The sequence below is a fragment of the Phascolarctos cinereus genome, unplaced genomic scaffold, assembly GCF_003287225.1.
Source record: "Phascolarctos cinereus isolate Bilbo 61053 unplaced genomic scaffold, phaCin_HiC Scaffold_726;HRSCAF=1367, whole genome shotgun sequence".
Taxonomy (NCBI): Eukaryota; Metazoa; Chordata; class Mammalia; order Diprotodontia; family Phascolarctidae; genus Phascolarctos; species Phascolarctos cinereus.
Window position 1 is genome coordinate 228,631,846 of NW_027556098.1, and position 119,208 is coordinate 228,751,053.

A 119,208-nucleotide genomic window follows, 5' to 3' on the forward strand; every position below is an offset into this window, starting at 1 on the left:
ACCCACCCTCAGTCAACAGGATTCAGCTAACTAGTTGAGTGAACTAACTGATATTTTTGTCACTGAGGACACGAACCAAATGAGACGCTTGAATTTCTTTTCCAGAAAGGTCAGGAAAATGGGTTGCACTAAATGTGGAGTAGTGGGGTTTTAAGGGTTTCAGGTCACAAAACTCCCCTGTTCTGGGGCCTTTTCCAATTTCTGTCCTGCCTTTAGTTTGTGGTATGATGTAATTGTACCTTTGTCAGACTGTAAGATTATCCAACCCATTTCATCTTTTGGTACAGACACGGGGAGAATTCAATTCAATAACCAGTTCTGATTTTCCAACTCAGAGTTGATTGACTAACTATAAGTGACAAATCCCCCTTTATCTTTTGGCCATGCTCACATCTATGTCTGATACAAATATTAGCGCTGGGATTTTAAAATGCCTATTTCCCAGCCAAAGCAACTCTCTAAGCAATGTTAGAGGTAGGGAAGGAGGAACAAGGAAATGTTGTACACTGATTCTTTTTTTTAAGGGCACAATATGTTTATTGTGAGAACTTGTTTTCTACAAACTACTGGCAAATTCTTTTTTCCTCTCTTTTCCTCTCATTTTATTTTTTTTCTCAATTACATGTAAATTTGTTCTTAATTTTTAAAAAAGTGTTGAGTTCCAAATTCTCTGCCTCCTTCCCTTCACTCATTTTTGAGAAAGCAAACAATTTGATATAGATTACACATGTGAAGTCATGCAAAACATATTTCCACATTAGCCGTGTTGCAAAAGAGTGAAAAAAAAAAGGAGAAGAAAAATTTTTAAAAGCTATGTTTCAATCTGTGTTCAGATTCCATCAGCTCTTTCTCCGGAGTTAGATAGCTTTTTTCATTATAAGTCCTTTGGAATAGTTTTGGATCATTGTATTGCTGAGAATAATTCAGTCATTCATAGTTGATCATCATACAATATTGCTGTTAACAATGTTCTCCTGGTTCTGCTCACTTCACTTTGCAATAATTCATATAAGTCTTCCCAGATTTGTATGAAAGCATCCTGCTTATCTTTTTTCATAGCCCAACAGTATTCCATTGCAATCATATACTCAATGTGTTTAGCTGTTCCCTAATTGACAAGCCACTCTCTGTTTCCAGTTCTTTGCCACCAAAAAGAGAGCTGCTATAAATATTTTTGTATATATAGGTCCTTTTTCTTTTTCTGTAATCTCTTTAGGACACAGACCTATTAGTGGTATTTGCTGAGTCAAAAGGTATACATAGTTTTATAGCCCTCTGGGCATAGTTCCAAACTGATCATCAGAATGGTTGGATCAGTTCACAACTCCATCAAGAATGAATTAGTGTCCCAATTTTTCCACATCCCCTCCAGAATTTCTCATTTTTCTTTTCTGTCATATTAACCAATATGATATGTGTGAAGTGGTACTTTGGAGTTGTTTTAATTGTATTTCTCTAATCTATAGTAATTTAGAACTTTTTTTCATATGACTATAGATAGATTTGATTTCTTCTTCTCAAAACTGCCTGCTCATATCCTTTGACCATTTATCAGTTGGGGAATGACTCATATTCTTATACATTTTACTCAGTTCTCAAAGAAATTTGCTATAAAATCCTCCCCCCCCCCAGTTTCATGGTTTTTCTTCTAATCTTGGCTGTATTGATTTTGTTTGTGCAAAAACTTTTTAATGTAATCAAAATTATCCATTTTGTATCCCGGAATGATCTTTTATCAATTGCTCAGTCATAAATTCTTTCCTTATCCATAGATCTGACAGGTAAAATTTTCCATGCTCCCATAATTTATTTATGGTATCACCCTTTATGTCTAAATCATATACCCATTTTAACCTTATCGTGGTATACAGTGTGAGCTGCTGGTCTATACCTCATTTCTGCCAAACTGCTTTCCAGTTTTTCCAGCAATTTTTGCCAAATAGTGAGTACTTATCCCAAAAGCTTCAATCTTTGGATTTATCAAACACTAGATTACTATGATCATTTACTACTGTGTATTGTGTACCTAATCCATTCCACTGATCCACCACTCTGTTTCTTAGCCAGTACTAGATTGTTTTGATTACTGCTTTGTAATACAGTTTGAAATCTGGTACTGCCAGGCCACTTTCCTTCACTTTCCGCCCCCCCCCAACAAATTCCATCGATATTCCTGACTTTTTGTTCTTCCAGATAAATTTTGTTATTATTTTTTTTCTAGCTCTATAAAATAATTCTTTTTTTTTTTTTTGGTATTTTGGTATGGCAATGAATAAGTAAATCAATTTAGGTAGAATTGTCATTTTTATTATACTGGCTTGGCCTATTATGAGCAATTAATATTTCTCCAATTGCTCATATCTGACCTTATTTGTATGAAAAGTGTTTTGTAATTGTGTTCATACAGTTCCTGGGCCTGTCAGTTACCCTCAACCTTGTTTAGGCCATCTGGTGAGATGGTTTTACTGGGGTGTGGTCATTGCATATACTATAGCTTTTTGGAGCGACAAGTGAGAGTTGGATGACAGGTAGACACCAAAAGTAGATGTGTAGTCCTGAAAAGGGATCAACAAGCCCTTGCACCAAAGGTGCTAATCCTCCCTAAATACCATATTTGACATAGATAGGGGTATGTCTACCCCACGCACATGAAGACTTCCCCTAGAATGGGAGAATAAGAACAATTTGTTCCAACAGCCGTGAAGGCAGCTGAAGCAGGAACTGTGGAGCACTTGGAGTTTGGTCAAACATTGAAGACATCAAGGTCATCCGCTGCATCCCAGGCCATTGCCAGTCATTTCGACTTCTGTCTTGCCACTGGACTTTGGTAACTCTGGAAGAGAGAGTGAGGCTGACAACTTTGTGCAACTCTTACTCCTTTAAATCCAATTAATCACCTTGTGATGTCATTGGTTCTCTTTGAAAACAAAGGACAAACAATATAGTTTCTGGGTTTGTCTTGGCAGTACACATCCAAGTACTTTATATTGTCTGCAGTCTTTTAAAGTGGAATTTCTCTTTCTATCTTTTGCTTCTTGGACTTTTGTTGGTAATATATATAAATGCTGATAATTTATGTGGGTTTATTTTACATCCTACTTTACTGAAGTTGTTCATTATTTCAACTAGTTTTTTTAATTAATTCTCTAGGATTGTCTGACTATACCATCATATAATCTGCAAAGAGTGATAGTTTTGTTTCCTTGTTGTCTATTTTAATTCCTTCAATTTCTTTTTTTTTCTCTTAGTGCTGTAGCTAGCATTTCTAGTACAATATTGAGTAATAATGGTAATAATTGGCATTCATGATAGATAATGCTTTCTGATGGCTTCAGATAAATATTAATTATCATTTTAAGGAAAACTCCACTTATTTTTATGCCTTCTAGTGTTTTTAATAGGAATGGATATTGTATTTTATCAAAAGCTTTTTCTGCTGGGGGGGGAAGCAAGAAAAAAAGAAAAAAGAAATTTACATGATAATTTATTATATATTTAAAAGGAACAGCAAGTTGTACATGATGGATTTGCAGTTTCATGTGCAATCATCTTGTTTTAAAATTATACTGTGTTAAGGAAATGCTAGTTTTATTCCATAAATGAAAATAAAATATATTTTTAACAAAAGAAAAAGAAATTTACATAATAACATCTATTGAGATAATTATATGATTTTTTTTTGATAGTCAATTCTGCTGATAATTTTCCTAATATTGAACCAGCCCTGCATTCCTGGCATACATCCCACCTTTTCAAAGTGTATGATCTTTGTGTTAAATTGATATAATCTCCTTGCTAGTTTTTTATTTAAAATTCTGCATCAATATTCAGTAGGGAAATTGGCCTATGGTGTTCTTTCTCTGTTTTTGACCTTCCTGCTTTAGGTATCAGCACCATATTTATGTTTTAAAAGGAATTTGTCTATTCCAAATAGTAGATACAGTAATGGAATTGTTTTTTTTTTTAATGTTTGGTAGTATTCACTTGTGAATTCATCTGGTCCTGGAGATTTTTTCTTAGAGAGCTCATTTATGGCTAATTTAATTTCTTTTTCTAAGATAGGGTTATTTAATTATTCTATTTTTTCTTCTGTTAATCTAGAAAATTTATATTTTTGTAAATAACCATCCATTTCACTTAGATTGTTAGATTTACTGGTACACATTTGTGTAAAATGGATCCTAATAGTCTCATCTTCACTGGTGGCAAATTCACCTTTCTCATTTTTGATACTAGTATATTTTGTTTTCTTCTTTCTTTTTTTAAATCAAATTAATCAATGGTTTATATATTCTATTGTTTTTATTCATAAAAGCATCTCTGCGTTTTACTTATTAATTCAATGGTTTTCTTACTTTCAATTTTATTAATCTTTCCTTTGACTTTCAGGATTTCCAATTTGGTGTTTAATTGGGAATTTTTAATTTGTTCTTTTTCTAGTTCTTTTTTTAGTTGCATGCCCAATTCATTGATCTGCTTCCTCCATTTTATTGAGGTAAGTGTTTAGACAAATAAATTTTCCCCTAAGTACTGCTTTGGCTACATCCCATAAATTTTGGTAATGTTTTTTCGTTGTCATCATTCTCTTTAATGAAATTATTATTTCTATGATTTGTTCTTTGACCCACTTATTCTTTAGGATTAGATTATTTAGTATCCAATCAATTTTAATGTGTTTCAACAGCCCTTTATCAAATGTAATCTTTATGGCACCATGATGTAAAAATGATGCATTTAATATTTCTGCTTTTCTGCATTTGGTTGTGAGGTTTTTATTCCCTAATACATGGTCAGTTTTTGTGAAGGTGCCATGTACAGCTGAGAAAAAACATGTACTTCTTTCTATTCCTATTAAATTGTCTCCAGAAGTCTATCATATCTAACTTTTCTAAAACCCTATCCATCTCCTTAACTTCTTTCTTGTTTATTTTATGGTTAGACTTATCTAGTTCTGACAGGGGAAAGTTGAGGTCCCTACTAGTATAGTTTTTCTATTTCCTTCTGTAACTAATTTAATTTTTCCTTTAGGAATTTGGATGCTATGCCATTTGGAGGATATATGTTTAATATTGACATTATTTCATTGTCTATGGTACCTTTTAGTAAAATGTAGTTTCCCTGCTTATTTCTTTTAACTAAGCCTATTTTTGCTTTTGCTTTATCTGAGATCATGATTGCTATTTCTGGCTTTTTTTGTTTTTGTTTTTTGCAATTGGGGTTATGTGACTTGCCCAGGATCACACAGCTAGTAAGTGTCAAGTGTTTGGTTTGAGGCCAGATTTGAACTCAGGTCCTCCTGACTTCAGGGCCGGGGCTCTATCCACTGTGCTACCTAGCAGTCCCTCAGGCTTTTTTTTTTTAACCTCAACTGAAGCATAATAGATTCTGCTCCAACCCCTTATTTTTTACTCTGTGTGTGTCTCTCTGTTTTAAGTGTATTTCCTATAAACAACATATTGTTGGATTCTGGTTTTTAATCTATTCTGCTATCCACTTCCATTTTTTCATCTCACTCACATTCACAGTTATGATGACTGTGTATTTCCCTCCACCCTAGTTTTTCCCTGTTTATCCTTCTCTGTCTCTCTCTGCCTCTCTCTCTCTCCCTTGTTTCTCCTCAAAAGTCTGTTTTGCTTTTGACCACTTCTTCCCTTAATTTGCCCTCCCTTCTACCATTCCCACCCCCCTCTTCTCTTAGTTCTAAACCTCCTACTTTCCTGTAGGGTAAGATAGATTTCTATACCCAACTGAGTATGTATGTTATTCCCTCTTTGAGCCAATTCCAATAAGAGTAAGGTTCAAGTATTGCTTGCCACCTCACACTATTTCCCCCTCCATTGTAAAAGCTCTTCCTTTCATGCCTCTTTTATGTAAGATAATTTTCCCCCTTCTTTCTCTCCCTTCCTCCTTCTCCCATTACACCCCTCTTTCTCACCCCCAATTTTATTTTTTTAAACAATCCTATTAAAGTCAACTCACACCTATGCCCTCTCTCTATGTATACTCCTTCTAATTGCCTTAAGGATGATGAATTTCTTAGGAGTTGGATGTATCATCTTCCCGTATGGGAATATAAACAGTTTAACTTTATTGAATCCCTTATGATTTCTCTTTCCTATATGCCTTTTTGTGGTTCTCTTAAGTCTTGTATTTGAAAGTGAAATTTTCTATTCAACTCTGGTCTTTTCATCAGGAATGCTTGAAAGTCCTCTCTTTCATTAAATATCCATTTTCCCCCTGAAAGACTATGGTCAGTTTTCCTGGGTAGGTGACTGGTGGTTGTTAGCCAAGCTTTTTTTGCTTTCTAAAATATCATATTCAAAACCCTCTGATCCTTTAATGCAGAAACTGCTAAGTCTTGTGTCATCCTGACTTTGGCTCTATGATATTTAAATCATTTCCTTCTGGCTGCTTGGAGTATTTTCTCCTTATAGAAAGTAAGGGGGAAGGGAAGAAAAAAAAAGAAAAAAAAGAAATTTATATGATAATTTTGTTGTGTAGTTGAAATGAATAGCAAGTTGTACATACTAGATTTGAAGTTTCATGTACAATCATCTTTTTTATTGTACAATGTTATGGAAATGCTTGTTTTATTCCATAAATTAAAAAATCTTGACCTGTGAGCTCTAGGATTTGGCTTTAATATTTCTGGGAGTTTCCATTTTGGGATCTCTTTGAGGAGGTGATTGGTGAATTCTTTCAATTTCTCTTTTACCCTCTGGTTTCTAAGATACCATAGTAGTTTTCCTTGATAATTTCTTGAAATATGATGCCAAGGCTCTTTTTTTGACCATGGCTTTCAGGTAATCCAATATTTCTTAAATGATCTCTCCAGGTCAGTTTTTTTTAAATGAGATATTTGATATTTTCTTCTATTTTTTCATTCTTTTGATTTTGTTCTATTATTTCTTGATGACTCATGGAGTCATTAGTTTCTATTCACCCAATTCTAATTTTTAAGGAATTAATTTCTTCAGTGAGCAATAGTACCTTTTTTCCAGTTTGCTAATTCTGTTTTTTAAGCAGTTCTCTTCTTCAGAAAATGTTTGTGCCTCTTTTGCCATTTGGCCAATTCTGGGTTTTTGGGGTTTTTTGGCTAGGCAGTGGGGTTAAGTGACTCGCCCAGGGTCATACAGCTAGTGTGTTATGTTTCTGAGGCTGGATTTGAACTCAGGTCCTTCTGAATCCAGGGCCAGTGCTCTATCCACTGCACCACCTAGCTGCCCCCAATTCTGCTTTTTAAGGGTTTTTTTTTCAGTTTTTTTTTTGTTCCCCTTTTACCAAAGCTGTTGACTCTCTTTTGGTAATTCTTGCATCACTCTCATTTCTTTTCCCAATTTTTCCTCTAAATCTCTTATTTGATTTTTAAAATCCTTTTTGAGCTCTTCCAAGAATTCTTGTTGGGTTTGTGTTCAATTCAGTTTTCTTTGAGATTGCTCATTTTTCCAGTCCATTTCTTAACTTTTAACTTTATGTTGAAGCTGGGCTTTTCTCCTGGTGGTTGCAGCTTCAAGATTTTCATGCTGCTGTTTTCAGAGCTAGTTCTGGGAGTCTATAAGTTTTCAGTGCTTCCAAAGTGGTATGATCTAATTAGAGGTATGGTCACTGTTCTCCTGGCCTGTGCTCAGGTCTTATACTTTGTTCCACTGTAGCCTCCTGGCCCTAGAACTGTGACCAGGTTTCCTGCTCCGCTGTGGCTGCAAGTGCTATCACTCCTTTTGACCCTGGAACTGTGACTCAGGCCCCTACTCACCTGTAGTCGCAAGTACTAGTGCTCCATTCTGCCTTGGAACTGAGACCAGGGCCCCTGCTCCTTTATGAGTGACCACAAGTCTCTTCTCTGCCCTAGAACTATGACCAGAACCTTTGCTCTACTGTGACTTCATGCATTTAGGCAATATAACAGGGTCCTGAACCCAACACTAGCAAAATATCTCCTGTAATTGCTTTCTGACCAGTGGTCATACTCCCTTATTGTCTGTGAGCTGAGAGCTCCCCAAGCTGCTTCTTCTGCTGTTGCAGCTACCCCTGTGGCCTGCTGCTGGTGCTTTAGCAAGATGTGCACTGTGTTCTGGGCCCAACCACCATGCCAGTGTGACAGGACTTTCCTGCCTTCCTCCTAAGTTGTCTTTAGGCTGGAAAATTGTTTCAATCCAGCCTTTTGTTGATTCTACCATTCTCGAAATCAACTTGAGGCATTATTTGATTTGGAGGGGAGTTTGGGAGAGTTTAGGTGAGTTCCTGCCTCTTCTCCACCATCTTGGCACCCCCCCACGCCTGCACTGATTCTTTTTCAGAGGTTGTAATTCCCTCCCCCCACATCAGAGGAACACCAAAGCATGCCCCCTTGGATTCCAAGCCTTCACTTCCTGTTTTCCAACATTCTTCTTTTGTCTTTGTCTTCCAACCTCTCACATAATATAGTCCATTGCTTAGCCCTGAACTAATCTTTAATAAGCCTTGATTTGCTTCCTGAGGATACTTCTTATCTGAGTTTCCTAAGCCTCTTTTTACATCTACAGTACCATGCTATACCTCACAGATGGTGATCTAATGATTATAAAATATTTTATGTTCTTGGAAAATCTCTGCTATATAAATACAAGATAGGGGACTGGAGAAAATCACACACAATGACCTTTTTTTCTTTCTAAATGTGTCCTGGCATCCACCTCTTTGGACAAGGCATTTCCAGAGCCCAATAAAAGTTAGGAGGATGAGTGGGAAAAAATATCAGACAATTTAGGTACTTTATATTTTAACTCAGAATAAAAGTATTATAGAGAATAAGTGTTTACCTATAATGGCAAATTGGAAACCATGATTACTACACTTTTGAACTAGTGTTTTTTATCACTATTGATTAGTACAAATGGAACCATTGGAGGATTTCAGAAGTCTATGCTACTGAGAAGGCTTGTATGAATTGATGCAAAGGAAAACAAGCAGAACAAGGAAAACAAAATACACAATGACTATAATAATGGGGGGGGGAAGGTTTAGATTCTTATAATCTAGCCACTGCTGGGATTCTTAAAATCTAGCCACTGCTGGGATTCTTAAAATCTAGCCACTGCTCTTCCACTTCCAGGAGCCAAGATGGCAGAGTAAAAAGGTAGTCGCTCTCACCCTCCCCTATCAACCTCTGAAAACCCAGAAAATATCACCCCAGAAAAAAAAAATCTGGAACAGCTGAACTAGAAGAAAGATGGGGAACAGAAGTGCAGCAGCCCAGCAAACAGGTTCCCAGTGCCTCAGCAAAAATAAGGGAAGGAGGGCCCCAGACGGATAAGCACCCTGTAGCATTCATCTGAAAGGAGCTGCAGATAGCAACCTAGAGTCTTCCTAAAGTCCCAGCCTTGCTGATTCCAACCCAATACCAGGTAAGCTGTCAGAACCATACAGCCTCCAACTGTCAACCAGGAAGAGATCCTGAATCCCAAGTGGTAGAGCAGGCAGACACCAACACCTGGACCTCCGAGTGCCTCAGTGAGGGTGGGGGGAACTGGTGAAAATCAGCTCAGAAAATCACCAGGTGCCTCAACGCTCTGCTGCAAAGGAATCTGCCAGTGCATTAGCAGAAACAAGGGAAGCAGCACTGCAAGGGGCCCCAGGAAGATAAACACCCTGCAGCTGAAGAAAGCTAAAGGAAAGGAAAAGCAGGCAACCTAGAATTGCCTGAAAGTTCCAGCCTTGCTGATTCCAGCCCAACATGAGTAAGCTGCCAAAACCCTACAGCCTCCAATTGCCAACATAAGAGGCCCCAGCACGCAAAGCCAGTGACCAAGACCTAGGCTCCCAACACAAGAAGCTTGGGTCAGTGCCCTCTGTTCCCCAGCAGGAGAGCTCAATCTCTTTAAAGGCCAGGGAATAAAGAAACACCATGAGTAAAAAGAAACATGCCATAGATTCATATTATGAGAAGAGTGAAGATCAAGACAGAAATTCTGAAGAGGACAACATTGTCAACAAACCCACATCTGCAACATCAAAAGGGAATATGAACTGGTCTGAAGCCCAAAAAGCCTTCTTAGAAGAGCTCAAGAAGGATTTTAAAAGTCTAATGAGAGAGGTAGAAGAGTCCTTAAAAAATACAATTGGCCAATTGGAAAAAAAGTACACTGAAGAAAACAAGTCCCTAAAAAATACAATTGGCCAATTGAAGAAGGAAGTACAAAAACTAACAGAAGAAAACAATCTGTTAAAAACTAGAATTGGACAAATGGAAACTAATGACTCTATGAGAGAGCAAGAATCAGTCAAACAGAAACAAAAAAATGAAAAAATAGATGAAAACGTAAAATACCTCATCGACCTGGAAAATTGATCCAGGAGAGACAATTTAAAAATCATTGGACTACCTGAAAATCATGATGAAAAAAAGAGCCTGGGCAGTATCTTTCAGGAAATCATACAGGAAAACTGCCCAGAAGTCCTAGAACCAGAAGGTAAAATAACTATAGAAAGAATACACCATTCACCACCTGAAAGAGATCCCAAATTGACAACGTCAAGGAATATAATAGCAAAATTCCAAAATTACCAGATGAAAGAGAAGGTACTGCAAGCAGCCAGAAAGAAACAATTTAAATATCATGGAACCACAGTCAGGATTACACAGGACCTTGCAGCTTCTACATTAAAAGACCGCAGGGCACGGAATATGATATTCCAAAAGGCAAAGGAGCTTGGATTGCAGCCAAGGATCAACCACCCTGCAAAAATGAGCATGAGTTTTCAAGGGAGGGGGATGGATATTCAATGAAATAGGGGACTTCCAAACCTTCCTGATAAAAAGGCCAGAGCTCAACAAAAAATTTGATCTTCAAGTACAAGATTCAAGAAAGACATAAAAAGGTAAATGGGACAGAAAGATACAAAATGTTATTAATAAGGGTGGACTGTTTACATCCCTACAAGGGAAGATGACACTTGCAACTCTTGAGAACTGTATTGTTATTACACCATGTTAAAGGAGTATACATAAAGGGGGTGGATATTAAGTGAGTTTGATCTAATGATAAAAAAACAATCTAATCAAGTGGGTTAAATGGATCCAAGTAAGTGGATTAGTCTGATCTTAGAAAATGTGCTGAGAAAGGAGGCAGACAAAGGTAAATTACATTACAGGAAAAGACAGAAAATCCTATTACAGCAGAGGGAAAGAAGGGGGGGTGTGAGCATTGTTTGAACCTTACTCTCATCAGATTTGGCTCAAGAAGGGAATAATATAATCAGGTATAATTAGGTATAGAAATCTAACTTGCCATATAGGCAGGAGGAAGGAAAAGGGAAAAGAAAAGGGAGGGGGAATAGAAGAGCGGGAAGAAGCAGTAAGGGCAAAGGGGAAGAAAAGGGAAAAGGATAATAGAAGAGAGGAGAGACTAAAGGAGGCAATGGTCAAAAGCAAAACACTAGTGAGGGGGGGGAAAGGAGAAAGGAGAAAGAAAAGCATAAACGGGGGAAAAAGGATGGAGAAAAAGACATAGATAGTAATCATAACTGTGAATGTGAATTTTTTTTTCTCTTTTGAGTTTTGTTTCCTCTTTTCTGATGGTTCCTCCTATTGGTTTTAATTTTTGCTTACAACTTCACTAATGTGAAAATCTGTTTAATAGGAATGTAAATGTATAGCCTATATCAGATTGTGTGCTGTCTTGGGGAGGGGAGTGGGGAGGAAGGGGGAGAAAAATTTTAAACTCAAAAGCATATGGAAGTGATTGTTGATAAATCAAAATAAATTAATAAAAAAATAATGGGGGGAAAGATCCATTATGACTATAATAATGTAAATGAAAAGAACAATAAAATGAAGCTAACCACTGTGGAATGAATGACTGAATGAGCAAGTGACCTTTACTAATGCCTAATGGCAAGCACTATATTAAGCCCTAGAGATACAAATACAAAAACAAAGATAGTCCCTGATTTCAAGAAACATATTCAAATGGGAGATAAAATGCATAGAGGAATGGTGGTCAGGGAGAGGTACGCTGAGAGGGAAGTTGTAGGGATGGTGATAGGGGAGTAGATCAACATACCTCATGCAGGAACAGTGGCAGAATTGACTTGAACATGATTTATGGTTCTATGACCAAGCTTGACCCCAGAGAAGAGTTGAGGAAATGTACTATCCTCCTTTCTTTGGAGAGGTGTGGTTGTTGGGTGTGATGTGTTATGTATACCCCAGAAACTATGAATATAAACTGTTATGTACTGTCAAACATAGTCATCTATTGGTTGATTTTGCTTAATTATTTTTATGTGTTGCCTGGCAAATAGTAAGTTCTAAATAAATACTTATTGACTGTTAAAATGAGAGGCTCACATGAGGGTAGAGGAGATAGAAGAGAGATAGTAGTTTTGCTACTGGTGATATACCTGGAAATGAGTATAATGTAGAAACAAAAAACAACCATAAAACCTTAAAAAAGAGAAAAGATTATGTTTCTATGTAAACTTAAGAATAATCATTATAACAACGTATTTTAACAGCACAGATGACTGTTATTCAAAGGAGAGCCTTATGTATTCAATTAAAGGCCCAAATGCAATAATTGAAGAGCAGAGAAGTTAACATAAGAAGAAATATTTCAAGTGAGAACACAGTGGACATTATCTGATATTGCAATCAGTTTGTGTAATTTTACTAATTCGTTGCCATTTTAAAGTCAATTCCTAAAATAGATGCATATTATCTATTTAAAAAAAAAACCTCAGGGGCAGCTAGGTGGTGCAGTGGATAGAGCATCGGCCCTGAATTCAGAAGGACCTGAGTTCAAATCTGGCCTCAGACACATAACTTACTAGCTGTGTGACCCTGGGCAAGTCACTTAACTCCATTGCCTAACCAAAAACAAACAAACAAAAAAACCCCCTCAATCCTAATAGTCTTAGCACATCAATTTCATAAAGAAGTAGGATAGCAAATATTCCCTGTGATCTCTAGGATCTAATACTATATGATTACTCTGATAAATAGAAGCAATGCATTTATAAAAAGAGAACAAGTCACTTTCAGGTGCTCTGATTTAATAATCTAATTATTATTGACTGAATGATATTCTAATTAAAAGCTCATGAAATACAACAGCAAAAGGAAATAGATATAGGATAAGACTAATCCTTACTTTACTAATCCATAAAACTGATACTTCTCACAAAATACCTGGTAAGCTACCTTCAAGTCTTATGGGAAAAAAAATGAATAGCTGCATTTGGGTCTCATTACTAATTCTTAAGTTAAAAAAAAACCTACAGCACATTTTGAAAGGTACTCTCAAAGGTCATGAGAGGAATTAAACTGTTATTATTAGATAATTATTTAATTTTAGTGATAACATAGGTATTACTGGACACAGGGAGCCTTCACTAAGAACTTTTCACCTTGGACAGCTAGATGGTACAGTAGATACAACACTGGACTTAGAATCAGGAAATCTTATCTTTATGAGTTCAAATCTAGCCTCAGACACTTACTAGCTGGCTGACCCTGGGCAAGTCACTTAACTCTATTTGCCTCAGTTTCCTTATCTGTAAAATGAGCAGGAGAAGAAAATGGCAAAAGACTCTGGTATCTCTGCCAAGAAAACCCCAAATTGAGGGGACATGACTGAAATGATCCAACAACACCACCTTGGCCACATAATGGCCATCTCATAGGGTTCTGCATCCTCCATGATGCTCCCTCCAACTTATTTTGTAGAATCTCTGTACCTCAATTCCCTGACCCTTTCTGCATAAACAGTTCATTCCTAATTTTCTTCTCCACCTTTTTCTATGTCTGCAAAACTGCAAAACTGTATCCCATGAGAAAGGTATACTAGAAAATTACTTCCCAATTCTTGTATGTCACAAACTTACTAAAATAACTGAGGGTCATATAGATTTTTTTTCCCACTGCACTACATTCATGTGTCACTCTGATGGCTCTTCACGGCTTGGAGGTCACCCCAGGTTCACCAAGGCTACGCCAGCAGGTCACAAACTCTTAGGAAGCCTACCAAAATGAAAGCCTTCAGGTTGGGTTCTGGGAAAGGACTGTTTGATCGTTGCCCAAGGTAGCTAAATTAATCTAAGATCATCAAATGATTGGCCACATGATTATTTCTTTTGGTCCTGGCTATCATTAGGTTCATTTATGAGGTCATACAGAGGTTGTGATCTTGGTTAGTTAAAGGATCATACAGGCTGATGAAATCACAGATCTTTTGACATATCCAAGTTATCACATTCACCTCCCATTTCCTCAACTTGGTCATTACTCATGACCTATTATTCCTCCATCACAGCTACATACAGAGATGGCTATACCCTTGATTTTGTGTTCCACAGTTATATTCATGGACCCTGAAATGCCTTTATCTGATCATAATCTGTCATCATTCCACCTCTTCCTCTGTCTTGCAGCTTGAAATCCTGTTCTTCATCCTCACATGACCTCTAATCTCTCTACCCCTCATTTCTTTCCTAGGTTATCACCCTTGCACTGGCCTACACTTTCTTCCGCTCCCCAACATGACACGTTGGTGAACTAGTGCAACTCTACACTGTCTTCTCAAATCTCATACCCTTATTGATGAACTTGCCCTTCTAAGCCCTGGCTTTGAATTACCCTCACCTTCCACTGCCTTTTCATCTACTCACATTTTGCTGAATGAAGCTAGGGGAAAAAAAAATCACAAAATCATGTTAACTGGTCCCAGGCTTGAAACCTAGATGTCATTCCTGACTCCTCTTTCTCATCTCCCTGCCCCCACATCCAATCATTTGTCAAGTCCTACCATTTCCACCTTTGTGACATCTCTTGTATTCATGCCTTCTCTCCTCCAACGTTGCCACCACCCTGGTCAGACCCTCATAGCCACATGCCTGTACTATTACAAAAGCTTCCTTGTTGGTGTCTCTGCCTCAACTCTCTCCCCACTCCAATCATCCTTCACTTAGCTGTCAAGACCTTAAAATATCACCCTCCCTCCATTCCAAAGTTCCAGTGGCTCTCTATTACCTCCACAACCAAACCCTCTGTTTTCTAAAGCCCTATATAACCTGACCCCTGCTTCCTTTCCAATATTCTTAAACTTTACTCCCATCCACATATTCTGTGTTCTAGTAACACTGATCCTTTTTTACTTGTTTTTTAAAATATTTTATTTTATTTTTTCAATTACATGTAAAAAAATTTAACATTCATTTTTGAAATTTGGGGTTCCAAATTCTCCTTCTCCCTCCCTCCTCTCCCCCCTCATTGAGAAGGCAAGCAATTTGACATAAGTTATATGTGTGCAGAGTGATGTTGATCTTATTGCTCTCGCTCGCACCTGAGACTCTATCTGTTTTCTTTTTTTAATTAATTTATTTTGAATTATCAACAATCACTTCCATAAGCTTCTGAGCTTCAAATTTTTCTCCACCTCCTGCCCCAAGGAAGCATGCAATCTGATATAGGCTATACATATACATTCCTATTAAAACATATTTTCACATTAGTGATGTTGTAAGTAAGAATTAGAGCCAATAGAAGGAAGCACAAGAAAGAGGAAACAAAACAAAACAGAAGGAAAAAAATAGCAAATAGTATGCTTTGATCTGCATTCAGACTCCATAGTTCCTTCTTCTTTGTGGATAGCATTTTCCATCATGAGGCGTTTGGAGATGTCTTAGATCCTTGTATTGCTGAGAAGGGTTAAATCTATCAATATGAGAGACTCTGTCTCTTAACTAAGCATTTTCACTGCTGTCCCCCATGCTTAGAATGCTCTCCCTCCTCACATCTACCTCCAGGCTTCTCTAGCTTCCTGCGGGTCTGAACTAAATTCCCAATTTGTATAAGAAGCTTTTCCCTGTCCTTAATCTTAGGGCTTCCCCTCTGAGACTAACCCCAACATATATGTCTTATGTTTATTAAATATTTATCTGTATATCTTGTTTGTACGTACTTGTTTTATGCTATTTCCACCATAAGAGTAGTCTGTGAGCTTCTTGAGAGCAGGAACTGTTTTTTGCCTCTCTTTGTATCCCCAGCACTTAATGCAGGGCCTGGCACATAGTAGGTGCTTAATAAATGCTAGTGACTGACTCACATCTTGCAATAGTAGCAATGGCTCTTAGTAACAAATAATCATATAATTTGAATGGTTGAAGAGATCTTAGAAGTCATTTATCCTCACCCCATTATACACAAAGTCACTATAGTTAGACCACATTAACTCTAATTCCAATTTGCTAGTGAAATATAAGTTCATCTCAAATAACTTTATCAAAGTAGAAAATACATATAGTTGAGTCTGGAGACAAACACAATTTAGGCAAATTTACTCTTGCCTGCTAGTATTTAGCCGTGCCCAAGCAGCTGCTATTTTGAAGTTTTAATATGTGAAATATATGACATATTTTATATATGAAAGAGCCATTACATTTCATGAGCTTTTCAGGATCCAACATTAGAGAGAATCACATTATTCTGCTAATGTTTCTTCCTTAATCTACTTTGCTAGTGAAATAAGTTCCTTGGCTTCTATGAACCATACAAAGGTTGAAAACAGTCATCACTGTAGTAAAACATCATACATCTAATTATGTAGTTTATTAGGAGAATAGGTATTAATTACAACTGGGAAGCTTTTTACTGTATGTTTTCCTTGCATATGTTCTACTCACTGACTTTGAAATCAAATCAAGTTGTTATAGAAGGGGTAAAGCTAGGTAAAAACTAGAGGTCATCTTAATCCAAAATTTTTCATGTATCCCTCTGGTAGCCTCTGGGTGTCCATGATTGTATATGGACATATATGGATGGAAGGCAATGACTTCACCTCTTTGGTTATCTGGTATCTACTCTATAGGCAGCTAGGTCATATGGTGGCTAGAGTACCTGGAGTCAGGAAGATCTGAGTTCAGATTTGGTTTCAGAGACTAGCTGCATAACCCTAAGCAAGTCACTTAACTTCTGTCTGTCTCAGTTTCCTCAACTTAAAATAGGGATAATAACAGCACCAACCTCACAGATTGTAGTGAGAATCAAGGAAGCTAATATTTGGAAAATACCTAGCACAGTACCTGGTACACAGTAGATACTTAATAAATGTTGTTCCCTGCCCTTCTTCTATATGTATCATTTATCCGCCTACATACATGCATGTTGCAATGTTGTCATGTATCATAATGTAAGTTCCTCCAGAACAGAGACTATTTTTTCTTTTCCTTTATAATCTCAATGCTTAGCACAATGCCTGGTATAAAATAAATACTTAATAAATGCTTATCAATTTATTTTTGATTGATTATAGTAAAGAAGAAAGGCAAATTAAAAGAGGTAATAAAGGGGAATGGGTAAAATTATGTGGGTATAATGCTTATTTTCAAAATGGGGCACATGGGCCATAGGAACAGTGATTCTATTTCTTTACTTTTCTGTTCCCACATCAAGGTAGACTTGCTCGGAGAAGGTGTTAGTCCTGATATTGTTTTTGCTTTCAATGTACACTGAAAGGCAACCTGAAATGGTTACTTCTTTTTTCTATACCCTATCTCAGGTCAGTGTTGGCTTTCACATAGAAAAAAGCCAAAAGATGACTGCAACCATTGTTCCAGAGCAAAATAATGAAATGATAACCTGGTTTTCACTAAATCACTGTGATTGAACCCCCATTATTAGATGATGATAAATAATTTTAGCCGTAATTTAACACATTCATTCCTATTTCTTTCACAGTAGTACAAGGAGTACTTAATTAGAATGTTCTACTTTGAGCACATAATGGACAACCAGTCAGGCTCTGCATTCTCCATGATCCTCACCTCCTTCTGGATATACTGTCCTGCTTTGGCATCTATTTCCTTTGATGACCATCTATCTTCTCTTCTCTAAATACAAGTGACTCCAAGGCCCTTGAAGCTTTTTTCTCCTCTATATAGTCTATTCCTTGGCAATCTCATTTGGTCACAGGGATTCAATCGTCCTGTCTATTAACTAACCAACCCTAATCTCTCTTGGACTCCAGTCCTGTATCTCCATCTGCCTGTTGAATACCTCCACCTGGATGTCCTGTTGGCGTCTCAAATTCAAAATGTCTAAAATGGAACTTATCATGTTCCCACTAAACATGTAGCTTCTCCAAACTTCCCTATTTCTGTTGAAAGCATTAACACCCTCCCAGTCATCCACATTTTTAGTTGCCAAGTTATACTTGATTCCCTCACTTCCTTATCAGTTGCCAAGTCAAGCTGGTTCTACCTCCACAAAATCTCTTTTATTTTCTCTTTCTCTCTACTTATATCGCACTACTCTAGTTTAGGCCCCCATAACCTCTTTCCTGAATATTGTAAGTCTTCTGCTTGGTATCCTTCCTTTCAGTCTCCATCCCCTCCAATCCATCTTCCTAAGGCACAGATCTGACCTCCCTGAAAAATATTCAATGACTCCTCTTGTACTAGGAGAAAACATAAACACTTCAATCAGGCATTTAAGGCAGTACTTCATGGTGTACCTCTAAATGCGTTTCTAATCATATTACATACCGTCCCTCTTCGCGCATTCTTTGTTCCAACTATACGGGCCTACTAGCTGCTTCCTGAACCTGACATTCCATTCTCTATCTCAGTACATTCAGGAAAACCATCCCCTAACCCAGAATTCAGTCCACCTCCCCCCCCCAATCCCCTCATCTTATCTCTGACCTTCAGAATCCTTATTTTTTTTCAAGGTCCAACTTAAGTGTCAGTCCTTGGTGTTACTTTTTCTTATCATTACAACCCTTACAGTTGTCAGTATTCTCTCCCTTCTCCAACCTTATAGTAACTTATCTGCTTATTTGCTGTAATGACAATAGCTGTTATATAGAACTTTTAGGTTTGCAGAAAAGTACTTCATATGTATTATCTCATTTCATCCTATTATAGACAGACAACAATTCTATAAGGTAATTGCTATTATTATGCCTGTTTTATAGATGAGGATACCAAATCTGGAAGAAGTTAAGTGACTTGCCCAAAGTCACAGCTTGCTTAGGTAGGATTTGGACTCAGATCTTCCTGACTCCAAGTCTAGCTCTCTACTATTCCACCTGTCTAGTTATATCCCTTTATTAGAATGTAAGCTCCTTGAGAGTAAGAACTATTTGGTTTTTGTTTTTGTAGTCTCAATATCTGACACAGTGTTTTGCACACAATAAATGCTTAATAAATGCTTGTTGACTTGAACTGACAATTGATAAAGAATGAAAGAGACAGCATGAGAAATGTTGGTTTTGACTTGCATTCTGAATTTGGACCCTAAAAATCCAATGAATAAATAACCTGATGATTAAAGTTATTTATTCATTAAAGTTATGTCTTAAATGGTACACTTTTTAAATGATCTTGTAGGCTTCCATGAGAACCATTGTTTTGGCATGTTTAATAATTACCTCTAAAGAGGATTCCTCTGCTAAAGTTCTCTACTGTTGCTTCATCAGTGCTGAGGCAACCCTGGGTTCTAGAAAGTTAAGCCAGGTCACCACAAGCTCTGTCAGGTCCCACTAAGCTGGAAAGGCTGGTATAGGCCTAGCCACACCTGGTATATTTGTTGTCTGAGGAACAGGTTGTGTTCAGATAGGCTCAACACCAGGCTGGCCACAGTGTGGTAACTTTTTTCAGACACTGGAACTCTTAAAAACCTGACCTGATCGCCACAATTGCTTGTGCCCTCTGCTCACCCTATAAATGACTTGTTTTTGTATTTTATTTTCCTTATACATTTTGTTTCCCCATAATAGAGTACAACATTCTAGAAGGCAAAAACTATTTTCTCTTGTTTTTGTATTTCTAACACACAGCATCATGCCTGATATATAGTAGGCCTTTGATAAATGATTGGTGAATGAATGAATGACCTACCTGCTAAATTGTGGAGAGATTGCAATCTGCTTCAGTGGAGGGAGTATACACACCAACAAAAGCACACATTTGACTTATTGGAATAGAAGTAAAATGTACAGATTTTTCTAGAATATACTGAAAATATAAAGCAAGCATAATGTTGTTTTGATTTTTGTCAAAACTTACTGGTTTTTCTTTAAGCAGATTTAACAAGGAGGTGTATGTCAGTAGTCACTATTTGTATCATCTGTGTGGTTCTAAATTTTAGTCAATCTAAGATATCAAGCGAAAAAAAACACTAGAGAAGAAACTTCTCACCTTCATAGTTTTCCTCTATGCTACTAGTTTGGACTTAAATTAGTTTGTACTTCAACACAGAACACTGCCTTTCTCTTGAGAGAACCTGACACTAGTTTGTTGTGTTTTTTTTTTCACTTGTTTTGTTTTTTGTTGGCTCCTACTTGCCACTGTAGAAGAACTCATCTGTAACCCAGACCAGTCACAGTGCAATGAAATTTCTCATTCCCAAAGCTAATAATATTCATTTTAATTACTCTCTAATTGTTAATGAAAGAGGATCTGTTCTGCAGAGATTTTCACTCCAGAGCACAAAACCCTGTTAAGCTTGTTGCGTGCAGCTCCCCAGAGTGGAATTGGTGGTTTCAACAGGCAGGAGAATGAACAGAACTGCCCAGAACATTGTTTCTGAACAAATCCAAATTAAAGTGAGTTATCCCAAGCAGAACCACAAGCAAACAATTTGCCTGAAGGTCAAGAAGAGATTGGTAGCTTTTGCCTTAAGATGTCAAGAAATCAAGGATGCCACTTGGGTCACTGGGAAGCACCACCTAGTAAATAATAAGACCTTTATTGATTGCCATGGGTCCAGAAAAGTTGATTTCATTTACTGGCCATCTGCAAATGGAGATGTCTTCCAGAAGCCTGTGGTGTCTACGTCTTTGTGCTAGTAAGTGCCTAATGACTCATTTTCCTCAGCAGAAGTTTTCATAATCCTGGAATTCAGTGAGGTGTGCCTGGGGAAAGTCTGAGTGTGAAAGCTTTCATGTCAGTTTCCCAGTCTCTGCTGGAGGAGAACTCAGCTGGTACCCAGACCAGTAGGCTAAAATAAATAGCAAACAATAACACTGACTAGCCAATTTTAATATACCGTCCATATTCTTGGGTTCCTCATTCCAGAACTACCTAGAAATCTATTTTATTTCAGGAGGAAAAAATAGGACATTTCTAACAATCATTCCCACTTTGCTCGTGGGCATTTGGCGAATTATTTATTTATCTTAGTTTTTACAACATGTTCCTACATATCTAAGTTATACTCAATCATATCAGGCAGTCTTTATTCTTTAATTTAATTAAGACATTTGATTTTAAAAGAATGTTTACATTTAACAAAATTGCATGAAGCTATATGGACAAAGGAATTGGACTGAGAGAAATAGTTATTTCTTTAAGGATTTCTTAAGCTCCCCATAGAGACAGAGTAGACAAGGTTAATTTTATTTCTTGTATGGTCCTATATGCCCTCATTGTCATCTGCCGTTAAAAGTTGGGCAGACTGTACACATAGAGAGAAAACAATGTTTTACTTTTAATCCTTCATTTAGTTGCAAATAAAGTTATTTTAAACCCAGTGGTTTTCCAAAGCATCCTGCAAGTGATTTCCAGGGGAAAATGAAACATAAAACTGGACATGTATTTTAAAAAAAAACAAAACAAAAAACAAAAAACAAAACTATATGTCAACGTAAGCAGATGTTGGTGTACAATTTACAAGGAGGGGGGAGCTATAAAGCCTCCCTAGAGCCACCCACAGGTCATTTTAAGGCCAAGAAAACCCCCAAAATCTGTTTCTAATTTTACAGAAATCCTTTGAAATTTGGCACAGCATTCAAAAGTACGCGGAAAAAAAAAATCTGGTCTTGGTTTGGCCTCCAACTGCGAAAACAGACTGCTTCTTTTTAACTGCTCTCATAGATCCAGTGACCCACACTCCGAAGAGAGGATTTTCTTTGCTTCAGAAACATCTGGAAAAATGAAGGTTAGTATATGGAAAGTAGATGTCTTTTAAAGAAAAAGTGTTGGACCTATTGTTAGGAGATTTTTCGGTTTAGAAGGTGAGACTTTTGTCCATTAGTATTTACTTCCTGGAGGGGGCTGGGGATGGGAAATTGTGCTAAATATACTGTAGAAACATAGTTGCAGATTTGGATGGGTTCCAGCAATTACAGTCAGATCAGTGGAAGAAGACAATCAAATGCTTTGTGGGGTGGGAGCAGGAGGATTTAGATGCAAACATCTTTTTGACGTTTCAACATTTGAACAGACCCCGAGAATACAACTAACTTGTATGTGTGTGTGTGTGTGTGTGTGTGTGTGTGTGTGTGTGTGTGTGTGTCTCTCTCTCTCTCTCTCTCTCTCTCTCTCTCTCTCTCTCTGTGTTTAGCTCTGGCTCAAAATTGTCCTTGGAGTCGTCACCTGCGTTCTACTTGCCTTGCTTGTGGTCTGCATTGTTTTACGTCCACCGAGAGGTAAGACCTAACTGTGGGTTACCCTGTTTCCCCATAACATCTAGAAACTGGTGATGTTGCTACCCATGTTCCAAAGTGATTTAAACATCTCCTGAGCTTTTATTTGTCAAAGATAGCCTGTTAGCCTTCATAAGGCTTTAAAAAATCATATAATAATATTAGTATCACAGATTAGAGATATACTAAACCAATGAAGATACCAATATAGAGATTCAAGGTGAAATTTTAACACCTGACACCCACCAATTCTCTTAAGTATCATCCATGCCATATGAATTTACTTTGTCTATTCAAAATGACATTGATTTAATGGATTCAAAGTAATTTTGGTACTTCATCAGCCTTGTTCTCAGGTTTACTTAGGAAAAAAATCATCTTTGTGGGATGGAAAGTCTCAGGAATATCTGAGTATACTATAGAGAAAATGAAAGTATTCATTTAAACACTGGAAGAATCGATTAAGTAGCCCAGTAATACCTAGGTATTGGCTTTCTTGCTGAAAGACATAAATTTGGACCCAGATCAGAGAATGAGTAGGCTCTTACATTCAAAGTTGGACTAAAGAATACTAGTTTCTAAAAATGAGCATGTATTATGGTAACAACCCATGGTGGGCAGGCAGAAAAGGAAAGTGTCACCAGACGAATAGCTTAGATTAAATTTTATTTTAGCTTTTCACTGGAAAGCAAACACTTTTCCCTTACCCTATGGGGTGGTTTGAATTTTAAGTTAAATGTCTAGGCAAGGATAACCTATGGATTTGGTGGCATAGCTTCCTTATGTAAATCTTTTTTGGAAAAAAAAGCCTTACCTTGTAAACAAAAAGAAAAAAAATTGCTAAAACACTCCAGGCTCTGATGTTTGGTAAATATATGGATAATGCATTGTACTAGCAAAGAGATGCCTTCAGCTGAAAGTAAATTCATAGGATTAGGGACATCAAATGGAACCGGTGTGATTCTTCAAGTTAACACACACACCACACACACACACACACACAGACAGAGAGAGAGAGAGAGAGAGAGAGAGAGAGAGAGAGAGAGAGAGAGAGCTTGAATGCTCCATGAGCTCCGAGGAGGACTACAATGAAAATGGGCCTCAGAAAATACATTCCTTGCAAATTTGCAAAACTTCCACAAGATTTTCACAGATTTAGAAAGGGGATAGGATTTAACAGAGGGTGAAAAGCAGTATTCAGAATGTCGTTATTAAAAATAGTTTCTTGTCTTCGATGCTTTTTGTCACTTCTTGTTGCTATCTGGTCCCAAAGGAATGTTCACAGGCTGTTGAGGTGTCCCTTTTACACTGAGTAAAAAAGATCAGGATTTCACTTGAGTGGTTTTATGGCAGTTTACAATTGCAGTGGTCAGGTGGTAGTTCAGAACTGATTTTGACCCCTTTGAGTGCTAATCTAGTTGAAAATAGCACCTGATTTTTAGTAACCCGAGAGAACATGAAATGACTACTTCCACTTGTTGCCTCAAAATGAATACTTGGGGACAAAAAGAGCATATTTGGTTCTAACTCCATTTTAGGCACATATACTCACACTTATGTACCTGCATGCCTCTCATACTCACACCTATAGAAAAGAATAGACTGACCTTTGAGTTTTGGAATTTAACCACTAATATCCTTTTTTTTTTTTAACCAAACTCATGATTTTATTAGTGAACTCCCAATGAAGACACTCTCTCTACCAATGCAGATGGGAACCTACTTTGAAACTTACAGTCTTAGAAAGTTTCCCTGGGCACTAAGAAGTTATGTGAATTGCCTAGGGTCACTCAGCCAGGAGGTCAGAGGCAGGACTTTGTTCCTGGGCTTCCTCACTCCGAAGCTGTTTTTGTTCATATGCTATTTGAAATTGTTCTTGTCAAAGGCAGTTGGTGACATAGTGGATAGAGCACTGGGCCTGTGAATTGGGAAGACCTGAGTTCGAATATGACTTCAGACACTAGTTGTATAACCCAGAGCAAAACATTAAACATAATTTTCTCAAATGTTATTCCATTCCCTACTGAGATCCCAAATGAGGATCAAATGAGGTAATATTTGTAAAAGCACTTAACACAGTGCCTGGTACACAGTAGGTACTATATAAATGCTTATTTTTCTTCCCTACTATTAAAAATATAGACATGTGTAGTGATTTTCACTAAAGTCAGTATGTACTGTTCAAGTTTGAGAAACAGGAGGCTTACTCTAAAAGGGAGAAATTTTCCCCAGCTTTGGTTGAGGCAAGGGTTAGACAATTAAAGAAATTCTGAAATTTTAATAATCTCTGAGCCCATTCATAACTCAGACTGTATTTGAACCCAGAGAGAGACTTAACAAAAACCAAGCCATTCGCAGTGAAAGAAATAGGTTGGTGTGTTTGTTCAGATAACCACCTAGTTAGTACATTGCATGCAGCTAACCCTGGCATCCCAATACTAACGCACACTCGAGACCAGGTATTTCACTTCTATCCTGAGAGTTCAGTATTCATGGTCAGTGACAACTTAGAGATCAATACAATTTAAATCATAGGCTAACATGAAATAGGAGAAAATCATTTTAATTTAAGAGTCCATGGGGCAGCTTTGTGGCACAGTGGATAGAGCACCGTTCCTAAAGTCAGGAGGACTGAGTTCAAATCTAGCCTCAGACACATAACACTCACTAGCTGTGTGACTCTCGTCAAGTCACTTAACTCCAATTGCCTCGCCAAAAACAAAAAGAGCCCAAAAAGTCATATCTGACTATAAAAATACTCAAAAAGCAAAAGATTTAACACCTCTGTTCTGCTTTGGATCTAGGTTCTTAGATGATAATCCATCATTAATCCTAATAGGACAGAGGACCATGGATCCTAAGCTGAAAGAGACCTCAGTGACTTTCTAGTCCAATGACAAATGCTTGTTTTAAAGAGGAAGAAACTGAGAACGAGGAGGGTGTTAAACTGAATTGGCCAGGGTCAGATAAGCAGAGTTCTACACATTGCACACCTCTTCCTGCCATGACTTACCCATAACTCTCTATCTCTCTGACTTTGCACATCATGTCCACCTTACTAAAATGTTCTGCTTAGGAAGCAACCAAGAAAGGAGGCTGGTTGACTGGTTTAATTTGTTTGATTGCAGTAGTAGCATGAAACAGAGGCTCCCAATGTCATTAAATTCATGTTTCCCATTATTTCAAGTTGGATTTGATTTTTGTCTTGTTTTTTACCCTCATGGGAATGTTTCTACCGAATGACCTTGAGGCTGAAAATGTCCAAAAAATAGCCCTAATAAAAACAGTATTTTTGTATACGCCCAATGACTTGAAAATAACTTTTTTAAACTATCATTCAATCAAATCATAGGATCATAGATTTAGAGCTAGAAGGAATGATGAAAGAAGCCATGGAATCCAATGACCTCATTTCATGAGGAAACTGAAGCACAGGGAGAAGAATTCACTTGCCCAAAATTACAGAGAACAAGAATCAGAGGGAGAATTTGAACCCTGATCCTCTAGAACCCTAATCCACTGCTCACACCATAGCCAGCTTCTTAAATTCCAAGTGAGTAAATAGATCTTAACTCATCAGCAAGCTATATTTGAAACAGGTAGTCAAAAGGAGTTCAATAATAACCTAAGTGAAGACTTTTTGAAGTTGGGGAAAACAGAAACCTAATTCCTTTTAAATTATTGAGTTTTTAAAAATTGAAAGGAATTTTACATGATCGGTTAGTAACTTTTCCAAATTAGCTTTCAGGGAAATGGTTGGTTGACTGAATATAATCCTCCTCCCCAAAAGCTAATTTCATCACCCTCATTTTTATGCAGAGATAAAACATTTGTAAAATAGATCAACTTTGGCCAGGGGATGATTAGTAGAGGACAGTAAGTATGGCAGTGGAAAATGTAAATACAGAGTTGTAGAGAGATCAATAAGAAAGGACCAAAGTGTGATATAAGCAGTGAGTCTGTTTAAGTTATTTTTCTTAATCCTGTGCTGCCCTGGGAGAGTAATACAAAGAGTAGAAGAACTAAGCATTTATTCCCACTTTTGCCAGAAATCCAGTGGCTCAGAAATAGAACCACATCTTAGACAGTGTGGTACACTGGACAGAGCAAAGAGTTAGAGGACCTACGTTCAAATCCCTCCTCTGACACTTACTACCTGTGTGACCTTGGGCAAATCATTATAACCTCTCTAGACTTCAGTTTCCTCACTTGAACTCAATGGCCTCGGAGGTCCTTTCTGTCTCTGTATCTATAATTCCTTTTTTAGAATCACTGAGGTGCTAGCTCAGTAAATGGCTCCACATCAGAGATGGGGTTGATGACTGTGCACAAACAGATGTTTTGTTAGTTTTCCGGAGCTAGGAGATATGTGCCATCTGTGCCCTACTCTGTCACTTTGTAAACAAGATAAGGAAATTTCACTTCAGGACAGTTGTGTGGTCCTCATTGTATGAGGGCCAGAGGGACAGGGAAAAGTGATGCACCAGGCATTTGGGGACTCACCTTCCTAACCATATTGTACCATATTATTGATGAATGTAAAAAAAGGGGGGGAAGAGATCATCAGATGTATTAATAAGGTCATAGCCTTTTTAAAGATTTTGCCCTCAACCTCTAGGTCCATAATAATACAATAATATCAACAGAATCCCAAATAAGTGTTATTATGAAGTTTCAAGAAAGAGTTGAAAAAGGAAGATGAAAGCATCATTAACTTGTTTGTGAATCATTTTTGTGAATTGTAATTTCTTGGATTCATAATTGAAACAATTTTCTGCTTTGCACTCACATAAAAGTCAGAAAATTACAAATAATTAAAACACAGTTAATTAGTGTTTAAGTGGTTATGAGTAACTATGCAAAAGATGGGCCAACAAATTGAGTATAAGGGCACTGTCAGGAATTAAGTGTTAATCAAGTAAGTGTTAGATATATTTAGAAGAAGGATATGTTTTTAAAATTCATTTCAACTTCTGCTCAACTATTAGAGATCATAAATGATGGTTGCCAAAAGGATGGTTCCAGCAAAAGCAAAAGATTACATTTTAATATTGAAATATTACAAGAGGGAAATTGAAATGCGTTCATATTTATTGTGTGCCTCCTATCCTCACAATACATGCATTTACATTATTATTAGGGAGACAGTTCTTATGTATGTGAAACAATCAGGGTACAGCATCAAATATGGATACCATGACAGAAAACAATGAATTCAGTTGTTCTCTTTGTCTTGAAATTAAGTCATTTAAACCTACATTGATACATGATCACTTTCTTTCCATAATCCTACACTCAAACTTTTGAGGCATGTAATGGAAACATGCAGGAATTGAGTCAGGAAAGACCTGAGTTTAAATCTTACCTATGACATTTATTAGCTGTGTGACCATAGACAAGTCATTTAACCTCTCTAAGCTTTGGTTTCTTTATCTATAACATGGAGATATTAATAACACATTAATTCCACACTTGCCCTCTCCAAATCACACCCTGCCCAGAGTTAATTTATTTTTCTCAGACAGTAGCTACAGGTAAAAATTGTGGTGATGGGGTTTTCGGGGAGGGGTGAAGAGAGTGAGTTCAATTCATCAACCAGATATTTACTTTGAAATTTAATTTGGAGAAGTTAGCAGCTATCCAATCTCAAAGGATGTTATGAAGAACAAATGAGACTGTACAGTATAAATGCTTAGCAAATCATAAAGTGCTAAATAAATGTCAGCAATTATTATTACCCAGAGGAATTATGCCCAAGGACTACTGCTATACTAACTAATAATCCCTGAAAGTCAGGGCCTGAAGGAGATAATTAGTCACCATGTTGCATAAGGGACAAGGTTGGCAGGGTTCCAGGCTGCCATTCCTGGACCAAACACCTGACAACATTCCACATCCCACAGCATTTGGAAGTATTGATCTAACCAGAATTGTGTTGCTTGTTTTGTAACCTTGTACATGTAGCATTAGGTCTTTCAGTTAGACCTTTAAATGAAGGGAAATTACTGCCAATGTCTTCCTAGCACAGGGTATATCCACTTGCCACTTCTAGACCCCTCTGCATTGGGTTGACTTTATTCCACATCAGTCTCTAAAGTCTCTTGCACCAACAAGCTAAGAACTTAGTGTGTATTAGGGAATTCTTGATTTTCATCTACCTGCTGTTATTCACCCCCCTCCACCTTTTTAACTTTTAAATAGTCTTTTTTCAGTTTCAAATTTTCTCCCTCCCCTACCTCCTGAGAAGGCAAGAACAACACAACTCATTGTCAAGCAAAACAAATTTTTGCATTGATTAGTCGTATTCAATTAAAAAAAGAAAAAGAGAGAAAGGAAGAAAGAAAGGCAGACAGAAGGAAAAGAAAGAAAGGAAGGAAGGAAGGAAAAAAGGAAGGAAGGAAAGAAGGAAGGAAGGAAAGAAGGAAGGAAGGAAAGAAGGAAGAAGGAGGAAGGAAGGAAGGAAGGAAGGAAGAAGGAAGGAAGGAAGGAAGGAAGGAAGGAAGAGAGAGAGAGAAAGAAAGAAAGAAAGAAAGAAAGAAAGAAAGAAAGAAAGAAAGAAAGAAAGAAAGAAAGAAAGAAAGAAAGAAAGATATTTGCTTCAATTTGTACTCATCCATCAGTTCTCTATCTGTTGATGGACAGTGTATTTTATCTCAGGTCCTTTGGAATTGTGGTGGATCATCATGTTGATCAGAGTTACTATGTTTTTCAAAGTTGATTATCTTTGCAGTCTTACTGTTACCATATAGATTATTCTCCTGGTTCTATTCATAGAAGTCTTCCCAGGTTTTTTCCCCTGAAACCATTCCCTTCATAATTTCTTACAGCATAATAATATTCCATCACAATCATATATAACAACTTGTTTAGCCATTCCCCAAATAATGGACATCCCTTCAGTTTCCAATTTTTTGCCACCACAAAAAGTAGTGCTGTAAATACTTTTGTCTACATTGGGCTTTTTCCTCTTTCTTTGATCTCTTTGGGGTATAGACCTCTACCACTATCTTGTACTCAGTTTCCTCAAACCACCTTATGTTCCTGGGAGTGAGAACCACAAGCTCTTTCTTCTGTCCTCCATATATCTCCTACTTTGTCCCTAAAAACAAAATATGTCCTTTGGTACAGTGGTGAAGGCTCTGGATTTGGAGTTAGAGGACCTGGGTTCAAATCCGTCTCTGGCACTTATTATCACATGAGACCCTGGGGAATTTGACCTGTCCTAGCAAGTTATTTTCCCTCTCCAGGGATTTAGCTTTCTCCCCTATAAAATGAGGGATTTGAACTAGATGCCCTCTAATCTGTGATTCCATGATCCTAATAATAAGAGCTAGTTACCATGTTATAGAGATTTTTCCAGTCAATCCCATCTTTCTCTACATACTTTAGGGGAACTATAGATTTTTCCTTTCTGGACAATTCTTTTTTCATTTTCTCAAATCTTATCTCATACTCAGCATATTACCTCAGTCTGAAGAGATTGAATTTGACTTGGCAAAGTACAGGAAAATAGCATTTAGAGCTTGAAAACACCTGTGAAATAATCTAGGCCAAACTCCTCTTTTTACAGCTGGGAAAATGAGGCCCAGAGAAGTGGGGATGTTTCCAAAGCTGTATAGATAGAAGAGCTGATATTTTGTCCAGGTCTTCTGCTTCCAAAACCAGTGCTCTTTTCCATCATCTACATCATATTCAGCGGCTGCCATCTTTAAGGGAGTTCCCAGCTTCGTTCACCTGAGGCACTGCTTACAGCCCTCCTCAGTTAGCCAACTTTTCCACAGCTTAGATGTCTCCTTCTCTTCCTCTGTGTCAAAGCCAAAAATTAAAAACAAGTTCTGCCACTGCTCATCTTCAGAAGCCCCATTTGCTTCACATACTCAGTAGGTCTTTCTATTTTTTCCATCTCCTCTATCCCCTTCAGTAATTCCCCAGGCAGCTGGAGTTCTTATTCTTTAAATGATCCTTCATTGCACAGCCCATGCATTCGGGGGATGTATTGCTACCCTGCCTCAGCCTGGCCTACAATATACTCTTAAAAAAGAGGCTCTACCTTTCTGTTCTCAATTAATCTGGGCAGTTACTCAAGCACTTCCTTGGCCATGTATGCTGGTCTTTGTTGTTCATCCTGCTTCTAAGCATGGAGTCCTATTCTAGCTTTCTGGTACCAAAGCCATTGGTGGACTACACTCAATGACATCTTTGGGTTTAATTAATGATCCATATGGTTTCTCCTCCCTGCTTCCTCTTGCTCCATGTCCATAGCTTGCCCTAAGGCTGCTTCATTATTGCTCTACTGCATGTTTTCAAGTAGGCAGCTAGGTGATTCAGTGGATAGAGAGCTGGGACTGGAGTCAGGAAGACCTGAGTTCAAATCCAGTCTGAGCCACTTAGTAGCTATGTGACCCTGGGCAGGTCACTTAATCTCTATTTACCTTAATCCATTAAAGAAAGAAATAGCAAACCACGCTTAGCATCTTTGCCAAGAAAACCCCACAGACAATATGGTCCATGGGTTCGTGAAGAATTGGATAGTACTGAACAACATTATGGCCTCTGATGATTTATTCACTCAAGGTTTACAATTTGAAAAAAAAAATTCAGCAGTACATATGAAAAGAACATCTATACCATGTTTCAATCCCTAGTATCAATAGGAAAAGTTTATGGTATCTCAAATCTATTATCATTTGAGGTAGCTAGATGGTGTAATGGTTGGAGTGCTTGACTTAGAGTTAGGAAGAATTCAATTTGAGTGCTGGCTCATATTTCTTGGCTATGTAGCCCTAGGCAAGTCACAACCTTTCTCAGCCTCAATTTCCCCTTTTGTAAAATGAAAGGTTTGGACTTCATTGTCCCTGAGATCTCTTCTATCTCTAAATCTATGGTTGTTTCTTTCACCTAGTCAGGTTGACAGGAGCATAGCTACCAAATTCTAGATCTAAAATCAACAAAAGAAAACATAGAAAGCACCAAATTCTTCCTTTTTCTGTGAAAATGGCAGTATCCTCTGCAGGCAGAATCATAGCCCTCATTTGGTCTCATATCCTTTGTTCTTTTATTATGTAAATTGCCATATTCTAATTTCTTTTCTCTTTATCTGTATAAATGTTTTATCATTCTGACCAGATTTTAAGATCCTTACAAAAATGGACCATGTCTAATTTAAAGTCCAGCACCTATTAATGCGCACTAGATATTTAATAAATAGTTGTTGAATGAAGGAGTCCAGATGATTTTCATAAAAGGATAATAGTTTTAGAATTAGAGGGGGACATTGAAGATCATTTAGTCCATCTCCACTTATTCTTCTGATAAAGAAACTGAGGTCTAAAGAGGTTAATTTACCATGCCCAAACCTCATAGCTAGGAAGGGACAGAGCCAACATTCAAACTCAGGTCCTCTGACCCAAATCCAGCACTTTCATGACTGCCCACCACTGCCCATCAACCATTTCCATTAGCCTTGAGGAAGTACTTATTAGAGCCTAACTGTATACAGCTATACAAACTGTTATATAACTGTAGCAAGTTACACTTCATTAGCCCTGCTCCTGAGAATTAGCAATCTGAGGGTCTACACTGATAAGTCATACATTTATAAAATAGCCAAATAAAAACACTACATGGAGGATAAACAGTTAGGTAAAGTTACATAAAATATCAATTAAGAATCAGTGTAGAGAGCAAAGACAAATATGGAAGGAAAAATGATAGAAAACAAGGCATTTTTCTCCTCAGAATCTTTTATTTACTCTGGACTACACATGTCAAGTTGGTTGTTGATACTATTTCTTTGACTGCATTAATGCAGAAAAAGCTGTCAAGTTCAATAAAAATAGATGCTAATTCAAAGGTGAAAATTTGTGTCAAGGTAAATATTGGATTAGCAATAAGCGTGTATGGGGCATCACCATAAAGATTTTTATGAGAGTCGGTTCTGCTTGTAGGGTGACATTTTAGCAGACTTTTAACCATTTTAAGGAGAGAAAGCAGGGTTTTAAATGTATTAAGCATTTTCATTTTCCTCCAAGAGAATGAACCCCTTGATGGAGGGACATTTTCTTCTTATCCTCAGCCTTACAAAGGTGTTTTGTGCATAATAAGTACTGAATAAATGTTTATTGAATTGGATTAAATTAAATTTAGAAGAATTAGAAATTTAAGCAACCACAATAAAGCACTAGGCAATTCATACAACCTTTGCCAAAGTTACAGTGGAAAAAATCTTGAGTCTGTGGTCAGAGGACCTTCATTCAAACCTTGCCTCTGATTCTTCCTTTTTATGTCACCTCAGATAAGTTGCTTAATTTCTCTGGGCTTCAATTTGCTCATCTATAGTAAAAAAAGGAAAAAATTTAAAAAAAAGACTTTGGGCCTTCTTTTAGGTCCCTTCCAGTTTTAGATCTCTGATGTGAAAGAAGAATAGGTAAGTGATGCTTAAAAAGTTCTTCCTTGCTATGTCTTTAGGATCTTTCTCTACTCATGAAGAATCCAATGGAGACCAACATGGAGGTAGGGCCTAAATTCAAACCCTAATACACAGACCCTTTTACAGCAGTATCCCTCCTTCTTTTATCCTTTATACATCCACTGGAAAGCATAGCTGTCAAACTGAGACAGCTAAGTGGAGCAGTGAATAGAGGGCTGGCCTTGGAGTCAGGAAGAGCTGAGTTCAAATCCTGTCTCATATACTGACTAGCTGTGTGACTCCTGGTGGGTCAGTTAATCTCTCTCAGCCTCAGTTTCCTTATCTGTAAAATGTGGATAAAACAGTGCCTAGCCCACGTGTTATGAAGATCAAATGGGATAATGTTTGTAAAACAAATTGCAAGCCATCTAGCTCTACATACATTTTAGCTGGTATTAACAAACTAAATGCTGACTTACAGTTGCCAAGTATAAAATGCCTTCCCTTCAAGGAAGATTGGCTACACTGTGCTCCCACTGGCTCTGCTCTACCTCCTTCCTTGTGCCTCTGTACACCACAGAGGCACAGCAGCACGCTACACAGTTTGGAGGAGTCACTCATCAAGTCACATCATGTCAATAAGCATTCACTGAGCACTTACTGTGAGCTAGGCATTATGCTAAGCCTTGCAAATACACATATTAGAAAATAAAATAAAATAACTGTTACCTTCTAGGAACTTAAATTCTTGTGGAGGAAGACACAAAAGGAGCTGCAAAGGGCGGGGAAGGTGGTAAAGGTACCCAGAGTACGGGCATGGTAAAGAAAGTCCTGAGGCAATGAGCCAGGAGTGTAACATGGAGAGGAATGAAGATACGTTTGGCCTGGACCTCCTCCTTTCATTGGAGGTTCTGGGAAAAACCAGTTAATCAGGGGAAGAGGCTGAAGGGGCAGGGACTATTTCCAGTGTAATTAATCCAGTGGAAGAGTAAGCTTCCAGGATGAAGAGTTTTCTGTGGCATGAGAGAGAAAGTCCCGTGGAGATGAATTAGCAAGTGCAGCCTGGAGAGGAATGTTGACAACCCATCTGTCCTCCTTTCCCTTCTCTCCCACCTCCTAACTCTGGCATGAAAAGTTTCCAGGCTTGTCAGCACATGATTTCTAAGAACCCAGTCTACCCTTTGAGGATGGAGGGATGGTGTGGACCAAGCGCATTATAGTACATGGTAGCAGGATTAATAAAGCCCTTGATTAATTGCTTGACACATATTTTCTGAGTCATAATAGAACATATGCTAAGCTCTCCCTGAAGATCAATGGCACTTACAACGCCCACCCATATAAAAGAAATGACTAGGTAGAAAGGAAGATGGAACATAACCTCATGCATTATTTTCCTGAGCAAGTAAGTGAAATGAGAGGTTCTAATTTAGGGCATTAAAAAAAAAACTGCTCCTGAAAGTGAAGTTATACTAGGGACTCTGGGATCCCCAAAAGAATTGTATACTTATTATTAATGAGATGAGAGGGAAAATAGTTAGCTAGAAAGATAAGTTAGAACATACTTTTTAAAAATAGATGTTAATGGGTGCTATTTAGCATTAATAGTAATTACGATTATGCTAATAGTTTTAATGTCTCAGTTATAAAGGTAGGTTGACAACCTATATTCCAAAAATAAATAATGCTTTCCATTGCAGCACAATCCTTTATCTATATAGGTTACCCTTCCATGTGCAGATTGTAACCATTTTGCAGCTTAATAGGTAGAAATTTTATTGCCTGATGGTCAACTCACTAATGATGAAGCTCTGTAAACCTAGGCAGCAAGATGGCACAACAGATAGAGTGTTGCACTTGGGTGCAAGACAGACCTGAGCTGAAATCTGGCCTTATATACTTTCTAACTTTGTGACCCTGGGCAAGTCCCTTAACCTCTGTTTACCTCAATTTTCTCATCTAAAAATGGGAACAAGAATAGCACCCACCTCCCAGAGTTGTTATTAGGATAAAGAAGGCAATATTTATAAAGTACTTCGCAAAACTTAAGGCTCTATACAAATATTATTATTATTAAATGTAACTAGGCTGGTCCTCAGATGATGAAAAATCAGCTATCAAGCTGTACCTGAAGCCTCTTTAGCATGGAAGGTTTGTTGGACTTTGTATGACTGCACATATGTAACCTATATCAAATTGCTTACCATCTTTGGGAGGAGGGAAAGACAGAAGAGATGGAGTAAATAAGACATTCAAAATTTTATAAAAAATGAATGGTAAAAATTCTATTTACTATGTAATTGGAAGAAATAAAATATTATTTAAAAGAAAAAGGGAAAATTTGTTGAAATCTATATTCTACTGATATGTGTTTGGAGATCCCAGGGTCACTATTATGCTTTTATGGGACACTGGAGTAAAATTTTAGTGGACAAAACAAGATACTTTCTTCAATGCTGCAACAGAGGTGGGAATTCCTTCCATTGGAGACCCATCCACGCCTTCTAATCCTGTTAAGACTTTCCACAATTTTCTCCCAAAGTTTCTCTGCAGAGAATGTGTTCAACACATTGGAGGTCCTCCTTATCTATTTTTGTTTTTATTTGTTTCTTCATTCATTCATTAACTTATCTAGCTATTCATTCATTCATCAATCTATCTATTTTTAGATTTAATGGATGTCTGAGTAGTGCTGAGGCTTATCCATGAGCTTCCTTCCTCCCTCCGTCTCATTGCATGACCAACCCACTACCTTTAGTCATACACTTTCTGAGAGGCAGGAGATCATAGTGCATAGAGATCTAGCCTGAAAGTCAAGAAGACTGGGCTTCACGTCCTGCTTGACTAACTGTGTCACCCTGGGCAAGCCACTTAACTTCTCAATGTCCCAGGCAAATCTCTAAGACTCTGCATTAGAGATGAATTCCTAAACTGTACCAATAGAAGAGTTTCCATGCCAGAAGTTACTCACCCTATGAAATCGTAAGTCCTGAACAAAAAAATTTAAAGTCTCATATGCCACTTCTTGCTTATAGGTCATCGTTGGAAGTTTATTATAGCCTACTTGTACACAATGCATGCCTCTGCATTGCCCTTTGAGTCACCTATGGTTGTGATTTTTTTTAGAAGATTCTAAGATTTGCAATCAGAAGGCTTTATCGTGAGAATATTTGAGTTAAAAAGTTATCCTGGTAATCACCTTGCTATCATTAAAAGCACTGGGCATTTTCTCATGTAGGATCCTAGATACAATCCATATTGTAATTAAAATGTGATCAAAATAAATTGTACTATTTCATATGTACTATATATGTACTATAATGTATTAATTTGTATGAAATATCTTAATTAACTCTGTAGTATGGTTCAGTAAGGATTAAAATCAATTTTTACAGATTGCTTAAAAAAGCAAGACTACAAGTAAAGAAAATAAGCTGAAGTATCTTTATGAAGAAATAAAGCTCATTATATAAGATCATAGCTATAAACCTAGGAATAGGTTTAGGTCTAAAAAAAAGGGTTAGAGTTTAAAAAAATCTCTAAGATTGTCTTTACATGATGGATGAAAATTCAGAAGAAAAGTGAAAATTTTAGTCAATTATTTATACACATGCACACACATACACACATATCCATACTTCCCAACATCAAAATGATTTGACTGAATTTTTCAATTTTCATCCATATGTTTCAGCATTTCAGCATTGGGTAGACATAGCTCAAGTATATTTCAAGTAGAAAATCATTTTGACTGCAAATTGTGTTGTGATTTTTTCCCCCTCATTACATTAGGAGCAGATTGCTATTTGTTTGTAGGATTTCTAAGAAAAATTGGATGAGGCAAATATGGAGCGTTTTTCTAATGCTATTGTTTTGGTAAAATGGTTTACTGTCAGTTGAATAGGGTTTATAAAACAAATGGTATGAGTTTCATGTATAACAGTTCAATTAAACAGGAGAGTTTTTGCAGTAAATGATCATGGAATAAATTCAAGCTTAATTAGGTTGGAGAGGAAATGTGAGAAAGCAGATTATAGGAAAATTTTTAAAAAGGAAAAATGTAATGCTGTTGACAATCCACTTCCTGGTTGAAAAGGAGCTAATAACCCTTATCTCACTATCACTACTGTCTGACATCACTTATTTAGGAAAAAATATAGCATTAATAGCTGTGCAGATTAATGGAACAAAACTACATTAGTCTTAACTGGTTAAATGGCTGGAGTAATCAACTGAGTGTGCTACTATAAAACCAGTTATTTTGCTGTGATAAAGACACAACACTTACTTATAAATGAGGGAGTTTGGTGCTGTGGCCTCCAAGGGCCCTTCTAGCCCTAAAGCTATGGTTTTTATCATCCCATAGGCCTTTTGGTACAAGGGATTCTAACTGAGATGCAACTCAGCATCCACAGAATCATAGCATACCAGAGCTGGAAGGGACCTTAGCGATCATTTAATTTAACCAGATCATTTTATCAATGAGGAAACTGAGGACCAGAGAGATTGCTGACTTGCTAACAAAGGTCACTCAGCTAATTAGTAACAAGACCATCCATAAGCTGTGAAGAAGGTATAAAGCTTTTTTTAAAAAATCTGGTTAATATCATACAAAGCTACATATAAAAGTTATATATTATATATATATATATATATATGTTTACATATACAACCATAAAAATCATATAAAGACTTTTGAATACAAAGATAGACCATCTTATATCTCCACTTACATATTTTAGTGCTGTGATTTAGGGTGGGAAGAGAATAAAAATGAAAGGAAAGAGGAGAGGGACGGGGAACAGTTTTTTGAGGAAAGATAACTAGTTACACTTTTAGGATGTCTTTCTTTTTCTAGACTCAGAGTGGTGTGGAATCAGAGGACTTGGATTCAAGTTTTGGCTCTGACACTCCTTGACTTTGGAAAAGTTATAAACTTTTTGGTCCTTCATTTCCTCAACTATGAAAAGAAGCTGGTTGGACTAGATGATTTCTAAGGTCTCTAGCTCTAAATCTAAGAATCTACAGACCTACAAAGATAAACTATTTCTATCACTAGTGCTGAAAATGATAGCATTGTTAATATTGTTATTTTGGTGAAGTAACTGAAGTTAAGTGACTTGCCCAGGGTCACATAGCTAGTAAAGTGTCTGAGGATGACTTAGGTCCTTCTGACTCCAGGGCCGGTGTTCTATCCACTGAGCATTATTATTTTTTTTGTTTATTTGTTTTTTGTCTTTTTGGCTGGGCGATGAGGTTAAGTGACTTGCCCAGGGTCACACAGCTAGTAAGTGTCAAGAGCCTGAGGCCGCATTTGAACTCAGGTCCTCTTGACTCCAGGGCCAGTGCTCTATCCACTGCGCCATCTAGCTGCCCCCAACTAAGCATTATTTTCAAAATAAAAATATAGTATGAGAGAATTCAAGTTTGGAATTAAATATATTCCTGTACTCTGATCAACATAATGAACAACCATAAATTTAAATAAAAGATGATGAAGATCACCTACCTCCTGAAAGAGGTGTTGGACTCATAGGACACGAGACATATATTTTTGGGAGATGGCCACTATGAGAATTTGTTTTGCTTCACAATGTATATTTGCTACAAGATTTTTGTTTTTCTTTTTTTTATTTCAATGGAGGAAAAAAGGTGGGAGACAGAAAATCTTTTTTGCTTATTGAAAAAAATTTCAATTTAAAAAAGAAATATATTCTTGCATGGTTATAGTTCTATAGTATAGAACTGGCATGTGAGTTTCTTAGAGTAAATTCTTCCCTATTTAGAGAAAAATAGGTAATACAGATAATTTAAAAAGTCAAAATGTTGTTCTTTAGTAGTTCACTTTCTCTTTCTTGCTCTCTTTTTTGGAGGGGGATCTTTTTATATGTGCATGTAAGCATATAATACACACATATGTACACTCATGTACATATGCACATGTATATACATGAATATGTCTATACATACTTATTAATCTAGCCTTTAAATATTCTTTTGAGGAGTCTAACTATTTTGGCCAGTTGGCATATTACAAGTGCATCTTATTTCTTTAAACATAAGGGAAGAGACAGAAAGTGTTAGAGAAAAAACAAAACAGAGCTTGCGATGGTTTTCTTTTTTGGCGTTCATTGATCTGGTCATTAATGCTATCTCCATTTTGATGTTTTCTTTCTGAAGTCCACCACTCAGAAGAAAGTACAAGAGCCCTCACATTAAAGGATGTTTTGAATGGAACTTTTCATTACAAAACATTTTTTCCAAATTGGATTTCAGGCAAGTTGACTGTCTTGTTTGTGTTTTTGTCTTTCAGTTCTTAATGGGTGTTCCATTTCTGTGTGAGTTCTCCAGGTGCTAGAACACCTTTAGAATGCCTAAAGCCATATCGGTTGAAGTGCAAACAAAGGCAATTTGTCTTTTATCTCTAAGACCTCATATTAGACCTTGCTTGACACCTTTCTAATAAACTTTTTCAATTAATATTTACTAAGCACCTACTCTGTGTAAGGTGCTGCGAACAAGAAATTTAAAATTGGAAGAGGCCTTAGGAGTCATATTATTTTATATTATAGTTATCTTTGTATGACTCATATCCCTCTAAGATTCACTGTTAGCTCCATGAGGGTAGAGAGTGCTTATTATATAAATGTGCTTTTAGAGTGCTTTGCAGACAGTGGTGCTTAATAATGCTTATTGCATTAAGTTGAATTAAATTGGAAAATCTAAATTAAAATAAAACCTGAAAACTTTTCTCTAAACACAAGCTTACGTATAAGTATAGATGCAGGCTTGGTTGTCAATTACAATGAAATCAATTAGAGGTTTGAAGTAAACCCCCATGAAGATGTTTAGAATTTGGTCACACATGATATAACAATTACAATACATAAGAACTGCTTCTGATAATGGCTGATATAGACATGCTCTTCTGGTCTGGAATTATGGTAATGAGTTTTCAGATAGGGGTAGGAGTGGGATATGAGCAGGAGAAAAGAATGTCACTAGATAGTTTTGATTATTAAAGGGATACACACGTGCATGTGTGTATACATGTGTGTATATATGCTTGTACCCAAACAAAGGGTCAGAGCTATGACGATTTTTACTATAGTCCAACTATTTCATTTTACAGATGGGAAAACTGAGGGTCATGCACTTGTCTAAGGTCTTATCACAAGTTAGTGCTAGAAACTGTGTCCACTGAAGTGCTCTTCTTCCTTTAAATAACATCGCTGTTGAATTATATTTTTCATCCCCTTCTTGTTTAAAGGACATGAATACCTCAGAAAATCTGCAGATGATAACATTATATTGTATAATATTGAAACAGGAGAAACATCTATCATCTTGAGCAATACCACCATGGTAAAGTATCACATATATCTATACTTTTCAATAATATTATTTAAAAGCATTCAACTTATTCAAATGCAAGGTAACCAATCTCGGTTAAATTTTCTTGTTCTTTAATCAATTTCTTTATAATTTCAGAAGAGTGTGAATGCTTCAAATTATGGATTATCATCTGATCGGCAGTTTGCTTATCTAGAAAGTGATTATTCAAAGGTATTCTCTTATGTTAGCTGCTTAATTTGCCTGCCTGTATGTGTTTGTGAATGTATGTTTTCAAACCCATTATTGTTTGTCTAAATTTTGTCTAAAAGCTGTCTGCACAAGCAAGTAGAAAGGGCTGGGGAAATCTTTCTGCATGAAGTAGCCTTCCTGAGTTGCTCTTCACCTTCAGATTTCCCAGTACCTCGTTATTTTTTGGGGCAGCCAGCACAGTGGATAGAGCACCTGGCATGGAGTCTGAAAGACTCATATTCATTAGTTCAATTCTGGCTCCAGACACTCACTAGCTGTGTGACTCTGGGCAAGTCACTTAACCTCTGATTGCCAGTGGATCCACTAGAGAAGGAACTGGTAAACCATTCCAGCATCTTTGCCAAGAAAACACCAAAATGAGGTCACAAAGAGTCAGACACAACTGAAATGACTGAACAACAAAGTGATTTTTTAGGATAGGAAGAAAAGACATAACTGAGTTTTCCAGGATATTCCCGAGTTGTCTTTAGGCTTCAGGTCACTGAAACCAGGTATTTAAGAAAATGCTTTTTAAGAATAAGAGAACTATTTAATTCTCTTCCAGACAAAGTTGGTCCTGATAAATTGGGAGAATTAGGTCAAATAAGCCTTTGTATTTAAAATATGCCTTTACAAATTGTAATTTTCTTTCAAAGGAAAAATATTCCCCAACATAAAAGTAGTACAGATGATCTCAGATTTTTGAATTATCCTTTAAAAGTTTATAAGCTATCATTTAGAACTCTGATCTTTATTACCTTTGTGTTATTGGACGAATCACTTCATCTGGGCCTCAGATCTCTCATCTATAAAATGAAGAGGTTGGATTAGATGATCTCTGTGATCCCTTCCAGTTTAAAGCTTCTCACCCTATAATTAAAGAAATTTGAATTTCATCCTGCAGTGCATCACAGAACTTAGAGCATTTATTATTATACTAATTGTGAAAATGAGAAATCTAAGATACAGAAATGTTCATTGACATGCAATTTCACAGAGTCAGTATTAGAAGCAGGACTAAATACCATTTCTTCCAACTCTCAACTCAGAGCTATTTCCACTAGATTCTCATCAACTCTTTTTTTTAATGTCAGCAAGGATGGAAAATAGCTGGCCATTATCCCCTTTATACCATAGCATGGAATTTGGAGAAGTGATCATAATAAGTCACTGTCAAATTAGATTTTTGATTTGTAGTATTTAGGTAAAAAAGTATATATATAAAGTATCTTCAGGTTCTAGGTCCAATTTTTCCTTCACTCTTGCATTTAAAATACTATTCTGAGTCCTATTTTGCCACGTATCTTTACTATAAAGAGCAAAAAGCCATTCTTGTCTATCCCCATCACCCAGTCAATTATTAATCTCCCCGGTAGATGGTAAGTCATCGTTTCCTGGTAAACCATTGATAAAACATTTTTTTTAACTCAGAGAAGTTTCTTTGCCAAACATTCAAGAATCTCTTGCAAAGAATAACACCTTTCATCTCTACCTAGCACACGTGCTACAGAAACGTATGAAACAAAACACACACAAAAATGTTATTTTCCTTGGGAGTTGTTTGCTGAACATTTTTTTTTGTTTTTGTTATTCTGAAAAACAATCATTTGGGTACAAGCCAGTACCTCACAAAATAACTACATATATATTGAATAGAATGAACTCTGAATCTTTATTCCAAAATTCTTCTCCCTTTTCTTCAAAGTACTATTTTCTAAGTTATCCAATGATCTTAGTTAACATAGGCCCATATGAGGGTGGTCTCAGACAATGGTCTCAGACAAGGATATTTATATATTATTTTATATTTTTTATTTATATTTATATTTTAATTTATGCTTTTTAGCTTCAAGGTATGTATTATAATGTCATGTGTGGGTATTATGCAGGTACAAGTATTATGTAGATATTATAAAGTTCATTTAATTCTTAGTTGAATGAATAAAAATGTCCTTTATGATTGCTTATTCAATAAATATTTACTTTTAAAAAATAAATATATAAAATTTCGCCAATCTATTCACTAATGCAGCACATGCCTAAGGTGAGTAATGTTATGGTACTTTTGACTTCATCTAAACTGAGAACAGGAAAGACTGAGCTAGTATGAGGTAAAAGCATTATGGGATTAGAACTTTGAAATGTACCAAGAAGCACAAGGAGCTATGATTAAAAAAAAAAAAAGGTGCAAAGGCCATCAGTGCTGACTAGGGTATTATTGTGTTCAATCCTGTTCTATCTATATGATAATGTTACTTTCATAATCCTGAATTTTGCAAAATTAATTGGGGTTCCCATGATAATTATTTTCATCATAATTGGTTTTTTTCTTTATTCGATCTGACAGCTTTGGAGATATTCCTACACAGCAACATATTACATTTTTGACCTTATAAATGGGTAAGACATGTTGTCAATTTATATATGTGTGTGTATATAACATTGAAATATAATATAATATGATACAACATAATATAATATAATAAAATAAAATATAATACAATATATTAGAATGGAATAGGATAGAATAATAGCATAAAATAATGAAAGCTAACTCCTACTGGAAATCCTAATTTGAGAATAGCATTTCCTTATTTTGTTGCCTTTTTAGAGGCAGATTAGTGCCAATTTTCATTAGTGAAACAAAAGAAAATATATCCATTTTCTCAAGTTTGAGTTTTGTAATATTCGTGCTAATTGAGTACTGGGAACCCTGAATATCAAGACGTTGGACTTTCATTTTGCATTCAAATCTTCACTGATCGTCTTTCTCTAACCTTACTTTTCTGGGCTATGCCTCAGTTTCCTCATCTATACAACGGGCTTGATCTCTATGCTAGTTCTAAAATTTTGGGGATTTTGATTCTATAATTTCTTCCTATTTTAGCAATTTCATGCTGTTCTAATGTTTTCTCTTCATCTAACCTTTTAAAAAATTCTCCTCTCTTCCCCTTTGCCTTCACCCCTTTCATTTCAGTTGTTCTTTGATTTAATTTCAAATTTATCTACCACTTATTTTATACACACACACATACACATACACACACACACACACACACACACTCACACACACATATATATATATATCATTATCAGTAGCTGGAGAATGAATGAGCTTACAGTCTCAGTCATTCATTACATAAAAATTCTCTTAAGTGACATGATATGAATCTCATAGCAGAGGCCAACCTAAAATACATTCCAGTCACTAAACAGTGAGGAAATGGAATAAGAGTAATAAAACTTGAGTTTAAAGTTAACAGGATTGTCGTTGCATTAGTCCAAAGAAATGGCTTTGAGAGATTTGAAGGAGAGATCGCATTTGAAGGAGAGATTCAGCTTGGGGTTACAAAATGAGGGTAGGAGAAATCAGGGGAAGTTTCATGGAGGAGCACCTTAATTGGATCTTCATTTACTAATTTTTCCAATTCAAACAAAGCTATTCTAAAACTGGACTATATTTGGGACAATCATTGGTATTTCACTGGAAATTCCAACCCAAAATGCATCTTCTAATTAGAAATGATTTTCCAAATGCTTCAAGGATAGAGTTGTTTTATGGAAAAAGTTATGCATCAACAGTTTCCCAACATACCTATTTTTTTAGCCTATTGCTTCTGAAGAGCGGATATGTCCTATTTATGTTTACACAAAGAAGAAAAATACCAGGTAAAGGAATGCTGATTTAACTTTACATGAAAAAGGCATAGACTCTCTATATTCCTAAGAGTTTATTTATCTTGACATGATATATGTTTCCCTGCTTTTTAAGACAATGAAAACCATAGAGTTAGAAGGGACCTTTTTATAGGAAGGAATGTGCCCAACCTCAAAGGTAACTAACTGCCTATAGGAAGCAGGGTATGGTAGAGTCTAAACGTCAGTAGGCTAGTTTAGAGTCCAAAGACCTAGTTTGTAAAAGGCGGAGATCAGTTACCTTACTGGCTAGCCATGTGTCCTTAGGCAAGTCACTTAAATCTCTGGACCTTTTCCTCATATATAGAATGGGAATAACACTTATACTACCTGACAAGTTTGTCCCAAGGATCAGTCAAATGAGATTATTCACAGAAATTGCTCTGTAACCAGAAATTAATATGTTAATCTGTGATCTTAATTAAATAACAAAACCTATCTTTAAAATTTTCATTGTTTTGTTTTCTTATCATTTACTTTTCCCATTATATCTTTGAATCTATATTTCCAGAGAGCCATCCCTTTTAACAAATAAAAAAAATATAATAAACCATTTCAATAAACTAACAGTACCAAGTCCAATATGATATGTATTATTCTATACCCATAGTCCCTCATCTCAGGAAAGAAGGAAATATGGTACATTTTCTCTCTCTCTCTCTTTGCTTTTGGCTAGGCAGTGGGGTTAAATGACTTGCCCAGGGTGACACAGCTAGTAAGTGTCAAGTGTCTGAGGTCACATTTGAACTCAGGTCCTCCTGACTCTAGGGCTGGTGCTCTATCCACTGCACTGCCCCCTGTACGTTCTCATAGCTCTTATTTGAGGCCAGACTTGGTCATTACAATTTCACAATATTCAGTTTCAGGGAAGCTAGGTGGCGCAGGGGATAGAGCACCAGCCCTGAAGTTAGGAGGACCTGAGTTCAAATCTGGCCTCAGACCAAACACTTGACACTTACTAGCTGTGTGACCCTGGCAAGTCACTTAAGCCTAACTGCCTAAAAAAAAGGAACAAACAACAATATTCAGTTTCATTGTTTTACTATTGTTCTTGTTTTCATTGTAGCCATTGTGTATGGAAGGAGAATTGTGTCCACCCCTACATCAATTAATTCCAAAGCCCAGATAACTCAATTGAATCAGTCAAAAATAAGTTAGGTGTGAATAAGTTGGATAAAGACAAATGATAACACACAGGAAATAACCTTGTTATTGGTTGAAGAAGATCACATGATGCTTCTTCGACTACATATAAAAAGTTTGGAAATAGTCAGTTGAGTGGGACACTACATACCCAGCTGGGACTAGAGAAAGATAGAGTGTTGGCAAATGAAATATCTCCCAAGAAAAGGCAACTGAGAATCTAGAGACAGAATTGAACAGATTCTGACTTGGTAAACTTTTAAAGATTGGAAGACCTAGACGTCTGGTCAGCTTCGGTAGCAGTGTCCACCAGAGTACCGTGTACCAAGAGACACGGCAAGGATTGACTAGACACACCACAAAAAGGCAGCCACAAATCTCTAAAAGGGCTCTCACTCTCAAAGCCCAGCAAAGAACTGCATCTAAAGGGAACTTCATGAGCTCCTCATGAAAAGAGAAAAGGATGTGTAAGTTACTCTTTTGGCACACAGGTTTTCTATATGTGCAGCTCACTGCCCTTTTACTAAAAAGGTTTTGCTGTTCAAGGGGAGGGTCAACCTCCAGTATGGATTATTTTTTTTAGTAACAATTATCCTTCCTAGAGCTGCTTAGTAAGTATTCTAGCTTTACTAAGATACACTTGCTTAGTAAATAACCTTTCTAAAAGCTAATTAAGGCTGGCTTATAATCAGTAGGAAGCACACTCAGAGAGAGTTCATGAGCAACAGTATTAAAAACCTTGGACCCTTGGAGTTATGCTGAAGTCTCAGGGATGTGCTTAGAACTTCGAGGGAAGAAGTCACCAGTAACCCTCTGGGGACCCAGTCTGTCAATGTGAGTGGGAGCCAGAGAAGGAGAAGTAGCCTGAAGATGGTACTACATGTACTTTGTTTTCCTGATTTTGCTTACTTCTCTTTGCATCTGTTCATAAAAAAAAAATCTTCCTATACTTCTTTGCATTCATTAAATTCATGCAAAGAAATACTCCATTTCATTTCTTTTCTATAACCTGTTTAGTCATTCTCAATCATCTTCTTTTTAACTTCAATATTTTCCTAGTGATACTGTCTGACTGTGACATATGGAACACCATAAACTACAAACAGTCAAAATTGTAGAGATGTAAGGTAGACATAAATAAGCTGTGGCATCTTATTATTGATAACTTACATTTGGCAAGTGGTGTAAAAGGTGTCATCAAATAAATGTATGATCTTCTGAAAAGGCCAGTCGCATTAAGAGAGAAGGAAAAAGTATTATAATGGTACACAGTAGGATAAGGATAGGTACTGGATCTTTGATTTCATTAGTATAGTGAACTCCTAGAAAAGGAAATTCTCCCTACTATTACAGGCCAGCACTTTCTTTGCAACTTATAGTTCTAGATGTTTGCCTTCAAGTATAAAGTTAAATGACATAGAAGAAGGCCTCCAATATAATGAGTGGATCCTTTATAGAGGCTTCATGGGAAGACTTAGCTAAGAGTCACACATGAAGAATAGGGATGTATAGGTTGCAATCAACATCATTAAAGGGAATATACACAATAATGAAATTATTGATCCATTAAAGTATTATATTATTGCTCACATCTTTTTAGAGATCCTAAGAAGAATAATCCTAATATCCTTTAGTAGACTAATGTCTTAAAGATAAGAATTTATTTTTACTATATAATCTAAATCCCATTGGCTGCTATTTGTTCATTTTCTCTCTGCTTATGGAATAAATGTGTATTGTCATTTATTCAATACATATATTTAAAGACTCATCAAGTTGCCCTGTAACCTCCTTATCTGCATATTAAATAAATCAACACATTCTAGGTGGAAGGCACTGTGATAAGAACAGAAGGGAAAGCAAATAGTATCAGGGAATTTATAATATGTCAGGAGATGAAAAATAAACTTACCCTTTCTCAGAGAGGCCTTTTCAAACGTTTAGTCATTTTCATTGCTCTCAAATGTACCACGTTGAAATTTTCCATGCCATGCTTTCCATAGACCTAAAAATTGAGTTCAAGTTTCAAGTAAAGTAGAAGGCATATTGGTTCACAGTTCCTGCATACCATGCATCTCAGTAACACATTTAATTTTTAACAAGTAAACAATAAATTTATTCAAAAATTTTCTCATCAAAACCAACTTAATGTATCATCTTGGCATTTTTAATTACAGTCTAATTAAGATGTGCGTGATTCCAACAACCCTTGAAAAACAAAGATGACTCACGTAGGAAAGGATTCTTGAAATGATGTCTGTCATTCTAAAATAATACACATACAGACGTCATAAACAAGAGTATCTACTGAGCCATAAAGATGTCACCACTAGGTGGAGAGACCTGAGGGAATAAATATCAATATTTTCAAAAAAGTCTACTTTAGTAATTATATAGACTTATTCTTCAACATTCAGAAAAATAAGGGAGTGCCATAAAATTTCATAAAAGGCTTATAAGCAGACCCTTAAAGGATGTGCAAAAATAAGCAAAGTTTGTCTTTAAGACCCAGTTGTCTGTCTTAATGTACACAGTACTCCCATTCAAAATTCTCCTTTCATAAATATCCAGGATCCTTATACTGAGCTATCTAGCTTATGAGAAGAAGCCTATTCTTCAAATGTTTTTTACTCTCTATACTCCCTTTTAAGTTATCTGGCTCCACTAATGCATTGTTGGTGGAGCTTTGAAATTGTTTAACCATTCCAGAAAGCAATTTGGAATTATGTTAAGAAAGTGTTTAAAATGTCTATAATTTTTGACCCAAATTTCCACTATTAGGCATATATCCTAAAGAGGTCAATAAGAAATAATATGCTCAAAAATTTATAACAGGACTTATTTATATAGCAAAGATATGGAAACAAAGTCTGTGCTCATTGTTTCAGGAATGAATTAAAGTTAACAGGACGTGAATGTAATGGAATATTATTGTAATGGAATGCAATTAGAAATTGTGAATATGAAAATACAAGGGAAGATTTACATGAACTGATATAAAATAAAGCAAAGACAACTAGGAAACCAATATACACAATGACTACAACAGTGTAAATGAGATCAACAATGAAACAATTAAAACTGAATATTATAAAATTAAAATAACCAAGAGAAAAATGAGAAGGCACATCCCACTACTTTGCGTAAGTAGGAGACTGTTGGTGTGGAATACTGCATATAATATAAAATTTTTTGATATGTTGGTGAATTTTACTGACCTTTTTTTTCCTTCTAAAAAAATTCTTTATTATAAGGTATATGCTGGACAATGTAGGTAATATCCAAACACCCTGCAACACTCAATGAGTACAATGTCACCACAAACACCAGCTTTCCTTCTATGCTTCTTGGATCCCAGCTACCAGGTCATTCTCTCAACCTGCAAAGTGACCAACACTATATCTGAGGTTCTTTTCTGTTACTTACATAAGCCTGGGAAATGATACGGGTCTTCCTACATAGATTCTGGAACACAGCAGCATTATCCCTCTAACCCTCTCCTAAAGAGGGGGAAAAAACTGTAGGCGATGAAAAACAAAAAATATCAAACATTTATTTTTTTAAAAGTTATCTTCTCCATTCCTATATGGAACCTAAGTTTTATACTAGCTAATCTGATAAACAAATTCAACCTAAGATGTTAATGCCTGCTGATACATTGCTCTTTTCAGCTAGGATTTGCATTTTTCAGACCCTTAATTCAAAGGGAGCAAGCTATTGAGATTTTTAGGTACAGTATTAGGATCGGTTTGGTGGGGGGAGCAGAAGTTGGACACTCTTATAATCGTGTCGGTGTGAGGAAATCCTAATTCTTCTACCAATGCATATCAATACTAGCTATGTAATTTACTCTCCTAGAGAATTCTAGGAACTCAGAAGAGCTACATGAATTGCTCAGTCACACACCTAGTATGTAGCAGAAGAGGGACTTTTAGGTCTCCTTCAATCTAAGAACAGTTCCCTTTCCACTACCCCATTCTGCTTAGACATTTTTGAACAGGTATGTCTTTCTGTCTGTCTCTCAAATAACACTCCAAGGGCAGCATTCTGCTTTGCCTTTCCATCAGACTAACCCAAATGCACTACACCCATTACTACAATCTTCAAGAATGATAAATGCGAAAAAAAAAATATGACCATGGCAAACCTGGAGGCATCTCACTGTTCTCACCACTCATTAAGGTCTTTGCCAAAGCTTCTCTGGAGAACTTACAATAAAAACCAGTGAACTAGTACTCCCCAAATAACACTGTGACATCAATCACTAAATCGAGTTTTTTGGGCCATAAAATGTTTGAAAGTTTACCTTGGGTGGAGGCCTTTGTAATATGAAGGCACATTGCCCAAAGTGAAAACTGCTCTTCAGTTTAGACAGAAATCAAAGATTCTCTTTTTTTTTCTGCTTAAAGTTTGATTTAAGGCAAACCCTTGCACAAATTTTCAAATAGCATCTATATATTTTTTAATGTGAATTGCATATTAGCTCAAAGAAATTGAGACTTATAAATGAGGATGTTGAAAATGAATTTTGATTCTATTATAATTTTACAAATCCCAGTCACATACAGACATGCACAGCCTCTGAAATTATTTCCAAATGTCTTTTGCTATGCATCCTGGGTTTCTATGCCTTGAAAAGTGGGTTATGCTATGTTACAGAATTTCAGAGACTTAATGGGACCTTATGGACTATTAAGTCCAGGCAGTTGCCATATTTTATAGGTGGTATTACTGAGGCCCCAAAATGTTAAGACATGCCCAAAGTTACCTAGTTAGTTAGGGTCACAGCAAGAACTAGGGTACAGGACTCTTCACTCCCAGGTCAGAGATCTTTTCAATATACCATATTCCCTTGCATATGCATTTAATGTTTTTTCCACTTTGGTTTTGTCTATTTCTATAGATATTGTTATTCATTGTATAATAAATGTTTATTTTCTTTCTAGAGATTTTACAAGAGAAAATGAACTTCCTCATCCAATTCAGTATTTATGTTGGTCACCTGTTGGAAGTAAATTGGTTAGTAACCGCCTAACACACACAATAATTTTTACTATTTAATCCACCACAAATAAATAGTTTCACTTTGCCGTTTGTTTAATTTACTTCCCTGGGGGCAAATTCGTTTCAACATTTACTGGGCACCTACTATGTGCAAGGCACTAGGAGGAAAAGACAAAAATGGTAAATAGGCCCTCACCTCAAGAAACATACTATATTAAACTAGAGAATATCCATTTATAATTTCTTCTGTTTTTTTAAAACTATTTTTGATAAACTGAAAAGTCTGAAAAGTCAATAAAACTTCAGGTTCATAATTGAACATTAAATTTTTTTTATCTTTTGAAAAATGAGTTTTTAAAAAGAAACATCAGAAAATAATATTTTCACAACTTTCTTAGATTAAATACAGAAACCAGTAGACCTGACTATGTCTAGAACAGTTAATAAAGCATTTTATAGACTATTCATGCATAATCAGAGATTTGTATATCATACTTTAGTAGGAAAAACTATCAATTTTCAGAACTCTTAGCTAATGAGAGAATATAATATATTATTAAGGGTTTGAAATAAACCTTTTCCACAAAAACTATAGCTTGTCCTATTAGGAAACATTTGGGATAGGGTTTATATTGAGTTAATATTTCAGATGTGAGCTCCTTTGCATATAAACCAATAGCAAGTTAACAACTGGGTTTCAATAATCATTTTTGAAGAAAAAGCCAATTTCATTTTTCCCTTGCCATTATATTTACTAACAAACTTGTGTTCTTCTCTAGGCATATGTCTATCAAAACAATATCTATTTGAAACAAACCCCAAGAGACCCACCTATTCAAATAACATCTACTGGGAAAGACAATCAGATTTTTAATGGAATTCCCGATTGGGTCTATGAAGGTAAGCTGGTGTAATTGTGGTGGCTGTTGTTTTACCTCTTATTTGAAAATAACTTTATAAGATCAGTAGGGCTGGGTTGCATCAGTATTTAGGCAGGTCCTTGGCTAAAGTGGCACCAGGTGATGTAGGGAATAAGAGGAAATTAGTAGATAACCTGGCATAATGACTTAGAGGGCCATCCTTGGGATGACGTTGGGTTTAAGTCCCGCCTTTGACTCATGCTGGCCATGTAATGCTGGGGAAACCACTTAACCTCTCATTGGCCCCAAACAACTTTCTAAAACTATAAATTGTAAAAAAGTTGCTGGGAGTTCCCTATACCAATGAGATCACAGGTCTAGGTCAAAACCTAGACCCCAAGATCTGTGTGCCTTTGTTAGATCTTCTCTTCCTAACATTAAAGCAGAGGGTCAAGCACTATGGATTATTATTAATATCATCAACATAGCAGCAGAAGCCACAGATTATTTACATTATAAAGTGAATCTGGTCTACGTATTTTTCAAGTATTTATATTGAGGAACATTTCCTGTTTTCTCCAAAAAGGGGAGAGGAATGAAACTCTTTTAGCACCAGTTTTCTCATTTATAAAAGGGGCATAATAATAGCTACAGTAGTTACTTCACAGGTGATCCTGAGGAGCTTATAAATGCATAAAAAGCATTTTGTAAGTCTTAAAGTACAACCACTTCTACACTAAAAGATTGTTATCATCATCATCATCATCATCATCATTATCTGTGTAGACAAGCAATCAATCAATAAACATTAAGTGCCTACTATGTGCTAAGGGACTGTGCTAAGTGTTGGGTCCTTGCTGGAAGTCCATACTTTATTTTTCAAGGTTCTCATTCATTCTGCCCTCCTTTCCAGGGCAAATGCTTCCAAAGAGACATTTCCGCCAAGAAAATTCTGTTGAAATCTGAGTGTAGAATCATAGAGTTAGAGAATCTCAAGTTTGAGAGAGACTTGTAGAAATATAATTAGATCCAGCTCTTTCCTGCATGAGAAATCCATCTCAACTCTTGCTGTCAAAAGAAAGCTTACAAAGCAATTCCACAACCTCCCTTAGGGACCCATTCTTCCCACTTTCACAGAGGCCCCACATTCCTGTGTAAGCCTGTTTCCCTCAGTTCTGGCTGCAGGAGAACTGTTAAAACCAGGAATGGTTCCCAAAGAGAGATCATTGCTGCTGATGCTGAGCCACTGTTAATAAAGAGAAGGTTTCTAGTTTCGGTGTGGGTTAATTAGACTGGGTAACAGACCTGTAGTCAGGAAGACCTGGGTTCCCATCCCACTTCTGACATTTATTAGCTGCGTGACCATGGATAAGGTAACAACCTCTCTGAGCCTCTGCATCCTCATTTTTTAAAATGAGCATAAACAATACCTATAATAGCTGCTTTCCAATGTGGTTGTAAGGTTCACATCAGATAATCTAAGTGAGGCATTTTAGAAACTTTGGAGCAATATATAATAGTCACATAAAATAATCTATGCAATAGATTATTAATTGATATTTCTTGGCCATAACTGAATTAAAGTTTTGACATGGGATACAAGAATAAAATATTCCTGTTTACCACAAATATTTGATTTAATGAACCTGTTTTATGTAGCATGTCAGTCCTATAAGAGAATCCTTTTAGTCAACAAAGAGCTATTTGAAAGTATCTGTAATTATTTTGAAAAGTAAACTATAACAGTAATTAATATAGAGGTGCTTATTTTTCAGAGGAAATGCTTGCTATAAAATATGCTCTCTGGTGGTCTCCAAATGGAAGGTTTTTAGCATATGCAGAATTTAATGATACAGATATACCAGTTATTACATATTCTTATTATGGTGATGAACAGTATCCTAGAACAATAAATATCCCCTACCCAAAGGTATGTTGAATACTTTTAACAGATGCTTTTATTCCCTTGATGTAAACACGAACAATAATAACCATGAACGAAGGTGGGATCAACACGTTTGGAAAACTTCTTGTCTTTGTGCGTTAACAAAAGCAATGGGGTCTTCTTTGTTTAAATTTCTGATACTTTGGACATCTGAGTGTGCTGCATGAGGTTGCCTTTGCAACACACATCCTGGGAAAGCATATGGCCTAAATTATTGAGGGGAAATAAGCTAAATTTCATTTTGGTCCTTTTTAACTTTTAAGCTCACAAGTCACATTTCCATTTTTTAACCCTTCTTCAAGTGTCTTACAATGTGAATTGGAGAGGGAAGCCTGTATGCTGACTTCATTGATTCTTCTCTCAGTCAGGCACTAGCTTAACTCTCTCTAGCTATAAGGACAGATGGGCTGCCTAATACAGTATTATAGATCCTAGGAGCATCAGTTTCTCCATCTACGAAGTATGTGTATGTGTGTTGGGGATCCAGAGTAGAGAGGACTAAGTAATCTCTTTATCCTTTCTAGCTTGAAAATTCTGTGGTTCAATTATTCTCTGCTTTGATGTCCCATCTCCCTATACTCTAAGAGGAATATTGAATAGAGGGTCCAACAGAGCCATGGCTAGGAATTTTTGAGTTCAGGTTTTGTTTAGTCATTTTTCAGTCATGTCTGACTCTTTGTGACCCCATTTAAGGTTTTCTTGGCAAATATACTAGAGTGGTGTGTCATTTTCTTTCCAGCTCATTTTACAGATGAGGAAACCGAGGCAAACAGGGTTAAGTGACTTTCCCAGGGTGACACAGCTAGTAAGTGCATGAGGCCAGATTTGAACACAAGAAGATGCATCTTTGGGCCCGGCACTCTATCCACTGAGCCACCTAGCTGCTCTTTATGTACAATCGCTATAAACCAAACCTGGGCAAATGACATGAAAGATACTATCAGTTGAGGGCGACAGAGCAAGTATGACAGGGTAAGAAATCAGAGAAACTCAGACACTAATGTGAGAGAAGTGGATTGGATGGGTTAGAGAAGGGAAGAAGTCATTTTCTTCTAATGCAGATCTGACCATGTGATTCCTCTACTCAGTCAAATCCAGTAGCCCCATGCAACCTATAGCAGAAAATAGAAACGCCTTCGTTTAGCTTTTAAAGACCTAGATGCAACCTGGACTGACTTTCTTTCCATGTTCTTTGGGTGTTACTCACCTTTCTTTGCTCTGTGATCCAGTGAAAGTGGCCTTACCTCTGTTCCTCGCACTCAATAGGTCCAATTCCATCTCTTTGCCTTTGCCTTGTCTATTCCTGTTTCCTGGAATATTCTCCCATCTAACCTCTGGCTCATAGTCTCTTACTTCTGGATTACATTTTTTCTGATCCCCCCAGTGCTTAGTGCCCAGCTTCCCAAACTATCTATAACAGAGAGAGAGAGAGAGAGAGAGAGAGAGAGAGAGAGAGAGAGAGAGAGAGAGAGAGAGAGAAGGAAATGGCAAACTACTCTAGGATCTTTGCCAAGAAAACCCAAATGGGGTCACGAAAAGTTGGACATGACTGAAATGACTGAACAACAACAATATATTTGTATTTATTCACTCTGTATTTGTATGTGTACCTGTTGTATCCCCCATTAGAATATAAGCTCAGTGTGAATATGGATTGCTTTGTTCTCTGTACTTGTCGCCTTGGCACCCAGCTTAGTGCTTGGCACACTGGAGGTGCTTACTAAATACTTGTCTTAATATTTTTGCTAATTATTATTATAGATCTAGAGTTAGAAGGGATTGTAGAGGTCAAATGGAGGCCATTTTGCAGATGAAGAAACTAAAGCCCATAAAGGTTAAGTCAAATTGCCCAAGATGGCAGAAGTACTAAGTAGCAGGGCTTTAATGTGAACCCAAGTCCAGTGATATCAGCTTTGGCACTTGTCCAGACACTGTGCCATCTGCTTCCTTCGGTATTGTTTCTATACTTCTGAAATACTACAAATGCTGGCAATACTTGGATATTTGTGGCCTGGGCAAAGCTTAATGACACTTCCTTCATTACGATTCTGAGCTGCCTAGAGACCATAATAGGAGAAAAGCTGAGCTCCTCAAACACTTCATATCCATCTTTTATAAGAGACCTGAAAAAAGGAATTTCCCATTAGATAAGGAGACTAAAATGTTTTTGGAAGAGTTGTTCTTAGCTGTTTTTAAAGATTAAGCATTAAAAGAACACCATCATGGGGTTGATGAACTTCTCTGGGCTGTCCTGGGTTTTAAAAAATTCTTTTTTTAGGCTACACTGTCTCCATGAGTGCAAGTAGTAGCAAAAACAAATTTTTTAAAAAATCTTCCCTTTTCTTCTGAATCTTAGGAGGATTTAAGAATAAACCCACTCTGTCCTGAGACAAAGTAACTGAAATATAATGAAGTTGAAGAGGTGCTTCATAAGTTTTGTGAAAAGATGTCAGCTGGGAATTATGTGCCTAGATTGAGGAGTCTCTGAGAGTAGGCGTAGAGATCCAGGATGGGAGGCTGGAAACTAATGGTGCCTTCAGGGGATTGAATATGGAAGCACATGTGGCTTCAGTGACATCAGGAAGGGTTGAAAAAGCTGAGACAGCAGGAGCAGATCAGGGAAGCTGAGCTTTGCCAAGAAGAGAGAAGGGACTGAAATCGAAGAAGAAATTGGGGCTCAAATTGGGACCTGGTTTCCTTGAGGGTGAAGAGCTTTGAGAGAAGTTCAAGTTCAGACGTGGGGTAGGGTGTGTGGAAGGGTTGACTTGTAAGGAAAGGCAACTTGATCCAGAGGATGTAGGGGTGGGAAGACTTAGCCGACCTGGTCCTGAATCCCAAATCCTGAAACAGGCTGAGCAATGTTTGAATCTGATTCAAGCCAAATTGTATAATGTGAGACTTTATATTTGAAGCTTATTGGATTCAAATATGGTTTTTTCCTCCAAGATTCCCTCTAACTAAAGTAAAATGATTTGAGGACTTGAAAAAATGTCTGTGTATGAAGAATAGTGGGCACTGTGAGGGAAGGACACAACAGGAGGGGTAAAAGGAAAAACTTGTGTATCCTGGGGCTATCCCATTTTCTTTTACTGAAATTATTATACTTTGAATTTTATTTAGGAGGAGTTCACACTTCTTTTTTAGGAAGTTGCAGCCTAGGCTCTGTAAGCCTGTGCTAACATATTGAGTAGAAGACAATCAAATTACTGTTACCACAATTTTCTTTTCAATCAATCAACAAGTATTTATTAAGCATCGATCATGGGCCAGTCACTGTACTAAGCACAAAGGATATCAAGATAAAGTTGTTCCTGTCCTCAAGGAATTTACCTTCTATCAAAAGACAGCATATACATGTAAACATATGCCCTCCCAAAGGCATATACAAAATAAATTCTTCTGAATATTTTGTTTGGAGGCAAATTCCCCCTACTCCTAAGGGTGGTAGCAACAGCAGGACCAACTAGGTATCCTTCTGTGTGAGAGCTGTCCTGTCCTGCATTTCAGCACACAAGCAGTGTCCTGATTTCAGTCTCTCCCATACATAAATAGCCTCCATCTTTCCCCCCAGTCCCTGCTCTTTCATTTGCAGGTAGAGAAGAATAATAGTCGATATGAAAGAGTCCTTTGGGAGGAAGAGATCGGCTATGGTGATATATAAAGAGAATCTTCCTTTCTCACCTCTCCCCCAAAATGCAGTTTTTATACTTTATGCGTGAAAGTATCAAAAAGTCACTTAAAGTTAAGCACCCCAAATGTCATCTCCATGTACACTTTTTAATACAATGTTCCTCATCGCCCTACAAATGAAACGTAAATGAACAGTATTGGGGGGGGTAAGAAGGTGTTTTTATGATGATGATATTATGTACGTCAGTTGAAACATTCTTAGTGTCCTTAGACACTACTGAGAGATAGAATTTTACAAACTGTTATTCATTGTCTTGACAGGCTGGGGCTAAAAATCCTATTGTTAGGGTATTTATTATTGATGCCACTTATCCTGGATATGTAGGTCCCAGAGAAGTGCCTGTTCCTGCAATGATTTCATCAAGGTACTGTATTCTCTGATTCTTCTTACCTTTATTGAAATTATTGTGCTTTGGATTTTGTTAAGGAATTCATCGCTCAGTTTTGAAAGTTATAATCTAGGGTTTGTCAGTTTGTGTTAATGTCTAGAGAAGTTAAAAAAAAAAACCAACCCTGTGACCATTAAGTTTCTTTTCAAACAATCAATCAGCAAGCATTTCTTAAACATCGATGATATACTAGACAATGAGGATACCAAGCCAAAACTGAAACTGCCCATGGCCTAAAAGAGTTTAAATTCTACAAATAGAGGCTACAATGTGTACATATATAAACTATATTTTAAAAAGTTATCCAAGATATATGCCAAATAAATTTTCCCTGAATATAGCACAACTCTGAGTTAACTCCCCTGTCCCACCTTACGCTTGTTGGCTGGGTTGGGGGGAAGGGACTATCCCAAGTTCAAGGTACTCTGTGGGTTTGCCCTTTGAAAAGTATAGTTCATGAGTCCCTATCAGTGTGTTTACCATTAGTGATCACTGATAGGACAGAATTAGCTCAAATCAAAACATTTGCTTATTAACATTGCATGAACAGTAGTAACAAAACAGTCTCTCCCAAAACTTGGAGTTCATTCTTCCACAACTACACACAGCATCAGTGGGCAAAGTGAGCACATACATAGATCACACTAGCATAGAGGCACAGAAATATATATACTAGGCAACTCACACCTTTGATACCACAGGTTCCCTATATCCTTTATTTGCTTGTGGTCATCTTCCTGCTGTTCCCTCTTAAGTACAGAATTTCTGACAGATGGGATATTCATCTAAGCTCCTTGGGTCTACTCCTTCCTGGGCATAGGGCCTGTTATTGGGTGAGTAGGTTCTCTCCAAAATTCCATAGCTAATGAGAGAAGGAGGAGAGAGAACTGCCCCCACCCCCACAGTTGAATTCTTTCACAGCTGGCTGTCTTCTGAAGGCCAGAACTTGCAATCCTTACATCTGTCTTCTGCTTCAAATGACCTTGCTGGACTTCCTGGAGAATGTATTTTGCTTTTTAAAGGGTTACCAGGACAGTGACTGAACCTTTAGCCAACCAATGATTCTCTGTGCTCTTATTCCATCATTTGAAAGGAGAAGGCCTTCATTTAAGACCTTTATATCTTGATGCCTCTATTTCGTACTCCTTCAATTCTGCAATTTTATCACCTGGACTTAAGGGAAATCAAATTAATGATCAGATACCCTACCCCTCCCCAACCCCAGGCCATCCCACACCACCTCAGTATTGTATGAGAGGCACCATAAGATAGTGGCTAGAAAGCTGGCCTTGGAATCAGGAAATCTTATGTTCCTCTAACACATACTAATTACAATTCAATAGATAATGTGCTAAACCTGCAATCAGGAAGACCTGAGTTCAAATAGTACAAGACACTTACTAACTGGATAAAACAAGATGGTATTTGTAAATTGCTTTGCACACCTAAAGGTGCTATATATTTTATTGTTTATTGTGTGACCATGGGCAAATCACTTAGCTCCTAACTGCCATAAGCAACTATCCAAAAATACAACTTTCAGAAAAGTTGGTAATCTAGACCAGTGGGCATAATTTTCACACCAGGAATACTCCGCAGGTATGAAATCACAGATATAGATTAAAAAAATGAGACTATATATTTAGATGGTAGTGCCTTATAAAATAGTCATTAATTGCTAATCAATTAATAATTAGCTACTAATCACAAATATCAACCATCTTATAAAACAAATGAAAAGATCATTGGACTAAGAGACAAGATATCAGGTTTTCAGGGCTGGCACTGTCATAAACTAGTTATATGATTTTAGGCAAGTAGCAAATTCTGCAGTCCTCAGTTTCCTCATCTGTAAAATGAGAGTTATACTAAATGATGTCTATGGTCCCTTTTGATTCTAACATTCTGTGATTCTTCACATCAATATTCTCTATTGTTATATCTACATAGTGTTGCTGTAGTATAGTTGTTCAATTCAAAACAGTTGAAAACAGGAATTTGACATTTTCAAATGGAAAAATTTGAAAAAAAAATTGAAAAGCAAAAAATCCAGGGTCCCAACTGTCATACCAAAATAGCTAGTTTGTTTGATTTTTTTAACCTACTGAATAAATCTCTAGTTTTAACATTATTTCTTAAATTCTTTCCCCAAAAACAATTCCTTGAAGCAAACTAGTGGATGTAATATAGTGGTGTCAATTTCCAATAGAAAGGGATCCTGATCCCTATGGCAGCATACTGACTTGGAAAACCACAAATTAACATTATCTGCATTGGAGTATATTTTTATTTATTTAGTTAAACATTTCCAATTACATTTTAGTCTGGTTAAGCCTCAGTGGGGAGTTTTGCTGGCCTAGTTTGACATCTCTGGTATAACAGAGCATTAGACTTGGACAGAGGAAGACCTGAGTCTGACATCTCCTCTGAGACATTTACTAGCTATGTGTCCCTGAATCACTTAATCACTCTCAGCCTCAATTTATTCATCTGTAAAATGGGGTTAGTAAAGGCACTTGTGTCACAGGGTTGATGTGAAGATCAAATGAGACAGGATATGTGAAGGACTTTGCAAACCTTTAAATTCAATATGCATTCTAGCATTCTATGCATTCTAGCTATATTGTTGTCATTGTCATTGTGCTCATCCCTGGCCGGTTTACCCAAGAGAACACAGTACATGGCAAAAGTTTCCTGTGGACATCAATTTTCCTGGCAATGCCACTTAGTCACTGTGTGACTTTAGACAAATCATTTAACCATCTTTGGACCTTCCTTTACTCATATACAAAATGAGGAGGCTGAACCATAACACAGATTTAAAACTGAAAGGGAAATTGGAGGTCATATAGTCTAATCCTCTCCTTTTACAGGGTTGTTGAAACAAAGGACTTTAAAGGATAGCTGACTTTCCCAACTCAGATGGTAGTAAGTTGCCTAGCAAGAATTTGAACCCATGTCCTCTGGCTTGAGAACCAGCTCTCTTTCTACTCTCCCATATAGTCTCTAAGATTCCTTTTGCCTCTAATTTATGATCCTTTGATCTTGTCATATCTAATAAATATCCCATTAACACCACCTTTTCAAAATGGGTATGCCAACAACAGTTATATTATTATATTCCCCTATGATTATAACTGTGATTTCATAATCTGGTCCAAATGATAACTGTCCATTTTGTTTTATTTACAGTGACTATTATTTTAGTTGGCTCACATGGGTAGCAGATGAACGAGTATGTTTGCAATGGCTAAAACGAGTCCAAAATGTTACAGTGCTGTCCATATGTGACTTCATAGAAAACACAAGACTGGGAGTGTCCAAAGGTATAGTACATCAAAACCATTATTTATTTTATTAAAATGAATATGCAAAGCCAGAGATTTCTATAGCTAATGTTTATTATAAGGTTAGATTACTTGGCACTGTACAAAAAAAAAGTCTCACGTTACAAATTCACTATTTTTCTGAAATAATATATAACATAAGTCCAATACTTATTCTAGGTACTATCCATCAAGGTAAAAATGTAATACATATAAAAGTAGAATTTAGAAAGGTGATAGACAAAAGGATAAAATGTACTTACTTGGACAGTTAGGAATCTGAAATTGAAATAAGGTCAGAGATGAAATCTTATGGAAGAAGGGTAGAAAAATAAAAGACAAGAAAAGAAATTAGGGCAAAGTAGGAAAGGATGATGCAGAGGAGCCTTTTTGACAAATACATGATAATGAAAAAGAAGATTGGGGAGGAGATGAAATAAAATGGTTTCTAAGTTTGATTCAAGAGAGAAGAAGAGAAAGAAAGAAAGAAAGAAAGAAAGAAAGAAAGAAAGAAAGAAAGAAAGAAAGAAAGAAGAAAGAAAGAAAGAAAGAAAGAAAGAAAGAAGAAGAAAGAAAGAAAGAAAGAAAGAAAGAAAGAAAGAAAGAAAGAAAGAAAGAAAGAAAGAAAGAAAGAAAGAAAGAAAGAAAGGGAAAGGCAAGGATACAGGAAAACCTAGAAGTAGAAGGATGTTGATAGTTCATGGAATCTCTAATTTGGAAGAAATGTTTCATTAGGCCAAGTGGAATAAACATTTATGAAGTAAGAAAAAGAAGCAACCTTTGAATTAAAGTAAAACATTTAATTCCATCTAGAAAACAGGACATGTTTTGCAAGGGAAAAGTTATCAGAATTCTATGTAAAAATATTTCAGGTCCTCTAAAAGTCAAAATAACTCAAGCTAAAAATATTTTTTAAATCATTACTTTGTCTGCAAAATACTTCAGTTTTCTGTAAGTTTTTTTTTTTAGCTCAATGTTAAGTGAGATACACATATTTCTTACACATGAGCCTCATTACTATTATGGTCTAAGTTTAAGCTTGCTCTTCCCATGGATGCTGTGTGTATTTGTGGGAAGGTACGAACCCAGTTCTTAGGAGAATGTTTTGTGTTAACTGTCTTTACTATGTTATCTGAGAGTAGTAGTAGTTACCCTCTGGAGACCTAACCTGCCAATTTGAGCTGAAGTTGAGGGATCCTGCTATTTTTTCTTTTCCTTATCCTCTTTTTTTTTTTCAAAAAGCTGGGCCAATTTGCTTTTTGCCCTGTGTAGTTTTCATTTTTGATTTCTTGAAATATAGCTCTGAAAAGACAGGCTTTTAAAAAGCCCATTGTGTTTTAAATGGAGCTATTTGACCTTAAACCCAAATCACTCTGGCTTTCTTTGAATAGCCAATAATAGCCCCAACCCAAGCCTCTGCAGCTCACTGTTTAGGTTTTGATGGCTTCGAATGAGTGTAAATAGCAATTGTTTTCTTTTCTCTTCGTCATGTCACTGGTCCTCTTCAAGAACAAAGGATGAATAACAAAAGAAAATGTAAAGATATCTTTGTTTCAACATAATATTATAGACAGAAAGAGTACGGTATTTTGAAAACACTCATCGCTCCTGTTATGTTTTAGCAGAAACACCTCTGATTTTCCTTATGGAGCTTAGAGTATGTTAAACATAAAGACATTTAGAAATATTGATTGCATTTTGGAGTTTGCATATAGATGTTTGTGGTCATTTACGTATAACATTTATTTAAAGCTTTAGGGTAGGCAGTAAAGACCAAAGTTTCTTAGAAAAACATTTATTAAATTATGAAAATGCGTAGCAACTTTAAAAAACATGTTTTCAAAGACATTTAAAACTTTTGTTTAATAAGTAATGAACATCTTGAAAGATTCATTTTAATGTTATGTCCATAAAATAGATGCTGAAATTCACTAAAGGTCTCATGTTTAGATAATGTCTACTAATGTTCATATTCTGAAACAATTCGGCTTCAAAATGTAGATTTTCTGTGATCAAGTCTTTGGAGAGATCTCAGGACACGCAAGTTGTCAGTGATCCAACAATTGTTTCTTTGACTAATAAGGATATTGGGCCAATAAAAGAATTTAAGGGTTAAATGACCAATATCAATAAAACTCCATGGATATATGAGCTAATTTAGAAAAGCAAGATACCAAGATAACCCAGATCACAAAGTTAGCAATATTGGTTCTTAATAAAAGTTCTAGTTACTCTCTCCATCTTGGAAGACAGACTGAGATTAACACTCAAAGGGCAAAAAATGTCGATGATCAATTTGATGTTAATAATCTCACTGAAATGACAGTCTTACTATGTGTAAATATGCTTTAAAGATGACCCTACCACTGATACATTAAAAAAGATTAACTGGAACATTTTCCGTTTTATGATTATGCATAAAAACAGGATGACTCACAAATTGTTAACTATTTCCTTCCTCAGAGTTGAGAGACTGAGGAAGGAAACAATCTAGCATGGTTCTCACTGTGAGACATGACTATTCTCTAGCTATTATTATACACTAAGCACTTAAATTGCATCAGATCTCCACAGGATGTTGAAATGGACATGAGTCCTTGCTCTTTAGGAGAAAAGACGTCAATACATTGGCAACCATGGAGAAAAAAGTAACAAAATGTGTATAGTAAGAGCCAACATTTCAAATATAACTATGCTTCAAATGACTTTTTTAAATGCTCATTTAGATCATTTTCAAATTCTTATTGGAAGTTAGTCACCCAGTATAATGCCTTGCACATAGTCAATAAAAGTGATTTAATTTCCATTTTTAAGAATGTTAAATCTAGTGATCATCATTGTAATGAAATCCTTAATGTCTTATTTTGTTATTCAGAGCCAGCAGCACATAGAAGAAAGCAGAACCGGATGGGCTGGTGGAGTATGGTTTTGCTCTTTACCTTAATATTTTCATGAAATTTGACAGATACTCAGCTATCAAAGGAATTTTTGAAATGTATCCAAACTGGCATTACTTGTTTTCATAGACACATTTAAAGGTAAAAAGCACAAAGGAAGTAATTCCTTAAGCAATTTTGTGCCAGATAATTTCAAAATTTGAAAAGCACATCTTCAGAATGAGATTTCAGGCCCTATATTTTAGGGGTATATTGGAAGTAAGAATGATGCCTCATGCCATAACCTTAATTTCTTCACCTGAACATGCGTTTCCAAACTCTTCTTCCTGAACCCACCTAAAAATTATTGTAAAAGAGAGGAAAATTAACAGAACTGAAATATTGTGAGATTCCTGGTATACATCAGACATCTGAGATATTTTTAATAATTTTGACTTATTAATAAGGTAAAAAAAGCAAATAGGATTTTTACAGGAAATTGATTGGACAGGTGGTTTATAGAGAATAGTTCTTTCTTAAGAAAGTTCTTTAAAAATAGCTCTTTTCTCTATTAAATTCCATGCAACCTGGACTGAAAATGTTTTTTTTTTTTTAATGAAGCCCAGAAGAAAGGTAAGTATTCTAATATTCATGAGTGCTCAAAATCAGCTTTTGTGTTTATTGTGATCTTTTTTGTTCAGCTTCTTTGGGTAGTTTTTGATCCCTGGATCTAAGTAGATCCAGAGGGGAAACTGTGTTATGATCATCTCCACTGTATCTCATTGGAAGTCACCTATCCCTGATAAGCATCACAAGATACATTTGAACTCACCTGAAAAGCAGGATAAAGATGCTAACTTGTACCCACAGAAGTGGACTTATATTCAAGTAATAGCTGAATAGGAAGGCTGCTTATGTACTATGTGGACACATTAGGCTGCATAAAGGAAACTCTCAGCACCCTTAGCACACTAATTCAGAATACGTGGATAATGAAGATCTAAAAATCATTCATACGGTGAAATGCTTTGTACATATGGAAACTTACAACAGGCAAGATGGCAGTTAAATTATAAATTAAGATCTGACAAAATTAATTCAAAAGTCACTCACTTATACCTTCAGATTCAGTTTTTCCCATTATTTTCCCATTATAAAAAAGGACTTTCATAAAAATTTATCCAATTCATATATTACATACACATAATAAATTCCATTTAATATATCTACAATACATCCCTGAACGTATAGGGAAGTTATTCAGGAAAAGAATGCGTCTTGTCGAATTCATACTCTGATACATTATGACACATATTCCTGGCTTTAGTCAGATGACCTGGGTTCAAATTCTGCCTCTGAAGTTTTCTACCTGCATGAGTTCACACAAGCCACTTAACCTGCTCGGACCTCAGTTTCCTCATCTGTAAAATGAGACAAATGGACTAGCTGAACTTCGAGATCCAGACTTTAGGGCGGCATTTGTCTTTTAATCCCCAGTGCTAGCACAATGCTTTGCTGACAGACGACTCTTAGGCTTGTCACACTAAATGGGAAGAAATCAGTAAAAGAATGGCCTACTTTAAGATTCTTATTATATTCTTGGTTACTCTCAAATGGACTTCCTAGATTTAGCAGATATGGAAAATATACTTCCTAAGTAATCCTGTCAGAAGTTCAGAATATGAGGGTGTCTGGTAAAGACGACAAAAAATGGAGCTCTTTGTCTTACACATTCCTTATGTTTGTTTAAAAAGAAGTTGCATTTTTACATATATACTCCATGTGCTATTATCTTACATTTCACCCTGTTCATAGCCCAAAGCAAAAAAAACTAGTCACTTTTATTTAAGTAAATTTAAAATACATTTTTAAATGTTAGATCAACAATTTTAAACATTTTTATTTAGAATTCAAATTCTCTTCCTCCCACCATCCTTTCCCCACCCATTGAGAAGGCAAGAAATATAATATCCATTATACACATGAAATAATACAAAACATATTTCTGCAATAGTCACGTTCTGGGGAGAAAAGCAAGGAAAATAAAGAAAGGTGGGAAATATGCTTCAATATACAATCTGAATCCATTACTTCTCTATCTGGAGATAGACAGTACTTTCCATCATGAGTTCTTTGGAGTTGTGGTATTGATCATAGTTACTAAGTTTTCCACAATTGATTATCTTTATAATATTGCTGTTGCTTTGTACGTTGTTCTCCTGTTTTGCTCACTTCACTTAGCAGCAGTTCATATAAGTCTTCCCAGGTTTTAAACTGCATCAGTTCATGGTTTGTTTGTTTGTTTTTTTCCTGAAATCATCTTGCCCTTCATTTCTTTTTTTTTTTTTTTTGCTTTTTGGTGAGGCAATCGGGGGTTAAATGGCTTGCCCAGCGTCACACAGCTAGTAAGTGTCAAGTATCTGAAGCTAGATTTGAACTCAGGTCCTCCTGACTCTAAGGCTGGAGCTCTATCCACTGTGCCACCTAGATGCCCCCTTTCTCTTCATTTCTTATAACACAACAGTATTCCATTGCAATCATACCTAAACTTGTTCAGCCATTCCCTTAATTTCCAATTCTTTGCCACCACAAAAAGAGCTTCTAGAAATATTTTTGTACAAATAGGTCTTTTTCCTTTAAAAAAAAAAACTCTTTGCCATATAGACCTAGTAATAGTATTGTTCAAAGGGTATGGAGAATTTTATAGCCTTTTGAGGTACAGTTCCAAATTACTCTCCAGAATGGTTGGATCAGTTCAGAACTCCACCAACAGTGCATCAGTGTCCCAATTTTCCCATCTCCAATATTTGTCATTTTCCTTTTCTATCAGATTAGCCAATCTTATGGATGTGAGGTAGTACCTTAGGATTGTTTTAAATTGCATTTCTCTAATCTACAGTGATTTAGAGCATTTTTTCCATATGATTATAGATCATTTTAATTTTTTTTTTTTCTGAAAACTGCCAGCTCATATCCTTTGACCATTTATCAATTAGGGACAAGATTTTGGATTTCAGAAACTTTTAATTAATCTTGTCCTCTCAAGGAAACATGCAAAGGATCACAGATTTAGACCTAAAGCATCCCTTATCAATCATCACCTAGTCTCACATTCTCATTTTACAAAAGAGAAAACTGAATTCCAGAAAAAAACTTGGCTAGAGAATCATAGAGAATCAGAACAAAGATTCTGACTCCAAATCCACTATGTGCTTCCCCACCATAGTATTGTATGTGTATATACACATATGTGTATATAATGTGTATGAATATGCATATACTATATTTCATAGCAAGGTATTATTTCCTATTATACATTTTAAAATTATCTTAGTTGATGTGACTTTAGGATAAAGCATAAAATTTTAGCATTAGAATGGATCTTAGAGATGATTAAATATAAAGCCCTCATTTTATAAGTTACATTATATTTGATAGATGAGAAAATGACACAGAGATATTAAGTTACTGATATATGGTCAGATGGCTATCATAGAGTCAAGAGTTGAATCCAGATATTTTGCTTGACGGTTCAGGACTCTTTCCATTAATAATGATGATGATGATAGCTATCATTTATATAGCTCTTCAAGGTTCACAAAGTGCTTTTCAAATATTATCTAATTTTATCCTCACAACAACCCTGAGAGGTAGATACTGTTATATTTTACAGATGAGGAAACTGAGAGGAATAGAAGCTAAGGGATGTGCTCAGGTCACACAGCTATAATAAGCTTTTAAGGCTAGATTTCAGCTAGGTCTTCCTGACTCCTGCCATGGAACTTTATGTTGTCCAAGATCCCTATTTGGGGTTAATATAATACCAAACAATTCAGAGCAAAAGCATCAAACCAGCTATTTTCTTGATGTTGTACTAGAGGAAAAACAAACAAACAAAAAACTTGGTTATGACTTTTTTTTCAACTTTTTAGTAAGTTGTTTTATTGTTATGTGGCAACAGCCTAAAAAGAGGAGGAGATTAGTCAAGTTATCTAGAATGCCAGCCCTTGAATTTGGAAGAGGAGGCAACTAGGTGGTGCAGTCACTAGAGTGCTGGGCCTGAAGTCAGGAAGACCTGAGCTCAAATCCAGCCTCAGACTTTTACTATGTGACCTTGGACAGGTCACTTAACCCTTTATCTCAGTTTCCTCATCTGTAAAATAAGCTGGAGAAGGAAATGGCAAATCACTCCAGTATCTTTGCTAAGAAAACCCCAAATGGGGTCATGAACAGTTGGACATGACTGAAGTGACCGAACGATAACGACAAAAATGATTTGAAGCATAATGTTTAGATCAATAAAATACTTTGATAATTTATACAAAACATTACCTGGCTTACACTTCCAACAAAGCCTGTAGGTTTAAGCAAAGTGGATATTTTTCTGGATGTTTCTAAGTCTCACTTTGATTAAATGTAGATTGAGGTTAGCCATTAATTAGGTTGAAAGAACTAGGACTTTTACCTCTCTTATTTCTTTCCTTCACTTGTATCAATTACAATCTTGAGTCATGCCATGTGTAAGCACTCCTCCTTAGCAAGCAAGCAATAAATAAAGGCTCATAAACTTTTACATCCAGATGCACAAATTATCAAGAAATCTGACCCTGACAAATGACTCAATTGAAGAGGCTGTGTCATGGTTTGCTTTGAGTAAGATCTTGATCTGGGTGCTTATCTAGGGCACAGGTGTGACTCACTGGGTAGCCACCTTTAATGCAAAATGCATTATGGACTCCTGCTCTTCAAATGTGAACTCGGAAATATTTCACACTCTCTTTACTGCACCTGAGTTACCTGCTCAGCTAAAGTATTGTTTACTTAGATGTGTGCATTGGAAAGAGAGAAGAAGATAACACAATCTTTGCTTAACATAAATGCTCTTTCTGTTTTCCTGATTCCTAATTCTTGGCACCAAACTCTACACCATTTTTCACTTAACAGCATTATAAAGTTATATCAGTACTGTTTTCACCTCCTCAGAGAAATAACTCACTGAAAGGGCTACAAAAAAACTTTTTACTCGTCTTTACCACCAAATGTCCTGAAATATTTTGAGACCATTTAATATTCAAGTCAATGCTTTTCTCTCTTTTTTTCTTTTTCAGAATTCTTTGTTACAAGGGATAGCTCTTTGGGAGTGAAAGGGAGGCATTATATTTAGAAATGAATGGAATGTAAACACAAAAGATAGCAATAAACATTTAAAAGAATTTAGTAGTAAACCACTGGTCTTGATTTTGATGATGGAGCCAATCTGGAAAGAGCCTCTGTTCTTGAAATTGAGGAATCTCCATTAAGAGTTAAAAGTTACTCTGTTAAGAGTTATAAAGAAGCCACAAATAAGGAATTTCTATAATTTGGATCAGTGGGGGTTGCATATTGCAAAATGAAGACTGACCATACCAGAAGACCTCAATCATGAAATGATGGCCACAAAACCGCAACAATAGACATTTCTGAAGTCAATTAAAGAATTAAGTAACCTAGACATCCTAGGATCAGATTTTGAAATGGAAAACACCTCAGAGGTCATCTACTCCAACTCCATTACTTATATGATTTCATAGCAATACCATTTCATATTATAAATAAAAAGAGATCTTAATTGATGTGCCTTAAGAATTTAGCATAAAATTTTGGCTTTGTAATGTATCTTAGAGGTTATCTAACATAAGTAACTCATTTTATAGTTTATATAACATTCTACAGGTGGTCAAATAGCCCAGGGTTATTAAAGACTTGCTGTGGAATTCGATTGTGTAGATTATCCCTGTCCCCAGTTCTTGGAAGAACAAGGAATACCATTTTGTAACTTCTACCCAAGGCAGAACTATCAATCTAGAATTCCTAGAAAATGTGATATCCCTAATATCCCCAATCTATCCCCAAACCTAATAATTTTGGGCAACCCTTAAGTCTCTCTATGTCCTGCAGGGGTGGGTTATGGGATAGAAAATTCCCGGCAGTTACAAGGTAGAGTAAGAGCTGCCCCAGACAATTAGAATAGTACAGAAAATACCAGGCTACCCGATGGCCTTGTAAGAATTGTAGTCTGTTGTCTTCAGTATTTTCATGTCTTTTGTTTGTTTTGTTTTGTTTCTGGGTCTCTCTATCTCACCCAGACTGGAAGTACAATGGCCATTCATGGGCCAATCCCAATAAAGGAATTTTTAACCTTCTCTGTTTTTCTGACCTGGCTGGTTCTCTCCTCCTTAAGTAGTCCAGTGGTTCTCCATTTCCAGAGGCTCACCATATTGGTTATGGATTTAGTGCAGAAGGCCTTTTTGGTTTTAGCCCTGTTGTAGTTCAGAACTCTTTTACTTAAATGATCCACCAGCCTCAGCATCCCCAAACAGCAGAGACTACCATATCTAGGCTTGTTTCAATGTTTCAAAACTGTTTTCATGATGTTATTGGCATAGGCTTGTGACCAGCAAACTATATGACCTGTATACCCTTAATGAAGGATGAGTGCCATGTTTGTTAGACAGATAAATATATTTGACTTTTATCACATTTCAAATACCAAAATAGAGGGAATATAAAGTAAAATAATTAAAATGTCACAAACACAGGCGTTTAATAACTAGCAAATAAGAGCAGGTTAGTCGTCGTGAGTGACTAACAGCTGAAAAATCATTACAAAAAATTCTCTATGTGACAAACAGGATCTCTGATGTATACCATGGATAACCAGGGAAGGCAATGGATTCTAATGTCTGTAAACCTAAGTTCCCATTAACGAAATGGTCTTTATTCCCAGCTATTTCTGACTTAACCACAGTCTCTGTTCGTATCTTTCAGTTCTTTGTCTCAGCACCTGTTTTTGCTTATGACAGCATTTCGTACTACAAAATATTTAGTGATAAGGACGGTTACAAACACATTCACTACATCAATGACACTGTGGTACGTGCCTTCCAAGAACTAGCTCCTCAGAGAGCATTCATTTGAGGCTGCTCAAATAACACTGAGATTTACAGAACATAATGTTTGTCTTTTTATAGGAAAATGCGATACAAATTACAAGTGGCAAATGGGAGGCCATAAACATATTCAAAGTAACGCAGGATTCACTGTGAGTATTCTGTATAGCACGATGTGCGGCTTGTGTTTTTCTTGGTGTTAAGACTGAGCTAAAAATGCTACCGCCTGGTTTCTTTTAGTCTATACCCTTCGAGATTGATTCGTTCCTTGTCATAGTTTAGCATTCTCTGGGCAACTGCCATGGAGTCTAAAAATCTCAGAGCTGGAGGGACCTAAGAGGTCACTGAGACAAGTTCCTTCACCTGGTGGATGAATCCTCAGACATCTGGTCAAGTAGTCGCCACTGGAACACTTCCAATTACAGGGAACTTATTACCTCAAATGGCAGCTCATTCTGTTTTTAGACAGGGCTAATTGTTTGGAAATTCTTCCTTCCTGAACCAAAATCGGACTCCTTGTAATTTTAATCAGTCAACAAGCATTTATTATTTACTGTGAATCTACACATTGATCCTTTCTCCTCTGAAGCAATATAGAAAAAAGCTATAATTTCAGTAAGGCAGTTCTAATTAGAAGCAGTTAGGTTGCACAGTGGATAGAGCATTGGACCTGGAATCTGAAACAACTGAGTTCAAATCCAGTCTTAGACGCTCACTAGCTGTGTGATCTCGGGTAAGTCACTTAATCTCTGCCTCAGTTTCTTCATCTGAAAATGAAATTAATAATCACACCTACTTCCCAGAGTTGTTATTAGGATAAAATGAGATAATATTTGTAAAGAACTTTGAAAACCTTTAAGTGCTATATGAATGCTAGCAATTATTATTTTGTTTTGTTTTGGTCCTTGATCTTTGATTTTTAAGGTCATGTTCATTCCTACCTCCTGGTTTGGAAGCATTTCACCAATGCAGATCGATAACTTACCTGTAATTTACAGTCTTAGAGAATTACCTGGGGCATTGAGAATTTACATGACTTACCGAGGCACACACAGCTCACTTGGGATAGAGGTAGGTTTTGATCCTGGGTCTTCTTGGCATCAAGGCTGGTACTCCCTCTATTTTGCCAGGCTGCCTCTCAAAAAGGGAATATTTTTGAAATAAATACTCAATGAATTATTCTCTTTCAGAAAGAATGTTTGGTAGGTAGCATTTCCCTTTTGATACTTTATAATCTGGGTGAATTAGTCATTATTTCTAATAATTACTGGTAATAGTGAGCTTAAATCATGGGGCAGCGAACAAAAGTATTTTAAATCCATAGAGGAAAATACATTTGTATGGCAGTTCCTTCAAACTGCTACTGTTTTCCACATGGCCATCCCTTGACTCCACCTTTCCCTCTATATCAAGGGTCTGTGGAAGGGGCTGTTCTTAACTATTTTGAGAATGGGTTGTTCTTGAGAATGTTCGTTCAATTTTCACTGCCACCTATTTCATTTAGGCCCATATTACTTCCCAAGAAGGTGACTACAACAGTTTCCTAACTGTTTTCTTCTGTGATCTCTTCAGTATACCATTAACCATCATAAGATTTTGCTTTTGTGAACCCTTCATCAAAAACATATAATACCTTCTTCTAGCCTATCAAATCAAACCCATACTCCTAATTTTGGTATTCAAGGTCCTCCACAAACTCACCCTACCTTACCATTCAAATATCTTGCACTACTTATAAACACATTATCCTCTACTCCAGTCCAAATAGACTTCTCACTGTTTATATATGTCATGCCCTGTGCCTTTGCTCAGGCTGTTTCTTGCATCTGAAATATTCTTGCTTTTTTCTCCCCATATGCCCAAAGCCTATTAATTGTTCAAGTCCAAACTCAAGCCTCACCTCCTCCACCAAGTCTTTCTCTAAGATTCCAACCCACATAAAGCAATTCCTTCTTTAAACTCCTATACTGCTTATCATCTGTCTCCTGCAAATGAGTGCTTCATAAGACAGGGTATCTCAGGAGCGTTTTGGGACACTCTGTATATGCCATAAACATAAAATATCAAAACATTTAAAGCAAATTTATTTGAAGTTAAGTATTCAAATAAGTGCTAACCAAAGATGTTACCTAGTATAATTTATTTTTTATATAATGATAATCATCATCATAATGACAGTAATAGCAGTTAATATTTATATAGTGGCTATTATCTCCCAAGCACTATGCTAAGCATTTTACAATTAATTATTATCTTATTTGGTCCTCACAACAGCCCTGGGAGGTGGGTGCTATTATTATCCCCATTTTACAGATGAGGAAATGGAGGCAAAGTGCAAGTGATCTGTCTAGGGTCACAAAGCTAGTATAGATTTGAACACAGATTGTCCTGACTCCAGGCCTAACGCTGTGTCACCTAGCACTTTGATGGCCCAACAAGCATTTTAGAATCTTGAAAGGTTTCAGCAGCATCATTGTGATCTCGATATAACTATCCAATTATACCATATAGGAACAGAGTTTAAAGAAGAGTTTGGTTAATAGAAAACCAGATAAAAATTAACTTGTACTATGTTATTGCTAACATTACTCTATACTATTAAATCATGGCAGATTTAATGACTTTTGAATGTATTTACAGGTTCTATTCGAGTAATGAATTTGAAGACTACCCTGGGAGGAGGAATATTTACAGGTAAAATTTGTTTGATTCTTTTTATTACCTACATTCACAGATGTTTGAATAAACCTATGCTAGAAAACCAGAACAACAAACAATAAGGAACAATATGATAAAAAAAAATCACAGATATGTAATAAGGAAAAATAAACAAGCAGAAGAGTTGGGTGGGGCCATAAGGAGAAAAAACAATGAAAATAATTCAGCTCAAAATGGTACATTTTCCAAAACAAATAATCTTCAATCAATCAACAAGCATACTAAGTGCCAAAATGTGCCAAGCACTGGGCTAAGTGTTGGGCATAGAGACAAAAGTGTCCCTTTTTTCTAATAGTTCCTGTTTCTAATGAAAATTACACATATAAGCATACACAAAATGTTTCTAATGAATTCCTGTTTCTAATGAAAATTACACGTATAACCATATACTAATGAAAATTACACATATAAGCATATACAAAATAATGAATCATGGCTCTTGCCTAATCATTTATCCTGTCACCTCTCTTGGTCCTACAGCAATCAGTGCATGCTTAGAGGGTCCACAGACCGCCCCTAAGGTCTGTATGTGTTGGGGGCAAGGGAGGAGGTAGGGTAGAAAGGTAAATATTTTTTGCAGGACTCCATCTATATATAAATTTGATTTTAAAATATATTACAAAATTAAAGGGCCCACATGAGGTATGCTAATTTATTGATACAGATTTATAATAGTTCAAGAAGAGGTATTTCCATATTGGTTTCTTGTCCAATCACTGCACATCTAGATGTTTCTTCAAAGTGTTCAGGTGGTGTGGGCCAGCTCAGGCCTGTGAGAGATGATGCAATTGCCTGTTCTTTGGTCTCAGATCTGCCTCGGTAGGTGGACAGGGCTCCCACTTTCAACGTGTAGGTCCCGGAGTTAGTATCATCAGGTATGCAGCGGTTTGAGGGGTTCAGGCAGACTGCAGGAGCTACTGCAGCTATCCCCCCACCCCCTCAGGAATGAGGGGGCATGGGGCCCTGACCTGAACCTGTTCTTTGTTCAGGGCCCAGGAAAGATAGTAGAAGTCAGCGAGGTTCCTGGAGGCAGTCATTGCATCCATCCCTCAGAATCTAAGCCAAAAACCCCAAAGTGGACAGGATATCCAGGGGCACCAGGGGCACCCGACTAAAGTCAAGTGTATAGCCTATTCTAAAATCAGTGGTTAGTGGTGATTTTCTTATCCCAGGTTGGGAAGGTCTCTGAGTAATGGGTCTTGGAGAATCTGCTGCTATCTTCCAAAGCCCACTGGGACAGGGGCCCTTCTTGCCAGAGTACATGAGTGTTACTGCCCATTGCACAGAGCTTACTTGGGAGGAAGAGTAAGGAGAAGAGATGGGAAGGCACATTGCAAATAAGCCATTATATGAGCCAAGACACTCCACAATGTGTGGTAGGAAGCAGAGAAGAGAGCAAGGGCAGAATTTTCTGGTAATTTTCTAATTTTACAACATGCCTAGTGCTCTTCTCATTCCATTACCACCTAATTTTCTATACATATCTATGCACAAATAAAGAACAAGCAAGAATATGTTTGAACTGATTGTTAAATGGTCTGAAGAAGAGAGATCACAATCCTTAACCGTTCAGCACTCTGAACATTACAGAAAATCTAAGATCATGGAGAAAGTCCCTTCCATGCCAAAAAATGTCTGAGAGAATGTCTGAACATTCTCTCACCCAGATGTTAACTTGACTTCAGAATACCTGGGTTCAATCTTGCTTACCTGTGTGACCATAGGCAAAATATTTAACTTTCCAGGACCCCAGTTCCCTCATATGCAGGAGTTGTACTAGATGGCCTATGCATTCCCTTCCAGCTCTAAACCTATAATCCCATGATCATCAAGTTTTATACTGGCCCAGATATAAATCAGGCTATAGAAAAAATATATTGTTCAGAAATCACTAAAAGCCATATTGGCAGTAGAAAATGGAGTGGGTTTGGTATCTTGATATTTAAATTAGGTGCTTTACATGATGCAATACATTTGGATAAAAACAATTGAAAAACTTTAGTTTCATGTTATTTTAATTTCCTCCTAGAATTAGCATTGGAAGCTATCCTCCAAGGAAACAGTGCCTCACTTGTGTTCTAAGGAAAGAAAGATGCCAATACTATTCAGCAAGTTTCAGCAACTTCGCTAAGTACTATTCACTTATGTGCTATGGTATGTAAAGTAACTGGCAAAGCCAATGGGATTGACCCTGTGTAAAAAGAGTTTCCTGATGGAATGGATTCTGGATTTGGGTTACCCAGGGAAGGACTTTAAGCTGCTTCTTTATAAACCTCTAGACAGGGGTTCTTAACTGAACTTAAAACTTAAGATATTTTGATAACTGTATTTTGATATCATTGGTTTCCTTTTCTTCTATATTTTTATTTTATGCATTTAAAATCGTGATTCTAAGAAAAGGTTCTCAGGCTTCAATAGAACTGCCACAGAAGACCATGACCCAGAATAGCTTAAGAACTCCTGCTCTAGAACATCTTTCTTGGATTGCTCAAAAGTGGAAGATAAAACTGTGACTTTGGAAGTTCTGAGATACATTCCAGTCTTATATGTGTGTCTATGCATATTTTAACTGTACCTGTAAGAGATTACTTGTCTGGATTTCCAACAGAGAAACTGTTCCCTTCAACTAAACAACTCACCCTAAATAGATTGCATAGGATGTGTCTATATGATACAAATATTTTCCTGACATATAGCATTTTCTGGCCTGCAATGTTTTATTCACGCATCACTAATAGCCTGTTTGACAAGCAAAGAAACCTGTCACAAAAGCCATAAAGAGATGCCTTAAGAAGTTAGATGCTACGAGGTTTGAAAAGCAGATTGGGAATTCATATGACACAACAAGTTTCTAGCGAATTCCCAAACTGATTGCTGGGGAATCTCTAACCCTCCAATTGCTTCTCCTTGAATTGATCTACAGTAGGTCTCTTTGTGTTGGCCGAAAAGTTGCTAAGGGTCATGAGGGATGGTGCAGTAGATTTCGAATTAATCCTGGAGTCAGGAAGACCTGAGTTCAAATCCAGATTCAGACACTAGCTTGAGACCCTGGGCAAGTCATCTAACCTCTGTTTGCCTCAGTTTCTTCAACTGTAAAATGAGAATAATAATAGCCCCTACCTCCCAGAGTTGTTCTGAGGATCAAACAAGATAATGTTTATAAAGAGCTTAGCACACTGCCTGGCATACAGTAGGCACTATATAAATGCTCACATCCTTCTCCTTCTTCCTTTAATAAGGAAACCAAAAAGTAGAACATGGAGTTTCTCCCGGAGGTCTGAAAAATAGAAACACAGGTTTGATTGAGAATCTTGCTTTGAGTCCCTTGAGTAAAGGGACGAGTGGGTTTGCTTTAATTCCCAGGGTCAGTCAATCAACAAATATCTATTAAGTGCTTACTATGCATCAGGTAAGGTGCTAGGGGGGACAATTATAAAGAATAAAATAAAACCTACTAGTATGGAGGAAGACAAATACATATAACATATATATGCAGCATAAATATAAAGGGAAGAAATATAAACATAAAGAATGTAGTTAAACATAAGGGGTTTAGGGAGGGCAGGCACTAGCAGTTAAGGAGATCAAGAAAGGTTTTATATAGAAGATACGGCTTGAGCTGGGTTTTATTGGAAGACGTGAGGGAGAAGTGAGAAGTGAGGCATGTAACATGGCCAGTACAAAGACAGAGATACAGTCTGTTGGAGTTCAAATTTGGCCTCAGACACTTGGCTTACTAGCTGTGTGACCCTAGGCAAGTCACTTAACCCCCACTGACTCACCATAACAAACAAACAAAAAACCCAGAGATAGAGATCAGAGATGGGGGGGGGGCACGCAAATGTTTTATGAGAAATAGAGAAAAGGTCAATATAACTGGATCACTACTAACCTATAATGTGCCTCCTACCTAGTCATACAGCTAAGCCAGAGAAGAGTCACATACAGTAAGTTTAAAGACCATTTTGATTAGATGAGAGTAAATAAAAATTCTCCCCCAAAATATTACCTTCAGCATGACAGAATATGCCAATTCGCATGAAACATTTTCATAAAATAACTGTTTTTAAGAAATATTTTGGACATTAGACCCAGCTATTCAAAACCATGTCCAATATATTGTGATCTCTCAAGGCATACATTATTTCTCTGTCCCACCATATGCCTAAAATCCTGAAACTAGTGCCTTCTTTTGTGGAATTTAATAAGAGAGAGCAATGGTCCAGAGTGCTGTACTTGGTGTCAGAAAGGCCTGGGTTCAAATCCTAGCCAATAGGACCATGGGCAAGTCACCTGAAGCTCACTGAACCTCAGTTTCCTCAATCTGTAATATTTTTAGAAAGATCAGATCAGATAAAGTATAAATAAGTTCTCTCTAAACTGTAAACACTTTACATGTCAGCTATTATAATTCACAGATTCACAGAATTTTAGAGCTACAAGGCATGTCAGACATCATCTAGTCTCACTCCCTCATTTCTGAGATAAGGAAAATTAGTCCAAGACGAGTGAACTAACCTGCTTATGGTCACTCAACTAGTTAGTTACAAAACTGGATTGGATTGGAATCCTGGTCTTTTGACTCCCAGGATAATTATCTTTCCATTTATGCCATGTTTGAAAAACATCAGAAAATGGAACATCCAAACTGTATCTACACATACGTAACACATTTTTATATTACTCCTTTTTCAGTTCATCTTCATATTTATTATTTCTTATCATTAAAACACCCCTGGAGGTAGATAAAGCAAGTCTCATTAATTACCTTTTTATAGCTAAGAAAACTTCAGCACAAAGCCACAGAACAAGTTAGTAACAAAGCCAGGACTAGAACCCAGCGGTCCTAGCTCAGTGCTCTTACCACTACCCACGCTTCCTGTTCAGTATGGTAATTTTATATTTGGCAAAAAAAATGAACCATGTGGAAAGCACCACCTCATCTGGTGTTTTTGCAAATACAGTAAAGTGATTCACTGTGCCAGTATAGGAAAAACCCATGTAGGACTGGAAGAAGATCTAAGAATCATTAGACTTGTAACTTTTACCTGTTCACAAGGATCAGTGAAAGAAATCCAAGATGAAAGATCCAAGTATGTTGGCAAATCACACTAATAATTAGTTCCAACTATTAGGACAGGTCAATGGCACATTGGATAGAGCTCTGGACCTGGAGTCAGAAGGCCCGAGTTCAAATCTAGTCAGGGGTGGGGAACCTGTGGCCTCAAGGCCACACGTGGCCCTCTAGGCCCTCAGGTGTAGCCCTTTGACCAAATCAGTCAAAGGATTCAGTTAAAGGGCCTCACTTGAAACGCCTTGAGGCCACAGGTTCCCCACCCTTGCTTAGAGCCTTACTAGCTGTGTGACCCTCAGTAAGTCATTAAACTCCTTCAGTCTCAGTTTCTTCATTTGTAAAATGAAGCAAATAATAGCACCTACCAACATCCAACTTTGTTGTGAGGATGAGATAATATTGATAACATACTTTGCATCCTTAAAGTGCTATATAAATGGTTACTATTCTCATTCTTATTATTTCCCCCATTGGACTATAAGCTCTCTAAGAGCAGAGACTGGGTTGTTTGGTTTTGGTTCTTTTTGTTTGTTTGTTTGTTTTATTTTATTTTTTTGGCTTTCTTTGTATCCAGCACTTAGCACAGCATAGTAGGCACTTAATAAATGCTAGTTGACTGTCTTATTTACTGAAAATAATTAGACGCTAATACCGCTAGAAAGGGAGCTATTTCAAGAATTATGAGTGGAAGAATGGGCCGTTGTAGCTATGCCTCCAGAGAGGGCATCCATCAGGAGAAGCTGCTATCCTTGTTCACTAAAGCACCAGACTTGAAGTCAGGTAGACCTAGGTTCAGATATCACTCACACTCTTTTTAGCTTTGGTTTCCTCACCGGTAAAATAACTCTACCTAACAAAGTTGTTTAGGGATAGTAATAGCTATTACCTCACAAGGTGGTTGTGAATATCACATGAGATAATATATAACATCTCAAATTTCTATATAGATGTCAACTATTACTATGCCTTGCTCCTCTCCTCCCAAATTGTTGAGATCCTAAAGGACCTTGGGAGAACTTAAGAGGCTAGTGGCTCAAAGTTCCATGCTCATGGGTTTGATGAAGTCTTGCCCCTCTCATAACCTAGAGGTATAATGTTATGCTATCTGCTATAACTCATGGAAATCATACAAAATGAAAATGATAGCCTACATTTTAGGAATTCATGTTTATTTCTCCCTCTTCTTTATGACCTGATTGACAAAAAAAACCAATCTATTTCAGTTTATCATTTTTAAGAGGCAGAAGGCCTTAAAAATACACTAAGAAAATCCTATCTACTTTGTTTCCTCCATTTATCCCAAATAGACTTTTATTGGCATTTAACCCATGTCCATCTGAAAACATTTATCCAATTAACCTGTTGCTTGCATAGTATTTTATCGTACAACAAATGAAGGTAGTATATCATTAACCTCACCATTTATATGTCAACAATGAATTGCTAAATTCTGCACATAGTTATTTAGCTTCAAACTCATAATCTAGTTTGGGGCATTATAACCTCAATGTGAAAAGTGGATATATTTGAGTGGGAAAAGTTTAGATTCTTTCTGAATTTTATCTTTACATTAAAGAAAAAAAGACAATGAGCTGTACTCACAGAAATTAACCAACTAGGCAGAGAAGCAAGTGTTCCAGAACGAAAACCCATCCCGAGCACTGTTGCGAAGAATATTTGATGTTAGCGTCACCATATTAAAAACCATTCATCTTAACCAATATGATATGACACCTTCCCAGAAGCCCATTTGACATTTTTACTTCTGGGGTCACCTTAGTAACAGCACCTTAACTCTTAAGAAATACTCTTGGGAAGTGCTGGAAAAGCCACTTTTCTCTCAATCATATTCTTTGATGGAGCTCTGATCTCATGTGTTGCTTAAATGTATTTTTAAAGGTGATGTTTACCTCTCTGCAGGAAAAAAAAGTAACTGCAAAATGAAAGGATGCATGCAACTCTGAGACAAACCAAAGTTATCTCCAAATGTCAAATTGAGCAATGCTTTAAATATAAATTTTGTCTTTGTTTTGATTCTGCATATAGGCCCTGGTGTTCCTATTTCCACCCTGTATGATGGCCACAGTGATCAAGGTACTTTACTTTACATTTTATATTGTATTATTTCCCTTGAGTAGACATATCCCATTATAAAGTGCTATAGTGCAAGAGTTGGTGGGTTTTTTTTTAATTAATCACCTATTCTATGCCAAGCATTGTGCTATGGGCTAGGAAAGAGTCAAAGTTTAGATAAAATACAATTCCTGGCTTCCTAAAAGTTACACCTTGGTTAAAGGATAAAATACAAATACAAATGAACTATAATATTCAGTGATACCTGATTAATGAAAAATACAGATTTGGAAACAAAATCCTATGAAAGGACCAAGAGTAAAGGATGTCACTGATGGGAGAATCAGGGAAAGTGTCATGGAGGATGTGGCTTTTGAACTGGGTTTTAAAGGCTGACTAGGAACTAATGTAGCAAAAAGAGACAGAGTCAACATTTGGGGAACAATTGCTACTTGAACAAATGTAGAGAGACAGGATAACTCAGGGTGTGGTCAGGAGGCAAAAAGTCATCTAGGTAGGCCAGACTACAGAGTGCATGGGGAGAAATAATCTGAGATAGGGCTAGAAAAATAGGATGGTGACAGAGTATTAGGGGCCTTAAACTGCAAACAAAAAAGGCTGAAATAAAAAAAAAAATAGGAAATAGGGAGCTTTCAAGATTTTTGAGCAGCAGAGTGATGTGATCAGATCAGTCCACAAAGATTTACCTGGTAGCACTATGAAGGGTGGATTGGAGTGGAAGAAAAGAACAAAAGTAGGAATATCTGTTAGGAAGTCACTGCACTAGTAGAATTACATAGTCAATCAAAGACTATGTGGCATAATGGGAAAAAAGTATTAGATCTGCAGATAAGAAGACCTGGGTTCACATTCCATCTCTGCTACTTACTACCTTTGTCAATTTGCAATTCATTTAGACATATGTAAAATAAGGAGTTGAAAAGGGTGATCTCTAAAGTTCCTTGTAGCTCTTGAAATCTACAATCCTATGAAAATAAGATGGTATTCGAATGGTGGCAACGGAAAGAAAAAGGATGATGGATAGATGTAAGAGACAGTAAGGTGCAATCAACAGGACTCTGTGACTGATGATGTATGAGGTGGAAGGGAGAGAGGAGTGGAATACAAGACTGAGGCTGGAGCAATAGGAATCTGGGTGAACCCTGGTGCTACAGAGAGAAATGGCCAAGTCAGAAAGAGGAGCAGGTTTAGGGGAAAGAATAAAAGAAATAGTATTAACTAAGTACTTACTATATGCCGGGCACTGTGCTAAGCTCTGAGGATACAAATGTAAAACCAAAAACAAACAAAGAAAAAAAAAACAGTCCTCAAGGAGCTTATATTTTAATAGGGAAAAACAACACACACAAAGTGACAGTGTCCAGAGAGAGTAAAGAAGTATGGTTCCAAAGTTCTAAGGTTGAAACACATTAGATATGTCAGTCCTTCAATCAGTAAGCATTTATTAAGCGCTTAATACTCCCAGTCACTGTTCACCTCCCAGGCTTGGTTTTTGGAGGTCTGAAGAAGACACAGGTTTGGATGTATACAGCTTGTGGGACTTTCACGTAACTATATAAAGATGTCCTGAAGGCAGCAGGAATTCTAGGACACAGAAGAGAGACCAATACAGGAAATACAGGGTGTCCTGAAAATCTTCATGTAGTTTTAAGTTATCAGACCATAAAACTGCACTAAAGGACTTCCCCTTTGCCCCCATATAGACTCAAGAGTCATCTGCCTAGAAGTGGTGTTTGAAGATGGTGAAAGAGAAGGAGAAGCCAGAGAAGAATCAGTATAGTATGTTTCCTCTGAAGCCAAGGGATGAGCTAATTATGAAATAGAATGGGAGAGGCAGGGTAACAGTTTAAAATGCTGCAAAGAAGTCAAGATGGAGACTGAAAAAAAGCTATTGAGATAAAGCCCTAGTGAGTCATGAAGGTTTGGATTCCAATCCTGTCTTTCACACTTACTCACTTGTGTAACCCTAGGCAAATGACTTATTTCTCTGGGCTGCAATTTGCTCATCTGCAAAATAAGGTTGGACTTAAGGGCTTCAAAGGTCCCTTTTTAGCTCTAAAGCCAGAATCTTATAATCTGGTGACTAATAACCTTTGAGGGAATAGTTTTAGGAGAGTTGTAGAGGTGAAAGCTAGGTTTTTGGGGGAAGAGGAGAAGAGGGTCAAGAAATAGCAGCATCAGGCACAATTTCATTCCAAGCATAGTGCCTGGCATGTAACATTGGGCTTCCTAAATGTTTATTAAATTAAATCAAAGGCCAAATAATCTCACTTATCAGGGTTCATCAAGCTGAAGTGTAATCATATTTTATTATGTAGCTCATGATTACACAAAATTTTGAAATACTATAATCCAAATCATTTACTCTGAAACACAATAACTACACATTAGAAGAGCATAACAAAGTTAGATTGACTAGTCAGTCAATAAACATTTATCAACTGCTGTGCTAAGCCCCAAAGTATGAGCTCCAATCCTAGCATCAGTCAAATAAAGGAGTTCTTTATATGTCCCTTAAAGTTGTTCACAGCTACTACCATGGACACTCTTACTTCCCACAAAGAAGCTGCATCTGGTTGGCATCTGTACAGAACCCATACTAGACCACAGAAATTAAGAGTAAAATTATCATTGAATCCAACACAAAATTTAGTCAATAATAGGTAGGGGTGTCCAGTAGGGACATTCATGTTTACTCACTTTTTATTTAGAATATATACATATATAAGATACACACACACACACACATATATTTGTTAAATACTTACTGTCTTCTTCATTTGAATGTAAACTCCATAGAAGAAGAGCTTATTTCATTCTTTGTCTTTGTATGCCCAACGCTAGCACCATGCCTGGTAAATACTTTTTGACTGATTGATTGAAAAGAAATCAAAGTTATAGTTTCCCAGGGGGCATGCTCTTTGGCACTTATCTATAAAAATAGATGCCAAAAAAAGGAAGGCAGGAGGATTTACAAACATTCTCATCTTTAAGGTTATATTATTAGGCTTGTACCAGATACAAAGGGAACTGAATTGTAGTGTTCTTCTCTAAAGGAAAACAAAGAAATAAAAGCCATGTGGACTTTACCTTTTTCATTTTATTAAATGCAAGAATGAACTTCAAAGCTGGCTTGAAGTATTTACTTTAAACTATAAAAATTCCATAATGCCTCAGTTATAATTTTTTGTGGCATCATTTACTAAGCTGTACTGCATAAACCAAGGAGTTTAGGACTTATTTTGAAGTCTAACCAGTGATTCAAAATTTCACATATGTGCAGTGTGGGTTAGAGCATAAATATAGGTGTCTGCGTATAATTTTCTTGTTTGTTTTTGAGGCCAAAGTTGTAGAGATTATCATTCTTTTCAACATCCCATATGCCTTCTGTACCCAGTATGCCTTTTGAGCCAATGGCAACTCCATGTACAGAAGTCATATTGAGGGGAATGAAAATTTAGAACTTGTGTGTTAAAATTGTGAATTCACACTCCTTTCTAGGTTATATAGCCCATTCTCAAATAATAACTTTTGGAATCGCACTGATGTCATTTTCTTGGTTGGTTTAACTAACTCTTAAGTTTAAAATCCAGAAGTTTAATTATTTTTAAATTACCCACAATTCTACCTCCAAATCTTAAGTTTATTTCAAATATCTCAATGGATTTTTGTGCAAACCACCCCTACAATATTCGCATTTGGGGTAAGATTACGTATTGCATGTTTTAGCCAAAGAGGGCTATTTTATCAGAATGTTTGAAGTATACGAAAACTGAGGGCTATAATGGAAGCCTTTTGGCAAACTTAGATGTAGTTGCAAGTACTCCTCCAGTTCCTAATCCTCAAAGGGAATTTTAAAAAAAGAAACAGCACAAAAACAAAAGCCTACAGGATGTTCTTCTCTTGTGTCAATTGCCATTTTCCATGAGTCATCCAGACCCCCATTTAGAAAATGTGGCTAACTCTGCATAAACAGCTTCCCTAGAAAGCCTAGGGTGGCTGTTGTAGTTCAGAAGAGGCCATCTATTACTGGGTACCCATGTATGTATTCCAACAACTTTGCAGGCCTGCAATAGGTCAATGGATTTATTCTGTTGCAAAGATCAAAAGGGTAAAACACAAATGATCTCTAGTGGAACAAGTGCCTCTTTTTTAGATTTTTTTAAGATCAAAGACAGAAAGGAAGTCTGTAGCAATTTTTGCCAAGAAATAGAACTTGTAAGAAAGATGTCTTTAAAGAAACATCTTGCAGATAGAACTTAGCTCCACTTAAAGATTTTAATGTCAAATTTTGAAGGTTCTGTGATTTCACTAATGTGGATACTCCTCTCACTAGATCAGACCAAACCTCTGGGCCTTGGTACATCGCTTAATGTATAGCTATGGCTGGAAAAATTCATCCCCTAGTAACTACCCTAATGCTGATGTAGGTGCCTCTTGGATACTTGGATAGGTTGGTCCTTGGAGGACAGGCAGCCACATCTGCTATTTGGCTTACATGTGAAGCCTTTGCTGCTTGGTAAGACTTGCCAAAGTCTGCTCTCTGCTGAGATAATTTTTGACAGCCTATACACAAAAACTGAATAAAGCATAAAATTCATAAAGCAGTAGTATGATAGTAAGCACTTAATAAATGCTTGTTCACTGACTGACTGATTGTTAAACCTCGTGGTAAGCACAGAGTGGATTATTGTAAGATCCTGAAGTTTAACATGCAGAAGAATTTGATTTCTAGTACATTTCTTTTTTAGTGGACAGAAGGAGAAAATACAGTTAGTTCATGTCCTTAGGATGCCAGACAAACAGGTGGAAATCCACACTCCCCACACCCCATCAAATAAATAGTCCAAGAAGCGGTACAGTTGGTCCTTCCCCACCTGAAATGTACATAAATGAATAAAAGTCTATTTTGGAATAGTTGGGCAGGTGCAGAGATCTGAGTTCTTCAGTATTGTCTTGTCATCATGCAAGTCCTCAACCACTTTCAATTCTTAGCATACTGTAAATCCAAAGAGTGGGCCTGAATTCAAGGAAAAGGAATTGTTTTCTTCATGGATAAAGTTAGTCATAATTAACATTTTTATTTTTTCCCAAAGAAATTAAAATACTTGAAGAAAATAAAGATTTAGAGACGGCTCTACAAGATATCCAAATGCCCAAAGAGGAAATTAAGAAACTTGAAGTGGATGGAATTAGTAAGACCTTTACAAATGTTAACGCACATATTCACCTCTGCTGTTTGCATGGTCATTGCTTGCTTTTTTTTTTTCCTTTAGCTGCAACAGAAGAGAGGCACAGTTTGGAATGCTCAGTGCACTCTAAGGAATAGTTTGACAGCCTTTAGAGATCTGCTAAGCTCTCTAAGCATTAATGAATTGAATGGAATGGAATTCAACAATTAAGTTAAAAATTGATACTACATTCTTCTATAGCTCCAACTTTCTGTTACCACTTTTTAATTATTGGCTTATTTTAACAAGTTTCCTTAATTTTAATTGTACTTGATATGCCCCTGGAGGAGGCATTAATTTCAGTGGTACTGTGGATACAGTGAGTGCTAGACCTCACAGGGCTAGATGGGTTCAGAGCCCACTTCCAACACTCAAGTAGCTGTGTGATTCTAGCCTCTGTCTGCCTCAGTTTTCTTCTCTGTAAAATGTGGATAATAATAGCATCTACCTCCCAGAGCTGTTGCAAGGATAAGATGAGATAATGTATAGCACTTTGCAAACCATAAAACACTATATAAATGTTGGCTATTATTATACCATAAAATTTCTTGAGTAATTTGTAAAGAAGCTTTTCTGCTTTTTTCAGCTTTGTGGTACAAGATGCTTCTTCCTCCTCAGTTTGACAGATCAAAGAAGTATCCTCTACTAATTCAGGTGTATGTAGCACTTTATTTTGTTAAAGAAATTTCAGTATTGTAAATGTTTTGGTTGAAGGCTTTCCTCTGATAAAAATGAATACACTTCTCTCTTCTTGTTAGCTGTATGTATTCATCCTGTTTTCAGAGATTTATCTTGATTCTTCCACTAATCAGAGCAAACAAAGTTGGGGGGGGGGCTAGAAGTGTAATTTTATGAGTATAGGGGACTCCTAAGTGAGGAAACATCCTGTACCAATGCAGGTCTGCACTTTTTCTGCAATGTATCATTTTATGGAACTTTCTAGAACATTTAAAGGTTAACTAACTTTCCCAAGGGGCAGTTGGGTGGTACAGTGGTAGAGCGCTGGGCCTGAAGTCAGGAAGACCCATCTTTCTGAATTCAAATATGGCCTCAGACACTGATTAGTTGTGTGACCCTGGGCAAGTCACCTAACCCTGTTTACCTCAGTTTCCTCATCTGTAAAATGAACTACAGAAGGAAATGACAAACCACTCCCATATCTTTGCCAAGAAAGCCCCAAATGGGTTCACAAAGATATGACTGAAATGACTCAACATCAACAACTTTCCCAAGGTCATACACCTGAGCAGGACATGTCAGAATGAAGATGTGAACGGAGATCTTCCTGACTTTCCATTCACTACTGTACATTGCCCCTACAAATAAAATATATCCATTAAAAATGAATGGGGTAGAGTTTGTGATTTTTAGATGAACTTGCTTCTATTTCCACTGCTGAACCATCCTAATGTAACAACCTGATGGTAGATCACACTCCCTTTACTATAAAAAATTTCCACTGAAAATATTAGAAGCCTTAATAATAATAGCCTTTGGAATGGTATGGTTTCAGAAGCAGTCTTTTATAATGCAGAGAGCACTGGGTCTGAAATCAGATGAGTTCCAGTGCTAGGTTCTGACAATTATTACCAATGTGACACCAGACAAGGACCTTTATCTCTTTGTCTCTTTAAGTTCATAAGTGTGTAAAATGAAGGGATTGGATTAGACAACCTCTTGGGTGCCTTTCATATATAACTCGTAGGAAGTTATTAAACTGTGGAAACTAGACATGGATGACATCCAACAGAATCATACATACTCCAAATTACTGCTGACCTGTACACAGTGTCCTTAAAATACCATATTTTTAAATGCATATTTTAGAAAGAAACAGATGGCAAAAAGATACTTCTAATTCTATATTTTTTCTCCTGACATGTTAACCCCATAGGCTTCTCCAATTCTTTTTGGAGAGTGTGCTCAAAGGGTTTCCATTTTTGAGCCCTTGGCAAAAGTGTAGCCTTCATTTTAATTGTTTCATTTCTAATGTTGTTTTACTTTTAATCATCTCTAGTGTTATTATATTTTTTACCATAAAGAAAGCATGCCATGTGATACATATGTTATAGGGAGTAGATTTCAGTGATAGAAATAAAAATCAATAGAAAAAAATTAATCTCACCTTTTTCTTTAGGTATGGTGGTCCTTGCAGTCAGAGTGTGAGACCCTTATTTTCAGTTAGCTGGATAACGTACCTTGCAAGTAAAGAAGACATCATTGTTGCCTTGGTGGATGGCCGGGGAACAGCTTTTCAAGGTGACAAACTGCTGCATGCTGTATATCGGAAGCTGGGAGTTTATGAAGTTCAGGATCAGATATCTGCTGTAAAGTGAGTGCTTTGCCATATTCCTATGAGTAGATGCTTAATAAGTGTTATTTACTGATTTTTGTCACCTCTTTTTGGCCCTCCTGGTACCTGTTTTTCTAACTTAGCCTCAGACTGCCATTGACTTTAAAGATGAAGAGCATTTCTTTCCCAGGATTAGAAAAAAGACTCAAGAAAAGATAGGCCAAAAGCATTTAACATTTTTTTTTAAACTGGTGGAAGGACAAAGACTATATCCATCTTACTCTGTTAGAAGCAATCATCTAGATTTCCCAATAGTTTGTTAAAGTGGTCTCATGAGTGACAGAACTGTAATCATTATAATCTGACTATTTATAACTATAAAGATGGTCCACAGGAAATCAGAACATCTGATTTCTTTTCAGTCATTTCTAATTCTATGACAGATAGATGATAGATAGATATAGATAGAAAGAGATAGATAGATGGGTGAATGGAGGGATAGATGGATGGATAGATATAGAGGTTTGGGCTCAGAGTTCTGCCACACTAAAGACTTTTAAAATGGCTTATTGTTGTTAAATCAGTAATCTCTAGGGAACACCATGGCCTTAAAAATATTTTCTTAACCTCTATCTTTGTTTTCAGAAAGCATATTTTCAGGAAACATATATCATTGAAGAGTTAATCTTGGAAAGATAGATGGAGTTTTTAAAATACACTTCAGAAACTAATATTTTCACCCAGACTCATTCCCAAATATAATTTTTGGCTCCTTTATTTTTGTCATAAATATTAAGAAAATGGTCATTAGAAACATTATTTAGAAGTACTATACATAAATATGTATTGGTATTTATCTCTAGTTTCTGAGTTCATGTCATTGTTTCATGTATGGGTAAATAATATTGAAAAAGTACATTTTTGTATCCTTTTCAATGCCAGACACAGAGACTTTAACATAGCCCATACTCAAGGGATATCTGTTGAAAAAGAATAAGCAATTATAACTCACAAAGCTAAGCTAATTTCAATCTTGGTCATTTAAATCACACATAGGTGTTACGCCAGGAGACCAACAGCAATTCTGTAACAAGGAAGAGTAATTGTCTCAAGTGAGATAATATATGTAAAGTGCCTTGCTAACCTTAAAATGCTTTGTAAATGTTAACTATTATTATATCATTATCATTAGTATTATTATTATTATTATGACAAGCAGCATGTCATAGTGGATGGAGAGCTGACCTCAAAGCCAGGAAAACCTGTGTTCTAGTCTCATCTCAAACATCTGTTGGCTGCGGAATCCTGGACAAATTGCTTAGCTTTTAAGGGTTTTAAGCAATTCTCTAAGACTACAAGATGCAGAAAAGGGGCTAACCTCCATTGGTAGGGGCATTTCATCAACTAAGAGTTACATACAAACAATGAAATCACAGGTCTTATCTCTATTATTATTAATAAATTTTCTTCATTAGTTTACATTGATTTGCTAAGAATTTTCTTTTAAGTTGTCATTTTTTTTCAGTCGTCTGTGTCTGTGACTTTTTCAGTGTCTGACTCTTCATCATTCCATATGGAGTTTTCTTGACAAAGATACTGAAGTAGTTTGACATTTCTTTTTCCAGCCCATTTTGCAGATAGGGAAACCAAGGCAAACAGGGTTAAGTTAGTTGCCTAAGGTCACACAGCTAGTAAGTAGCTGAGGCTGGATTTGAACTTAGGTCTTCCTGACTCCAGGCCAGTGCTCTATCCACTGCACTACCTTATTGCCTCCTTTTAAGTTAGAAGTTTTTCAAGTCATTAATAGTTTCCAGGAAAGGAATACATACATACATACATGCACACACACACACACACACACACTATTCCACACAAATTGTATTTGATACAAATAATTTATGTCTTAAATATATTTAAACAATAAAGGATGATCTTCAATATTTAAAAGTATACAAGATTCTGGTTCATTAATTTGTATTTATTCCACCCTGTTGTAGAAATTCACTTTCACAAATACTCATAGTCACATAAATGATATACCTCAAAGAGTAAAGATTTGCTCGACTAATAAATGGTAAACTGGTAGGTAAATTATTAGATAACTAGTACAGCTAATGCACAGGTAGAGTTCTGAATCCCACTACCTGAACCCCACCATTTCAGATTCCTTATGTAATATAACTTGCATGGCAGTATTTTCCAGCTCTAAAGACCTGTCTATAATAAGAATATTAATACTATCAACAATGTTATAACCTTTACTTAATGATGCATTGTGTGCTTTTTTGTCACTGTAGTTCACATTTTGTATTCTATCATGCAATGGAAACCAACTTTTGGTTTATAAGTTCCAAATGTCTTGTAATCCTGAGGATTACATTAAAATACAAGGATGAACATTATGTCTCATTTGTAATTCAATAGGATCTTTCTCAAGGTTGGTAGAGCTAAAAACTTACTTGTTTTGGCAGTGGTCCTAGTATTTAAAAAAAAGAAAAGAAAAGAAAAAAGAAAGAAAGAGAGAAACGCACTCAACCACACGAACAAAATAAGCCACATACAAAAAAACTTTGAATCACAGGTCATTCCACATTTTACTTTATATATATTTACTTACTACAATAAAGTACAATATGCAAATTTAAGAAGAATGAGTGCTCATGAGGCTGCTCAAAGAATATTTAGCATCTTATTGGGTTCTTGGTTAGTGTGGGTATTACATGTGAACTCCACGGGCAGGTCTTGGTGAAATATGTCATCTCTGATCAACAGAGGATCATAGGATCATAGACCTAGCTCTGACAGGGACCTCAGAGATGATCCAATGCAACCTCCTTCATTTTTATTACCACAAAACAGGAAGGCACAAATCTCATTGGTTACCATAACAACACCAATTAAATAATGGGATTCATATACAGATGAAAGTAGGATGGGCTTAGTTGTTGCATATCCTTGCTTTCCTCTCAGTCTTATTGACATAGAGTCTACAGAAGGACTGAATGTCATTCATTATATCTATTCTTTCATTCCTTCGTTCAATCACGCAATACATTGACATTTTTATTAAGTTCTTACTATGTTCCAAGGCACTATGTTGAGCACTACTGACAAAAAGAAAAAGCAAAAAACAAGGATTTCAGAGTAGAAGATAGTAAAGCATTGAACTGATTCCCCAAGAGTTTGAGATTGAGGAAGGGAGGAACATGTAGCCGGAACAAAAGTGATGACCTGGGACAGCTTTGAGGGAGATCACAATGAAGATGAAGAGTAGGTGTGGGAGGAATAAGCCATAGGAGAAATGGAAAGATAAAAGATTATGATTGAGTACAGGAAATTCAGAGATCTTAAACATGAATGTGGAACACTTTTGGGTGATGGCCTTTTAGTATCAGTATTTAGTATTAGTATTTTTATCCTATGAGTATCTGAGGTGGAGTGGAGAAAAAGATCATGGGAGAGAAATAGGCTGAGGCACTGTATTTGAGGGATCATTAACTTGTATGTTGAATTCCTTTCAAATGAAGGCAGGATTTAGGTTTCATTTGTTCATCAGGTCACTGTAAAGCACTATGCTAGGCACAGTGGAGGATTTTGAGATGCGAAAGACAGAGTCCCTTCTCTTAGGGAGCTTAGAGGTAGGAACAGCACATAATGAATAAATCCAGGAATTGGTTCCCAGGAACTTCCCAGATTAGTCTCTTTTCACTTGAAGGACTACAGAAATCAAGGAACTTTATTAGCTACCATGAGCCTATATGCAACAATTATTATTGTTGTTGTTGTTGTTGCAACAGTAGAGACTGCAGAATAGCTGTGTGCTGGCTTTGCTGGAAAGCTGTTGCCCTACAAAGGTGAAAGGTAAGCCAGGGAACATAATGCTTTGAGAAGCCAAGAAAAATAAAAAGGATAGAATTATAATGATAATCCTGGGAAGGATTCAAACCACAGTTTGAACTCTCCCAGAGGAGAGTCTGGGAATCAGACACCAAGTGGCTTATAATTAGCCAGGCACTATATAATCCCTCCATTGTTTCCCCCTTAATTCCCGCAAAGAATATGATTTGTCCTGCTGAATCTTGTGCAAAATGAAATCTCAGCCATAAATTCTCACTATTCTAATAAAAAATAGCTCAAGCAAATAATGAATATCCCCTTGTACTATACCCCTCCCCCTAAAAAATCCTTAAACAAAGCAGAATGGGAGGTGATTGGCAGGAATAGAATGATGGAAGCTAACACTCATCTGCTTCAGGACTTTTCATCAAAATACATAGATTTGTAATTGTTTGGCCCTAAGCAGGACATGTTTTACAGTCTTCAAGTTAGCAGAGCAACATAAGGGTATGGCCTCTTTGGCTTTCAATGCCCAAATATAATTCATAACTTTAAAAATTTATCTAAACAAATAATACTTTTACCAGAAGTTATGTATCAGTGATAGTGGGGTGGGGCAAGGTGGTATAGTGAGTAGGCTGGGGTAGAAAAGAGAAGCAGGTAGTACCAGTATAGCCTAAATATGGCAGCTTGGTGAAGCATTTGATAAGAGTGTTAGGCCTGGAGTCAGGAAAAATCTTCCTGAGTTCAAAATCTGGCCTCAGACACTTACTAGCTGTGTGACACTGGGCAAGTCATTTAACCCTGTTTGCCTCAATTCCTCATCTGTAAAATGAGCTAGAGAAGAAAATGGCAAACCATCCCAGGATCTTTGCTAAAAAAAAAAAAAAAGAAAAAATGCAAATGGAGTCACGAAGAGTTAGAAACCCACTGAAATGAATGAACAACAATATACCCTAAATCATAAATTCAATAAGTCAAGTTCCTAATGAATGTTTTAAACCAATTACATATTTTTTCAGATATTTTTACATAATGTGTCAGTGAAGAGACTTTTCCCCCCCAGGGGTAGCATATTAATTCATTACTTGAATCCTTATCCATTTTCATCTTAATACGAATCAACATACAGGCTACTGTGCTGAGACAGCAAGTTTAGATAAGGCATGATCCCTGCCCTCATAAAGCTTGTACTCAGATTCATTTAATACACTTCAGTCACCATTTTCTAAGTACTATGCATCATGCCAAGCATGGAGAAACAAAGCCTCAAAATGAAGCAGTCCTCATTCTCTAGCAGCATGCATTATACTGGGGTTAAGGAAGAGTGGAATAAAAAATGAAAACAGATGTGTAAAACTAAAGAATTTCAGAGGCTAACAAAGAGGACTAACAATTGGGAGAATCAGGAAAGGCCTTGTGGAGGAGGTGGTACTTGAGTTGAGCCTTGAAAGGAACTAGGGATACCAAATGCAGAGGTCAGGAGAAAAAGAGCATTCCATGCCCAGTGCCATTTGTGAAAAGGTGGGGAGATAGGATGTTGTGAATGGAACACAGGAAGGAGGCCAGAACAGTATTGTAAAGTCCATGACTGGTACCTATATACTTCAATAATATATGATAAATGCATTAATGAGGTAGAAATATGTAAGGTTGATATATGTGGAAAGCAGGTCTAGCTTAGATGGACTATAAAGCATGTGATTGGTAGAAATATGTATAAAATAAGAATCATAAAGCAAAATCTGCATAGGACCTCAGAGGTCATCTAATCCAAATTCTTTTATTTTGCGTGAGGAAACTGAGGCCTAAAAATGTTAAATGACTTGCCCAATGTCACCTTGGTAACATTTTAACCCAGATCCTCTGACTCCAGTGAATATTCTTTCTACTATTACATGCTGCCTTCCTAAGCTGGAAGAGAAAGGTGCTGCCAGATTGTAAATGCTCTTGATTTTTCACATAGTAACATTACTATGTAGAAAATAGGGCGCCATTGAAGATTGATGAGAAGAAGAACATGACTAGCTGAACACATAAGGAAGATTTGTCCATCAGTGACCTAAAGGATGTATTGGAGGGAAGAGGGGGTAAAGTTAGACAGATCCATTAAGAGGATATAGTCCCAATGGGCTGTAATGATGGCCTGTACCATAATCTTAAAGTGGCAACAAAGGGGAACAGAGGGACATAAGAGAAATTAGAAAGAATAGATAGAAGTTGATGACTAATTAGCTACCAGAAATGGAGAAAGAAGAATCAAAGCTCATTCCAAGGTTCCAAACATAGGAAACTAGATGAATAGTGGTCATTATCAGAATTAATAAAGTCAGAAGGAAAAATAATAATAATAAATGATCGCAATTATCATTTATATAATAGCACTTTCAGATTCAAAAAGCACTTTACAAATATTATCTCATTTGATCCTCACAACTATCCTGGGAAATAGGTGTTATCATTATCCCCATTTCACATATGAAAAAACTGAGGCAGGCAAAGTTTAGGTGATTTGCGCATGGTCACAGAGCTAACAAGTGAGGCTGGATTTGAACTCAGGTCTTCCTGATTCCAGGTCCAACACTCTGTCACCTGTGGCACCTCTGTGTTCTTGCAAGTTTTTAGGGGAAAGTGCATTCTTATATAGTGCCATTTTAAAAGTTGAATCTAATGGTGACCAAGAACCAGACAAAACATACCCTTTTAAAATAATCTGTGAATTTCACTAAACTAAACATTGATACTTTTCTTATCCTTTCAAATCAAGTACCACCTCCTCCATAAGGCCTTGATCCTGTATACATCCTGTTTGTACATAGCTGTTTTCAAATTGTCTTCCACCTCAGACCTCAGTTCTCTGAGAGCAAAGATTAGCTATAGAATTTCTTTGAGTCCTCAGTGCTTATTATGTACATATACTAGTATATACATTTAATATATATACTAGTATCTGGCTTATAGTAGGTACTAATAAATGCTTGTTGACTGACTGATTTAAGGACATAGAGAGTGTTTCCATTACCTTCATGTTCAACCACAAGCACTTCGCATACAATGAAGAAATAATAAACATGTGTAAACTAAATCAACATCTCTCCTGAAGTTCTTTAGGATACAGGGGTGGGAGAGCAGAGCCAAGATGTCAGAGTAAAATCAGCATTCGGACAAAAAAGTCAGATTGAACATAAGTCCAATAAGAATTCCTAGAAGAGCTAAAGAGTTTTTTAAGAACAAAAAAAAGATTTTAAAAATCAAATAAGTGCCATAAAGGAAGAATTGGGAGAAGAAATAAGGGTACTGCAAGAAAATTATGAAAAGATGATTAACAGCTTGGTAAAAGAGGCAGAAGAAAATAACTCCTTAAAAATCAGAATTGGCCAAATGGAAAAAGAGATACAAAAGTGCACTGAAGAAAATCCTTAAAAATTATAATTGGACAGGTCAGAACTATTGCCTCCATGAGACATCAAGAAACAATAAAGCAAAGTCAAAAGAATGAAAAAAAAATAGAAAATGTGAAATATAGGAAAAACAACTTACCTGGGAAATAAATTGAGGAGAAATAATCTAAGAATTATTGGACTACCTGAAAGCCATGATCAAAAAAAGAACCTAGACATATTTCAAGAAATTATAAAGGAAAATTGCCCAAATAAGGCAAATTTAGAAATTGAAAGAATCCACTGATCACCTCCTAAAAGAGATTCCAAAATGAAAATTTCAAGGAATATTATAGCCAAATTCCAGAGTTTCAAAGTCAAGGAGGAAATATTTAAAGCAGTCAGAAAGAAACCATTCAAATACTGTGGAGCTACAGTCAGGCTCACACAAGATTTTGTACCTACCACTATAAAGAAGTAGAGGGCTCGGAATACGATATTCCAGAAAGCAAAGAAGCTAGAATTACAACCAAGAATAACCTACCCAGCAAGACTAAGCATAATCCTACAGGGGAGGAAATGGATATTTAATGAAATAGAAGACTTCTAAGTATTCCTAATGAAAAATAGAAAATGTGACATTCAAACACAAGACTCAAAAAAAAGCACAAAAAGGGACATGATTTTTCCTTTGAAGATTGCTTTTGCTGCATCTTAGCAATTTTGCATTTTATTCATGACTTCTCATCTGTACTATTGCAATAGCTTCCTAATAATCCATGTTTGACCACTGATTGACCCACCTATGCACCGCAAAGTTCCTATTTACTCAAAAGCTGGGTTAAGCCAATTTCATTTAGGCAGGGTACGCAAGGTTTTCTTGATCAAAATGTCCTTGTGGTTAACAATGGCAGGGAGGCAGGGAAGAAAGGTATCACAGTCTGTCCACTCACTGATTGACTGCTCCCAAGTTCTCCCTCCCCCTTGGTCCCTATGAATCTGCCTAGTAATAGCAGTCAGATATAAAGATAGTGATCCAGAATTCTGGGATTTTGATTAAGGAATATCTCCTACTGTACACCCAAGCCACTGTTCCTGCTTGTCCATCGATTTGAAGGACTGGGGAGTGACACTCTGCCTGAGCTGTGATCCTTGAATACTTGTATTCTTTCTTAGTACCTCACCTAAAATCTCCTCACAACCACTGGCTCAAATTTCTAACTACTCAAGTCCATCCTCCATACAGCTGTGAGAATGATTTTCCTAAAATGTAGGTCTAATCATGCCACCCCCACCAACCTCCCATGCAATATTTTCCAGTGGCTACTTCCAGAATCAAATATAAACTCATCTTTTTGGCATTAAAAAAGAGCTCAGGGGTGTATTTTATTGAGCTTAATGCTTTTAGATTATGTAATCGCCCTTTGACTTATTTTTACTACAATATGTGTTCTTGTTTAATTTCCTTGTTAACTATTACATGATCATTTCCTGTCCAAGTCATCCTATTCAGGATAAAATAAGGAAGTGGGCCATTAAGAATTTCCTCCGTTCCCAGGTAGCATCTGTTATTTGCTTTTTCTCATCCAAGGCAGTCTCATTGCTAGCTTCTGGATAATCATAAAGCCATAAATTGCATTTTATATCTCAGAAGTGGCCATCAAACACCAGAGGCAAAGAAAAAATACTTTTTTAAGATATTATATTTTTCCCCTCCATCAAGGGCATTTAACATCTTCCACCTTAACACAGAACCTGGCTCAGGCTGTGGAGGAATGGCTGAAATAAGTACCAACTTGCTGCCTGTTTTCTCTGCTTTCCTAGCAACATCATTTGCATGGACACTGATGCTTTACTTCTCTCTCCTAAATCCTCAGTTGCACCTAGAGCTCCAGGTGACAGCTGTGGCTAACAGTACCTCATCCTGTTTGCTTATGCATAGAGATTATGGCAGCTTTGCTTGGGTAACTTTGCCAGTCATCCACACCTTTGGAACCTACACACGGTGAGCATTAGAGTCAAGGGAGAATGTGTCTGAAATCCTTTTAAGAAACTCACGGAGTCAACAAATCACAATTACTCACCCCTATGCCCAGATGGCGGCGAACAAAAACCTGAACGGCATGAATAAAGAACATTTTATGGCTCCATCTACATTACCTCTGTCTTTTTGCCTATTTCTGTTGGAATATGGACACTGTGCCATTGCTTTTCTGCAGGTTCATTCTGGTACTGCATCTGTTTCTTGGGAATTTTCTCAAGTTTCTTCTTAACCAGCACTGAATTAAACCACAGTTGGTGTAGACCACATGCCATCACTAGGTACTTGGCAATTCTGCAATGAGGTCCTTTTAAATCAGCCCAAGAACCACTCCTTTAGTGTTTGTTTCTTGACATTGACCAATAAATCCTATGAATCTCTTCTCAGAATAATGTTTTTAAATGCATAAAATAAAATGCATAGGATTATGAAGGAAACCGTTATATTGAAATTATTTTGAATAACAAATTATGCTAAAATACAGATACAAGAGAGCCTGAAATTCTTTTGCCCTTTGTAAAAAGTGAAGCTAATATCCTTGTCATTATATGTAAACTCTCTATCAGGTTTAATGAGTTAAAAAAAAAAGAAAAAGTTAACCTTTTAAAAATTATTTAGCTCTTGAATAGATATAATTCATAATAAGTGTAGTATGTATATGTTTTAACATGTGTTTCCTTTACTTTAGAAAATTCATAGAAATGGGTTTCATTGATGAAAAGAGAATAGCCATATGGGGCTGGGTAAGTTGTTTTGTATATTTCTATGCCTGATAGTCAATGCAACTATAATTATTTTCTAACGTGTTCTATATGGTAACCTTGATACTATTTCCATCATAGAGTGAAGTGAAAATCTTGCAATATTGTTTGTTTGATCAATCTATCAATGAGAATTTATTAAGTGACCATACGCCAGGCATAGTGCCAGGTGCTAGAAATACAAATGCAAAAGTAAGACAGTCCTCAAGGAGCTTACATGCTATCAGGAGAGGCATATATTGGGATATACAAAACCAACCAAAAATAGATAGAAATTGATAGAGGTTGGTGGTACTCACAGCTGAGGGAAACAGGAAAGGCTTTATGCAAAAGGTAGCCCTTGAGAGGAGTCTTGAAAAAAAAATAAGACTTGCAAGAAGCAGAAGTGAAGGGAAGTCCATTACAGGCATGGAGGACATGGCATGGAGATGAATAATGGAATACCCTGTTTGAGGAACAATAAGACCAGATTGACTAGACTGTGGGATGCAAGGGTGAGGGGCAATTAGTATGTTATAAGGCTGGAAAGGTATATTAGGGACAAGTTGTGAAGGGCTTTAAAATGCTTAACAGAGGAGATATTTGCTCCTAGAGATAGTAGAGAGCCATTGGAATTTATTGAGTAGGGGAGTGACATTGTAAGAACTGCCTTTTAGGAAAATCACTTTGGCAGTTCTGTGGAAAGTGGATTGACTTAGGGACAGTCAATTTAGATAATTTAGACCCCTTTTCCTTTTTTTATTTCTAATGAATTTTTTTCTTGTGAATTGTCTCTCTCCACTGATAAAATTAACTAAAATTCCACCACTTAAATTAACTGACAATTGCCAGGTCTCTACTATATTTTAGGGAAAACATGGACAAGATTATAAAAATTGTGAAGACTCGGAAGATTTAGGTTTCTTTTCTTTTTAAATTTTAGACATCTCTTTTTTGGTGTGTCCATCTTTTTCACTATTCACTCATGCTTCACTAGCCCTCTGGTATTTTGGCATGTGAACTTTTAAAACGTAACCTCCTTAATACACAGCCCAATCCAGTCACATCCTGGCTTTCTCATATTTTCTTTGGCAAGTAAATTGCTTCACCAGACCTAACTTCCATTTGGGTAAAAAGAGAGGAGTAAGTAGCTTTCAATTTCCTATTTGTAGGTCATAGAGATAGTTTCTTACATTTTGAAGAGCAGTTTCAAGTATGAAAAAATGCACACTGACTGAAGTAGTGGCATCCTGTGTTGAGCACAGCTGGTGAGGTAATGAGAATTGATGGAAAATATTGGCATATTCTCTGATTTTCTGATTATAAATTATTCTAATTACCGCTCCAGAAAGTTTCCAATTTTCTTCCCTTTTCAGCTGGACTTGTACTCTGACCAGCTAATGGCTGTTACTTTATAGCTATTTGCTTGGCTTGCTTTTCTTGGCTGTCTTTTCTGTAAGGGGCCCCTATGCTGTGGAGTGAGTGAAATCAAGCCTGAAACAGAGTTTGCAGGATTCATCTCCACCCTTAACATAGTGTCCAAACCATTCATATTGTGAATGAAGGGAAACTTACCTCCTGAAATTGGCTATTTTTGTCTCTCTTAAAACAGGCAAGTGTGAACTACCTAGAACAAGTGGAATGTGGTAACTGATGAAGTGTCCCAGTGAAGTATTTCAGAAATGAATTTCCTTATTGTGTATCCATGTTGAAATCCCCAAAGTAAATTATCTCAGTACCCAAATATTAGGTGTAACAATTATATGAAATCATAGTCATTTTCCTTTGGTTGAGATTTTGATCCAAGTTTTTAAAATAATAATAATAGCAAACTTTTTTTTTTAACTACAAGCTCTGTTTCCTCATTACCTTGTCTTTCTCAGGGAACATATAGCTATAGAGGGCTCTTGGAGGGTGGCTATGATTTAGGGTTCCCCTTTCTGCACAGATAACTCCCACATCACCTAAAATATCATCACTATAGATCCATCCACTATTCAGATGTACAAAAAAATCTTGCAAGGAATAGTAGATCAAACTCAAGTGTGCATGTGTGTGTATATGTCTGTGTCTATATATGTGTATATATTGTATGTATATATATATGTATATGTGTATATATGTGTATACATATGTATATATGTATATGTTGTGTATATATGTATATGTATACATGTATTTATGTTGTGTGTGTATATATATGCATATGCACATATACATACATGCATATGTGTATATCACTCTATAATCTCTCTCCTTACCTCCAGACCAATTGCCTATTAGACATTGACAACTGGATGTCCCTTAGGCTTCTCAAACCCAACATGGCCAAAACAGACCTGATTATCTTTCCCCCAGAGCGCATCCCTCTCCTGAACTTCCCTATTTCTGTCAAGTGAATTGCCATCCTTCTAGCTATCCAGGCTTGCAGCCTCAACTCCTCTCTTTCTCTCTCTCTCTGTCACCCCACATATCCAGACAGTTGCCAAGTCTCATCAGTTCTACTCCCACAACATCTCTCACATCTGTTCCCTTCTTTCCACTCATGCAATCACCAACCTCCTCTTACCAACACTAGCTGATCTTCCTACTTCAAGTCTTCCGTAGCTCCAATTTCTCCTCCAAACACCTACCAAAGTGATATTCTGAAAGCACAAGTCTACAGCTACAGTAGATCCCTATTAACTAGGAATCATACATATCCCCATGTCAATGTATCTAATATAAAGTACATACTCCTTTGTTTGGAATTTAAAGCCCTTTGCAACCTGGATCCAACCTGCCTTTCCAGACTTATTAAACATTACTGCCCTTCATGCTTTCTATGGTCCATCTAAAGGGGCATCTCTCCTGTTCCTCACATACAACATCCATTTCCCATCTCTGTGCCTTTTCTCTGCCTCTTAGAATACTTAGTTTCCTTTAAAACTCAACTCAGATGCTGCCTTCTACATGAGGTCCCTCCAGATTCCCTCAACTGCTATTGCCTCCCACAAAATTGCCTTTTATTAATCTTTTATATACTTATAAATGTACATAATGGCTCTCCTGATAGACTGTAAACTCCTTTCATTTCTGTCTTTGTACCCCCAGCACAGTTCCTATGCTTAATAAACTCTTGTTGATTAATCAACTGACTGAAAACACAATATCAATTCTTGATTGATTCATAAAATTCATTTCTGGGGCACCTAGGTGGCACAGTGGATAGAGCACCAGCCCTGGAGTCAGGAGGACCTGAGTTCAAAGCTGGCCTAGACATTTGGCACTTACTAGCTGTGTGACCTTGGGCAAGTCACTTAACCCAATTGCCTTGCAAAAAAAATAATAAAATAAAATTCATTTCCAAAACAGCTGGGAGCTAAGCCCTAAGCTTGGAGATGAAGGAAGAGAAAAACATAGAGACATGTTGGAGTGGGCAGCCAAGATATAGCATAAATTCTGGGTGACGAGTAATGAAATAAGAGGTGAAAGGGTACCAAGACTGATGATGCTTTGGGCCAGCTCTGCTAGAGAAGTTGTGGAACAGGATATTTGTCCAGCAGTCACATTGTTTCCTCAGGGCCCTGAGCCAAAGACGCATCCATAGCACAAGATACTTACTCTCACTCAGGTGTTATCTTTAGACTCCAGCATCATGGAGGAAAGTGTGTTTCTATCATTCTCAGATTCTCTTGGCCCTAATTCAGGGCCAAGCCTTTAGTAATTATGTTTCTCTCACCTCAAGATCCATTTCTATATAGACATGATTACCTAAGCAATCTGATCTTAAAAGATAACCCAAACACTACATTTTCCTCACCCACCTAGTGGGCTTCTTAAACTTTTTCCACTAGTGACCCCTTTTCACGTTTTGGCAGCGTTCCTTGGCATCACGTGGCCTGCAGGCATGCGCAGTGCAAAGTGCCCGTACTTTGTGTTCAGAGCCAAGGCTGCAGTGCAATTGCCCGATGCCGAATAAGCAAGCACTGCCAGAAACACCTCGAGTTCATCATACATTAGATTTTGAATTAATGTTTGGTCATTATGTGATCAGAAACCTTCTACCATTGCCAAATTGTTCATGACCCCATATGGGGTAGTGGCCCACAGTTTAAGAAGCGTTATCCTAGACCAATGAGAAAATAAGATTTTATTGAAAAGAGAGAACTTTATTTGCTTTACCCAGGGGTAGTAGCCCTGGGGGGTAGGGGTTACAGTAAAGGGTCATACCTACTTCCTGTGGTGCTTTTTACTGGCTGTCTTTCAGGCCCAGAATCCTTTCTCTCCTGACCGTGGACTCTTAGCTTCCCTGGCTTCCTTCAAGGCTCAGATCAAATCCCACTTTCTGAAATTTCGCAGTCCCTCTCCCTCCTTCCTCCCAGCACTTTCCCTCTGAGAATATTTTTCACTTACCCCAGCTATTTTTTATGTGTTAAGGTTTTCATGTTGCCTCCTCATTAGAAGCAAGCTTATTGGGAACAGGGTCTGTGGTTTGCCTTTCTTTGTACCCCCTGTGTGTGGCACAATAATTGGCATTTTAAAAAAATGTTTAGTGGCTAATTGATGGACTGTCACCCTGCTTGGCCTCAGTCTTCTAGGGGAGTAACCTGCATCCCCACCTTTTCACATTTTTTGACATTAACATATAAAATGTCTGGTGTACACTGAATGTTTGAACCAGAAGGGACCTTAGGGGTCCTCTTAGCCTGACTCTTTCAATTTTACAGAAACAATAAAAAAGTTAATATTTAAATAGTGCTTTAATGTTTTGCAATGCCCCCCCATATGTATTATCTCATTTGGTATACACCAGCAGCTCTGTGAGCCCCTCATAAACAGACCTCTTTCTACTATTCTAGCATTTTTACACCTTGCACGCCTCCATATTCTCTGTGATCCAGCAACATTGGTCTCCTTGCAGTTCCCCAACCATGACTCTCCTTCTCCCAACTCTGGGCATTTTCACTGGCTAAGCGCCTTGCCTGGAGCTCTCTCCTACCTCATCCCACTTCCTGGCTTCCTTCAGTCTCAGCTAAAATCTCACCTTCTGCAAGAAGCCTTTTCCACTCCTTAATCTTTTTGCCTTTTCTCTGAGATTATCTCCAATTTATCCTGCATATATTTTGGGTTTTCTACATGTAATATCCCCTATTAGACTACAAACTCCTCAAAAGAAGGGACTTTTTTGTATTTGTTTGTATACCTTGTGCTTAGCAGAGTGCCTGACACATAGAAAGTGTTTTCAAAATGCTGACTGGATTGACTTACTCATAATCAATGTCAAAAGAAGGAATTGAACTCAGGTCTACTTGACTTCAAGTCCAGTTCAGACCTTTTCCCATTGCTATGAGGTGTCCACTTTTCAATTAAATTTAGTATATTTATTGATTCCTCATCATGGGTCCAGCACTGTATTTCATGTTGTTTGTTTATTGCATCGGAGAATTGAGTCAGTTAGACAGATGAGGTACAAGTATAAGTTCTGGGCTTAATATAATTACTGGGCTTAACATGTCAAGCTGTGGCTTTATGTAGTTAATATAATGAAACCTCTCTGGCTAGGTGATGTTGAACAAACAATAGTTCAAAAGATGGGTTCCTTTCTCTTCCAGTAGCTAAAGTCAATTCAGAACAATAAAGAACAACAGTGAAAATGGGGAGATTCCACAAGAGAGATTCCACATCTGCATTTTTAAGGCTATTAGAAGGAGGGCCAGTAGAAAAAGATTCCAGCATATTTGTCAGAGCTATTTTGTTGTTGTTATTGTTGTTCAGTCATTTAATTGTGTCTGACTCTACGTGACTCCATGGACTTTTTCCAAAGGGTTTTCTTGGCAAAGCTACTGAAATGGTTTACCATTTCCTTCTCTAGTGTGTCCCCATTTTACAGATGAGGAAGTGAGGCAAATAGGGGTTAAGTTACTTGCCCAGGGTCACACACCTAGTAAATGTCTAAGGCCAGATTTTAACTCAGATCTTCCTAACTCCAAGCCTGGTGCTCTATCCTCAGCTGCCACTCAGCTGCCCCACTGTCATAGCTATATAGAGTCATAAAGAGCATTGGACACATGAATTTTTTGCTTCAGGGTGCTAACATTGGAGGAGGGGGTGTGTCTTGTGCTTCCTTCCTAAAGCCATCACAAGCCCTCATAGACGTCTAGAAGCATAGGATATACAAGTCCCCCTGCCACCATCCTAAGTTGAGTTCTGTTGCTATGACACCTCTCCCAGAGTTGCTTTCCCCTGCCTCAAACACTTCTGAGCATGATATCTCTGTGGGCTTGATTGTCCCTTTCTGTGTCACTGTACCCCTTCCCTTCCCCCATCTCGGGTAGAACCTATAGTCAGGTTACCCTCTGGACTGTCACCTAGCCTTCTCCCCAGTCAACTGGATTTGCTCCAGTGCAAGCTATGTTCACATAAAGTATTTTGTAAATCTCAACATGATTTCCTATGTAAATGAAACTGTTTTAAATTATACTTTAAACAAAATGGCAAGATGCTTCCAAGTGCAAAGGACAGCATTCTAGAATTCTCATTTCAGCTCTGCTAAGTGGGCTCTTCTCACCTCTGGTACCCACTCTGCCTGGGAGGCACACCCACATGTCAGAGCATAAAAAGTCATCTCTACTTGCAGAATTACTTTTCCAAACTGGGTGAGATTCAAAATGTGCATCCATGGTCATTCTGTCTCTCTGGGAGTTTTGATTTTTCTTTTATTGACTCAAGTTAGTTAATTCACCTTAGGCCAAATCTGGAAATTTCATCTAGAATCAATGTGATCATTTCACATAGAGAGAGGGTTGATAAATTATTCTAGAAGATTCTGACCTGAAAGGCTGAAATAAATGTCATTATGAGTACTATTCCATTACTTTGCAATCTCTGGTCACTTTGCTAGATCGAGAAGTGAGGAGAGGTAGTACATTATTTCTCTATGGGAGGTATGAACCATTTCAATAAAATCAAGAACAATAATGAGGTTTCTAGAGGGCTCTTTATACAAAGAACCCAAGCTCATTCTACAGTCATTAGAAGCTAAAATTAAGAGTGAAATAGCTTCAGTTCCCAAAATAGTTGTTGTTAGTCTACTAATCAGAACAAATTATTTTTACATTTCAAATGAAAGCTCGAAATAGGTATAATATTGTCACTTACCAAAATGATCTCTAAACTATTTAGTTCATTCTGTCTTAAAAAATACACACAACAAAAAATACATTTTTCTCTAGCAAAGCTTATTATTTTAAAGAGTTTCTTCCTTCTTAGGCAGGGGTTGGTTATACCATAATTTAGGTGGCTTCTTTTTATTCAGGAGGGTTTTTGCTAATGAGGATATTCTGTAACCATGACCCTTTAAAGGCATTTTTCAGGAGCCAAAAATGAAGTAAAAGTCTTAATGATAATGAGTATTATTTCATTCATCTTCAATCTCTGGCCAATTTCCAGATCATTTTTCAGGAGCTAAAAATATGAACTGGCCAAAAAGTGCCTCAGTCAATTGCAGAATTTAGTAAGACTCTTGAACACACTTGTCCTTTTGCATTCAGAAATGTACTTGATGGTGACATAATCAAGAAAGACTTTCTTTCCTCCTTCCTTCTTTTCTTTTGATCATGCTTGATAACTGGAAAGGATCAAAGAAAGGGCTAAACTGTGCTCCTCATGGCTTTTGCAAACAATGGAGTTGTACTTGCATTTTCCCTTAGGAGTATGGTTTCATTACTTTTTGTAATTTCATCAAGTAAAATAATTTTTCTAGTAATGGGATCATTGTAGGAATAGAGATGGAAAGGAAACAATTCAGAAGAGAAAACAAAACTTTTCCCATTACAATTGTTTATAGCTCTTTAACTACTCCTATCATGTTTTAAGAGGCTCTATACACACAATTTCAAACTTCTACTCCCCTTTTTAACAGTAAAATGTTTGCAGAAAAGGTCAAGACAAGTGAATATGGTGCTAACTTGGAGCAATTTCTTTCCAGTCCTATGGTGGATATGTATCTTCACTGGCCCTTGGATCTGGAACTGGACTATTCAAATGTGGAATAGCAGTGGCTCCAGTCTCTAGCTGGGAATATTATGGTATGGAAGCATCTCATAAATGTTAAGTTGGAAATCATTTAGCACAAGATCCCCCTGTATATGAAGCTGCTAAAAAAAACACAAAATTACAAAATTTACCCCCATCACGAGCAGAAAATAAGAACCCACAAATGGCTTATGTTTACCTAAATCATCACAACTACATTACATCAATGGAAATGTTTTGTCTTAAGAGTGAATTCTCATTTATATATTAATAATTCTTATTTTCTCTGAAATGCCTTGTGCTACCTTTGAACCTAATCTTTAAAAACCGAATCAAGCCCGCATGCTACCACATTGCAATCATAATAAACTTCCAAGCACATCTGGTGTAAATGAAGCCCTGGGGCTGAGATGTCACTGAATCTACCCTATACAATTTGAAGGTGTCAACTCAATAGCTCCAGGAATTAAAGATACTGGTTTTACTTCAGTGTTGCACCTTCCACATGCAGCTTTTTACAAATGTCAAAATTCATGTAGGATGGATTAGGTGATTTGAATTAATTCTAATAATTGATCAAATGAGTTTTCATCAGCCAGTCTTATCCTCCCTTGGGGAAGCGGTGGGATGAGGGAGGGGAGGAGTTGACGTATTGAATAGAGGCAGAGTAAGAAAGGAAAAGATGAAGGTTCCATGGTTTCAAGGAGTTCTCTCAACAACAATAACAAAGATCTCCCTTTGGATATATTTCTAGAGAATGCTGTCTTGGAGATGTCATTCTTCTTTATGGCACTTATTTTTAATAAAGGTGCAGGTGACAGTAGAGAAGTTGGAACTTGAATTCCACCCCTTCCTACAGCAACAAAAAGCTCCCAAAATGTTGGTTACATTGCTTTCCTTAATCACATCCCTTCCTTTTGGTGGATCTAGTTTAGTCAAAAAAGTACAGCTTACTTTGGTCCAACGGGGGAAGCCCCCTCACAGAGGCTCTGATGATGATATGATGATTGGAGCATGGTTTAAAAAAGTCACAAATTTCAACCAAACTAATATGATGGGATGGGGAAAGCACTGGTGTGGGTGTACTGGAAAATAAAGTAACATCGATTTATAAACTCTTACAAAATGTATTTCAGCATCTATTTATACTGAGCGCTTCATGGGTCTTCCCACAAAGTCAGATAACCTGGAACACTATAAAGTAAGAATTTTATATTTCCTTCATTCTGTGATTTGTATTTTGACTGTATTAGAGAATTTTGAAGGAGTCATTTAGGGTTGTATGCTTTAAACTCAGGACAATTAATCAAAGAGCCTGACTCTTTGTCACTTATAAAGCAGAATATTGCCAGAGACAATATTGCTTGACCATAATGGATGCTTAATATAATTGTTTGTTGAATTAAATGGAATTTACATATTGTTCCTTTTTTGTGGTACCCTCCACCTCTACTTCAGATGTAAATTGTCAAGGCATTGTTTATATCTACAATTAACATTCAGTCAACAAACATTTATTAATCACCTACTACTATTAATCCAGTGGGTAAGCACTGGACAGAAAAGGAAAAACACAGAGAGATAGAAAAGTCTCTACCTTCATGGAACTTACAATCTAGTAAGGGAAGAAGACAAGAACAGATAGTTATACCAGAGAATATTGCATAAAAAGTGCATTCAATAATTATAAGACAAAGTATTATATAAGGCTCAAAGAGGAAGACCTTTTGAAAGGAGAGAGATCATTAACAAAAAAAAAAAAATGGTGATCCAGGAAGCCTTTATGGCATTTGAGTTTGACTATAAATGATAAGCAGAAATTCAACAGGCAAAGGGGAAGAAATGACATTCTAGTCAATGAAGTGTGACTAGAGTGTGAGAAAAAGCACAGATATGGGAATTTTCAGGGGACAGACCATATGAGAATTAGTCTGGGTCACATGGACAGAGAAGGGACTGATATGAGATAAGACTGAGAAAATGGGGAGCTGACAGATTGTGGAGGGCCTTGAATATGGAACAAAAGAATTTGAATTTACTTATTGAACAATTAGAAGCCATTGAATATTTTTGAGTAGAGGTACAATTTAGCCAGATCTTTGGTTTCAATAGAAGTTACTGATTCCATTTTCATGGTATTTTTTTGACAACCATTAACTTTTTTCTCCCTCTCCTCTCCCCATTCCTCTGAACAACAATGAAAAGGAAAAATAAAACCTTCATAACAAATATGCATACTCAAGCAGCAAGTTCTTGAATCGCCTATGTCTAAAAATGAATGTCTTATTCTATACCTTGCTACTCTTGTAGTTTTACAAGCTAAGAATCTTTTAGATTTACATTATTTTAATTGAGGTAATTTAAGAGGTGATGAAAATGTGATACTTTAATTCCTAAACATTTTTCAGCCAATGTAATAAATAATGCCAATAGTAGTGCCTGGTCCTCTGGCTGCTAATTTAGGTGGTTTTCTATGGGCACAATATGTTAGAACTTGCAGCTACTGAGCTGATAATATTCTTTCTTTTTCAGAATTCAACAGTGATGGCAAGGGCAGAATATTTCAAAAATGTCGACTATCTTCTCATCCATGGAACAGCAGATGGTGAGGTTTTAAGAAAGGCTCTTACACATAAAAATACTGAGCCAGCAGCACTTTGTTTGAGCAACATTAAGCATCCTCCTATGCCTGTGCTCAGGGTCAGTACAGAGGTGTCAAGGACATTTCCATATAGAAATTCACTTACTCACTGCTGACGGTGTCATCTCTATGACTAGATAATTGTTGGTGTTCATTTCCAGTCAGTGTATTGTCACTCCGTGCTTTCTGATATTTACCAGGTTTTAATAGCACTTCAAATCTCTCTCTTGCAGATAATGTACACTTTCAGAACTCAGCACAGATTGCTAAAGCTCTGGTGAATGCACAAGTGGATTTCCAAGCAATGGTACATAATTTCTTATGATTTGTTCTCAGGACTGTGGGCCCCAAGCAAAAATCAGAACATGTGGTGAAATCTGATAGAAAAAGGACAGGATTTGGGGTTGGGAGACCAGGTTTTAGTCTCTACTTTGTTACTTGATTTTCAACAAATGATTTGAAGGACTTGAACAAGTCATTTCTGTCTGGGCCTCAGTTTCCTAATCTGTAAAAAGAAGAGCCCAGATAATATTATTTTGAAAGCCTGTTTCATCACTAACATGCTAAGCTTCTATTATTTTTTTATAGTATTTTTAGGTTTGGCTACTATCTCAGAGTGGCAATGACTCACACAAGGTCCTATAACGAGTTAGTTTAGAAATAGACTCCAAGTTCTTCTAACATCCAATACTGTACCCATTTAAACATTAACCTAACATTATTAATTCCTTCTCTCAGTAAGCATACAATCTTACTGGACAGCCAAATGCCATACTTACAAAAAGTTTAGAGAATACAAGACACCCTATTAACAAAGTGTGGTACAGATAGGAAGTGTGGTCTGAGCTGAGATCAAGGAACACTCAGGAAGAAGGCTTCATGGAGCACACCAGGCCAATGTTTCCACACCTTGAGAACTAATCAGCTCCTGGTTCACTTGGAACCACAGTATATCATCCATGTCATCACGTCTTTTCGTAGTTTTCATAGTGCTATTAGCTTGGTTACATAATTTGACCCTTACGATGACCATGTCAGTTAAGAAGGACAGGGATTATTATCACCATTTTACATATGAGAAAACTAAAGCTGAAATAGGTTAAGCAACCTATCCTGTGGTCTTCTGACTCCTACTTTCTTGTCTAGCCATGATTTAAATTTACCTATAGACACAAGCAAATCACCTTTTTTTGGACTCTGCTCTTTCTAGTTGTAAATTTAAGATAGAAATACAATGTAAGGAAAAATGGAATAACAATAGAAATCAGAGCAAGGATTGGGCACTTTGCATCGCCTTACAGAGCCTTATGTAAGAATTCTTTCACCTGAGGTAAAATACAATTGTTGCCCAGGGGGACATTGCAATACAGATGCAGCCATTCTGGGAAAGGGAAAGGGCCATCCTCCAGACAGCCCAGTTCAAATCCCCAAAGGGATTGGTTTGGAAAAAACAACCACACCAAAAAAGGAGTATTAGGACCCTCAGACTGGTAGCCTGGGGCCAAGTGAGAGAAGGTGTTGTGCCATGTGGCAGAGGTCCACAAAGTATCATAAAGTACAAGATGTGGAGCATGTTTTCAAACTACTGTGGGGAGGAAGCTTCCGTCACCTGGGAACCCTTCCCCAAGAGATTTCAGTATCCTATACAAAGCCTTAGTCACCCTAACCATTGCTGAGGGCTGATTATTACTTTGACTTTAGGCTGCATGAAGAAAATGGCCAGGAAATAGAGGGGGAGGAGTTCTTTTAGTTTCCTTTGCTTTACTTTCTCCATAGGCATAAATAATGCCCCTATTTTCCCTGTGGCAAAAAAGTGCCCACAAAAAAAGGATTCTCTATTTTGGAGATCCTCTCAATTTATTATTAACCAATGATAAAGACAGTCCTTTCTGAAATCTTTATTTGGCAGACAAGACACCAAAACTTACAGTCACCCAAGCCCTAAGTAGCAACTTTGGTTCCCAAGGCAAACAGTACAAAATGTTTCCACAGAAAGCAGCAAAAACACTGCCCTCAAATCAACTTTGTAATTCATGATGTGAAAAGAATAGGAGAAATAATCAAGACAAATTTAGTTGGGGGTGGGGGATTGTCAGAATGTTAGTTACCATAACGGCTTTTAGGTGCCGAAGGAGTGTGTGTATAACATTTTTGTACCGTTTAAGTTTTGGTATAGTGGGACAAAGCCAGTGACCTCAACCTTGTTTTGGCTTTGCAACATACGCACAGCACAGATTTATGAAAAACTTGTTCTCTTTATTCACTGGAAACATGGATATAATGTAATTTATCCACATTAAAGTTTAAAATTATCAAGTTCCCCCATGATGCAATTTCTTCAAGTATCATGAATTTCTAGGGTGATTGACATTTATATTACATTTACATTTCCTCCAACTAGGAAAAATCTAATATATTATAGATTCAAAGTAGCAAAATAGTTTTTGAAAGAATGTGAAAGTCATTTATTAAGGTTTGAAAGGGCTACTGAAAAATTTCCTAGCCTAAATGGCTTATTTATAAATGATGTGTTAATAGTTTCTATTGTTTTAGGAAAGCACTTTGAAAAACTAAAGAGCTACATAAATATGAGATATTATTTGTATTATTATTGTTCTGAAAGGACATAGTCAAAATGTTACCAAAATAGTCAAAATGCTTCTTTTTATCAAGAGAAGGAAAAAATTCAAAGCTCATTTTTTTTCTGGAATAAATGAGTTTCTTTCCTTTCTATTTCAGTGGTATTCGGACCAGAACCATGGCTTGTCAGGCCTGTCAACTAATCATCTTTATATTCATATGACCCACTTCCTAAAGCAATGTTTTGCTTTGTCAGACTAATGCAGGGGAGGGAGAGGGGAGAGAAAAATAAAATCCATGTCAGTCTCTTCAAAATCTTAATGTAAACTTCTTAACCCCTTTGCTTGTTTCTGTGAGAATGTTAAGAGTGTGCTCTTGTAGCCACTTCAATAAATTATATTCTAAAGGCTGGTTACCAATTAGGGGCTTGAGATGTTTAAATTGAATTGTGTTTACATATATCTTTTGATACTATGAGAGGATGAAGTTCCAAGTTTTGCTTTGGATTGATGCAGGATTTGGATAACCTGTTTCATTCACATGTTCTCTAGCAGAATAAATAAATGTTTGTTGAATTGAATTCAAGTTAAAATGCTATTCCTGTGTCGACTTTCATGAAATTTAAGTTCCAGGTTCTATGTCAGAAAGAAGTACTTGGCTGGAGAGAACAAATAAAATCAAGCTGCCTGTGAGAAAATAGAAAGACTGGAATAATTGACCTGAGTGTCTCATTAAAGTCCCAAACATCAGGAAAAGCACAATGGCCATGAAAGGGCTATTCAAGAAAAGTTTGTTGTTGTTTGTGTCTGGACCTTGTTTCTTGGTGTGGGGAATTCCGTGGTATGGTACCTCCTTCCAGTGATGCAGATTGCCAGTTTTCTGTAATTTATAACTTTGGTGAGTTACTAGAGCACTAAGAATAACTTGCCACATCATTCCACAGTTATTTGTCAGAGGCTGAACCTGTCTTCCTGACTCCTAGGCTAGCCCCTCTAGTCATCAAGAAGTGGGCCAAATTTAAGGATGAATTCAGCAAGGCATCCTGAAATTTGAATTATCTCAAGCAGCTGATATTTTCTGTTCAGGGAATGTAATTCCCACAAAAGCATTTCTCTTAGCACTATAGTAACAATAACAACCACAACAATAATAGTAACAATAATAGCCAGAATTTATATAGTGTTTTAAGGTTTTCAAAAGGCTTTTTAAATGTCTATGTGTGTGTGTGTATACATATGTGTGTATATATATGTGTGTGTATATATGTGTGTGTGTGTGTGTGTATACATATATATACATTTTATATATTTATATATATATATATATATATATATGATATTTGATCCACACCACAACAATGGGAAATAAGTTCTGTCATAATGTCCATTTCACTGATGAGGAAACTGAGGCAGAGGTCAAGTGACTTTCCCCTGTCACATAGCTAGTGTCTGACCAAGCTGCCTCTACAATATTGTTTATCTATGATATACATATATCTCTACCTGGATGTCCCCCAAATATTAGATATTTATAATATATTTGATGATACACATTTTATCAAAATTGCTAGGTAAGGATTAGATCTGAATTTTATACTTGGGCTGGTTTAAGAAACAATTCCTGGCTTGTAAGAGCAGCTCCTCCAGTTAATAGCTGTGTTTAGCATTACTGCTATGACAATCTAGTTCTCCATATCCAAGAAAAGAGTGATCAAAACCCAGGAGTAGAAAAAATTTCATTGGACTTTGTGATTATGCTGAGAGTTTAAGCTCTGTCGTCTGGAGTACATTTTAAAAGCGAATTTAATGACCATGATCCCTATTGCCAATAGCTGACACTATCAATTGGAAACACATGGGTTGTCTGATTTTCAAGGAACCAAAGGATTTACTCAAGACTAGGTAAAGTAATTTCCCAGAAACCACAAGGCCACCCTTGTGAGGACTTATCATTTACACTGTTGCCTTGGACACAGATTTGGCCTGGAGGTTTTACTGTAATCAGCCAATTTTTTTTTTCCTTTTAAGGCTCAGAAGGCAGAGACAATACTCATTCCCAGATGCAAGGGAAAGATCTATTTGTCTTCTCATGAAATGCTGTAGCCAGAATAGACCAAATGGCTGAAATTTAGTCTCTTCCACAAATCCCCACCCACACTCACATATATAGAGCAGCTTCTACCTATACATAAGAGGTTCTAATGAAGTTAAGGAAGTTGTGTAGGTCATTCCAAAGAGATAAACATGAATATTTTAATTTCCTTTTAATCCTGAATATGGCCCACATTTAGATAGGTTCAGAATGGAAAGTGTAATGACTCTGGAATCAGAGGACCCAGATTGAAATCCCACCCCTGATCCTCATTATCTGTGTAAGCTTGACTAAGTCACTAGTTGGTCCTCAGAGTGCTCATCTGTAAAATGGGGATGAGGGAGGAATAGTGTTGGACTAGATGGTCTCTGAGGCCCCTTCCAACTCTAGACTGATTATCTTATAAGGTTTACAAGGATGTTATAAAGGCAGAGCACATATGAGGGACAATGACAGGGGAGATACTGTTTCCCTCTCTATGAACTAGCCAATGTGGAATTCTTCTTTAAAGCATTATCACAAATCCATCCTTCCCTTGAACAGGAGCTAGAGTAGGGGTCAGAAATAGGATTAAATAACAGATTTTCTAGGGGTATTAACTAAGAATTATCTAAAATAGAGCCTTACAAGAAAAGTTGTGGTAATTTTCCTCTCATAGCTGAGGTTAAATTGCCCTGTAGAAACCATCACCTCTGATGCAGCCATATGCAGGCAGAATGGAACCAGAGCTTCCCTGGAAAATTCCAAGAATTCTAGGGACAAAGCAAACGTTTTGGTGCATCAGAGATGACAAATTCCTGGGGATGACCCTGATAAGCCAGTTCAGCATTCTCTACACTCAAAATGAAAAACAGCCAAACAACCCATTGAATTGAATCTATTTATTTTCTCTCCCTGAAAAATCAACTTATTTTCTCTCCATGAGAAAATTACAAGTTAGTACCTAGTAAAATATATAGCAGCCATAATGTTTTGATTGCTACAAATATGTAATAAATCTTCATTTGTTATATATTACTCTGTTTTCAGAACTGCTCCAGAATACCTAATGGTGAAAGAATAAGGCACAAGATGTACTAACAATGGGTTTTCAGATGTAAGAAAAACATACAGTACAAGAAAATAATGATTGTGTATTACACTAATATGCATAACTAAGATTCAGTAAATTGGCAACTAGTGTTGTAAGGGACCTTGGTGTAATTAGCCTTATTGGATTCTCCTTCTGGGTTGGAATCCACAGCTAAAGTGCAAACAAACTGGAACAATATCAAAGGAAAAAATGTGCCAAATGATAATAAGGGAGGGTTAAAAGGATCACACATTTTCTATTTTCAGGAAAGATAGATATCATGCAAGCTAAGTGATAAGAATAATTCTCCAACATTACATTTTCCTTCAGGTTTTTTTTTTTTGAGAGGACGGAGAGGAAGAAAGGGAAAGAGTTCAAATCTCCAATTAGTGCTTTCAGAAATATCATCCTTTGTAAAATATACAAATTTTATCCATTCATTGAATAAACATGTATTAAGCCTCTTCTATGGGAAACAGACTGGGACACAGAGATACATCAAAAAAAAAAAAAAGGGAGATCTGTCCTTGAGAAGCTTACAAACTAGAGAGAGAGAGGTAAGTCATGTCGCCGGATAACTGCAATACAAGGCAGTACAATGAAAGACATGAATATATTGAATGAGATAAGGAAAAAAATATCCTACCACCCTGAGTCCCACAGTGGTGGCATCTCTGAGTTATGGGGAAGGTTTCAGGTGTCAGCATTGCTAGAATCAGAATCTACACAGGGCCTTTGATCCAGTATTTTAGAATACTGAATGAGAAGGAAAAGACTGGCACAGATAGGCAGGAGCATAGGGAGGGAAGCCCCTCTTGGGGCTTTTTGAATAGGAAACTTTTCAAACATGAGAGCTCAGGTTAATTATGGCTATAAAAGGATTGCAAAGTGTAAACCCTATGATATGTAACATTTCTCCCTCCCCCTCCCACTCTTCTAGTCTGTTTCATTAAAGGAAATGTGTGAGTAACGAATCTGATTTTCCCAACATTTCAGCATTTTTCAGAGACTGACAGATCTTTATGCAAATGTTGTTGCCAAGCTGTTTGTAATGGTTAAATTATACTTTGACAGGAACTCTTTAAAATATATTAAACTCAGCTAAGGTTTTTTTGGAAATGTTGCCAATTAAGTGACTTTAATGAGCTTCTTGATGGTAATGTAATTAAAATTCAGATGTTCTAATTGTAAAAAAAAAATTACAGTTCTGGGAAAGTTAACAGTAAAATAAGCAAATGTAAAATGAATTAGGGCTAATTAAAATGGTGATTATGTGGCCTTCTGAGAGGATTCAACGAAGAACAATACTTTCAATTAGGTTGTAATTTTGCACATCGAAGAGAGGCTCTTTATTTTACCAAGTAGAAGAAGAGAATCTGTCCTCAGATATCTTGAGTATGCCCAATAAAACTCTGGAAAAGTGCAGCCAAGTGAGTCACTTTCCAACGGGCTGTGAGAGGTAGGCTGCCAAACAGCCTTGAGCATGATGGGTAGTATGTTCCTGGACAAGGAGGAATGGACTAACATCTAATTTAGGAGGATAAAAGCGGTAGCATTTATCAGGGCATTCCTAGTTTAAAAGAAAAGAATTTGGTCTTCAGAAAAAAAGTCAGCAGTTTTAAAAATATATTTAGAGCATCTCCGTATAGGTTCATAACATCATATATTTAGATTCAGCAGGAAAGTTGGAAGTCATCTTAATCTATTTTACAGATGAAGAAATTAAGGTTTTCTAGAAGACTTGACCAAAGTTACAGAGGCAGTATATAACAGAGGTTAGGATTTTAATTCAGGTACCCTGACTCCAGGGGTATCTGGGTAGTATAGTAGAGTGTTAGGCCTAGGGTCAGGAAGACTTCCTGAGTTCAAATCTGGCCTCAGAGACTTACTCTGTGTGTGACCCTGGGCAAGTCACTTGACCTTGTTGGCCTCAATTTCCTTATTTGTAAATTGAACTGGAGAAGGAAATAGCTAACCACTCCAGTACCTTTGCCAAGAAAATCCCAGATAGAATAACTGGGAGTCAGACACTACCAAACAACAACAGCCCTGACTCCAGATCTAATACTTGTTTCCTTACGCTATTTTCCTCCTTTGGTTTCCTTTTCCACATATAATGAGGTGGTTGGACTAAATATAATACTGTATTTAGTCTGTTGCTAATAACACCTTCTGCCTTATTAATAATTAAAATTTACATGGCATTAAACCTTGAAAATCTTTATATGTTACTTCATGTGATCTTCACAACAACCTGTGTGGTTAGTGCTTTGGGACTCAGACCTACATCTTCTTGGTTTTCAGTCCAGCATTCTCTCCACTGGGCAGCGAGGTGGTACAGTGGTTAGAGCACTGGGCTTGGAATCAGGAAGACTCATCTTCAGGAGTTCTAAATTCAGCCTCAGACACTTAATAGCTGTGTGACCGTGGGCAAGTCATTTAATCCCGTTTGCCTCATTTTCCTCATCTGTAAAATGAGCTGGAGAAGGAAATGGCAAACCACTCTAGTATCTTTGCCAAGAAAACCCCAAATGGGGTTGTAGAGAATCAGACACAGCTGAACAACAATTATCTCTACATCCTGTAGCTATCTTATAAGTTACTCTCACTTTAAAAGATTTTCAAACTTAGCTAGACTTCCTGACAGAACTTGGAAACTACAATCATTTCGCCAAAGCCACAGTGGCCGTTTATTACCTTTTCTCATTTTTATACCTATATAGCCCATTAACAGGCAAAGTCAGTCACATCTTACCTTGTAATTAGTAAACATTCTGGGCTGGACATTTCTTAACACATTAGAAAATTATTTGAAGCAAATGTTTTGTTCAAATATTGAATAAGAAAAAATATCTACGTATTCCAGAATTTTATTAGCCTTCATGTAAATTAGAGATGTCAAACATGCGGCTTATGTGGCCCACAACACTCCTGAGTACAGCCTGAACCAGATTAAAATGTGATTGGAAAATATTTATCAAAATAAATTAAGAAAAAAACAATAAAGTGAAGATAATGGTAATATGTGGTTTTCTAACATACACCCATAGAGATTCTTATGTTTGGCTTAGTTGTCTCCGTTTCTGTGAATTTGACACCAACTAATGTAGACCACAGAATCACTGGATTTAGATCTGTAAAGGATTCTAGATATTATCTCTAGACCAAACTCCTCTGGTTTTGCAAAATGAAGAAAATGGAGCCCAAAAACAGCAGGTGACTTTTCCCACATCACAGAGGTAGTAAGTAGCCAACTTGTTATTTATGTCCAGGTCCTCTGACTTAATATCTAGTGCTCTTAGACATGGGTTCTTATGTCTAAAAGTGAATCATTATCTTTCCCCAAAACTCTACCTTCTTCCTAACTTTACTATTAGGCTTTAGATAATGTAGAGTCCATATTGCCTCTACACTGTAGAGAGCCATCATCCTCCCAGATACCTAGGTTTGCAACCTAGTGGTCATCCTTGACTGCTCACTCTCTTTTTACCACCATATTCGTTTGGTTGTCAAATCTTGTCATTTCTTCCTTCATCACATCTCTTTGTTTAAATCCCCTTCTCTCCCCTGAAACCAACACCACCCTGATCCAGTCCCTCAGCACCTCACAACAGACCTAATGCAATAGGCATCCTTTATGTCATTCCTCAAATACTTCCCTGTCTGCTTCATTGGCCATTTTAAGTCTCTTATGTCAATTAATATTTCTATTGTAAGAGACCAAATTCTTGCTCACTTAAAATAAATGATGATCTGCTCCTATTTGTTCCCATTGAGAAGTTATTGGCTTAGGACCTGTAGGTATCAAGTTTAGTGTCTCCTTTCCTTAAGTGTATTACCATGGTTGTCAGACTGTCAAAAGAATAGCAAATAATTCTTGAGGAAAATGCAACTTATCACAATTCAACAAGCAAATGCTAAAAATAGAAGTCTCTGTTCACATTAGGATTTATCATATTAAGATATAGAATACTAGAGGAGAGCAGAATGGTATAATGAATAAAGCCTAACCTAGAAGACCTGGATTCAAGATCTCCTTCAGACACATACCTGGCCATGCGACCATGAGCAATTCATTTAGCCTGTCAATGACCAAAGAAATCTTTTTAAGACTATGGGTTACAAATAAGCAATTGATTTGCATTAAAATGGAGGAGTTTCTGTACTGGGAATTGGCCATATCAATGAAATTTCACCTCCCATCCATTTCCCTTCCACTCCCCTCAAAAATTTAGATTGTCAGAGATGGAAGCAACCTTACTAATCTTTCTCATCTCTTCTGAAAACTATAATCTTGGGTCATGGTGGCCATTGCTGTGTTCTTCTCTTGGTCAAGAAGTGAGGTAGATGGATAGAGCACTGGCCCTGAAATCAGGAAGACCTGAGTTCAAATCCGGCCTCAGACCAAACACTTGACGCTTACTAGCTGTGTGACCCTGAGCAAGTCACCTAACCCCAATTGCCTTAAAAAAAAAAGTGAGGTAGAGACATAAAGACTTAAAGTTCTTCCATAGCCTTGAGTGTAAGGGAGCAGATAAAAGGCAAAGATCTGATCAGAAGTTTAACTAAGCACTGACCAAAGAAGATAGACAAATGAAATAAACATGATGAGCATAATTACAAGATATAGATAGATAGATAGATAGATAGATAGATAGATAGATAGATAGATAGATAAAAATACGCTTTACTGAATGCACTTAACTAACACTGTAATCCTGTTCCCTATATTCAGATAAGCCATCGCTATGATACTTCAAAATGCAAATTGGCTGGCAAAATATTTTGAGGGTTCAGAAAAGTTCAACTGAGTGTTTTAACTTTTATGTATAAATAGTAAGTTCTTTTCATGGTAGGGCCTCAGTAATACAATGGTAACAAAGATTCTAGTGCCTCAAGGATCAATAATTTCATCAATTCAGGAAGCTCTTCTCTCCAGGTGAATTTGGGTTAGATATAAGGAAAAAACTTTCTAACAATTAAGCCATCCCAAAGTTCAATGGGCTGCCTCAGAGATACACTTCAGTGACAGTCTTCAAAGAGAAGCCGGATGACCCCTTGTGGGGCTTACTATAGAGAACATTATCGGGGAGCATGAATGGAATTAGATAGCCACCTCTATCTGTGAAATTATATGATACCATGAT

At 36.8% G+C, this 119,208-nt stretch overlaps 1 protein-coding gene across 1 annotated transcript; it reads left to right on the forward strand.

Moving 5' to 3' along the window:
* Positions 1-21,531: 21,531 nt before the first annotated feature.
* Positions 21,532-111,478, forward strand: FAP (fibroblast activation protein alpha). The gene is given in 28 exon segments (XM_021004967.2): positions 21,532-21,916; positions 22,322-22,406; positions 32,871-32,915; positions 38,992-39,087; positions 40,082-40,176; positions 40,303-40,377; positions 42,743-42,795; positions 50,181-50,253; positions 51,018-51,138; positions 52,874-53,028; positions 56,995-57,098; positions 60,315-60,425; positions 60,427-60,448; positions 63,324-63,368; positions 70,132-70,236; positions 70,335-70,405; positions 72,894-72,947; positions 75,001-75,125; positions 80,092-80,139; positions 85,236-85,334; positions 85,957-86,026; positions 87,508-87,702; positions 97,610-97,664; positions 105,631-105,730; positions 106,814-106,878; positions 108,210-108,282; positions 108,552-108,625; positions 111,058-111,478. Coding segments are annotated over 28 exon segments (2,322 nt in total). The 5' UTR covers positions 21,532-21,910; the 3' UTR covers positions 111,160-111,478.
* The last annotated feature ends 7,730 nt before the right edge of the window (positions 111,479-119,208 follow it).